Below are 135158 nucleotides of genomic sequence, written 5' to 3'. Positions count from 1 at the left end.
TTTTTTTTTTAATTTTTACTACAGTAATAAATAATTAAAAATATTAATAGTCAAAATTATGTTTCGACCAAAATGCTGACTATAGTGATACGAATATTGAAAAGTAATCCGTAGTAAGAATTCTTGGTCAAAATTTTAGTTATTTAACCAAGACTAAACTTGGCGGGAAACAAAGAGTTTGATGATTTATGCAATAAAAAATTGGCGGGAAAAGGAAGAATGAGCAGCAAATTTTTGGCGGGAAAAGGAAAAGAGAGCGGCATATAATTAAAAGCGCGCGTAATTTGAAGGAAGTTAGATCGATGTCTTTGGTTTTCAGTTTTCAATGCCATCTTCACTTAACTCGCCTAATTAAAAGTTCAAATCCAACTAACGTGGTATGTCTTCTCAAAACTCTAACTAACTTTTGTTCAATTTTAACAAGATTGGCTTTTAATTTGTTTAGTATTAATGTGTCTTTTTTTGTGTGCAATTATATTTTTTGCTATCTGTTATGCTTAAGAAATCAAGTATTATATTTTATTTTACGTGCGATTAGCATACTTTATTTGTGTTAGTGTTTAATGAAATCTATCATTTTATAATCTCTCTTGATTTAACAAGTATTTTAAAAATTAAATAAATGTATGCTCAGTAGAGTCGGATCATGTTCTTGGGTCTATATATTTAGTTGTTGGGCCTTACAACAAAACTACAATTATCATGTATTATGTACTACTGGTTTGGGGATTTTATAGTTAACAATTCCATGATTTCATCAAACAATTTTCTAATAACAAATTTGTTTAAATGTACAATTAGCATACTTAATAACTGTGTTAGTGCTTAATGATATTTAATTATTTATCTCTTCCTACTTTCTCTCAATTTTACATGTATGTAGTATTTTCTAATTAAAAACATTTAAATGTATGGTTATGTGCTCAAAAATTGGAATCTGAGTATACATCATGCTCTCAGGTGTATATATATTTTGCTAGACCTTACACAAAATCTACAATAAGTCAATAATAATGCACTGTTGTCAATAATAATAATAATAATAATGCACTATGTACTTTTGCTATTGTTGGGTTTGCTTAAAAATTTGCATGATTTAATCCAACAAATTTCTAATGTCTTTGTCATCTTTGTGAAGAGGACATAATTTGCTCAACATGAAGAGAAAAGGCTTGTTTAAAATGAAGAAAAAAAGCCGGTGTTCGGCCAAGCATGAGAACATAGGGGAGGATAGGATCAGCAGTTTGCCAGATCATGTGTTGGGCAAAATTCTTTCTTTGATTCCAACTAAAGAAGCTATTAGAACTTGCATTTTGTCGTCGAAATGGAAGTATCATTGGACTTTGGTGACTACTCTTGAATTGGTTGATTTTAAAGATGAAAAGCCAGAGAAATTTGATGGGTTTGTTAGTCATGTCTTACAACATTGCAAGTCCATTAACTTGGAAAATTTTCGATTAGCTTGTCGGGAATCAAGAGACTTGTACCTTATTAATGATTGGATTTCTTCGGCAGTGAGTCGAAAGCCTAAACAGCTTATCTTGGAATTGTTTGGTGATACTATCGATTTCAGAGAAATCGTACTTTCTTCATACCCTACTTGCAACATAACCTATAACACGATTGTAATACTCAAGTTGAAGTCATGCTTTGAGATTGAGATACCTGCATCATTGGCCTCTTTTCCATGTCTGAAAATCCTGCAGTTTACGGGCTGGTTTCCTTACGGAAACCATTGCTCTGCATTAGACAGACTGCTGTCTAACAGTCCTGTGTTAGAGGATTTACACCTTGAGGGATATCTTGAATCAGAAACTGAATTTGAGTTTAATTTACGTGTTCCTACTCTGAAGCGGTTGAGGTTAAATCTGAAAACTGATGTATATGGAGTTCATCCACACACTGTCACAATTGATGCCCCGAAGCTGGAAGATTTCGATATAGCAGATGGAACATGTGCACAGTATGTACTGAAGAATGTGGGTTCTTTAGATTTTGTTGATGTTGATTATGAAGCCTCTTGGACCGATGCTCCAGAAGATGATCATATTCGTCGACTACTTGGACTTCTTTTTGGCATTACTAAGACTAAGGAATAATCAATATCTGCTGATTCTTTACTGGTAACTTCTGCAGTCCAAAAAGCATAACTTGTACTTGTATGAAAATAAATTTTTATTTTTAGTGAAATTGTCTGTCTGTCTGTAGAATCTGAAATCATCTGTCAGTCGCCCATGGCCACAATTTTCCCATTTGACGGCGTTGGAGTTGGGGGCAAGTGAGTCCCTTGACTGGACATTATTGCCATATTTTCTCAAAAACGCGCCTAAACTAGAGTCTCTACGGTTGAACAAGGTGAGCCTTTCGACATAGTCTGTAAAGTGGTGAATACAGTCATACAGCTGCTGAGTTTTTGTAATCTAACAGGAATTACTCAATGGAGAAGACTACCCTTGGGATGACTATGATGACCAATTCATGTGGAATCCACCGAAAAATGTTCCTGATTGTCTGAAAAAGACTCTGAAGTATGTTCAGTTCTCATCTTTTGAGGGACGCGAAGATGAGCTCCAACTTGCAGAGTATCTGCTGAGCAATGGTCAAGTGCTGCAGGCTATGGTGATCACAACCGATCCTTATCCTCTAGACGAGATGGAGGAGGAAATACTGATGTTTGATACAGCTTCCGAGACTTGTGAGGTCCATGTTTACGAGAAGGTAAAGAGGAAGTTTTCAGAGAAAGATTTGGATTTGCTAGAAGTATTATTTGATGGAGACTTCCAGCATATTCGTTCTATCTAATAGAACTCTCCTTAGGACAGTGTACGATGATCCGATTTGCTGTGGTTTGTGAATTTCATCAAACAGCAGAACATTAATACGCGGTAATGGTTCCTATGATCTCCTTTTGCATATCCTTCTTTTTCGAATTTGAGTTGTACTTGTATGATATATTATGGCTCAATGCCCTTTAATTTTAAGACAATGACTTAAATTCTTAAAAACTTTAAAGTCTTAAACTCTTTTAAGGTTGTAATAGACAAATAATTCTAAGAGTTGCCTCAAAAACTGCCTAAACTTTTGTTGCCTCCCTTAATATTTCTTCTGAATTCTTGCATATGTTGTTAACTTCTTAATCTCACAGTATAATTTAGCTTAAACCTTGCTCGAGGATCGTTGGATCTTATGCTCACTAATGTCTGAGATTGATTTGCACACTGTCATTTGAACATATTCAAGGGCTGGATATTACGGAGTACGGAGTAGAAAATAGGAAAAGGGTCACTTGTTCAACAAAGTGACACCATTAATGATAAAACTGATCATGATAATTAGGATGAAGGATTTTGTGCACTTTTACATCCCTAACTTTCGTTCAATTTGGGCAAATTTGGGTTTTGTTTTGATTTTATTATGTGCAATTATATTTCTTGCTATTTGCATACTTCCCCGTTGTAGTTTTATGTTTTATCAGTGTTTATTAAGTAAAACCCATCCTTTCGTACTAATAATTTGTTACATGTAATTGTCAAAAACAGACAAATGTATGCCTGAATGTTCAAAAATTGGATTTCAATTGCAGATCATTCTATCAATTGTGTTTATATTTTGTTTGGTTTTACTCTAAAACCCCAACAACAAGAACGATAAGTTTAAGGATAGAACACATAAGGGTTAACAAAAAGTTCATATAAGGGTTAACAAAGTTGAAATTACAACTAAAATAAGTTTTACTAAGTTTAAGATGAAAATCGGGTGAATATAACACATCCTAATCCCAAAATAATTTGGAGTCTCTAACATGAATCATAGTTTGTGTAAAAAAAAAAACATGAATTATCGTAAAGAAATGACATCGTAAAGTGAAGGTGATATATATGAAACTAAAATATATTGCATTCTTTCTGCAGCTTCATCCTCTGGATTTAGTAGCAGGCCTTAAATTTTAGTAGCAGGCCTCAATATCTTTTGTCTCAATGGATATTCTAATTCGTGTTAGGAAGCCAATAACAAAATCCATAATCGATTTTAACGAAATTGTTTATTTTCACATTTTAATTCAAGCTTCTTCTTTTTTCCCCAAATATAATTTGACACTTATATAATTTACCCAAACCTTGCTCGAGAGTTGTCGAATTCGTGCCCACGCATATCTAAAGATTGATTTACACACATTGCCTTAGATTTATATAACAAACTTCTTACCACTTAACCAGAGAATTGAGCACTTCCGAAAGCAGCATTTGTCTAATAATCCAAAAATCGTGTACACTTAACAGTTAGCACTCTAACTCTCTAAGCAACTACTTTGTCATGGACTCTAGTATACAATTACAATCTAACTAGACAGACGATAAAAAGGGAGCTGATTCTCTCTTTACTTCTCTTGTAGGAGAGACCTAGACCGAACCCAAGCGATTAAGTTTCAGGATTTATTAATTTGCACACTATCTAAATCATTTACCTCAATAGGCAACACCAAACAATAGAAAAATTATCATTCATTCAACCAAGTAACACACCCATCTTGAGCCTTTAGAATTTTATGTTATTAGGTCTTCTCGTAACATGATTACTTTAAGTTCAGAGCAATATATAAGCCAGATTTCACATAAAATTGAGAGATGGAACAAAGTCAAATCAAAATTGCTAGAAACTTCCAAAATCATAGATCAAAATGTTACTCAATATATCAGGACTGTTCTATCAATACAACAGATTCAACCATTCTAAAACACGACACACAAACAAAAACTGCATCATCCTACGGCCAACGTGATTAATTGTTTCCAAAGAACAAAATACAGACAACATTAACTTAAGGTACAAACACAATACAGACAATTGACGGGCAACCTTGGTTAGAGTACACCCAGCCAAAACTTTGAAACTCTCATGACGGCCAACTTGAATGATGATACAGCAATCTGCAATAGCTTACTTGATCTTCTTCTTTGGCCTCAGCTGTAGGACATTATAAAAAGCACAATAAGCAATTGGTCCATATCAAAGCTTTCAGTATATATTGGACAATGAGCTCGTACATCAACACAGGCAACCTTTAGTTTACATTTTTTAATTGTACAAGCTTTTCATTATTATTTTTATAAAAGAATTTTAATGTTATTATTATATGAGTTAAGAATGTAGCACAGCACAACAAAAAAATGGTACAGACCTGGTTACTGTGCCCACACTTCTTCTTTCGGCAATTCACAGCCCTGGGATGGAGACGCGCATAGCACCTACAAGAAGTTGAAAATGTGTCAAACAAAGGAGTCTATAATCAAGCAGGCTATGAGACCAGAATATAGAATTGGAGATGGAGAAAAATTGGTTATACCAAATCCATATACATAAAAGCACAAAAATGAAGTAATAATTCAGAAATAATCCAGTACATAGGGGATGAACCTCTTGTTACATGGAATGATGCATCAGATACTGGACTCAAAATATAAATAAAAAGGGTAGCAACAAAAATTCAGGAAGTGGCCTCAGAGATCTTGGTGGAAAATGATCATCACATGGATTCATGATGAATCCAATCAAGAGTAGCAAATATATTCCTTACATCACTGGCCAAAGTTTGTCACATAAACCCTCTTCACTTGATCAAAAAAGATATCTATATCAAGGGAATAATTCGAAACAAAAGTTGATCCGAAGGAAACACAGAAGAAGAGATACACTGTAAGTCTGTAAGGCTTTGAGTGATGAAACAGCCCAATTTGTTATCGTTCTTCAGACTCATAAAAATCAGCCTGATACATCCCAATCCCCATCTCATTAACTTCAAAGTTCAGGATCCAACAAAATCCTTCTACTCGTAACATTTACATACCTATCAATGAGTTACATGCCCGCCCGCCCCATTCATTTTTCTCCCTTTGCACACTCAATGTTGAGGCGTTTTCATTAAGCATAGTGCAAAAAATGTATAAACATTCTAGTCATACTCAACATTGCAACTGCTATACATTCTACCTACTCTAAACTCCAAAGAAAGATAACCATAAATTTGTATTAACCCAATCACCTAGTCCTACTGCACAAATGGGGCATAACACCAAAGGCAACAAGACCAAATCAAGCAACTAACAAAAGCTCAAAGAAAAAAAAAAACTTCACCTTCATAACAAAAGGTAGTAAAAAACACCAGCAGATGCTTCCCCCTCACTCACACATTAATACATACTTTCCACACTCCGCGTACTCAAAAGAGCACATGATACAAGATACAACAACCATTCAATGAAACATCATAAACCCCATTAAACTAGTTTTCCCACAATTATCGCAAAGTTAACTAAAAGGTCAATCCTTTTTCACTTTGCAAACAGGCCGAATACAAAAGCACAGGCAGAACCCACAACCAAGCACACAGAACCAATGCTCAAATACTCAAACAGCACTTCAATTTACAATGAAGCCAACAATAATACAACAAATGTACCAACCATGAAAATCAACTGGCAAATAAAAAGTAAAGTCAGCTGATAAAGTTGAAGAATGGAATATTGATTTGGGGACCTTGTATATCCTCATTAGCACGGTGTAATTGCCGATAAGGTTAAGTTAATGTCCCAATACAATGCAAATTAATCTCACTTAGTCCAGCATTACCACAAATCCACAATAATCACATCCTTAACTACAAGGAAAAACAGCAAATATGAAGGAGAGAAAACATACTTGCGGCAAATCATCTTGTCCTGGTTGAATTTACGGGCCAAAGCCATCAATGAAGGCTCAATAATTCCTCCCCTCAACCTCAAAACCAAGTGAAGTGTTGACTCTGTTAACAAACCCAGAAAATATATCAACAAATAAAATAAACCCAGAAATTTAATCAACAAATTTAACAAACCCAGATAATTAATCAACAAATTAAGCAAACCCACAAAATAAATCAACTAAATAAATCAGAAAACCATCAAAAATTGTACCTTTCTGGATGTTGTAGTCAGCAAGAGTGCGGCCATCTTCAAGCTGCTTACCAGCGAAGATCAAACGCTGCTGGTCTGGAGGAATTCCTGCAAATTTCGAAAACCCCAACAAAAATTAAAATTGAAAAATACATAAAATCATCTGAAATTCAAAATGTATGAAATTGAAGAAAATTAAAATGAAGGGAAATGAAAAGGGACCTTCTTTGTCTTGGATCTTGGCCTTGACATTGTCGATGGTATCACTGCTTTCGACCTCAAGGGTGATGGTCTTACCAGTTAGGGTTTTCACGAAGATCTGCATCTTTCAAGCTTTGTTTCAGACGACGGCATGCCAATATGTGGTTTCATGGCTTCTATTTATAGTTCGGCGTCAATTAGGGTTTTGGAATTAATTACTTTACTACTCGTATCAAGGGAAAGGGACGGTAAAACAACGATACTCCGTAAATTAAAACTATGTTTACTCCACATTAATTTATGTTAGTTGATCAAATTTTTATTTCTATTTTCCTAATGAAAAAAATATATAAACGAAATAATTTTGTATTCGTATTACTAATGAATTTACTCATAATACATTTTCCTATAATATTGACGAATTAATTTTTATAACATTTATCGAGTAACCCGCGTAACATTAACGAAGTAACCCTAATGGCTCACCACAGTCCACAGCCACATATAAGAATTTATGAAAGACATAAAAGATTGAAAATCACATGTAACATGATAAAGCTTGTTTTGAACATAACTTTTATATTTTGAAAGAAAAATTAAGGTACTCATACTTAAATAAGTTGAATAAAGATGGGTTACATTTATCACAAAGTTTTTTTCTTTTATTACTAAAGATAAAGATTTCCAATTGTGAGATTTAAGTTTGAGTATTAAAATACAAAATGAGTTGTTATTTACCTCCAATGGTAATATTATACTCACTTCTGAATTTAGCAATTCATGTGAAGTCTAAAATCCTAATGGTAAGACTCTCTAAAATATACAAAACTTTCAATTTATGGTCCACTAAATCCATTTCTTTTTTTAATATCAAATATTGTAACATTAAATAATAATTAAAAAAAAAAGTAAAACTTAAATAAATTACAAAATATATTAGAATATTGACAAGTGACCCATACTTTTTGTCAAATGAGACTCAAAGTTGAGTATCTAAACTTAGCAACTATCTTTTGGAGCTACTAAGTTTAGATACCAACTTACTGGTATATACATTGTAAAAAATACTCTTTCTCTCCTAAAAATACTCACTTAAGTCTCACTATTGAAGATGATCTAATGACTTAGGGGGCGTTTGGTTAGTGGATTATATGTATGGGGTATGGGTTTAGAATGACCAAAACCCATAGCATATGTTTGGTTGTCAAAAATATGATTTTTAAACTCATACCTCAAACCCATGAGCATAAGGTTTAGAAACCTTGGGGGGATGTGGGTTTGGCTCATTCCATTTCCTTAGGTATCAAATACATGATATTTTATTCCATAATTGAACCAAACACATGGTATTAAGTATCAAGTTACAACCCGATACTGCCTTAACCATAATCCTGATTCCAAAACCTATACCGCTTTGCGAACCAAACGCCTCCTTAAGGAATTCTATGTACTTATCTCAATAATACTTTACCCATTGAATACTCATATTGTTTTTGCAGTGAGCTAGTGACTCACAATTACTTCTTGATGTGTTTAGAGAACATCACAATAGCCCGATTTAAACATGTTAACTAAGAACTCTTAACACTAAATAACTACACTTATCTCATAATATAGTTCATTAAAAAACTACATATTTCAGAACTCTTAGATTAACCTAAGATATCACAAACAATAAATTCTTGAAATGCAGCTTAATTCAAATAATTGCCACTCAACAAATCTCCATAGGCAAAATATAGGTTTGATCCAAATTGCGCCTTCATATATATTATTATACATACAAAACCATTAATAAATTATGACCCCAATATGACAGGTTATATAACAAAGGTCAGGATATTGAGTACAAAGTATCACACCGGATTTACTTTAAAGAGCAATTTCAATAATTATTGATTTGACCATAATTTATTTATTATTCATATGGATGATTGATATATTAATAAAACAAAATTTAAAAAGTTAATTGAGAAAGTGAAGGTCTTCTTATAACGAGCTAAAAATAAACTATTGGGACACAACCTATGAAATATGACATGCTAATGTGGCAATTAATTTACCAATAATGATACTCTGAGTGGCTAAAAATATTGTTTAATTAAATTGTCTTTGATTTTCAAACAAATTTTTGCTCAAATAATAAAAAATCATATCTTACACTAGTTTGAACACACACTTGATAATTTTATAGGAATTTCACGAGTAAAATGTACTTAAATTATCAAACACAATGAATCAACAATTAACCGATAAGAATTCAAAGTAGGGATGAGCGGTTGGGGGTTTAGGGGTTTCAGGGGTAAAGGGGGGATTTATAGGGAATTTTTTTTTTTTTTGGGGGGGGGGGGAGAGGATGTGGTTTGAGAGGGAGGGGAGGGGCGAGGGGTTTGGGGGGGGGGGGGAGGAGTTGGTGGGGTGGCTGGGTTATTTGGTGGTGGGGGTAAGGCAAGAGGTTGGTGAACTGGTGGTGGTATGGCGGTGCAGTGTTTGCTAATAAGGAAAAGGAATTAGAATCCCTAGAAGGGTAAGAATTAATAAATCAACTTGGAACACTTTGGGTTAATGAGGAGGGTAAAGGAAATGTGAACAAAGGGCTAACAAACAACACTAAAGGGAATAATGACATTTGATTCCTTACCATTTGCTGAATACTTTCAACAAAATGACTCCTAATAGTTTGCAAAATATCACTTTTTCTTTTTTCATGAGTTAAATACACAATTAATGTTAATCGAGGGAGAGAACACGACTAGAGATGGATTTGTAATAACTTCCTTTTGACTTTGAATTAGAGGTCCGTCAACCCACTTTTTATTTTCTACTTATAACGTTGTTTGTAAATGTGGTAATTAATAGCGTCTCCTTTGGACAAATTACAAAACTTAGATCGTAATATCTCAAAAAATTGTTACTTATCAAAATGAACATTTCTAATAGTTCACAAGTAAATAAATCAAACTTTTTATTCATATTTTTGTATACCTAAACTCATTACACATTTACACATAACTGGAACAAAATCATTTTCACTTTGAAAAGTAAATAAAATTTCATTTTTTAAAATAATTCAATTTAATAAAGTTCATTCAAAGACACAACACATAAACTCAATGGTAAATTAGAAACATATTCTCATTCAACACTCATAACAATCTAGTTAATAAAGACAAATTTTCAAAAGAGAACCACAAGCAAAAACCCATGTTTACCAAGGAAAACTTTGTTAAATTACTCGCCATGTTTATAACTTAGTGTACTGCTATAATCAACTTATATTTTTATACACTGTTATTTTTTATTTATTTATTTTTTTTTTTTTTTTTAAATATATTTTACTAAACTCAGAAATTTAAACAAATAAAACTCGTTGCTTACACCATGCAACTCCTTTTAAACAAGGATTACCACAAATGAATCTTATGTAATTATTGATACAGTTACAAAAATTGGACAATCTAAAATAAATTCACTACTTATAACTTTTATAAAACCTTTATATTGTAAATAAGGATAGTAGAATAATCTCAACCTTCATTATTGATTTTCAAAAGTCATCAACTAACATGAGTTTCTTGATTAATTAACCTCCATGAACCTCAATAACAATGACATAATAATAACAATTGACAACCCATTCCAACAAAACTAAAAACTAAAAACAAATTTAATTAAATTCCCCTTAATAAAAGAAACATTTGCTATAATTTTGAAATATTAATTACAAAACAATTTAAGATTCGTTTAGCATTGCTGTGGTTTTCTCTTTTTTGGTTTTTTGTTTTCTAAAAGTATATGATATGAGTCTCATAATGAATCAAAAATTATATAAATTTATTAAAATTATGATAATTTATTAAAATTATGAAAATTATGAAAACTGACAACATAAAAGTGAAAACACTTTTTTTCTTGTTTCCTATTTTTGGTTTTTAAAAAAAAAACAGGAAACTGTTTTTGGTTTTAAAAAAAAAAGAAACTGAAAACCAAAACTGATGCCAAACAAGCCCTTAACTAACAATTTTTAAGCAAAACAAGTTCGACCAATTGACCATATTGGTATAAAAGTTAACACCCTTATGGCAGATTGGTATAAAAGTTATTGCCGGCGACATATTGGTATAAAAATTAACATGTGGTGACATATTGGTATATAAGTCAACAAATTGCGACATTTACCCCTATTTTCTCGTCGGAGGATATGCGTATGATACACGTGCTTAATTTTAGTGCTAATAACTTTTATTTGACATTTTGTTTTTTGTACTTTTCTCTACGTTTTATATTAATTTAAAAAAATTATGAAGTAAAAATCCAAAAAAAAAAAAAAAGTTGAAAGCCCAAAAGTGATGAGAAAGAAGCTAGGGGAAAACGAATAGGAAAGCTTGAGCAAAGGGATATAAGCTTGAATGTATTGAGGGCGTTGGAGTCGTTGGTCATTGAAGCATCACAAGGTTAGATTCTTCTTCTTTTTTTTTAAAAAAAAAAAACACTCATATATATATTTTTTCTTATTATATTGTTGATTTACAAAGTTGTGGGTATAATACAAATGAAGTAATAATGAAAGTTAGCGTCTACTATTAATTGGTTTTGAAATTAAATAACTAATATTGAGATTTTGTCTATTGTTTATTAGTTCTTTGGGGTTTTATCGTTTGATTGATTTATCAAAGTTATTTTATTGGAAGGGAAGAGGGAAAAATTATTTATTTGGTGCTGAATAAGTATATTATGATAATAAATAAGATTGCAAAAGTAATTAAAACAAAATTTTGAAGTATACAACACACTCTTTCATCCGAAGAAAAAATAGGGGTAAATGTCACAACTTGTTAATTTATATACCAATATGTCGCCACATGTTAATTTTTATACCAATACTAGTATTGTGCCCCGTGCGATGCCCGGGTTGTTTATTGAATTTTAAGATAAATTTAAATCTATTTATTAAATTTTAAAATATATCATTGATACAAAATTACATGCATTGTTTTGTTTTGTTTTTGTTTTTTTTTTTTTTTTTTTTTTTTTTTGTGTGTGTGATGATTTGCTATCTAGCAGACATGTAATGACTAATAACAATGTTGGTGGAAATGTTTGATTTAATACATTTAAAAAAATAAAAAATTAGCAAAAAAATAAAATAAAATTAAATAAATGTTCAAAGCTCGTTGGATTGAACCGAAACCCAAAACTTTGAGAAAGGGTTGAACATTTCTTGACTCGTAACCTGAAGTGACCTAATTCAAGATGGCTCATGACCGGACCCTGATTGACAAGCCTACACAGTAATAAAATTCTATTAGATTGTGAAGTATATTATTTTAACCGATTAGTATATGTAAATTGATGATTTACGCCTTAAATTACTCCCTTCGCTCCAAAAAATATTATGATATAAAAAATAAATTTATATGATAATTTTTTAGAATTATAATATAATAATTTTTTTGAATAAAATTGTAATTCAATTTGTACATATGAAACATTAGTATTTTATAGAAAATAAAACTCTAAACTAACAATTTTATCTTATAAAGTTTATTTATATCTATCCAACATGGCGCAACACTTGACGAAAAGTTAGAACGCCAAGTGTCGCTGTCTCGTGACCTGACTAAAAGTTTAGCTTTATATATTAGTTATATGATATGATGTCGCCGGCAATAATTTATATACCAATATGTCATAAGGGTGTTAACTTATATACCAATATGGTCAATTGGCCAAACAAGTTCAATTCTAGCCTTCAACCCGTCCCCAAACTTGCCTCAACAATGCACACACTAGAAGAGTAAATGGTGCCTTAAAAACCAATTGACTTGACGTGTCCCAAATCAAATTCGACCCAACACGATTGAACCAGTCAAACTCAATTCAAACCATATGTCCGGCCGACTCGATTCGAAACCGATCAAACTGTCAATAAATAATTGATATAGATTTTGGCTCGCATGACCTAATAATTCAGCGTAACTCAAGTTTAAAATAGATCTGACCCGACCTGATCTGACCTCATTGAATCAACCTGATCTACCCATATGCAATTTTGCCCGACTTGGAGACTACATTGACCGGATCCGGACCACACGACTTAAGAAACGAAATGCGCAGGCCATAAAAAAAGCAAGCCCAAAACGAAATGATGAAGCCCAATAAATTAAAAGAGGGCAATAAAAATGAACCCAATAAACACAAAACCCTAGCTATTTAAGATTTGCCATCGACCTCCTCCTCTACTTCAGTCTTCTTCTCTCTCACAACTTCACCTCATTTCCGCGAAAACCCTAATTTCCTCTCTTTCTCTCTCTTCCGTCTTCTGCAACCATGGTAAGCTTCTCCTTCTTCTTCCTCTCTTCTCCAATTTCTGTAAATTTATGTTCTTGTTGTTTTTCCGAATTCGAAGATCTGATTGTTTGATTTTTATTTCTGTTTTTTGCGATGATAATGGTGGTGATTTTAGTCGAAGAGAAAGACCAAAGAGCCTAAGGTTGAGACCGTCACTCTTGGCCCTGCTGTTAGAGAGGGAGAGCATGTTTTTGGTGTTGCTCACATTTTCGCCTCTTTCAATGATACCTTCATTGTAAGTTTGTAATTTCGCTGTTTTTTTTGGGTTTAATTTGATTTTTTTTTTCGGATTGGGTTATTTATTGATTTTGATTTTCTGTTGAAATTGCAGCACGTCACTGATTTGTCTGGCAGAGAAACCCTTGTTCGTATTACAGGTAAAATATTTGATTTTTTCAGGGTTTTGTTAGTCAGTGTTTGTTGAACTTTGTTTAAGGGTTATGATTTTTTGGTGCTCAATTTGCATTTGAATGATTTGTATTGATGATTCTAATTTATGCTTTGTTCTTCCTTTTTATTGGAGTATGATCAATTGTTATATGTATGAAATGCATCATGTTTTGATTTTTGAGAACCTGATTTGTAGATAGTGTAAATGTACCTGTCAAAGAATCCCTTTTTAACTTGCTCAGAGTATATTGTGTAAGCAAAGTTTTATCTTTTATGTGGCAATTTTAGAAGTAATGAAATATGAGGTTATTGCTACCTGATTTGATATAAAATTATGATAAGCTTAGTTTAGGGTAAATGTAATCTCCTTTTAATCTTTTATTTGTAGCATCATCTGATGGTAGATGTCGTTACATGATTTGTGTCTCTATAATCTACAAGTTAAACTCAATTTCTTGCAACAACAGAACATTGTTTTGTAGTTTGTCTTAGACTTTCCTGATATTTGAACAAGAATTGTTTGACCCTTAGACTTAGTGTTACGCCGATACCCTTTGTAAGATAGTCTACTATTTGGACTTACATGAGATGGTTTGCCAGTTAAAATATTCATGTCAAGTACTGAGTTTGTTTGCGTCCTTTAATTGCCATTCTTTTCTAATGTTTTCTGTTGGTTTTGCTTTAAATTGATTGTGTGCTCTGGATGATCCAGGTGGAATGAAGGTCAAGGCTGACAGAGATGAATCTTCTCCATATGCTGCTATGCTTGCAGCCCAAGATGTTTCACAACGATGCAAGGTAATATTAATGTAATATTGATGACAAGACAGGACAATGAACTTCCCATTTGAATGTTTGTTTATGTCTTGATTTTGTGCTCTGAATTACAGGAACTTGGCATCACTGCTCTCCACATTAAGCTCCGTGCTACTGGAGGAAACAAGACCAAGACTCCTGGACCTGGTGCTCAGTCTGCCCTCAGAGCTCTTGCCCGTTCAGGCATGAAAATTGGACGTATTGGTATGGTTCTTACACCTGTTTTTTTTGTTGTTTTTATAGTTTAACACATCTATTGTACTCTTAATTTTATATCTGGATAAAATCTTAGGGGATTATAGAATGGTTGAGCATAATTGCGCTATAATTTCCTGAAGTAGTTATTACGTAGTATTTTCTACAATCTCGCAGCCTAAGATATTGAATTTCTAGTTGCTTTGTGAGATCTTTTAGCCCTTAATCATGTGTTTTTGCTTGTGATTCTCTTTTGTGAGTTAAAACCTCCTTTTTTTTTTTATTTTACGACCCTTGTACTGATGCACTTTTCTGCATTACAGAGGATGTGACTCCCATCCCAACAGACAGTACCCGCAGAAAGGGAGGAAGAAGGGGAAGGAGGCTGTGAATTATCGTGTTCTCCAACACTGGTCATATGGTCTTTATTACTATGGCTTTGTTAGTCTAGTTACTGTTGAAGCCTTTGGTTTTCATTTTTGAAGTCGAACTTCTTGTAGTTTGAGATTGCATTAAGCATTATTATGGAGTTTTGTTTAAGAGATGAAATTTTGATGGTGGTTGAATACATAACTTTATAGTTATTGGATCATATGATAGTGTGTTGCTACACTCTGTTGTCATTGGTTCTTTAGCATATTGACTTGATTTAACTGATTATCTTTTTATTTTGTACTTGACTCCTGCTTCCTGTCCAAACTTCCAAAGCTAGTTTGCCATTACACACGTAACACGTTTAGTAAGCTTCATAATTAATCTTGCTTATTACAGTTGGATTTGTTTGGTTGCTCATCAAAAGTTCTTGCAAGGGAAGGGCTATTTAGGCCTTCAAAGTTTATATCATATTGTGGTATTTGCTAGGTATCTGAAAGGGAGTTAAATGACCCAAAGTGTTTTGGACTAGGAACTATGTTTAACTGTGTTGTAGCAAATAGCAATGTGATTCTCAAAACAGTAAATGATAAAATTGGTTATGTTTAAGGTGGAAGAACCGAACAGCAAAAAACCATGTCCTATCTTCAAGGATGAAGAAGGTGTGCACTCTTCGCTCGTGTGCACTCTTTGCATCTCATTGATTCATTCCCTAGTCTCTAGGTGTTTGTTGATAATGTACTACAACTATGTCACCCTAATAATTGGTTGATTGACTGCATTGACCGCGTGTAGTTGTTATCACATACTACTTGAATCCTTACATCCTCGTTAGTGTTTCGTGAACTCAGAGGTCTTGTAAAGGTCCCTTTGATAAATTAGCGACTAATGTTCAACCTAAAGAAATACACGATATGGATGTCATGTACAGAGTATGAAATATATACCTCAAGAGTACGAAAAGAAATACAAGTAATTGTAAAGGTCATCAAAACTTTGTAGTGCATGTATAATACACAAATGCATGATATACCTTCAACAAAAATCTGTATTTACGCTTTTTGCACAACACAAGATCCTATCCGATACTTAACAAACATATAAGAACTTCCTAAATTTTATGGAGCTGAAAAATTTCCAATATTTTCAAGCTAAATCTTAGATCACATCTAGTCGAAATGATTTTAACCTAACATCCTTTTTGAGAAAAAGTCTCTAATCTTACCAATTAGATCACCAATTTTATACCTACAGCATGTCAATTTGGGTAGATAAATGCTACTAAACAGAATTCAAATTGACTCATCAACACCAAATACACATAACTAATTCTAGAAAATTTTCTGCAAGTTCTGAAGTACGCTGAGTATAAAACAATGATGATGAAAATTAACATGTTTTCATTTCTACTTTGTTTCACATTGTTTTATCAAGTATTATCCGATAATCTTATTGATCAGCAGGATGTCAACTCAAACTCAAAGGTAACATATACTTTGTAATTATTCAGTAGGCGTTGTTAAATGAGTTAGCAGCGTACTAGGGAGTATAACAAAAGTTTTTGAAGTTACTTGTAGTTTTGTATATTCAATCTTACTGTAATATTGGACTTGATACACAGGAAGCTTATCCCTTGAAGTTGAATTCAGTGAATCCGAATCTTGAAATGACCTCAAGTCCAGAATCAGCTTCAGGATGGCTTCATCGCAGTCTCAGTGAGAAGCAACGTTACCTACATGGTCGTCGCCATCATGTCTACCATGAAGAAGATAAGGCTTCGGAGTATTACCCAATGAAGGCAAATTTTTATCGTCACCACCACCATCGCCGTCATCATCATCATCATCACCACCATAAGAGGGGTCATAACCATCTCCATATCCCCAATGCTCAAATTTCAACAGAGACACTTGTAAAAGCTCGAGGTCCTTATGAAGATCACCACAATAGACTTCACTATCATGTCTTGGACCCGATGGAGGCTGCTCAATTTCCAATACAGTTTGCAGTAGCAACTCCCCGTCCCGATGAAAGTCATCATCATGGTCATCATGGAGATCATCTATATCACCATCATCACCACCACCACCATCATCAACATATAAATCCTCACCAGAAACATTATTCCTAATCCCCACCGAGGCTCCTCAATCGAACTAATAACAATCATCAATACTGTTGTACCATATTTAAAGGACGTAAACAGAAACAATGTACCTCAAGCATTGCCCGGCAATATATGCATTCATCAATTCTGTACCCATCATCAGAAAAGTATATTGATTAATGAAATGAATGTCGAATTTGTTTGCTTAAATGCTAGAAATTTCTCTAAACCAGTCAATTTTACAATGCACAGCGTAGAACCCACTACACAGCAATTAATTAAATACAAGTATTATTGTTGACAAATCAACGAAAAGCTTCATTACACACGACAACTGATAGTTATGTAATTATTTTGTATCATGCACACCTTTGCAGTTATTTGGAAAAGACTGGATGGCAGAAATAATTTAAACCAGAATATCTACCGATACATTATTGTAGAAGACACCAAGAACTTTCTTTATCCTCCATATAGCCTTATTTCAGCGAAGCAATCCTGGGAGCAACAATCTCCAAGAGTCCCTTTGGATTATCTACATGAACCCAATGCCCAGCTTTAGGAAGAACATGAAGAGAAAATTTCCCCTCAGATACATCTCGTTCCTTCCTGGTAAGAGATTCAAGCCTCTGTATAACATATGTATCCCATCTATCACTGTTCTCAGCTTGTACAATTGAAATTTCCATTCCTCTCGGAGGGTTCTCTAGGAGAGGCCAGTAGTCCTTCTCCCTGATATTTAGTAAGAGCCACAATCGTGCACAAGGTCAATGAGAAGAGAAACTAAGCATATACAAATGCAGACAATATGGGCAAGGGTGAAAATAGAATAAAATGAAGCAGACCTGTAAGAATTGAACATTTGAAATGCACCTTCGAGGTTGAATGCCCATGTCTCATGGTCATTAGATTTCTTTAGGTTTGTGCCAAGCCACTCCGACAATGACTTTGAAAACCCCAGCTTTATCATGTGTTCTACAAGCCATCTGCAGAAGATCATAACACAATCCCATGATGGTTATATAAGAAAAATAAATAAATTTTCAAGCACAATGAGCAAAATAAGTGGTTCAATGTAAATAAGCGATGGATCAATTTCTAGACACGACAATACCTAAGCAGGATCTCTTGTTTCAGCCAACCAGTAGGCCTCTTTACTGAGCTGATATTGGGTACTACAACTCCTTGTGCACCATATATCAGCTCCAAGCCTTATTACTAAATTGCTTAAGGCATCCCTTTGTGGAAAATATAATTTGCATTCTAATTGGGAGAATAGGGAGCAGAGAAAAAATATGAATAGGTTTCTCACTTTATCAATATGAATGACTTGATTGTTCTAAAAGCTAAAAAACTGAGTCAGATGTTTGGTTAGTAGACTTAGTACAACAAAGTTAGCAGGATAATTTCTGGGATACAATGTCAACCCCTCAGCTCTTACTTTGGCAGCACGGCACTCACCATGTTTGTTGGCCTTAAAAAATTCAATAGCCACCAAACAAGTTTAGGAATCAAGATGAACAATTGAAGTCTAATGATAATAAAAGAGGAAAGCTCATTTGTTTTTTCTGCAAGTGATGTATTTTTGTGTGATGATATCATGATATAACGATAATTATCTTACAACAAAGCGAACATAATTAAGAGGGTTAACTAGCCAAGGACATGAGCTATTTCGCATTAATAAAAAGTTTAAAAATAAAAGATCCTGACAAGAAAGATTCAAGTGTCCTCACTTTCTAGAAGGGATTTGTGAAGGAAGACTTTGCAAGGTCTCCAATACTTTCTCTACTTCTCCACTACTGTCTTCAGGATTCACAACTCCGGGCACCGAATCCAGTACCCATAACTGTTCTGCATCATGTAAATAGAAGCTAAAGCAACATACATTCATAAAGCTGAAAAGTAAAGAGCAGGCCAGAAACGTGCAAGCTAATATGACGATCAAAAGATACCCAATCATCATAATGAAATACAATCAGAAGGTAAATGTATCACAGAATGATCTAATATTTAAGTCTACGTCAGTATAGCATACAAGACAAAAGTCATGATGACACAGAAGTAAAAATCAAATTTATTCAGGAGCACAATATCATGGCCTATGAAAATACTTCCTCTACCCCTATTTGTTTACCCCATTTGACTTTTCAAGATCTTCAAGACATGTCTTAAAATGTAAATATCTCCAACTCCGTTAATGCAAAAAGTTATAAAAATGAGATATTATAATCTACATTAAGAACAATCCAACAAGATCCCACATAAAAATATATTTTTTATATTGATGATTTGAGGTCAAAGTAATAGAGAAGTTGACTCACAATGTTGCAATGGGACAAAAACAAATAGGGACACATAGAGTACCATCTATCACATGTGACGCAGCAAAATTGAAATCTATTAAGTCAACAAGAATGATTAAAAGACTTAAAACTGCAATAGTCAATGTCACAATCAGCTGACAGGTGAACGGCTGCTGATGATGTTCATCACTTTTACCCAGCAATATTCACACAACAAAATAATACAGTATTTTGTATCGCAGCAAACATTGTTCAAACTTCAAAGCTTATGCTACAAAGTATTTAGAATAAGTTGTACTATAGAAGCAAGGGGTGCATAAAAAATTAATGCACAATGCATATATAATCTCACAAACTGATGACAATTAGACCATCCTAGGTTTATTATTACAAACTAAGAAGCAATTGCTTCGGTTATAAAATCCAAGAACTCCTCCTAGTGATTCATTAATTAAATGGCGGTAACAAATTCATACCTGTTTTGGCAATGTTATGGAATCACCATAATCTCCACTAGACCCACCCTGAGCAAACTGCAATGCAACCTTGCCACCCAAGGAATGCCCTATTACAATATCAGGCCAATCCCAACCTTGAGATTTCACTAGATTAGCCAAATCGGCAGCAGCATTGTCCAGGTCATGTGGTGGGCGAAGAGCTTGCACCGCAGCTGAATTCCCATGATTCCTTAAGTCAACAAGCACCAATCTCCATTCTACAAAATGATAAAGCTAAGATCATACAATTCTCCACTTCATTGCAATAAGTTGTATAGAGAATGAACAAGAATTAGGACTTATGGACCATAGGGTTTGTTGCACATCATTGCTTCACTACGTACATATATTCCTTCTTTTTCACGAATGACCTTACAACTTACAAAAATTTGTCTAGAACTCTAGACTCAAGATCAGAGTTCGGAAATAGTATATCTTTTGTTTCAGAAATGAAAAGTAAGGCCCTACATTAATGGAAAAAAAAAAAAAATCAGAAGATCCAATACAACCAAGCCAGAGATCCACACAGGGCCTCAGTCTCACCAATCCTCATCACAGAAACCAGACACTGCCTATCTAGCGAGCCTAGTATTGCTAAATCGTTGGTTGAGATTGAGTGCCGGGGGAAGGCAATACACTACCTACATTGTTAAATTAGCCCAAAAGTGTGCTACTAAAAGTCTAAGACATACCAAATAATGTAGTTTTTTTCCCTCACGATTGCAGTTTGCTAAGGGATAAACGAATCATGTAACACCAAGCAAGCCGGTGACCGATAAGCCAACAACGCCATAGGAAGGGGTATGACAATGACTCACAAATCTGAGCCATGATTTGCACCCTAAGTACCAATCAATAATCTTCAATGTTACTCTATCAATATCAATCAGCCTTTTCAGTTATGAAAAATGTCATCCTTATATGCACTATTCAGTATTCACCACCATATAACAACAATTATCATCATACCATCCCTCTAAATGAAAATTGAGCGTCTGTTATAATTCAAAAAGCTACACATACAATCATCTAATTCAGCTCTTGATAAAAATTGGCTTAAAATGGCTCAACAAAATCATCAAAAAATTACCAACTATGAAATTATCCAAACAAAACTAGAAAAATACAGATTATAGGGTACAAAATTGCAACTTTTCTCTATTAAACAAAATTAACTAAAAAATTGCAAAAAATTCAAAGAAATTTACCAGAGGAGGAATTAGTGGAGAGATAAGAAGAAAGATTGCGAGCAAATGATCGCCAATTTCTTGCGGAACCCAAAAGGCCGTGAAGAATGAAAGCAGTACAATCAGACGGCTTATCAATTGCATCCGAAGATCTTACTTCTTCAAATGCTAGGGTTTCCAACAATCTCCTACTATTGCATGATTTTAGCCCTAAATTGAACCCTAGAATGTTGGTTTGAGTTACCGACTGAGTTAATCCGAGTTTGTTTCGAATCGTTCTCGCCATTTTTTCTCTCTCTCTCTCTCTTCGAAGCTCCAAGCAATACTAGTTTCAAAGTGGGGTTAGTTAAAAAAAAAAAAACCGGCCTAGTCGGAGTTGTGTTTTCTTCGGCAATTTCAGTTCAGATCCATTCAGTTCAGCTTCAATTAGTTCAGTTCAGTTCAGCTTCAATTAGTTCAGTTCAGTTCAGCTTCAATTATTTCAGTTCAGTTCAGCTTCAATTATTTCAGTTCAGTTCGGCTTCAATCAATTCAGTTTCTAATTTCTTTCTCCTGTAAACAATTTTTTTAGTTTAGTTCAGTTAAGCTCCAATCAGTTTAGCTCAATTTAGTTCAACTCAATTCAGTTTAGTAAATCAGAACATGCCCTAATTGATCTTATTAGAGAAAAAAATTAAACTTTTTTATATTGATAGGGTTAAAAGTGTAGTATTTTCGGTAAAAATGGATGAAGTTGCTAACAATAGTAGGCAGTAGCAATCTGTACCGGTTTAAACTAATTAAAAAATCCAGTAATATTGCCTCCAAGTAAAAATACATTTATTGGAGCTTCCTCCAAATCCAGTGGCATTTGGGTAATTAAATCAAAAAAATTAATCTGGTTGAAATTATCCAAGTACTTACTTTGTACTCCTTTATTTAATTACAATATAACATTGGAATTTATTCTACTCTGTATTATTAATGGACATTTTAACTTAGCTTGGTCGTATCTTAGTTTTCTCTTAATTTTTTTTTATTTATTTTTTTCACCAAACTAGATCCTGACCCATAAAGATTGTTAGAGTGAAGACATTTAGGCCAATTAATCATGAGCCTTAACACTTGGCAATTTGGGTTTATATGATCAAACTAGGGTATCATTTATCGGTCACAATGAAGGTGGTTGAGTGGTTGGTGGTGTGCTTAGAATCTTAGATTGCTAGCTTGCTTAAAGCTTGACCAATTTGAAGTGTGTACATATTGTACCATAAATTGTATGTTCACTTGTAGAATTTATTAAAGTCTTAAAGGGTCTATTAGTATCCAGTTTTATTTATATATTTCATTATTTCGTTTACTCGAATAAATTGAATTCAATAGAAAGATTTAAACTTATTGATTAAAAACATTATACAAATAAATTTATTGGATGTATCACCTTCATTTCATATTACAGTTAAACAATTGACAGCTTGAATTCTATTAACGAAAAACATTAGTACAACCTTAAAAAAAAAATAAAATAAAAAATGACAGCTGTGGGATTTGAACCCACGCCCTTTCGGACCAGAGCCTAAATCTGGCGCCTTAGACCACTCGGCCAAACTGTCGCATGTTTTATAAACCAAACAATCAATGTAATTATCGTTTTAATTTAACTATCTTTGTTTTTTTTGATGCAAAAAACGTAAAGAGGAGGAGCATTTTCCTCCTACTTTCTCTCTCCTAAATTATGATCTAATTTTTCGTTTGATCCTGAATCACAGACTTTCTGGTATTCTCTTTCCCTTTTTAATTTTCCTCTAATTTGATTATTTGAATTTGTATGTTAGCTTAAATCATTAAAACCCTAGATTTGTCTAATTTTCGTGTTTAATTCATTTCTCATAAACCCTAATTTGAATTGCTTTTCATGATTATGTCTTTTCCTGTAGAATTAATTATTGATATTCTGTTACGATTGCCTGCAAAATCTCTGTTAAGATTCAAGATTGTGTGCAAATTATGGTGTAATTTGATTAACAGCACTGATTTTGTCAATCTCCATTTAAAACGATCAATTGCCACCCAAAATAATCTCCATTTTGTTTATAAAACCCCAATTCTTCATTTGGGTGATTTCGACACATTTGACAACCCGATTTCCCTTGATTACCCGTTTAAGAACTGCGATAATGGCGGTGTTGGTGTGGTTGGATCATGTAATGGGTTGCTTTGTATGCAGAGTTATGATTTTGAACATCCCCTCTTGATTTACAATCCAACAACTCAAACCTACAAAACACTCCCATTGTTGCCTATAAGTGCTCCGTTTAGTTATACTGGATCGGTGTTCAATTTTGGGTTCGGTTATGAAAGCAGCACTCGGGACTATAGATGTGTTAGGATTATTCGGAATTATAAGGAGGAAACGGGCTCGTATGAGAGTGATGTTATGGTTTATAGCTTGAAGGATGATTCATGGAGAAAGGCGGCTACTCCTAGTGTTCATTACAATCTTGATTACTATCATACGAAGAGCGTCTTTCTTAATGGTGCTATACATTGGGATGGCGGTATCACTGAGAATGGAGCTAATGAGCCACTGCCTATTGTTGTCTTCAATTTAAAGGATGAATGTTTTAGTACTATGCCGATTCCTGATTTTGATTCCATGGAAATTGTTCATATGTTCGTGGGTGTACTTGATGGGAGCTTGTGTCTTGCTGTTAGTGAGTTGAGTGGTGACACTCATTTGTGGGTGATGAAAGAGTATGGCACACCTGAATCTTGGACCAAGTTATATTCTGTTCCCAAGCTCAATAGTTTCTACGAGAAAGTGGCGAGCCCTATTTGTTATTCAATGAGCTTAAAGGAATTGTTTGTGCATACTACTTATTTGCAGGTTGCTTCTATTGATTTGGATACCATGGAAATTAGCCCTGTGGAGGTTGCTACTCGATGCACAGATGCTCATGTTTGTGTAGAGAACCTTCTTATGCTATGAGGATAGGAATGCTAACCGTTTTTGGTTGAAGAGGAACATCACATGAGAAGAGGGGATCGAAAAAGAAAGATGAGATGAAGATCATTTGATCTTTTTCCCATGTTTGTGTAGTATTAAGCTTGTTTTAGCCTTTGCTATTATCTTTGTCCCTATATATATAAATATTTATTTTCATTGTGAAACTCTGCTTTAATTTTGAATGTGTTATAGTGAAGCCTGATTTATGAAAGAGATTCTGCTGTATCACATTTTCTTTTAAGCAATTGTGAGAACGTATTTTGTTACAATCGGCCATATTTTGATAGATCAACAAAGAAGTTGGCATCTAACAACTAAATCTTACACCTTGTATACACCCCACCCTCTACTTCAAGGATTGCTTTTGGGTTACTACAAGTCTACAACACTTTTATCAAAATATTTACAAGTGCTCATTAAAAGACATCACCAGTCGGGTAGTCCAAACCACTTTCGCTGATGTCCTATCTTAATCAAATGGTTCAATTCGGAAATCACGTTCACTTGCCATTATCATCCCAGTACAAAGGCAAGGATACATTTCCTGGAACGGCAACGTTGGCAAGAGTGGCAGGAGATGCGTTTAGAATGTCAACCACCCCAACTATATTTATGTCGTCAAGGGCATGTTAAAAATATGCGGTTGGAGCTTGAAGCAATTCACGACGGCCCTGAAGCAGTTGTAAGTAGACTTGGCAATCCTGACCCGACCCGAATGACTAGAAACTTGACCCGACCCCGTACTGACTTGAGATTAACCTGGTACTCAAACTTGACCCGATCCAAAGTGACTCGAAACTCGATGTGACCGACCCGATTTTAATTCGAACTGTTTGACCCGAACCGACCTGATCCGACCTAAAGTGACCCGACCTCAATTGACCCGACCCGAAGTGACTCGATTTCTGAAGTGAATAGGGTGAAATGGTTAAGTATTTTACCAACTATTTTTTTAAATTGAATTTATATTAGTGACCTGAAACAAACTTGACACGACCCGAAACGACCAGACCACAATTGACTCGACCTGAAATCGACCAAAAATTGGTCCTGAAATATGTTAACGATTTATTTTATATTTATTTTTCAATATTGAATTTATACAATGAAATTGAACCTATATGAATGTATGAAAATCATGTTCATATTTTATATATTAAATATGCATAATTTTTTTTTTTTTTTGACGTGTTCATTTTATTTAATGTGTTCATATATTTTTTTTGAAATGTTCATTTTACTAGGTATGGTCCATTTATTTTATAATTGTATGATAATTGTTCATTTTTAACATACTAAGTTCATATTTTTAACGTATTCACCGTTTATTACTAAATATTCATTTTCTTACATGTTCAATTTTATTACTACGTACTAAATTTTCACTTTTTTATGTGTTCCTAAATTCTTTTTTATTTTTTTTTACTAAATGTTCATTTTATAAGACGTAGTATAACTATTTTAGCTACACCGGCATCCAACCTGTTGGATTATTTTCGCCCGATTTTTTTTAGACGGGCTTAAAAATGTGTTTTTATGCAATTTTTGTTTATTGTTTTGAATGGTCATAAATGGTCCGAAAAGACCGCACAACCCGATCATTTTTGACGGATTTGGACATATAATTTCCAGACCAAAATATGGCCCGACCTGAAAAATGATTTTTTTTGGCTTCGGCCTGGCTCAAACATAGCTCGGCCCGCACTTTGATCAGGTCTAATTTTCTGGGAGTGGGTAAATCAATCAAGATTCAAGAATGAAGGGGAGTGCAGCGTTATTCGGCTCCAACAACTTTCTCTCTTCAATTCATGGTAGAATTCTTCTCTCTCTTAAATTGTCATCCAAATCTTCCTTTAATTCTATACTCCGTATTACAGATTTTCTGCTAATCTCTTAATTCCAATTTATATGTTACTCTAAATCATCTTAACCCTAGATTTGTCTAAATTTCACGATTAATTAATTTCTCATAAACCCTAACTTAAATTGCTATATACGATAATGCCTTTTCCTGTAGATTTACTTGTTGAAATTCTGTTACGATTGCCTGCAAAATCTCTGTTACGATTCAAGATTGTGTGCAAGTCATGGTATAATTTGATTAACAGCTCTGATTTTGTCGACCTTCATTTAAAACGATCACTTGCCACCAAAACTAATCGTCACTTGATTTTTAAATCCTCAACTCTTTATTTGAGTGATTTCAACAAATTTGATAACTCGAATCCGCTTAATTACCCGTTTAAGAGCCTTGATCAAGGCGGTGTTAGTGTGGTTGGATCATGTAATGGGTTGCTTTGTCTCGAGATTTCTGACCTGCCCTTGTTGATTTACAACCCAACCACTCAAACCTACAAATCACTCCCATGGTTGCCTAATATGCCAATAAGCGCGCCCTACACTTTACAGTTGTCCAATGTTGCTTTCGGTTATGAAAGCATCACTCGGGACTATAGATGTGTGAGGATTAATCGGAATACCAGTACAATGACGAACTCTATTGAGAGCGATGTTATGGTTTATAGCTTGAAGGATGATTCATGGAGAAAGGCGGCTACTCCTAATGTTCCTTACAATCTTCGTTTTCTTGGTTGCTATAATACGGATAGCGTCTTTCTTAATGGTGCTATCCATTGGGATGGCTTTATTAATGAGCCACTGCGTAGTGTTAGTATTGTTACCTTCAATTTAAGGGAAGAATGTTTTAGTACTCTGCCGGTTCCTAATTTAGTTTCGATTGGAATTGGTCGAATGTTTGTGGGCGTACTTGATGGGAGCTTGTGTCTTGTTGTTAATGAGTCATGGGGCGACACCCATCTGTGGGTGATGAAAGAGTATGGCATACCTGAATCTTGGACCAAGTTATTTTCATTTGCCAAACTCAATACTAGTATTTACGAGGGTGTGGCATACCCTATTTGTTATTCGATGAGCTTAAAGGAATTGTTTGTGCAGACTACTAAGTGGAAGGTTGCTTCGATTGATTTGGATACAATGGAAATTGAACATGTGAAGGATGCTAATTTGTCTCAATGCACAGATGCCCATGTTTGTGTAGAGAACCTTATGATGCTTCGAGGATAGGATTGAATTGCTAACTTCTTTTGGTTGAAGAGGAACATCACATGAGAAGAGCTGAAGAGGGGATTGAAAAAGAAACATGAGATGAACATCATTTGATCTTTTGCATGTAGTAGTATTAAGCTTTTTTTTAGCCTTTGCTATTATCTTTGTTCCTATAGATGAAAGGAAATTTTGTTAATTACTACCTCAAAAACGTAAATTACTACCCCTAAAAAACTTCAAGTGATTGCTACCCTTTTTCTTAATTAGCCCCTAATTAGGCGATTTAAGGGTAACAATCACTTGAATTCAATCAGTTTTAGGGTAGTAATTAACAACTTTATTTTTAGGGTAGTAATTCACAAAACCTCTCTTTTTTGAGGTAGTAATTAACAAAATTTTCTACATGAAAATACTAGTATTTATTTTCATTGTAATACTCTTGCTTTAATTTTGAAAGTCACAGTGAAGCCTGATTTAGGAAAGAGATTATTTTGCTGTATCAAATTATCTTTAAGCAATTGTTTGAAATTGTGAATGTACTTTGTTACAACTAAATTTTACCCCTTGTACGCATACACCCTCTACATTTTCTTTTTTGAAACATACAATTGATATGACACAACCATACGAGAGACCCAAGTTAACTTCAGAAATTAACATTCCAAATTAAGCTACTCTTATAATTTTATGTATTTATTTTTGTGTCACTTTACTATTTCAGTTTTATTATTTAGAAAATAAAAAATATTATAGTTGAGAGGAGATATATTTCGATTATATTTCCATGTCTCAAAGATAAACTTGAATTTTCCCATATGTAGATTAGGGGTGTTCAATCGGTCCGGACCGAAAAAATGGACCGGACCACCTTGGACCGGTCCAAAACCCTATAAATATCGGTTTTGGATTGGACATAATTTTTTTAATTAAAAATATGCGTGAAATCTTAGATAATGGTTAAAATTATCCTTAATTAGCTTAGAAAAACTTATCCTTAATTAGCTTAGAAAATTTGAACTTTATAAGTTTTTTTTTTTACCAAACATACAAAAAAAAAAAAAAAAAAAAACGTGAAAATGACGTTAAAATATACTTTTTCCTTTACATTTATTTTTTCATGTTTTCCATAACTTTATTAAAATTTAGTAATCTTTTTAAAAAAATTCTTAAATCGGTACAAAGCGGTCCGATTCGGGTTTTAGACCGATTTTTTCAGTATGGTCCAGGTTCGGTCCTAGCTTAATCAGTAGTTCTTAAAATTCTAATTTTCGATCCAATCCGGGCCGATCAGGTCCGGTCTTGGATCGATAAACAGCCTAGTAGACTATTAAAACAATTAATCTGTCACGACTCACGACAATGGATGAGTGGGTAAATCATCAAATAAAGGGGAGTGGAGCGATACTCCAACAAAATTTTCTCTCTTCAATTCATGGTAGAATCCTTCTCTCTCCTAAATTGTCATCCAAATCTTCCTTTAATCTTATTTTCCAGATTTTCTGGTAATCTCCTTCTCTCTACTTTTCGCTTGCTTTGAATTTCTATTTTACTTTAAATCATCTAAACCCTAGATTTGTCTATTTTTCACGATTAATTAGTCTCTCATAAACCCTAATTTGAATTGCATAATATTGAATATGCCTTTTCCTGTAGAATTGCTTGTTGATATTCTGTAGAATACGCGATTGGAGAAATCATTCAGGGAAGAGGACAGTGTACCCAAGCAACCTTTAGCACTCGACTTACAGGCAGGCAACGTCCAATGGCAGGAGATGCGTTTGGAATGTCAACCACACTAACTATATTTTATGTACAGGTCAAGGGCATATGCTCTATAATACGCGGTTGGAGCTTGAAGAAATCCACGACGGCCTGGAAGACTGGGTAAATTAATTAATCAAGAATAAAGGGAAGTGGAGAGTTACTTGGCTCCAACAACTTTCTCTCTCTTCAATTCAATACTTCAGTAGAATACTTTTCTCTCATAAAATCATAAATTGTCATCCAAATCTTCCTTTAATCCTATATTCCAGATTTCTGGTGATCTCTTTCTCTTAGTTTCTCTTACTTTGAATTTCTCTGTTAGTTTAAATCATCTTAACCATAGATTTGTCTATTTTTCACGACAACCTTTTATTTTGTGGGCATTACTTGGAGATTTGAGGGCGTTGTTTATCAACCCCTTAGTCTATTTGGAATCGCATTACAGTAATATGTCTTTTCCTGTGGATTTAATTGTTGATATTCTGTTACGATTGCCTGCAAAATCTCTGTTACGATTCAAGATTGTATGCAAGCTATGGTATAATTTGATTAACAGCTCTGAATTTGTTGACCTCCATTTAGAACGATCACTAGCCACCAAAACTAATCATCACTTTGTTTACCAAAATCGCAGCCTCTATTTGAGTGATTTCGACACATTTGATAATCCGATTCCCCTTGTTAATCCGTTTAAGAGCCGTACCCCTGGTGCTAATTGCAGTTTTGATGTGGTGGTATCGTGTAATGGATTGCTTTGTCTCCAGAGTTATGATTCTATACACCCCCTTGTAATTTACAACCCAACCACTCAAACCTATTTAACAGTCCCGTTGTTGCCTGTAAGCCCGCAATTTTGTTATCCTCGATCGAAGGTCAATTATGGGTTCGGTTATGAAAGCATCTCTCGGGACTATAGGTGTGTGAGGATTATTCGGAATTTTAATGGGAAAATGAGATCTATCGAGAGTGATGTTATGGTTTATAGTATGAAGAATAATTCATGGAGAAAGGCGGCTAGTCCTAGTGTTCCTTACGATTTTTATTACAATCTTAAGTATTGTGTCTTTCTTAATGATGCCATCCATTGGAATGGCGGTATATTTAAGAATGAAGTAACTGAAGCGAGAGTACCACGGCCTATTGTTGCCTTTAATTTAAGGGATGAACGTTTTAGTACTCTGCCAATGCCTAATTTCGATTCCACAGACCTTGTTCACATGTTCCTGGGATTACTTGATGGTAGCTTGTGTCTTTCTGTCAGCGCGTTTAATTGTGGCACAAGTTTTTGGGTAATGAAAGAATATGGCGCAGCTGGATCTTGGATCAAGTTATTTTCCATTCCCAAGTTATATGGTTACACGGGAATGGACAGACCTATTTGTTATTCGATGAGCTTAAAGGAAGTGTTTGTGCATCTTTCTTATTCGCTAGTTGCAACTGTTGATTTGGATACAATGGAAATTAGCATTGTGAAGCAGTGCGGAAATGCCCATGTCTGTGTACAGAACCTCCTTATGTTATGAAGATAGGAATGCTAACTTTTTTTTGGTTGAAGAGGAACATCTCATGAAAAAGAAGGGATCGAAAAAGAAACACAAGATGAACATCATTTAATTATTTGTTCATAGCAGTATTAAGCTTGTTTTAGCCTTTGATATCATGTTATCGCTGTTACTATAGATGCAAATTTTTAATCATCATTGCAAAACTCAGCTGAAATGTTGAGAAATGTCAGTGCAGCCTGAATTGAGAAAGAGTGTTTTTTCAGCTGCTGTATCAAAATTTCTTTTTAAGTAACTGTGTGAACATGCTTTGTTACAACCAGTCGTTTGATAGATCAAAAAGAAAAAAAAAATTGGTGTCATACAACCAAATCTTACACACTGGTATCACCCTCTACTTCCGGGATTGCTTTTGGGTTATTAAAGCACTTTTATAAATTTACAAGTGCTCATAAAAAGAACACCAATCGGATAGTCCTAAACACCTGCGTTAATGTCCCATCTTATTCGAATGGTTCTATTCGTAGATCATGTTCACTTGCCATTATCATCCCAGTACAAAGGCAAGTAGGACACATTACCTGAAATCAAAAAAGGATTCATATACATTAATATCCAGCCAAATGTGGTCAATATTATAAGCTTCTGATAAAACCCGAGAGTTTACTATATATCAATGTTAAACAAAGAGAAAAAATTTACAACCCTTGTTGATATAAAGCTAGCACAAGAACAAGGTTCATGGCATAGGCCCTCCACTTTACGCGAGGAAATTAAGCTGCTAAATGCAACCAAACAAGTTTAAATGCTTGTTTCAGACTATAACCAAGAAGCAGATGGATAATGTGCCACAAATAAAGCCTCATCATGCCTTTAGGAACGTATCAGCCAGTTTAGCATGATGCTGGAGGAAGCAACCTTATTAGGTAGTATTTTTTTGTATAGTAATGAAATTGGCTTGGACAAGGCCTAACTGTGAACCCCTAGGCTATTTAAATCCCTTCTTAAAAAAAAAAATCCTTGGACCACATGTAATTCAACCATTTGCCAGTGGGTGGACACTAAAGTTATTTACTTTGCTGGTGGTGTTGGTGAGGGTGGCAAGTGAGGTGGTGTTTGTTGGGGGGGGGGGGGGGGAGGAATTAAAAAAGGGTGGTTTTAAGAGATCATGCACCCCTCAAGTGACCAAGTCAATGCTGGATTGCAAGGTCAAAGGTCAGATTTCGGCATAAAGTGTGTTCTTGCCAAAAAAAAAAAAGGTGTGTTCTTAAAAAAAAAATTTATAAAGTAGTTTCTTACAAAAAAAAAAAGTGTTTTGGTAAGGAGGTTTTTGGCAAACTTTCCTAGATTATAATGTATAGAATAGTCGAAATGTGTTGCTAAGCACATTCACCTATTATAAGATATAGGGTCAACAGGACACACTCCCTGCCATTGCTGGGGTGAAGCAGTGGACACCAGTGCAGCAGTGCTCCTTACATATAGCAGGGTGGAAGTATCTTTAGGAACTAGAGTACTGTTATTGTTATAGCATGGTTCTACTGTCAACAAATTTCAACGTGGTTGCTATCTTGTACAGATTCAGACAATCTCAAATTCTCAAGGATAAATAAAGGGAAAAAAAAGAAAATAACAACAACATATGAAGTAAAAAAAAAAAAAAAAAAAAAACATTAATTGAACATGACATAAGCAGACTATGAAAACAAGCCACAATGGAAGTGGGTTAGATCAATCAAGATTAAACGAGAATGGAAATGTTACGAATGTCTCGTGTTCCTAGACGTAGCAAAATAAAACAATTTCAATCACAAGATTCTAAAGAATTGTATACCTTTCCTACACCTGAACAATTTGAACACCTTTGTGTAGTTGGCACTCGCAAGGGGCGATTGTAATCACCGTTTATCGAAATTGGTTCTGTCCTTAAGCACACACCACTAGAAGAACATCGAGCACAGGCCAGATACCCTGCAAAAGAAATACGGAAACAAGAAATGACAAAGCAATACAGATAATGTATTACTTCAGAAAGATGAAAATTTTAATTCTGAATGATGCCGTGCAACAATGAGACCAAGCAAGATTGACATTAGACATGTCTGAAAATGAGAAATACAGACACTCTGGTAACATATCCTGAATAGCAAAGCATTTCAAATTTTAAGACTTTGCTTTACCATTATACTCAGCACAATAACCTTCATTAGTAGTAATTCACACACTCCTTCAGTTAGAATCAACCAGCCATAAGTCCACAATTCAACACAAGAAAGACTTAACCATAGCATACCAAAGCTGATAACAATATCAGTAAACAAATTCTCATGATGCCTAGATTAGAAAAAGGGATACAGGAAGTTCTAAGATAAAAAAAAGATCAAGAAAGAGATGAAAGTTATCTGATGGAATAGGAGGCATCACCATTGCAATCTTATCAAAATGTATATTTTCCAAGTTAGACAGTTTGTTGCTGTGTATTAGGAACCAGGGGAAAGTGGGTAACCACTAACCAGTCAAAAATGCTGTATGAGAGAGAGAGAGAGAGAGAGCAGAAATTTAGGCCTTGTTTGGTTGCACCAAATTTATGTAGGCACTCAAAATTCCTAGGAAATGTACTATTGGGGTGTTGTTTGGTTAACCAAAAAAAGTGCAAAATGGAGGAAATGGAAATTTCAATTTCCTACATAATGTGGGAATTCATTTACCCACCTCCCCCGAGGTGACTCAAATTTCCTAGGAATTGTAATTTCCTTAATGCCAACCAAACAAACTAAGGCAATTTCCAAGGAATTTGAAGAGGGAAATAATTTCCCATGATTCCCATTACAACCAAACGAGCTCTTAATGTTTTAAGAATAAGTTAACATGTACCGGATCCACGGCAATATTTGCATCTTTTCTTCTCTTGTTGTTCCACATTGTTGACTTCAATCAACATCAAAGCTGAAATAACTCCAACAGCCCCACCAGCAAAAGATGCCACTATGGGATCGACTTGACTGAAATTGGTGATCAAAATGGCAGTACAAATGTCACTGATGGTTTAACAAAACACAACGTTGATAATATATCCTTGGCTCTGAAGAAATTAAACTCTCTTGACAAAATGAATCAACTCAAAGCCATTTGCGTGATCTTTAAGCTTATAAAGAATATAGCATTGTTTCTAATCATACCTCAGTTGAAGTGGCAAATGCAAGCTGCGAACGAAGTCTTCATAAGACGTGCCCCCTATACCTAATTTTAATTCCAGCTGCAAAATAAAGAAGGTTCAGATCTTATACAAACCATTCAGCAAGTAATCCATAGTAAAACTGTAAAGAAATAAGTCTCCTTTGTCCTTTCCAAGCCAGAGACGATTACAAGTCTCCATGGTTACAATGGTGAAGTAAAAAACTGATATCTCACAAGGTCAAGTATGCTCTATGTTTTCAAATCACAATGATGATTAAACACCTCTCCCTTCATATAGAAATTTATACAGAGCCAGCTAGCCAGTGAAAAAAAAGATGGAGAACTAAAAATATTATCAACATATCACCAAACTCAAGAAGTAATTAAGAGTTCTGCAACCGGCTGAAAAAGCATTCAAAAAGCCTACGAATTATGACTTAGTTGAAGCATTTTCCTCACAGGACAGAGTAATCTAAAGAACAAAATCAGTTTGATAGTGTGTTCCAGAAGACCAGAATTTAAACTTGGTGATATGCGTGAGTTACATGAATTTTATTTGATTTTTCTGTTTTAACATTGATTTAAGTTGAAAGTACTTAAGTGATTGGGTGAGCTTCATAAGCATGCAACTTGATACCAGACATTATTATTCAATGGAATAATTGCCGTATAGCTTACAATGTTTTGATTATAAGTAAAAGGAATGCAGCATATTTCCCAATATTATGATTATTATCCAACCTTTCAAGAGAGCACTTGTGAATAGAATAAAATGAGAAAACGGCATAAGCTTACAGATGGAGCAATAAGGCCTCCAAAGACAATGATCCCTGCTATAAATGAAAAGCTCGTCAAGTACAGTTTCTTCAATGATTTTGGAGTCTGCGTCATGAAACTCAAATCATTAACATCAGGAAGCTTAGGAGAATTGATAACATTGAAGAGTCACACTTCATAAGAAGTGAATAAAGACTCATCCAAGATATAACTTGTTCAATCTAATTACTATATTTTTTCCTAAGATAAAAACGAAACTTACATTTTATTACATTGTAAATAAAAAATTAGCAATGCCTGTTTCCCCAAAGACTTACCACATGAGGAAGGAAAGGAATAGATGAAGGAATCTCGGGCATTTCATTTGCCTCATCTATATTACCCTCATGAGTAGCCTTCATCCCCTTGAGACGTTGTTGTATCCGTAGTCTCCTTACCTATAATCACATACAATTGAAAATCAATACAACAGCTTTACTTGATACTATTACCATTAGGCGTTCTTCCTACTCTATTGGTGTAAGCAATGGGGGTTCAATGTGTAACATTGAACAAACCCATGTACAATTTAGCTATAAATTTCACCTCCTCCATCAGAAGAAATATCTTATTACGCCTACTCCGTATATTATCTTGAATCTCTTGTGACTGCATTTGTACAAAGTTCTGGATCGTCTCGGGTCCCTCTATGATGCAAAAGTTGCTGCACAATATGATTACTACGATATAAGGAACCCTATACTTAGTAAATTACAGTCTTACACTAAGTACTCCCACTTTACAAGTGGAATGATATCAAATTGTAACAGCAATTTCGATAAACATCATAAAATCCAATGCCAATTTCAACAAATATCACAAAATCCAATGCCAATTTTAAAAAAGATACAAAATTCAGTGACAATTTAATTAAAACTTAGCAATCAGCAATTGCACAATTCTAACCCAACAACAATACATGGATTTTAGAAGACACCCTTTTCCTGTAACAGCTACAACAATTACTATATCAAATTGAGGACTCAATCATCATAAAATTCATAATACCCACTTCAATTTTCATTCACATTATAAAATTATGAACCCAAATCAAAATACCCTTTTCTCAAATTGTTCAAACTATATCATATACCAACAAATTAAACCATCAATTTCCCAGAATTTTTTAATTGAAAATAGTAGACAAAATTCAGACAGAATTATTAAAAATAGCAACAAATTGTAAGGGATAAAGAGCAGAACCCGGAAGAGTTGTCGCCGACAGGTAGCGAGTCAAAGGAGTCTGAAGAAGAAGAAGAAGATGATGATGAAGAGCAAGTAATACGAAGGAGCTTGGGATTGGAGAAACAATGGTGTTTGAATTTAGACTTTGAAGGGATGGTAATGAAGGAAGAAGGATGAAGAGAGAGAAAACACTCCATTTCTGAGATCACAACACACCGCCTTTACTTTTGCTGAAGCTGCTGCTCTAATCCTATACCAACTGGTTTTGTGTTGGTGCATACAAACAACAACAGGATGGAGGAGCCACGGAGGGAGAGAGAGGGAATTGATTAAGGGTAGGTTCATATTTAGGACATGTTTTGATTGAACTGAACTGAACTCATTGGAGCGGAATTGAACGGAATATTTTATGAGAAAAGAAAATTATTAATAACTGAACTGAACTTATTGGAGTTGAACTAAATTCTGGACTGAAAATAAGATGAAGAGAACAGACCCTTACCGAGCTGAACTGAATAGATCAAGATAAAATGAATATTTTATGAGAGAGGGAAATTAGGAGTTGAACTGAACTGATTGAAGTTGAACTGACCTGAACTGATTGGAGCTGAACTGAAATTAAAGCTGAAGTGAACAAACCCTAACTGAAATAAAAAAAGAATTCGTCTTAATGTCTACTGTTAGAATATGACATTTTTTTATAATTTTTGTATAAATAGAGTTAAAATCATTTACCATACATTTTATGGCATGTTTAAGAGACTAAAGAGCTCCCATTGCATGCTATAATGTCCATTGTGTATGTTATATACGTGCCTCAAATGCTCCCTTTGGATGCGTGATTAGCTAGATGGCGTTAGAATTCGAAGTCATAAATCCAAGTGTGCAATATGGGTTTAGTTTTAAGAGGTTGTCTTAATTAATCTCCATGATAAACAAATTCCATTTATCACGGAGTAAAACCGCTACATACTTTGGGATAAAACACTACTTCAAGTTGCGGTTCTAAGGCAAATTCATTTTAACCGCAAAAACACTTTTTATCCCTGTGATAAACAAGTTTTGTTTATCAAAGAGATAAACTTGTATTTTCTCTAATTTTAATTTGATAAATGATGGAAGTAGTCTACCTAAAGTTCAAGGGAACATTAAGGAGATTTGCCCAAATTTCTAAGATGGAATTATTGGTGGAACCCTTGTGTAAAATGTTTGGTCAAACTCTAGAAGATTTGTGCAAAGATAAGTTAACCCGTATAACCTACTTAATGAAGATTCATCCAAACCTCGGTAAGCTACCCTACTTTTTTTTTTTTTTTTTTTTTTTTTGACAATGAGTACTGTTTTGGGTGTTTTAGTCCCTCGGGAGAGTTACAACACGAAGACTGACCCGGTGTGAGCTGTACCTGCAAAACAAATGGAGACCCCGGGTGGTTGGAGCTCCGCCTCCGACGGTCAAGTTAGTAACTTGAAAAGGAATAAAGAGAACGGAAATTTAGGTGGGTATCTGCTCGGATTCCAAGCTCAGGTCCTTCTCTGATGTGAGAGAATGCAGGTGTAATAAATGGTAAAACGTGCCCTCAAAAAGAAAGACCTCTCCCTATTTATAGGGTCTTTGGGATTTGTGCCCCTGATTAGGTCACTGAACCCTAATCATTGGTGGGCTGCGCCGCTTTGCGGCTTTCTCGGGATTTAGGCCTAAAGGCCGCTTTTTTCCCTTAATTTCTGGAGTGACACGTGTCAGGCGGAGATTGGTCCACTTTGGGCCAACCTGAAGCTGACACGTGTCGTCCTCTGGTTGGACCACGTGGCGGGGTAAAATTACCCTAAACATTTGCCCCTCACAAATGTGACGTGGCACGCCACGTGGCATCTGTGACATGTGTCACGCTCTAATTGGTGGTAATTTTACCATAAAGAAGTAACCGTTCACCTTCTGAGTAAATTACGGAAATGCCCCCGTATTTACCCTCTATATATAGCCGTTTACCCTCATAATTTTGTACGTTTACAAAAATTTTCTTGAGAGAAAACTCTGAGAGAGCAGAAGTCATCCGTTTGAGTCAGGCGCAAGCAAGGAAGCTCGTACTCCATCAACCCAGCCGGACCCGTCCGTTTTCAGATATCAAATCCAAAGGTACCGTCTCTATCTGCCTCTCTCAGCTCTTTTTCTTGTTTCACCGCTTGTACATATTTCTTGCAATAAATGGATGCATCACCAACACACACGACACAACCTAGGTTAGAGTCCAGCCGGTCACCTGGGACGGCTGAGTCTAGGACTAGGAGTGCCGTCTCGGGGTGTTGGGACCACCCTTTGCCTTGGATTCCGACCATTTATGTGTCTGTGCAGGACATAATGGCTCGGACTATGCAGACGACAACTGATCCAAATTACAGAAGCGAAGGCTCAGGCGGCCAAACGCCTGAGGGAGAAACGTCTGGTCAGGGAGGTCAGACGGCTCTGGAGAGATCCCCTCCGCGCGCCCCTTCAACTCCAGCAGATTCCTTTCTGGAAGAGTGCGACCAAGGCGGCGATGAGGCCGCCTCAGCCCCTTTGACCCAGAATGAGGAGGAGACGGAGAGCGACAGCTCCGCCTCAACCTTGAGAGCAGCGACGACTTACCCCCGCTTGAGGATAGCGAGGAGGAAGAAAGGAAGAAGGGGAACGAGAAGGACGATCCCTTCAACATTCACGTCTCCTCCAAGGACCGGATCCAAATGGAGGAGAACTTAAAAAACTTTACGCAAATGCACCCGTTAGGAGACGGGTATAGAATCCGGGTGCCGCCTGAGGATGGCACCATCGCCTGGGAGGATGATCAAGAGAACGCCAACAGCTATTTCGGTTGTTATGAGGCGGCGTTCAAGGCTGGTCTTCGCTTCCCCCTTCACCAGGCGGTGAAGGCAATATTGAGAGGCTACGACCTCGGAGTCTGGCAACTTACCCCCAACTCTTGGACAAACATTCTGGGGTATGTTGCCGCCTGCGAGTTCCAGGGGCTTAACCCCGGCTGGGAGGCTTTTGCTAGTATGCATTATCTTAGCAGAAGCCCAGGCGGCTGGAGGGCGTGGTACACTCTAACCACGCATCCCCAATACATGATTACCTTGGACAAGGTCTCGAAATTCGACGGCTGGAAGCACAGGTTCTACCTGATGTCAGCTCCCAGTAGATGGGAGAATTATGAATTCCGTCAGTACAATAAGAAGCCCGACTTGATGGGCCGGAAGTGCGCTTTTCCCCGGATCCCAAAGGAAGATTTTGACAAGATCATTGAGGCAGACTTTTTCGGCCTCACAGACACGACCTTGTCAACCGGGGAAACAATAAAAGTCCCCAAGAACTGGATCCCCAAGAGCGCCTGGTTCAGGGACGAGTGTTTCCTAGCCGCCTGCGGGCTAGGACACATGTTTAACAAACGTATGCGCCTGAGTTTATATCCGTCTGTAGTATTTTTGTATCAGAATTTATTTATGATATTGAACAATCTCTCTTTTTTGCAGAAGAAGCATTAAACATGTGCAGACGGAGAAGACTCCTAAGCGGTCCTCTGCAGTCATCCGCAAGGCGCTTGCGAAGAAAGCTACGGCCGAACTCAAGGCCAAGGTAGAAACGCCTGACCCTGTCTTAGATTGGTCTCAACGATTATTTTCCCCGGATGCTAACTTTAACTTGGTTATTTTCACATGGAGGAGAGGTAGGGAAGACGTTTGAGAAAAATCTCAAACGGGCTAGGGAGGAAACCCCCACCGTTCTCAACAAAACGAAGAAATCCACCTCCGCCTCAACTCCTGACGCCTCAGTCGGGAATCAACAAATACGGATAGCGGGGCGAATCGAGAGTGTAGGCGGCAGCCTGGGCCTCGACCTCGTCAACCCCGTAACAGCGACCGGGGGGTTCACCACGCCTGCAAGCGGTTCCCGCTTGGCTGGCTCTGAAGGTAAGAACCCTTTTGAATCCCCGCTTGAGCTGGGGTGGCCTTTGCGGGTGAAATCCCACTCTTAACAGACGTCATCTTCAGACGGTCGGCAACAAATAGGTGCTGCCTTAGTTTCGCACTCATCACGTATTGATTGTGGTGCAGATCAATCAACCCGCTGGCCAGACGTCCAGAAGCATGCCAAGGCCATGCTTGACGCCGTCCGGAAGAGGGATAAAGACAACATCCCTGGGATAGAGACGTTCAACCTGGAACGCATTCTGTCCCTTCTAGATGAGGTAAGAAACTTGTCAATTTTATTTTTTCCAAGTGTTTTATCCCGCCTGCAATACTCATACCGCTTGCTTTTTTGCAGGCTATGCTGCGGGTGGACGGGCTCAAACGTCCTTATTCCCGCAAACGGGAAGAGGTAAAAAGGGCCAAGAAGTCCGCCACAGACACTGATAATGTTGCTTTATACTCAACTATCGTAAATGAACTTGAAACTAAAGCAATCATAATGACACAGGCGTAAAAAATCCAGCAGTTGGAGGCGGATCTGAAGATGGCCAACCAACGGGCAGGCGATGCTGAGACGACCCAGAAGAAGGCGGAGGAGGCCCAGAAGAAAGCGGATGAGAGCCTCAAGAAGGATAATGAGGCGCTCAAGAAGGCCCAGGCGGACCTTGGCACACTTCAAGGTGTTTCTGAAGAGAACACCAAAATGAAGACCAAGGTTGAGAGGCTGGAGAAGGAGGCTGCTCAGGCTCAGAAAAACTTTGCAGCAACCCTGGAGGCGGATTAAAACCGCCTGGTTGCTGAGAGTGACGCTGACAATGACGCCCGTATGAAGATCGCCTAGGCTGCCTTGTACCCAGACGCGGATTATGGCATCTGGGCACTGGCTCACAGGTACGCCGAAGACGTGGTGTACTTGAGAGAGAAGGGTGAGCCAGAGCCTGAGTCCTTCGACGCCTGGGTTAACGCCAATAATGAGCCCCCCGCGCCTGAGCTACCTGATCCGGGTGTAGCACAAGAGATTCCCTCAGATGACGAGGAAGATGACCAGGAGGAGCCGCCTGCAGGCCAGAAGTGATTTTTCAGCGGCAGTATGCCAATCTCTGTTTTTTATTTTTTCTTTTCTGTAGCAGTATGCCAAAACTTACTTTTCCGGCCTGCGTGCCGAGTATGTTTGTATTTACCGGCTGTGAAGCCGGGTTAATTAACAATTTCTCTTTTCTCCCGGACGGGGTTCGGTTAACATTTGATCCACTACAACCGTTTGGTTGGGTGGACTTTTATGGAATGCACCGACTGAGTCGGTTTTGATCATTTTGCGTTTGCGTCTGATTTTCAATTTTTGCGAATTTTAATTTTTCATTTTTTCCTAACTTATCAAAAGCCTGGCTGTCCTTGCCCCTGGACGGCTGTGTGATTGGTTTCAAGTGGAGTTGGTTGATTGACTTGGAAACGTCTGATGCTGCAAAGAGCATGATATGTTTGTAAGTCAATCAATCACAGTAGTGATTGCCCCAAACCAAGTGCACAGCCGTACACCAATAGGCGTTCCAGTCACTACCCAGACGGCGTTTGTCCGTCTTGGTAGAGATTTCATAGCCATTGAACAACTCTTTTGCCCCAATTGGGATAGAAAGTGCAATTTTGGAATAAATAACCTAAGTGAGAACTTCAGCCGGTGACCGACTGATGCCCCAGGGCATCCGGTATGTGGTAACTTGATCGTTCTTCACAGATCATTCTGGTCAGACGGCTATGAGTTGACCCATTCGGTCGTTCAATTTTTGTCGTCTGCATGGGTACGTAGAACCGACAAATAGTCTGTTCTCTGCGACGATTGCACCCGGAGGGGTGTCGTCGGACGCCTTTGTCCATGTTGGGACATGCGATTTTATAAAATGAGCAACCTCCGGCCATTTTAGCCTTTGGTCTTGTTTAGGACCGGTTGTATAGCCACTAAGCGTTTTTGTGCTTAGTTTTTAATCGGAGCATTGGCCGATCGTTATTACAACATTGAATTTACACTAAGTATCGAACTTAGTTGTTTAAACAAACGAGCCTGTCTGGGTATTACCCAGACGGAAAGGCAATTATTGAATCATACCAAGTATCAAACTTAATTAAATAAACAAAGGATCCATCTGAGTATTACCCAGGCGGTCAAATAAATGTAACCTTTACTAAGTATCAAACTTAGTTAGGTAAATGAAGAATCCGCCTGAATATTACCCAGGCGGATAATAAAAAAACAACAAATCAATTTTGCAAACAAAGTCTGAATCTTCATTAATTGACTCACCGTTTACAAAAAACTTACATTCTCAGAAGTAGTACTTTTTCAGATTGTCTACATTCCAAGTTCTAGGCAGGCGCCTGCCGTCTGGAGTTTCCAGGCGGTAGGTGCCGTCTTTTACTTTTTCATAGATCCGGTAGGGGCCTTCCCAATTTGGAGTTAGCTTCCCCAGCTCATTGGCCCTACCGGTTGCCTCCATTTTTCGTAACACTAAGTCGTCAACTTTCAAGGGACGCTTGTGTACTTTTTTGTTGTAGGCTCTAGTCATTCTCAGACGGTAAATCTCATGACGCAAGGCGGCATTTCCCCTGCGTTCTGGGAGTGAATCCAATGCCGGGCGCATTGCTTCCCAGTTTGCCTTTTCATCATATAGCATGATTCTGAGAGTTGGCTCGTAATGTTCGATGGGCAAGACGGCTTCAGCACCGTAAACCATGAGAAATGGGGTTTCACCGGTTGCCCCCTTTGATGTTGTCCGGATGGCCCATAGGACATGGATTAACTCTTCTGCCCATAAGCCACCGGCTCTTTCTATTTTCTTCTTAATGTCGTCTGAGATGAGTTTGTTGAAGGCTTCAACTTGGCCATTTGCTTGGGGCCGGCCGACAGATGCAAAATAGCTTGAGATCCCCTGATCTCCCAACCAAGTTTTTAGCTGAGGCGTCTCAAACTGAGGACCATTATCAAACACCATAGACATAGGTACCCCATACCGGGTGATAATGTTTTTCCAAATGAAGGAAATCACGTCTGAGGTCTTGATATTTTTAACCGCCTCAGCCTCCACCCACTTGGTGAAATAATCCACAGCCACCAGGATGTAGCGCTTTCCGCCTGGAGCAGGCGTGTAAGGACCTAAAATGTCCATGCCCCATTTTGCAAACGGGATAGGGCTGTGGATGACCGTCAGATCAGTAGCCGGACGGTGAATAAGTCTGCCAAATTTTTGGCACTTGTCACATTTCTTTACCAACTCCTTGGCGTCTGCCTCAAGAGTAGGCAAAAAATAATGTCGTCTGGCTCTGACGGCTAGGGACCTGTCGCCTATGTGGGAGGCGCAGAATCCCGAGTGCAGGTATTCAAGAACTTCCTTCCCCTTTTCAGGGGTGACACACTTCAATAGGGGCTTAAGAAACCCCGTCTTGAAGAGTTCTCCATTTTTTAACTCGAAGCTTGCAGCTCGCTTCTTCAGGACGGCTGCCTCCTGTGGCGAATCAGGAAGTGTACCGTCTGAGAGGTAAGCCCGGATGCCATCCATCCAGGTAGAGCTTCGGTCCAGAATTCCAATGGGGTCTTCATAGATGCTTCTCTTTTCAAGAACTTCCCAAAAGACTGACCGAGGCGTATCATGGCAGGCGGAAGACGCCAGTTTTGACAATGCATCCGCCTGGTTGTTTTCCGACCCAGGCACTTGATTCAGCCGGAATTCCTCAAGTGCCCCGACCTCTTCTTTAACTGCCTGAAGATATTTGATCATAGCCGGATGAGTAGCCTCATAGCTTCCCTCATACTGGCTAACAACCAATTGGGAATCAGAGTAGGCGTCAATTTTCATGGCCCCTGCCGCCTTACACATGCGAATGCCGGCTAGCAGGGCTTCATATTCCGCCTCATTGTTAGAGGCCTGAAACTTGAAGCGTAGTGCATACTCAAATCTGTCCCCTTCAGGAGACTCGTAGATTACGCCTGCACCACAGCTGTTCTTTGTAGAGCTCCCGTCTACGTATACTTTCCAAACCTGATCAAGATTATCCGGAGCCACCGGACGGGTCATTTCAACAATGAAGTCGGCAAACGCCTGACCTTTCACTGCCTTTCTTGGTTCGTAAGTAATTTCAAGGCTTTGCATTTCAATAACCCATTTCAACATTCTCCCGGATGACTCCAAGGTAGACATTGGCCGCTTGAGTGGCTGGTCGGTGTAAATCACCACCGGATGTGCCAAAAAGTAAGGCTTCAGTTTTTTGAATGCCATATACAAAGCAAGGCCAAATTTTTCAACCATGGGGTACCGGAGTTCAGAATTTTTAAGAACATGGCTAATGAAGTAAACCGGGAGCTGCACGCCGTCTCGCTCAGCAAGGAGAACGGCACTGAGGGCATGATCTGAGACGGCTAAATACATGTACAACGTCTCCCTAGGCAAAGGACTGACCAACCTAGGTAGAGAATGTAAATGCTCTTTCAACCTCTGGAATGCCGCCTCAGCATCATCCCCCCATTCAAATCTGGTCTTCTTCCTGATTGCTTGGAAGAAGTAAAGGCATTTGTCGCCTGACCGGCTGAGGAACCTCCCCAAGGCGGCCAGACAACCGGTGAGTCTCTGCACTTCCTTGACAGAATGGGGTGACTTCATGTCTATCACCGCCTGTATCTTTTCGGGGTTAGCCTCTATCCCCCTTTGATCAATCAAGAATCCGAGAAACTTCCCAGAATCAACACCAAAGACGCATTTCTTTGGATTTAACATGACCTTATGCCGCATGAGGGTGGTGAATGTTTCTCGGAGATCAGCAAGGTGATCCGTTTGTAGCTTGGATTTGACTATCATGTCATCAATGTACGCTTCCACATTTCTCCCAATTTGATTAATGAAGACCGTATTAATCATCCGTTGGAAAGTGGCAGGCGCATTTTTCAAGCCAAACGGCATCACAGTATAACAGAATAACCCCTGATCAGTGACGAAGGCCGTCTTCTCTTGATCCTTTTTCCACAGGGGTATCTGATGGAAGCCGGAGTAGGCATCCATAAAGCTCATCAAGGCGTGACCGCACTAAAAAAAAAAAAAAGAGAATAGGCAACACTTAAGATTGCAACACTTACAGAAATGATACTCTTAGTAATCTAAAGCAACAATATTTATTTGTTACCTTGAACTAAAGTAACAGATAAAAAAGTGTTGCTCTAGAATATATAAGGCTACAGTCGCTTAAAGTGTTACCTTTTTCTAGTCTAAGACAACAAACATAATAATTGTTGCATGAAAAGATAACAATAACAAAACTATTGCTTGAAAATGTAACATTAATATCTATGTTTCCATCTACGGCAACATTTATATTAAAAAGACAACATAATTTAAGATATTGCTTTTATGGCGAGTGTGTGTGTGTGTGTGTGTGTGTGTGTGTGTGTGTGTGTGTGTGTGTGTGTAGTTTGGTGGAGTTGGTGGTGAAGTCACCTTGTGACTTTGAGGTCACAAGTTCGATCCTTACAACCTACTAAATGCTTGGGAGTGGCAACATTTAGAAACATTTTTGAATTGTCTCCTTAGATGGCAACATTTTTCATTTGTTGTCTTTGTAAAAGTGTTGCCTTATGTATTATTTTACCTTGGTTTTCAAAATTGTTGCCTTTGAATAAAAATGTGTTGCCTTATGAATAGACAACGGGGGCATATACTACGTCTCATATGTGTTGCCTTAGCTACAAGGCAACACTTTTTTTTATATTAGGCAATGGTTTTTCACTATTACCTTTGCTTTATTTTGTTGTAGTGCCGGTTGTAGAATCGACCAGATTGTCGATCTTTGGAAGCGGGTAACTGTCCTTTGGACACGCCTTGTTGAGGTCTGTGTAATCAACACACATGCGCCAGGTCCCATTCGGTTTCTTAACAAGAACCATATTGGCCACCCAGTTGGGGAAGTTACAAGGCCGAATGAACTTTGCGTCTAGCAGCTTTTTGACTTCGGCAGTTGCCGCCTGACTTCTTTCCTCACCGTGGTTTCTTTTCTTTTGCCGGATGGGCTTCTTTTTGGGGTCTACGGCGAGTTTGTGGACAGCGAGATCCGGGCTAACGCCTGGCATCTCTTCCACTTCAAAGGCAAAAATGTCTTTGAATTCCTTCAGCAGAAGGTGCAGGCTTGCACCCAAGGTAGCATGAGCAACCGTCCCCACCTTTACAGTACGTTCTGGACGGCTGTCATCCAGAACGAGATCAATGTTTTCACCAGCCGGTTGGGGACGGAGCTCATCTGACCGTTCACCGGTCAGTGATTGCTATTTCTTCTCTTTCTTCACCTCCACCAGCAGAGGTGCCTTTCTTTTCTTCCCGGATGCTAGTGGGGCTGGTGATGGATCGACATCCTTGACATTGTCAAGGTCTATTGGTTCCTGGCCGCCTAGGGCCACAGTGTCTCTGACGGCTGAGAGATAGCACTCTCGGGCCGTCTTCTGATCCCCATTCAGGGAACCAACAGTGCCGTCATCCCTCTCATACTTGATGAGCATGAGAGACGGGATGATTACTGCCTTGGCTACGTTGAGGGTTGGCCGGCCAAGGATAATGTTGTAGGCGGTCAACTCCTCAACGACTAAGAATCTGACGACAATATGTCGTCCTTGGCCCTTCTCTCCCAGCCGGATGGGTAAGTCAATTCTTCCGGCTGGGTAGACCATCCCACCCCCAAAACCAACCAAGGGGTGGGTGACCGGATGCATGCTGCTGACGTTGTATTTCAGCTTTTGCAAGCACCGGAGGCTGGTGATGTCTGATGAGCTGCCGGTGTCAATAAGGATTCTTCCAACCAGCTGGTTGGCAACCTTACATTCAATGACGACCGGGTCATCATGTGGACGGCGGATGCTGCATTTGTTTTTCTCAGTGATCAAGACGTCTGGGAAGGAGGTGCTTGCAGACGCCTGCTCATCATCATCCTTGTCCATCTTTCGAAGATGGCTCTTGGTGCCCCGGATGGTAGGGCCACCACAGGAGAACCCGCCTGCTATTGTGTAGACCGGCTCCTTGTCGGTATCCGAGCTACTAGCAGGCTGGGGGGTAGTCTTGGAGGACTGACCCTTGTTTTTCTTTTTTGCCCCGGCTGGGGACTTGGAAATGTAGGACTTCAACAACCCTTTGTCAGCCAGACGGTCCAACGCCCGCTGAAGACTGAAGCAGTCGTTGGTATCATGGCCGACCTCCTCATGGAACTGACAGAATTTATTTTTGTTCCGTGACTGAACATAACTCTTCATTGGATTCGGCTTTTTAATGGACAACCGGTCCTTTACCTCCATGAGGATGGAGTTGCAGTCTTTATTAAACTCGTACTTGGGGACGTACGGTTTAAACTCCTTCTTTTTCTTCTGGGACGGCTGGTCAAAATCATTAACCGCCCAGATTTCTTTTCTTTTCTTGCTCTCTTCTTTATTTCTGGCCGGCTGAGCAGGCCGGCTGTCTTTCTGCTTGTCGGACTTCTTGGAGTCCAAATGGTTACCAGGCGAGCAGAGGTCGGTAGCTTGAATGTAGCTTTCCGCCTTCCTCAGGGCCGCCTGTAAGGTGAAAAACCCCTTTTCTGACTAGGTCGAACTTAAAGGTCGACCCGTCTCTCAGACCCTTGAAGAAGTCTGTAAAAGCTACCTCGTCAGACAGTCCTTGAATCTGAATTCTGATCAGATTGAACCGCCTGACATAGGAGCGCAACCCTTCTCTCTCCCCCTGCTTAACAATGCTCAAATCAAGGCTTGTTTTCTTAGCAGGGATGTTCATTGAGAAGTTGGAGGCAAACAGGAAGGTGAGCTTCCTGAAACTGTCAATGGACCCGGCTGGCAAGTTGCCAAACCATTGTTGGGCAATGCCCTTCAATGTAGCCGGGAAGCATCGACACCAGGTGGTGTCGTCCAACCCCTGTAGATACATGAGGTTGGTGTATGCCATAAGGTGATCTTCCGGGTTGGTAGTACCATCATAGGTACCCACCAACACATTCTTAACCTTGGTCGGATGTGCCGCCTCGGTTATCTCCCGGGTGAACGCAGAAGGTTGTTCACCCAGGCGTAGATGACGGAGCTGCCAGTCCAGTGGCTGGACGTTTTGATATGCCGCCTAACCCCCGAAGAGGGCCGGTTGCATGAAGTGAGGAGGATACTGACCGTAAACCTGAGTAGGTACATACGGCATAGTTCCAATCATCTGAGGACCAGAATGGACGGTATTACCACCCGTCTGGCTCTCATGCAGGGAGAGAGCATTCCCTGCAGAAGAATTGTTGAAGCTGTCAGGGAAGTTCGACGTTGAAGCCGACTTAGACAGCTGTTGATTTCTCTTCCGGTTGATTATTTCCCGGGCATCAAGAGATGACTTTTTACTTCCCACCGGCTGCTGAGTCCGGCGGGTATTATTGTTATTCCTCTTAGGAAGAAGAATCTTGGACCAATCAATGGTCCCGGCTGCCTTCTCCTTTGCATGAGGAGTAGACTGCCGTTCTCTGACTGACTTCCCCTTCTCCAGAGGAGTCTTCCTGGCCGACTGACCTTTACTTGGGCCAGCCCGACTTTGAGTGATCAGCTCTTTAATTTCACCCTTGAAACTTGTCATGAATCTCATGAGTTCATCTCGGGGGACAGGGGCTGATCCAGCGGCCGTATGGGTTTCCCCTTCCGGCTTCCCAAGGGGTCGGCTTGTACTCGCCTGGGAGGCACCCTGCTCCAGAGTGTCTCTGGGCCGGATGCGCTTGATTTTGAGAGAGCCGTCATCGGCTGTAAAGGTTTCGACTTGAGGATCTTCATCCTCATGGTCTGTAAAGACTTCTGGGTCATCGCCCAAACGGTTAGGGGGTGGTACAGACTCTTGAACCATCTTCGAGCTACTCTCCCCACAGACGGCGCCAAATGTTTTGGGTGTTTTAGTCCCTCGGGAGAGTTACAACACGAAGACTGATCCAGTGTGAGCTGTACCTACAAAACAAACGGAGACCCCGGGTGGTTGGAGCTCCGCCTCCGACGGTCAAGTTAGTAACTTGAAAAGGAATAAAGAGAACGGAAATTTAGGTGGGTATCTGCTCGGATTCCAAGCTCAGGTCCTTCTCTGATGTGAGAGAATGCAGGTGTAATAAATGGTAAAACGTGCCCTCAAAAAGAGGGACCTCTATAGGGTCTTTGGGATTTGTGCCCCTGATTAGGTCACTGAACCTTAACCATTGGTGGGCTACGCCGCTTTGCGGCTTTCTCGGGATTTAGGCCTAAAGGCCGCCTTTTTCCCTTAATTTCTGGAGTGACACGTGTCAGGCGGAGATTGGTCCACTTTGGGTCAACCTGAAGCTGACACGTGTCGTCCTCTGGTTGGACCACGTGGCGGGGTAAAATTACCCTAAACAAGTACTAATAAAGAAAAACAGAAAACAAAGACAACCAACAACCTAGACTAAGCAAAAACACTTGCGAGCAAATTTTATCCGAGCCAAGTCGGAGTACTTGAAGTCCACACTAGGCCTGCGAACACGCTTTGCACCCACACGAACTACCTGGCAGCCTGTAGATGACCTAAGTCGAACCAGCAAAGAACTTATTTTTCTAAACCGTGGATGAGAAATAGACTGTTGTCGACGAACTGGTTGACCCGAAGACTTGGCACCTGAATGCAAAGTGGAAAAACTGAAAACTGAAATCACTAACTTCTCCCACTAACTCCTGTGAATCCATCTCTTCCATATGACTATCACCGTCAAAACATTCATGCACTTCGAACTGCTATGCGCCACGGGAGCATCTAAGGACTGCTGCAACATGGGAATCGGCTGAGACTCTGTTATGGGCACCGTCTGCCGTTCCTTATCACATACCTTTAATGAAGTAAAGGTAGAAGACATTGCTATACTGGACTTCACATCGTGGGAGATCTCCTCCGGAAAAGAATGCAACACCGGAGCATATGTGGACTGCGAAATGGGAGCTGACAGGAACTCTGAAGTGGACACCGCCTGTTGCTCCAATCCACCATACTTCACTGAAGAAGAAATAGAGGTATATGCTTCCCTCAAAGTTACATCTTGGGGGACCTCTGTCTGGATAGAAGTTTTACTAGGACTAACCCGAATTGACATTATCGACATAGACTTGGAATGGTAGAAACGGATGACATTGCCTTGCTTAACCTGCTGCAAAGTTGAGGAAGAAAACCGAAGGAATGAACGCGAACCATGTCTTGAAACAAACTCATGCATACGAGGGTCTTCAGCTTCACACTCCCTGTCTTTACTAACTAAATCTGATTGGAAATCACATTCCATATCAGCACTTCCCCTGTCTTTACTAACTAGATCTGACTGGAAATCACACTCCATATCAGCACTTTCTAAAATCGGCGGTGAAACATTACATTCTTTATCACCACCAATTGAACCAGGCTCTGAAACAACACCTGAACCTAAAACACTACACTGCAAGTCAGCAGTCAAAGCTTCAACTTCCGCTATACAACAACCTTCTTTGACCTGACAATTAGTCGTACAGTCATTGAGAACTTGAGAGGTTGATTCAACCTGGGTAACACACTGGACCATCTTACCTTTCTGTTTCTGATCGACCACAGACAATAACAAACCTTCAACACAATGCAATTTTGTTAACACCTCTATATTTTTAGGATCACCTTTAGTAGCCTTAACCAGATCCTTTCTAGCGGAACGAAGCTTGCCCAATTCTTGATACGCAGATGCTCTCCTATAGAGAGCCTTAATATGACAGGGATCAAACTCTAACACGAAAGAACAGTGTTTAATAACAACACGATAATCAAGAAGCTTCAAAGCAGAAGCCGCAAGATTAAGATGCAAAGCAAATGCCAAAGAACGAAACGAAGAAAAAGCATCCGAAGAACACGGCATAGTAAAACACAACAATTTACTAGCCAACTCATACTTAGAAAAGACAAATTTAAATTTGCCAGCTTTGAACAACGAGTTCCCTTGCTCCTTGAATTCTGAAGAACGAACAACAACATCAGTGGGATTATCCATAGAGGAAAGAAGGTGAAAATACCCTCATCATTAAAATCATATGGAAGGTGAAAAGAAATGAAGGCAGGAAACAACTCCATGATAAGACCCAAAAACAGACTAAAAACAAAAGCACTTAAACAAGAATATCCAACTACCTAGTAAAAGAAAATACAACAAGTCAACAGCTTCTAAGAAGTAAAGCTCAAAAAACTTGTAAACTTAAACTCAAAACTCTAAGCTATCCCAACAAAATTACCCAAATTAAACAAAGAAGCAAGAGAACCTTATAGGAATTACAAGAACAAAGGAAAAACAAGCAAAAGAAAATAAACAAACAGACACCACCTAAACCAATGAAAACAAACAAGAGCCTACAAACTACAACATAGCAAAGCAAACTAAACCAAAGGAGACAAAATTAAAAACTGAAAAAGGAAACGCAGCGGTAATATGATCCACGGAAAACAAGAACAAAACACCTAGAAATGAAGTTGTCATCATCACAGCTCCAAATCAATCTCCCTCATCAGCCGTCACTTGAAACAGGGGAAGACAAACAGCAAAAAACAGAGAGAGCAAAGATAACAGGCCTCGCCGGCGATGGCTAGGAGAATAAACGCCGGTCGCCGGCGAGAAAACGGAGAAGGGAGAAGGCGGAAGAGAGTGAAGCGGTGAGGCGGTGAGGGTTTCTAGAGAAAGTGAAGCGGTGAGGGTTTCTCTACGGAGTATTTTGTGGCCCTTTCCAAATACTTCTACCCTACTTCTTTGCTTTCTCTTTTTGCGACCAACTTTAATTTTGGTCATTGATTTTCCTTAAAAGCTAGCACCTTTAAGCTATAACCAGACCTGGCAATTCTGACCTAGACCCGATAACCCGACCCGAATGACCCGACCCATGAACCGAAATCGACCCGAAACCAGTGACCTGAAATTGACCCAAAACCCGAATTAACCCGACCCGAAGTGGAACTGACCCGAGCTTGACCCGAAACCCGAAATGACCCAACCCGAAATGACCCGACCCGAGATGACCCAACCCAAAGTTGACCCAAGACCCGAAACGACCCGACCCGAAGTTGACCCGAGACCCGAAGTTGACCCGACCCGAAAATGACCCAACCTTTAACTTCTTTTAGTAAATAATTATATAAGTTATAAAAAGTTTATATTAGGAAATTATACATTAAAATAGACCCAACAACATCTTACATGACTACATTAACTTTCATATAATAGCTAAAAAAGATGGTCAAAGTGAGATGTGTGAATAGTGCAAAATGTCAACTCGCTAAGAGTAATTTGGGACGGAGGGGGTATAAGAATAATTCAAAGAAATTATTACAACAATGACAATGATAATAAGAGTACGTATTAAAACTAAGATCAATAAGAGAGTGAGGTATAACTCAATTAGTTAAAGCATCCTTCTTAGTTTCAGGAGATCCTGAAAGTGATTCTCAGTCTAAAATTTTAAAAACACACACAAAAAAAAAAGGTTAATAAAAGTCATATAATTACTATAATCCATGAAAAAAATAGCCTTAATAAATATAGTGAGTTTTTCGTCAATAAATAAATAAATATATATACAGAGTTGAATTTAACCCAATGAATCACCCGAATATGACTCGACTAGAAGTTGACCCGACCCGAAAATTGGACCCGAAAATTGATCTGACCCGAACTGACCCTACCCAAACTTGACCCGACCCGAACTCGACCCAAAGTGTTGACCCGATACCCGACCCGATTATCGGCCGACCCGAAATCAACCCGAAACCCAAAATGACCCGACCCGAACTTGACCCGATAATAATCTTTTGACCCGAACTTGATCCGACCCGAAATGACCCGACCCATACCCGACCCGAATGACCCATTTTCCAGGTCTAGCTATAACTACATGTTGTAACCTGTAGCTATGAATAGCCCTAAAAATAAGAAGAAGGAAAAAAAAAACCCTTCAATCCAAAGCCTACAACATAGAATTGAAGGTAGTTATTAGTACTTCCTCTGTTTTTTTACTTGACCTGTTTATTTTATCACGCTTGCCAATGCAAAACTTTAACGATCAATAACTTTAATTCTGTATAAGTAAATATTGTAAAAGTTATATATTATGATAGTACTTATTGAGATGAATTAAAAAAGATCCTACATGAATATGTTTTTCCTCACATATTATTCACAAAAGACGGTCAATGGAGGGGTGATGAATAGTGTAAAAGTCAAAGCGGGTCAAGTAAAAAAGAACGGAGGAAGTATGATTCTAATTAATGCACTAAGATAAATAGTTATTGACGAACTAGATTGGTAATCGCTTCCAACCATGTGTATAACTTTGTCTAATCTTCACTAATTAAGTAAATATGATAATAGGGATAACCAATTCTTTAGGAACGGGAGTGAGTATTTTATAATCTAACAGTTTTTAGCACGACAACACAATACACATAGAACCTTCTTAAAATGATCTCACTACTTCTTTACTAGTCTACAAGTCTACAACCATACTTTAAATGTAATTGATTAGTAGTCAGTCAACTATATTAGGTGCAATTTTGCGGAAGATCGACTAATATACAAAATAATTCTAGAAAACTCCGCCTAGAGAGAAGTTATTACGCTTATATGAGGTTTAGGGGTTGACAAACTAGTTCAGCACACTTAATATGACCTTATTATTGCACTCACTAAATCCTTAAATTTCGAATAGATGATTAAACTATAGTGGTTGTATCTAGTACGTAGTATGATATGTTGAATTGGTGATGGAACAAGTCTTAATCTTGAAAAGTATGACACCTCTCTTTACTCTTTTGCATGGAATTGACTGAAGATATATTCAAGTCCATACCACAAGGAGTTGATATACACTTCCTCCTTTCCAATTTGCTTCGAACATTTTGACTTTTAAGTATTTTGATTGATGTATAATTTTAATCATTAATTTATACTTTCTCTTTTCTCATTTTTTTAATAAATTTGTTGGTGAGAGAAAAAAAAAAAAAGAGGTTACATTTTGATAATATACAATAAAACGATTATGATACAATTACACTTGAGTACATTTATTTTACCTTACATATCAATCATTAAAGAGCTTGGATGATTAAATAACATGGTTTTTTTTTAATTTGCTTAGATGTTTAAATAATAATCCTTCTTATAAGAGGTTGGGTGTTTGAATCTCCTTATCCTCATATTTTTATATGGAGTAATGTTGGTTGCATTGGGTGACGTTAGGCTTGTTCATGGATTGAATATCCGAACAAAATCAAAATGTGATTTTGGTTAGGATATCAGAAACTATCCGATTCGAAAATTTCTGATATTCGGTATCCGAAACCATTCGGATATGATACTGCAGATCTCCATTATATATTAAGAATATTATTACAATTTGATAACACATGGTCGATCAGTTAAATTTCATATGGACATTTTAAACATTTAATACATCATATATTTCACTATTTCAGCCTCCATGAGAGAGTGAGGGATAGCTCAAGTGGTTAGAGCTTTCCTCCCGGTTCCAGGAGATCCTGAGATCGATTCTCACCCCCACCCTTGTGGCTCTCTAAACACCAAAAAAAAAAAAAAAAAAAAAAAAAAAAAAAAAAAAAAAAAAAACACCCTATTTCAGCCTCCATATTTTGGATATTTTCAAATATCAATTATCCGAAATTTAAATGTTTAAAATTTAAAGGCCAATTATTATGATACTCCCTAATATATAGTATAGTATATTAGTACGTAACTGATTTTATCTGTTTATTTTTTTTTTATTTTTAAATTTCTTATTGTACTATGCTACCCTTAGTTAGAAATCCTAGATCCAACAAGTAGAGATACTGGTTAATATTAATTAAGGAGAGATACATTGAGTTCCTTGCTAATTGGAATTTGAGCAGAAGCTACCAAGCAAAGATATAGTACAAATAGTTTTTACATAGTAGTTATACTAGAATTGTTGTTTGTCAATGCATCCATGTAAATATTCGTTTCACATAATAAACTAGTTATACTAACATTAAGTTTATACTAGTCCTAACATTGAGTTTATACTAACATCAAAATCAGTTTGAGTGCATAACAAAAGATCATCAAAAAATAAACAAAGTAACCCAAAGAATAATTCATCTTCTCTCTATTCTTATTATATCTCAAAAATAAACAAAGTAATACAACTTATAAAAAGTTAGTGGGAAGCCGAGGTATAATTTGTGCCTCCACTCCTCTAGTTATAGCAAAGCCTATCTTAGAAAAATATGAACAACAGCATGAGCCTCAATGTTCATAGTCGTTTAGAATTTCTGAACCCGCTTCAACAACACAACAACCTCCTTCTATTAATTCCTCAAATGAAAAAGAAAGAGAAGGGAAGGAAACCATATCTAATTGCCTGAATTAGAAAGAATCGTACAACTATTTATAGCAAACCAAATATAAGGACAAGAGGTTAGACAATCACAAATCATTACTCACTTCATACCACACATTTCTTTATCTTACCCAAAAATACTAACTTCAGGTTCGGAGGGAGGTTCTTTGAAACCACCCCGACGACATTAATCTCCATTCTTTGTGCAGGGATTCTCAGCTAGGGTCCAGACCAGAAGCACCCACCAAGCTCTGGAACTACACCCAAAACAAGTGTTAAAAGGATTAATTTTTTCTTTAACAGGTCACATGGTGTAACTTACCGCACACTAATTGTCATCGTAAATAGTTGAATGAATTAGTTAAAAATTGCATTGATGTAGACAATATAGTAGTTGTCGTTTGACACACTATCAATAAAAAAATACGGGGTATTCCTTTTACATTATCACACAAAATTTAAATCTAGCTAAGCTATAATATGGACCATAGTAGTACTAAATGTTTGTATACTTCCAATTATTAATTACCGTATCAACATACTAGAAACTTTCTTAATTTTCCGCTTTATTTTGGTTGAAAATTATACGGGCTGAATTCTAGTCAACCACAACAAACACTCCCTAATTTCAGTCAAAATTTTAGTTTATCTAGAAGTTTCGACATCTACAACTTGGACAACTAGGTTATTTCAAGCTAATCATATTATAATAATCTTAGTCAAATATAAGTTTACGACCTTTACTATGATCAGCCATACTATATAAGCTGGACCTCCTACGTCCCATTTACAAACCACTGCCTTGCTTAGTTGATTAATTACTAAATCAGTATTAATTAACATTTTGTTTGAAAGAAAACATATTTATACTAGCAATGGCACCCACACTTATGCCTGTTCAAGAAATACTCCAAAGTGGTGTTGTGCCCAAAGGTTACCTACTTACCAAGGATGACTACCAACTTGGTCACGACGGCCCTCCTTCGTTGATGGACGCTCCGACTATCGACTTTTCTCTCTTATCTTCATCATCCCCCGATGAGCTTGCTAAGCTTCGCTTTGCCCTCACTTCTTGGGGATGTGTTCAGGTTAGCCACCCTCAAAACAACAATATATATATTTTTTGTTAGTTTATTTTATAAGCATGATATATACAATATGTATAATATAACATAATTCCAAGGTAATAATATGATATTGTATATATGTGTCTTATAGCTAGTGAACCATGGTATGCCAGTTTCACTGCTAGACGAGGTACGAGAAATGAGCAAGCAATTCTTCAAACTGCCATTAGAAGAAAAAGAAAATTACTCATCCAAAGGAGATGACTTGGAAGGTTATGGAAACACGAATGCTGTTCAACGTGGAAGTCTCAATTGGAATGATAAGCTTCATCTCCAAGTTTATCCCGAGGACAAACGCCAACTTCTATTTTGGCCAGAAAATCCCCAACATTTTAGGTAATTTAACTTTGACTATATACTCTCCTTATGGTTGAAATGTGGATGCAACACAGACCCTCTCATACTTAGATTATTTAACTAATATACTAAATAACTTTTTTTGTCAAATTAAAATTACGTAGGACAACCTTACATGAATATTCAAAGAAGAACCTAATGATACTTAGGACACTTCTAAAGGCTATGGCGCGTTCTCTAAACTTAGAAGAAGAGCGTTTTTTGGAGCTATGGGGGGATGAAAATGAAGATAATACTCATGCAAGATTCAACTTCTACCCTCGATGCCCGATGTCGGATCATGTTGTTGGACTTAAACCTCATGGAGATGGAACCGCCATTACCATGCTCTTGCAAGACAAAGAGGTTGAAGGCCTTCAAGTCGTCAAAGACGATCGTTGGTTTCGTGTTCCTGTCATCCCTCATGCCCTCACCATCCTTGTTGGTGACCAGATGGAGGTAGGGTTAATAAACTAACTACATATACCTTCGTCCCCAAATACTCTCTTCGTTCTTCATTGATTATTATTAGAAAATTAACTTAATATTCACGGTTTTCAAAATATTTATTTGGTTGGCGTCATATTAACTTTAACTTTTTACAGATAGCGAGCAATGGTGTTTTTAAGAGTCCAACTCACAAGGCAGTGGTAAACCCACAATACGATCGAATGTCCTTAGCCATGCTATTCATCCCAAGCCTAGACAGAGAGATCGGGCCACTAGAAGAACTAATCAATGAAGATAGGCCACAATTATACAAAAGGCTCAAGGACTATGGTCAAGTTTACACTCAATCCATTCCTTCTGGAAAAAGACCTATTGATATGATGAAGATTAATTAGTAAATTTCTAAAGTGTTTTGTGGTCATAGAGACACAAATTAGAGAACGACTATCCTTTACCTCATCTATTTTTTCTTGAATTTGTAGTAAATCTGAATAATAATTAGAGTCTAAATTTTGGTCATTTATCTTTATCTTTAGTATAAATCGACAGGTCTATTTATGTTAAATTTAGGTCTCAATAATATTTCTCTGTATTTCTCATTGATATATACCAGCAATTGATTTCAACTCCATTTTCGTCACATTCATGTTCAACAACCACACTTGATTAGAGGTGTCCACCGTGCGAGTCGTGCGAGCTGGGTTAGGGTTAGGTGGGTCGCGGGTTGGGGTTTCATGACACACGACACGACACACGTTAGGTAGGGTGGGCCGGGTCGTGGGTTGGGTCGGAGAAGTTGGACACCCTAGGGTTAGGTTCGTGGGTTAGATGGGTCGTGGGTGGGTCGAGCTGGGTTCGTGGGTTAGACGGGTCGTGGGTGGGTCGAGGTGGGTTCGTGGGTTAGGGTGGGTCAAAGGGTGGGTCGAGGTGGGTTAGGGTGGGTCGAGGTGGGTTCATGGGTTAGGGTGGGTCAAAGGGTGGGTTTGGGTTGAGTTGGGTTAGTGTGTTAGGGTCGGGTGGGTTCGTGTGTTAGGGTCGGGTGGGTGAAACGGCTAAATGGGGTGTGTGATGTTTTAATTTTTACAAAATTAACAATTTGATGGCTTGCTCTTAATTAAGATGCCTACGTATCCTTATATCACAAAATAAGGAATCAAAGCCAACGTAGTTCTTATATTGTACTTATTTTGGAATTTGGGGGAGGAAGGGGGGCTTGGACCTATCTTTAGAAAATTAAAATTTAATTTTTCAATTAAATTCTAATTTTCGAAAAATAAGTTGCCTACGTATCCCGAAAGAATCAAAGCCCACGTAGTTCTTAGCGTACCTGATTAAGACTTTTCTAGCCACCCATGTTTGTTGCATCATCATCCCCGGAAGCTGCATCATCCGTTGACGACTCCAATATCATCACAGGATCATCTTCATCGTCTTCGTCTTGCTTTAAACCTTGAGTTCTTCTTTCAGCTTGATCCCAATCTTTCTTACAAACACAAATTTGAATGCTTTCCGGAGTTAAGCGAGATCTTTTTTCATCTAACACTCTTCTACCTGCACTAAAAGCAGACTCGGAAGCAACTGATGAAGCGGGAACTGCAAGTATATCTTTTGCAATTCTCGCTAATATAGGAAAACTTTTTTGATGTTCTTGCCACCATTTTATAATTTGAAAGCTGTTGTTGGTCTCATGTTGATATGACAAATAATCATTAATAGCAAGTGTTGAAGAAGATGATGATGAGAATGATGTAGATGCTTTGTGTTTTTTTTTCATAACTTTATCAAGAAAACCAAATCTAGAATCGGAAGTACTAGTATTAGTTGGTGTAGCTAAATCAAAACCATAAATAGATGCATAATGATCATAAAGGTCTCCCAAAACAGATTTGCATTTGTTAATATATTCACTAACATCATAATCGATTCCTAAACTTGTATAATAAAATTCTAAAAGATTTTCCAAACCTTCAGCTTTGACACCGGGGTCAAGAATAGCAGCAATTCCATAAATAATTGGAAATTCACTAAAATAAGTATGCCACTTACGTTTCATGCTATCAAGAACGGGACGAAGTTCATCAATCTTCATATGCTCTTCGATGGTGTGAACAACTTTAACACACTCAATTACTACTAAATGAATGTTAGGCTCGTAGATATAAGAGAAAATATGAGTTGCACTATCAAAAGCATTTAAAACATCACGAACAAAAGAAGCATTAGTCCATTGACTTTCGGTTAATAACTCAGTAGGATCAACACGAGTCTCGTTGTAAAGTTGGGTCAAAATATCACGATACTTTATAGCATCATTCAACAAATTGAAAGTAGAATTCCAACGGGTAGGGGTATCAATAGACCATTGTCTTTTCTTAAGACCTCTTTCTTTACACATAGCTATGTACTTTCGTCTAACTGACTGAGTTATCCTAATCCATTTTATAACTGTTCTAATTGGGTTTAGCAATGGTTGCAACTCAGCGAGACCCTCTTGAACAGACAAATTCAAAATATGAGCACAACATCTAACATGCAAGAGACTACCACCCAACAACAAATGCAACTCGGAGTCATTTTTCAAATAGTCAATACACTTTGTGTTTGCAGTTGCATTATCAAGAGACAAAGAAAAAACTTTATTATTCAAGTGAAATTCTTTTAAACAATCCAAAATACGAACTTTGATGTTAAAACCGGTATGCCTTTCTTCCATAGCTTGAAAACATAGTATACGTTTTTGAATAAACCAATCATCATCCACCCAATGAGCAGTAATGCAAAGAAAAGGTTCGCCCATACTAGAAGTCCATGTATCACTTGTAAAACTAACACGACCATCAAAAGTACGAAATAATTCAATCAAACCACTCCTATATTTATAATAAGAAGTTTGTGTATAACGTCTTAGGGTGTTTCGGGGGACACGAGTAAATGCAGGTTGTAATGCAACTTTATTAAAATGCTCAACATTTGCATTTTCACCATAACTAAAAGGGTATTCATTAGCAATAACTAAAGTACTCATTTCATCAATCATTCTATCTTTATTATAATGGAAAGGTGTACCTCCGCCTGGTAGATGGCTCATGTATCCACCCAATTGTGTTTGGACGGGCAACTTACCCCCCGAAGGACGGGGGCCATTTTCGAACAAGTCGTGTTTATTTTGCAAATGCCGACTAAAGGTTCCGGTTCCATCTCCCGTTTTCCAACTATATGACTTGTCATTTGCACCTAGCGCCTTGCAAACTAGGCATGTATACGTGAACCTCTTTGGTTGACCGGGTTGCCATCCCGGGGGTGTGACGTCAACACCGTCAAAATGTTTCCACACCCAAGAAGTGTGTCCTCGACCTCTACTTTCACCGCCACCACCTTTCATAAATCAAATTATTGAAATTAATTTTTAAACGCTATTCATGAAAATAAGCTTTTAAATTTTAAATATTTTAATTATAATTATTTAAACGCATTTTTCATGGTAATTATAAATCATAGAAAATTGGAACTAAACGAACTTTATAATCATTAATAATAGTTTTTTTCAAATATTCATAACAATAAAAATTAAATTAGAAATTACCTTGAGATGAAGGTTGAGATGTTGGTTGTGATGGAGGTGGCATAGTTGAACTCGATGATTGGTGGGAGAAATGTTGTGGTGGAGACGTTTGAATATTTTGCCCATCTCCTAAACCATAATCTCCATATTCATTGACAAATTGGTTTAAATTTTCCGTATTAATTTCATACGAAAAATTTGCACCACCACTCCTTTGGCCACCACTTCGACCACCACTTTGACTCCTTCCCATTCCTCCTCTTGAGCCCATTTTTTTTTTTTTATGATTACTAATTATAATATGGAGAAGAACTTTTTTTTTTTTTTTTTTTTTTAGAATCTTAAGAATACTAATAATAATAGTAAGGAGATTTTTTTTTTAACAAAAATAAAACTCTATATAACACTAAATAACACTTGAGAATTTGAGAACAATTAAGAATTTTTGAGTAAGAGAGAAAGAAAGCTTGAGTTGTGTGGAAATTTCAATGAAATGGAATTGGTATTTATAGGAAAAATTGAGGGGATGATCATACAATACAAAAAAACTAGCCGTTAACATTCTTCATCAAATTCAAAAAAAAAGTAGCCGTTAGTTTTGAAAATTATTTGGAATATGGCTGTTAGGCTAGGCGGGTTGGGCGGGTTGTGCGGGTTGTGCGGGTTGTGCGGGTTGTGCGGGTTGGCGGGTTGGGCGGGTTGTGCGGGTTGTGCGGGTTGGCGGGTTGGGCGGGTTGGTGGGTTGTGCGGGTTGGCGGGTTGGGTGGGCTGGCGGGTTGTGCGGGTTGGTGGGTTGGGTGGGCCGTGCGTGATGGGTCGGGTTGGGTGGGTTCGTGGGTTGGGTGGGTCGAATCACGTGGGTCGAAATGGGTTGAACGAGTTGGGCCGAATCATGTGGGTCAAAATGGGCTGGGTCGAAATGGGCTGGCCTAGAATTTTTGGACCCATGACGCACCCACCTTTTCAAACGGGTTGTGCCGGGTTGTGCCGAGTCGGATCCGGGCTGGACCCATTTGACCCACCAGCCGTGCGGGTCAGGGTGGGGTGGGTCCAACCCGGCCCACTGGCCACCTCTACACTTGATCAATGTTGCTAAATGTTAGATTATACTGTGAAACTCCTCAATTAGAGTATTTCCTATTGATCAAAACATATAATATAGAATTATAAAAAGATTTCTTATATTAACTAATTATATACGTAAAAATATCTTAGATACACAAAGATATTCCCTAAAAAAAATGAACAAAAATATTATTTTATTTTACAATATATCCTAGTAGTAAGTATATTATTCTCCATCACACCCCTATTGATTCGGAGGAGGTCGGACGCTTAGACTGATTCCGAGAAAATTGACTTGATGTAAAATACAATATGATCACTCACTTGTAGGTACTCTTACGGATGTTTCTAAGATCAGGAAAAAAACTCGGAACATAAAATTGCACATCCATCCTTGAATTAGCCCAACGAGTTATCGCCTTTTTGACGCATTTTTTTCTAGAATCATAAGTCATCAATTGACATGAATCTTCCAATTGAATTAAAAAAACAATCATCCCACTCTCATAATCTTCAACAAATTTTATGTTCAAATTAACAACGGATTCATTAATCTTGTCATCAACCATATTCTCAATCACATAAATTTTCCTCCACAAATCACTTGCTCCATACTCTTTCATCACCCACAACTCGAGCCTTGAACGATAATTTCCTATACCCGTAACCCCAACACCTAGTGATGATCCATGTAACACGCCGATGCTAATTACTTTTTTATTATCTCCCCTACACGGCGAGGGGAGATGATAAAACTCTTCCTTGTCAAGGTCAAAACACGCAATTTTCTCTCCTGTAGCAAACCAATATAAAACTCCATTCAACTCGAAAGGAGGATTATTTGTAGCCCTTATTTTATGATCAAAGTGACCTTGATTGGTTGGTCTCCAATAACTTTTGCCCCTACGATCACTACAAAGTGTTAGTACATCAATATGGGTTTTAGTACCATTAAATATGTGCAACAATCCAACAACCTTGTATTGTTTAGTTCTAGGGCTAAACCCTAAACCATATAAAGATGTAGTTTTGCTAGCCAAATAGGGATCTTCAAGATACATAAAATCGCGTGTCACGGGGTTACATATGGCTAAAGAGCTAACAAAGTGTTCTAAGCCGGTATATTTACCCTTACAAGTTTCTTTTCTTAGAAGAAGAATTCCTCTACAAGAATTCACAACCTTGTAACATTCATTGTACATGAAATTACCCAAATGCTCGAATTTAGAAGACTCGAACATGTAATTAACGTGTTTGTTAGTACTCTTGTCGTAGCCTTCCATCATGAAGAATTGATTAGTATCATCACTACGTAAGTTATGATCAAATTGAGGGTTTTTTCGGAGACTTACCAGGCTAAGGTGAGAGTTTTGGTAGTATAATTCGGCGAATTTCGGGTTTGTCATTATGTTGTTGAATTCTTTGCAAACTGTTTTGCAACGTAAGATGGTTTTGGCGGGGAGTTTTGCTAGTATGTTAGCAAGTATCTCTTTTGGAAGATCACTGATTCTTTGGTTTTTCTTTCTTTGTAATTTTACTTCCATGGTAAAATTTTGAGAATTAGGAATAATATTTTGTTGCAATTTCTCATTCATTGTCTTCTTATTACTATAATTTAATAAGATGAAAAAGTTTCCTAAGTATTTTAGTGAGCTAAGGAAATATTCCTAAACCCTAAGTGTGTAAAACAGGATTCTAATTCCGACCCCAAAAACTATGTTATGCAAACTAAATACTCTTTCCATCCTTTAAAAAAAAATTTAAAAAAAAATAAATACTCTTTCCATCAATAATATTCATGTTTAATTTCTTGTTCATAGAGTTTATAAAGTTCTATATATGATTGCGTTTTGTGTTTTTTTTTTTTTTTTTTTTTTTTTTTTTTTAAGTTTAATGGGAAATTAATCGAACACATATGAACTTTGACTAATTGACTATGAATTTTGATCAATTAATTAATTGATTAATATTTAATATGTCATCTTATGAAAGTACTTAATTTACTCCGACCCAAATGACTCATAACAATTAAGAATAACTGATAGATATTATAAAATGATACGGAGTAATATTTGTAACAAATTTAGGATATATTTGAATATATTTTGTATACTTATCAATATTATTCCAATTTAAAGAGTTTTCACGATTTTTCAAAAAATAAATAAAGAGTTTTCACGATCTAACAACATTCATGGACAATACTTAAAAAAATTGCGGATTAGACAAACTTTATTAAAATATGCATATTAATCATTGTATTAAAGCATAATCACCAAATTACAAGACAAATTCAATTAATTAATCTCCTCTCCTACAACATTATACTGATCAACTAATACAGACACCACCCCATCAATAGGCTTATCAGTCTCAACTGTAACAACATTATTTGACACATTAGTAACACCATGAACAGCCAAAACTCCTCCCTTACTATAAATAGAATACTGAAAATGAGCTATCCTATCCGAAAATAGCAACATTTTCGAAAAATCAGCTTGCCATTTAGTCGTATTACTTCCCTTTATACTCAATTTACCAACAGTTGATTTTAATTTCATACCGATAACGTTGTTATGTTCAACAACAACTTGATCAATGTTGTTAAACTCTCCTTGTAATTCTACTATAGCCTTGTTATTACTAGGGTCGCCACTAAACATGTTGTTTACGATGTTTAGTCCTGAAATTCGGCCTTGGACCGATTTCACCACCACGTTACCATCGCCTAGGAAGAACCCGTTCGTTACGTGGACTTGTACAGGGTCTTCCATGACAATAGAGTTGTAATCTAAGTAACAATTATCAATTCTTGTTTGTGATAATCCAGCTAACTTGACTAATATACCTACACCGCCGAAATTTGTAGCCTTGTTGTACAAATGAGCGCCCGTGATCATGTTGGCTTGGCCTCGGAGAATGATTCCAACAGCTGCCGAGAATACTACCACGTTTGTGATGGCATTGTCGTTGCTGCCAACGTCGATGGCGGTGCCTGTTGTGAGTAAGGAAAGGAGTCTATGCTCAATTAGGGATCGCTGACACTCATATTATACTAACTGTTAATTTTTAGTTGCAATAAAGAGATACTGCCTCCATTAATAGTTATCTGCAACTTTAGAATATACGGAGGTAGTATTATTTATGAGACATAAAAAAATCTTTTGTTGCAACTAAAATTAACAGAGGTACAAAACTGTAATCGTTACATAATCAACCTTAGGGTTACAGTATTACCTGTGAATTGTCTCTCCCCTGGATCGCCGCCTACGGTTTCATGTTGTCCTAGGAAAGTGTCCGAAATGAAGGTTTCATGGCCTCCTTGGACTAGAATACCTTGGGTTGAGAAGTGGAGAAAGTAGCAATTTGTGACTCGGATTCGAGCTGAGTCGACGATGGTTAGACCGCCACCACGGAAGCTCGAGTCGAAGAGTATGTCACGGAAGGTGATGTCTACGTATTGGATACCACTAATTTGGTTTTGGGTGTTGGTGGTGGAGTTTATATGGAGGTGTTTGGAAGGCTTTGAAGAAAGTTCAAATAAATGGCGGTCTCCTGGAAATGTATTTGATGCTCTTATTGTTCCTCCTCGTACCTAGTATTGTTCACACAAAATCGTAAAATCAATGTTAGTTATATACACGGAATTTAATCTTATATCTTAAATAATGTAGGATGACAAAATTTTAACTATGTACAAGTACATTATTTAGCCATCACGGGATTACAATTTAATATTGAGGGTTGAATTGAATTGATTCATTTGTTATTAAAGAAATTTTCATGTATGTCTTTATATTTAAAAGATATTTAAGTTATTTTCAACATTTTAAGTGCGTTTTTTGTTTGAGTGACTTGAGATTATTGAAAGAGTTAATCATAAAATACAATGAAAGTAGGAGTATGAAAATAGAAAAGAACACCAACTTACCATCATAAATTGTAAGGAAAGAAATTATAAATTTATAATGTCCATTTAATTAAGCAACTATGAGCTAATTAAGTTATAGTATAAAATGGTATCCTGATTAAGCAAAGTCTTTACCTTTTGTGCTCTATAATTTTACATGGAGTATTTAAGGAGTGGTAGAAGGATGTTGATTTGAAGTAACGCACAACAAATTAACAAGTACAATACATCTATGAGTAACCTTTTCACATCCCCTAAAGATAGGAGAAATTTGGGAATTCATGTAAATAGTAAATCGCATAAGATTTGTGAATATTGCGATTCGCCTTTCATATGATGATATGAATATAAGATATTATGGGCAAGAGCTAGATGCAACATTGCAACGTACAGAATATAAGATATTATGAGAAAGAGCTAGATGCAACATTGCAACGTACAGAATATAAGATATTATGAGAAAGAGCTAGACATGTACATTATATATACTCGATATTCGTACTTAATTTGAGATAATTTAATTTGTCATTCATAAATAATATGTTACATTCGTAATTATGTATTCACAATTCTGATTAGATAATAAAGATAAATGCGGTAATATAAACAAATATTAAAATAAATAAATAAATAAATAAATAAATAAAAACCAAACTTTGCAAGATTAACAATTTGAATATACATGGGTGATTAAGGAAAATTTGCTATATCTAGCTTGCTAGGAGCCTAGGATCCCTTCAAAAAAAAAAAAGGAGCGTAGGATTGTGACTATATGTGAGTATTGATTGTTGTAATATCCTTATTGTGAACACAATTATATTTTTACTTATTTTAGATATTATGTAACACAGAGTAATTGCAATTTTTATTAAGTTATTTATAATTAGGTGACTAGTATAAAACTAATTATTAAAGGAGACTTTTGGATTAAGGAAGAGAATTTGATAGTACCAGTACATAAGTGTTTTCTTGTGCAAATGTTTGTACTCCCTCCGTCCTAAAAAGAACGACCCATTTGGGTTGATTACACGGGTATTAAGGAAGTTAAGTAAAAATAAATAAAAGTATATTGGAAAGATAAATTTACATGGGATTTATAAAAAAATAGAGAGAGAAAGTAATAAAATAACATGGAAAATGAAATTTTTATATGGGGAAGCTAATTTTGCACAAATATTGTTGCAAATTGGTGGTGTTTTAATGCAAATGGGTCATTCTTTTTGGGACAAAGTTTTAGCCAAATGGGTCGTTCTTTTTGGGACGGAGGGAGTATGTGTTAGCCAATTAATTTTTACTGTTTCCCAAATATAAAGCTAGCCGTTGGAATGTGGCATCATTATCTTGTGTGATTATGTGAAATAGTATGCACAAGAGCATTTTCCAAGAAAACTGATCATTATGTTTTGAATTAGGCTGAAAATATTGTTAAAATCAGTGTTCTGTTTCACATATGAGATATGACATATCCTAGAGATGTTTATGACCTAGGGCATGTTCACATTTATTGAAATGAGCTGAACTAAACTGAACTGAACTGAAATGAAATGAATATTTAATGAGAGAATGAAATTAGGAGTTGAACCGAATTGATTAGAACTGAATTGAAATTAAATAAATGTGAACCGGCCTTAAGTGGTGCCAAACACAATTTATATTAAGGTGATAAGTCTTTCGGTTTAGTTTTATACTAGTATTGGATAGTCATAGTCTTGTATATATTGAAATAGATTTACGAAGTCTCTACTTTCATTAACATGATTTGATATAGATCAACATTACCTAAATCAATTACATCATTTAGACTTTTATGTTTTTCATTCATTTAACCAGATCATCTTTTGTGATTTACACGTAAAGAAAAATACAGTCATATAAAATCTTCTTCGTTCAAAAAATTAAGAACGGGACGTAGCATATTCCATAATAAATGGATGTATAAGCAAGAAAGAGCGGGAGAAAGTGAATTACCACAACATTGCCAGAAAGAGGAGGAAAAGTAATGGGTTGGTTGATAACATAATTCCCACCTTGGAAATCAATAACAACACCACCCAAATCATTAACATTAGGTAACAAACGAAGACCCTTTTGAACTTGGAATGCATCCGAGACTGCTTTAAGTATAGCATCACTACTGTCTTCTATTCCACTTGGGTCCGCACCATACCCTTGTGGGTAGAACACTCTTCCTTCCTACCATCACAAAATTTCCGAGTTTATTAACGAGATAAATAAAAATACAAATTAAGTTGCAATTAAATTTAGATGGGTCCATCTAGAGGTGATCAAAAATCGGGCCGAACGAGCCTTAACACAATTTCTCGTATTCAAATCCGTAAAAAAGTAGCAGGCTTATCGGGCCAAAACGGGCTTTTTTAGGCTTTTCAGGCTGGGTTCAGGCTTTTAAACTAAAAATGCATTTTTATGCTTATCCAAACCCCGCCCTATTTTCGGGCCGGATTAAGCCGGGCTAGCGGGTCGGATCAATGTTGATCGCCTCTAGGCCCATCCTAGGCTGTCTGATGGACCTACCCATTCCTCTAAGTGTTCATCCTACGTTCGAATGTAAACATTCCACTTGTATTATGAAAAAAGTATCTATCACATGTTTTGTAATGTGAGCTTTCTTTATGTAACTTCTTTATGCGAGATGTGTGGATTATACCCTTTATAATACAGAGTAGAAGGGCATTGTGCCAATTGTCCTACATTTTACAATCTTCTATAGAAGACCAGTCTTATTAATATTATATATTAAATTGGTCAATTTGGTTCGGATTAGCATATCAATGATCTTTTCATGAAATGTAGTTTCATACATTATTCATAGGCAACACACCGAGTATAACAATGCATCATATTAAGTTGATGAGATACTAATTTTTTTAAAATCAATTAATTGATTTATTAATTATCATAATTGATTACTTACCAAATATAAAGATATCTGAAGGATTCTATAATAATCTTTGTACTCAATGTGATTTTTACACTCTAATGGGATTTATGATATTATACACCTAATACAAGTACTTGAACAAAGATTCGTCTAGTCCAAACATTAGACACTTGTGACTTATTTCATATTATGCGTCACTTAGAATTTTAATGCACTATTATATGTCATTTAAAGTACTCCAAATCAAAGCGAAATTAATTTTCAAAAAAATTTAAATTCAATTCAATTTCTAACAACTTAAATTTGAGCTTAATATTACAGGATTTTAAAAATTCAAATATTCAAACAACTGTAAACTACTGTATATGTTACTTTGTTAAAATAGTCTTAACTTATGATGTAAAAAAAAATTTTAAAAAAAACAAAAAAAAAAAATCATAATAGATGATCTTGAAAAACATTAAACAAACTATTATTTTTATTCCTTTTCTCTTTTATTGATTAAACCACATGGAATAAGTTACAAGCAATTCATAATATCAATGAACTTAATGATGAACTTCATTTTCTCGGTCTCTAAATGTTTTTCTTAACGTAGATTGCCTGTCTCATCACGAAGAAAAAAAAAATAAAATAGAAACATTATTTAGAGACAGAGGTTGGAAAACGGTACATTATAAAGCGAGAAAAACAAATTAAACTTACTGTTTTATTAATCGATTGTAATCTACGCCTCGGAGATAACTTCTCTTGAATCTTCTTGTAAATCGCAACATGTTTAATATCATAACGATCAAAAGAAAACGTGGCATTTAAATTATTTTGTAGAACGAAGAGTAACAAGAAGCTACAAACCAAAGAAATTCTCATAACAATGTTCAAATTTTTGAAGGCTTTATACAAGAGGGAATATTTAGAGGAAGAAGAAGAGGGTGCGAGAAATTTTGGTTTGTTTGATAATTTGGAGCTTTTATAGCTTAACATATTATCAAATTGATTTCAGAGTAATTATTACTCAAATATATATTTATATGTGAATAAATAAATAAATGGGGGGTTGGTAAGAAGTTATTATTATGACATTTAGTAACCTATAGACTACTTTTTTATTATTGCGCACAAATCTTGGAACTTTAATAAAAAGCAAGTATCAACCAAGCTACTTAAAATGGTAATCTATCTCACAATGATATTTATTTATTTTTATAAGGATGATTTTAACCATTTTATAAAATTAGCTTTGATTTTGTAATTTAAAAAAAGTGATGAAATCAGGGTCGTCTTAAACATTTTTGAGACCCGGTTATAATCTAAAAAAATAAAGCCTTTACATGAAAAAAAAAATAATAATACAATTATATTAATGCAATTATATTTGACTTTTTATATTCTAGTTAATTTTATTTTCTTGTAAGGGAATAATTTTTTTTGAAGGGAATAATTCATACTCCGTAAATTTCTAATTCTCAAATGTGTAATTTAAAAAAAAAATTAAAAAATCGGTTGTTGTAAATGGAAGACTGTTCGTTTTTGTGCTTGGAAATTGAGATAAAATAAAATAAAATAATTTTATCCTTCATAACAATTAAACATTTAATCCCTTTCCTCAAAAAAAAAAAAAAAAAATTAATCCCAATATAAAAAATAAAATAAAATAAAAAGCTTAAAGTTCTAGCTTAAATTGTAAAACAACTACTGAAACTCTATAAAAATGAAAAAACAGAGCAAACAAAAAAATATTACGCATACAATTACTCGATTTAGCAATGCAAGAGTTTAGTAATCTTAATCTTTTACCTCTCAAGATCAAATTGTTGATTGATATTATTATTTCGGTAGAAATATAGAGATTTGATGGAAATATGTTAGGCGCTAATAATTTTATCAGTGATTCATTTGGTGAGAAAATTATTTATTTTTCTGGTAAGAAGTATTTTACTCCATAACATTTGAGAAACTAAAGGGTGTAATGGTTTATGGAAATTTTGGGTTATAGTAGTAACAAGAATATCAACGCAAAATTAGTACGGAGTAATAAATGACATACTTCCTTTGTTTTTATTTACTTGCAACACTTCTTTTTTCACGTTTGCCGACGCATTATTTCAATCGTTTATATCTTTAATTATCAATATGTAAAAATTATAAATGTTAGATATTAAAATAGTATAAATCGAGACGAATCTAACAAGATCCCACGTGACTATATTTTTTCTTAGCTATAAATCATCAAAGCTAGTCAAAGTAGATTACATGAATAGTGTAAAAGTCAAACTGTTGCAAGTATAAGAAAATGGAGGAAGTATATAAGTAACGCATTAATGATGGTATTTAAGAATTTTAAAAAAAAAATTAGCACTCATGCGTCATGCATGAAAATAATAAGAAAGGAAGTTAGAGTCTTAGAGAAATTGGATTTATTTATTTATTTACAATTGGGCTCCAAATATGTTGGGCCATCGATACTATTGGGCCTATACTTAGGGTCTGTACCGGCCTGGTATGAAATCAAGCTTTATTTTTTTAGAAAAATAATTTGTTTATTATAAAAATGCACATGATACGACATTTACAAAAGAAATTGAATTTAAAAAAATACATAACCAATTGAACACAGTATCTTTCATCAAAAGAATGATCATTTGGGACTTCTTTTACTATGGGATATCTTTAAAAAGATAGTCTAGCAATTTGTTATAGTCGTGACTCGTGAGGATAGATATGTTAAGTCATTAAAATTGTATTTTCGATAAACTTTTAAAATAAGATCCATTTATAATTTAGCATTATGAATAAAAATTTTATCAAAAAATTCAATAAACAAAAAACTAGTTCAAACATAATTCCTAACCAAAAATCAAATCAAAGGAAATTTTTCTTTAACAAAGATGATCGTGTACAAAGGCATACTTAAGCAAAATTAAAAATCTAATACGAGTAATAAAAAATAAAGAAAACAAGTAAGCAAATAAGTTGTTCTTGAATTTATCAATTTTGGCTCGGTCAACGCTTGGTCAAATCTTGGCTCGTAAATTTTGAAGGGCTTGCCCGATTAGCAATGGATAAGTACTTTCACTATTATTCAAACATAATTCCTAACAAAAATTAGATCAATCTAGTAAAGTATGTAACATAGCCAAAATTATTCACAATTCACCTCTTCATGAAGAAAGAAACCACCAATTTAGGCTGCAACCGGGGCGGTCCGACGAACAGAACAAAAGAAACACAGTTGATGAGTGTAAGCATGTCGAAAAATCGAAAGAGTAACAACATCAGCAACTGTTAATTCATGATCTTTACAGAAATTGCACCATTGATAACCACTAAGAGCAGGTAAATTGTACTTTTTCCACTTTTTATAATACATTTCATACCCTCTTCCTTGACTGTCATAAACTGTAACCTTAATCTTACCAAGTTTTGCATAAATCAGTTCTTCTTCCTTTGAGAAAAACGACTCGAAATTCGATTTAGTCTTTTCTTTGTTTAGATACAAGCATTCAAGATCACTGTTTAAGTCTCTTTCTGCAAGATCTTTTTTCACTGATCCACCTTGTTGTCCTACTATGTCTTGCAGACTTTCCACCATTGAAGATGCAGGAAGATGGTGTTCTTGTTTTTGCTCTCGTTGTCGATTTTGTTGATGATGATTTGGAGGACGAAGAAACCGGTTTTGTCGAGGTGGGATTTGATCATCAGGGATGGATATTGGTGGATGAGGTCTTGGAGTATGGTGTGCAAGGGTGGATCTTTTCATTGATTCGAGTTGGAAGGCGGTCTCGGGGTCGAGTTTTGTGTGCTTGAGAGATAGAAGAATCAATGCAGCATCAGTAATTTCTTTGAGTTCGTCTGTGTTTTTGGAAGTGGAGGCTGCGTTTTGATCCATTGTTGTTGGTGAAAACAGGGGAATTTTCTTAGGGAAGTGTATTTATAACAGAAAATAACGGTATTGTAAATCATGGAGAGAAAAATTCATCAAATTTATTTGAGAAACTAACGTGGAATTATATCAATTTATTTATAGTATTTTTGAAACCTTGGAAAAATCCAAGTAAAAAGATCCTGTATAATACTTTTTTTTTAATGCTAAAAGGAAGAATTATTTTTGTCAAAGAGGAAAAAAAAAAAATTCCCTTTTTATTTCTGGGATGAAAATTGGGAAACCTTACCATTTACATAGGTGATATCAGTATTCGTATGTGTCCGTTTACGTGTTAGATACGAGACATGCCTATTTCGAAGTCTTATGTAGTACATTAATTATGTCTAGGACTCTAGGCTAGCTTGAGTCCTAGAGATTGATTCATACTGTATGAGTTTCAAATTCAAGGAATTTAAGGGTCAAAATTGAATGAGAAGATAGGACACATTGTCACATTAGTATAGAGTAGAAATATGACAAGAAATTTCACCTTGAGGATATATTTTGATCATGTATCAATCTTATAAACTGTGTTAAAAATAGACAAATTCGATCATCAAACTCTGGCGATTTCAACAGATGTCTTGAGAGCTGCAAGAAGGCTCTTCATGATTCTGGGCTCACCAAGCGGCACCTTGTTTTTGAGGGCACCTTTTCTAGTAGCTCTAAAAGTTAAAGGGCCAGAGTCATTGCTTCCTTTAATTATTTGACAATCAATGTACACTCGAACCTGTGTCTTCCCATCGTCGATTTCTACAAAGCCTAGCCTTACCCCTCCTTCAATCTTGTCAACCTGTTATAAACATATCATATTAAACAAGTTTTTGACAAGAAATTTGAAGAACTATAGCTCCTATATCCTTCCCTCTGCCAAGTTATTACACTCTACATGATGAATGCTTGCACGCGTTTCATGAATGTTTGTGGCTAGTGCATATATCTCACACTCATAGTAGGTAAATGGCAAATATTTCACCTTCTGTGAAAATAATGCTTTATGGCCTTAAGTTGTTCATTCGCTTCCACTAACACTGTGATGGCTAATAAAGAGAAGTTTTCGTTGTGGCCTGGACAAGATGACAGTAATAATCCGGGCTCTATGGCCTGGAACAGTTTGTTTGGGTCTAAGTGTGGTCGTTGGAGTATTAGAAACATATTAGTGTATAATAGAGCAGCAGTTGGAAAGAAATTCTAGGACATTGCTAGGAAGGCTGACAAATCGTGGGTGAGATGGGTACACGCCGTCTATATAAAAGGGATTGGAAGGAATACCAAGCTACAAGTAGTGCTAGTTGAGCCATACTAGGTAGATTGCAAACAAGGAAAAGGGCCAAAGCCTATTCAAATTGAAGACATGTGGAACTGAAAATTGCGCTATAAGGTAGGTGAATCCCACAATCACTAATTTATAATTGCGAGTTCAGTAACCAGTGCATACAGAACCAACAGAGGTGCCAAAATTACTGATATGTGAATGCTTCTAAAATGATTTGACAGAAGAACTAAGAAATCTCAGTTAGGAAGAGGTTGAGATAGCAGCAGTGGCAGCTGTAGTGTACAAGATCTGGGTGAGCAAGAATTGAAGCTCTCGGGAACATGAAAGTGCCTGCTATTTCTTCGGTCATCAGGTAATATGGGGAAGAAAACATCCTGTTTACAAAGCCTATTTCCATTTTTTGTTGTATGATTTACAAAAGGTGCATTTTTTTTTTTTGGTGTTCCACCTGATTTACCCTTTAGGCTAATCTGGATTCGGGGATCAATTCTGGGTGGTTAGGTTCCAGTCCCCTCCCAAACAAAAGGTGCATATTTCACTTACATGTTTCATACTCCAAAAGTTATGTGTTGTACAATATTGGGGAAACAGGACAGGTACCTAGAGGTTCCAGACTTGTAAGGTCTAACCATCAACTCATCTAGTCCCTCCCATTTGTATTATATAAATCGGACCACCAAATTATTTATGACATATATACACCATATAAGTATTACACTATTACAACATGGCACAATATTTCTGTTACGCGAAAACACTTAATATATTGTCGTGTCAAATGATCATTACAGCTCTACATCACTGTGATTTCAAACACTTCAAAGGTAAAAGATGATTCAATTATAAAACTAATGAATAAGCAACTTAAGTTTATATTCAAGACACTAAAAAGAGATAATTTTCCAGCTATTCCAAAGACCAAATTCAAGTACTATTGTTACATAATAAAAAGCTAATAATAATACAAGGAGTAAAAAGAGGGACTAACACAACTAACCTTTAGTGGAACAGGAAGTGGCAACTGAGCTCCTTGGTTCAGACTATTTGCCCACTGTTTATTAATCCATTAAATGTCCTCGATTAGTCCAAATTTCACCTTATTTTATCACTAATAATGATCAAATGTTATACGAACACTTATACTACTAACAAGATAGGTTGAAACGAATTTAATAAGACCTTCCGTGACTATATTTTCCCCTAAGAGAATGTGCGAATGTATTAAGTCAAAACGTTGTAATTAAAAAAGAACGGAAAGAGGGTTACCTGAAAGAGTAAAGTCTCAAACCTGGGAACATCAGTGTCTGAAGGCAACCTCATGGTTCCAAGAGAAACACCCTCTTCATCATCACCGCCAACGCCGCCATCTTTCCCAGGTGATGATTTCACCACAACCGGCATATGCCGGTGGCCGGAGAAAAACAAGGAATAATTAGGAGAAAGAATGTGATTGGCATTAGAATTACAAGTGAAAGAAAGTGAAGTTGAAATGGGGTGATGACCTGAAAACAGACAGTTATTTGACTGTAAAATCTGTGGGTTGAGTACTTGTCTAGCAGTTGCTGAAGCCATTGGCCTCTTCACTGAATTTTTATTTTATTTTATGTTATTTATTGGATGGAAAATTTTATGGGAGGATGAGAAGTTGATGGCTGAAGATAGATAGGATTTTGGTGGACAGTTGCCAGTTGGTCAGTCATATGAAAACAATTAGATTTAAGGCCTTACCTGGAAAAGGTATATTCCGTAATAATAATTACTACCTCCGTTACATATTATTTACAATGATTTGACATAAAGTAGAGAGGAAAAATGTCTAATCATTGCACGTAATATGTAACTGAGGTAGTATATGAGTTAATATTAAGAGACGAAATATTATTCATCTTTTTGAAATAAAAGGAGTATTATTTTATGATCATTTTAGATAATTTCAGTTACTTCACCCGTCCATAAATAAAAGTTTTATTTGCCTTTTACATGTGTTTTAGATAAAATTAATCGTGCAATTTTTATAGAAGGTGAAACAAAGTACTAGAAGATAATGTGTACATGTTGAGGAGCATTTAATTGAAATGTATAGCCTGATGTTAACTTATAAACAAGGCTTCAGCTTATCACTGAAGCACCGACTGAACCACTACAGTACACACAGTTTTCACAAATGTTATTAAAGATACAAATACAAGTGAACTTATCTTCTTTATGTGCACAATATTACACATAATCCGATATTCCCAACTTTCGCAACTCATCTGGGTATTTTACAAGTTAAGACATAAGATTTTCCAGATAATCTGTGATGTACTGATGTTGCTACAACAGATGAACAAAGTTCACCCCCAAAAAAAAATTAGAAAAAAAAAATCTGAAAATCCTTTACAAGAGAAACAGATGCTCTTGGCATTCCTGCGGACCACCCACCCCATTCCTTTTGGGCTCTGTTTTCACCTTTTGCCTCAATAATCAAGAAGAGCAGGCTTCAAGCTTTGGAAGCAAGCCTCTCCAGGCTCCAGCAATGCTGTTGGCCAAGTGTGCTTGTCCTTTGGCAAATTCATGAAATGCTACCCCCATATCTGCTGTTTTTTGTTCTTGAAAGCGTACCATCTCTTCGTTCATTAATCGAACAATAGTCTCAAACCTTCTAGTTGCTTCCTCACTTTCTGCTTTTAGCTGCAGTGACAAAAAGCACTCTGGAGATACTGGAGATATTACAGAGATTCAATCAACACCAAAATTTACGGTAAATTTACCTCCCGATATTCAGCCTCAGCATCTCCATATTTGTCTGACCTTGTGAGCATGAGCTTATCTCTGAAGGTTAATCAAAATATTAGTGGGATTTAAGCAATGGCTACATATTGAACAGCAATTACAGTTAAGACAGTAATATCTAATATGTGACTCAATAAGTAAAACAGATTTGCATTACAAGCAATATGCAAGGCTCCCAAGTCTGAACTTCCAAAGTAAAAGTAACATATTTCTTAAAGTAAACAAAATGAAGGGCGACTGGTGCATGATGCTTATAGTCTTAGGAAAAAAAAAAGGATCAAGAATCATACAGATTTATTTCCTTCAGCTTCACTGTTTCAGACAGCTCACAATGTTGCTTAAAGGCGGTAGCTCTCTCTGCTATAGTGGCCTGTTCAGCAAGTACAAGAAGTTATTAGCAATGTTTCCAACAGAAAAATCTGAACATTCACGATAATATTTCATGTTTTCAGTCACTTTTTTATTAAAAAAAAAAAGTAATAAAATAAAAAGAAAAGTGCTTTATGCTTTAAATGAGCCAAAAGAAAACCTTGATAGACTGCACAGCACGAACATAATCTTTCAGAGGTTCTTCAAAATTCATTAGTAGATGATGGGCCTGCACATTGATGGATAGCTTACTCAGATCCCCAACTAGTTAGCCACCGAACAGAAAAATTTAGCTGATGACTAAAAGCCCATATTGGGTATACTACTACGGTTATAATGAGAAAACCATGCCTCTGCTTGTAGCTTGATTGACAACTCTTCTGACTTTGTGCCAAGCTCAGCAAATGCCTTTCCAAGAGAATCTCCCTCACAGGCACCTAAGAGCTTGACTGCCTTTCCAAAATCGGACAGTGATTGTCCCAGCTCTGGAATTGAATATTGGATATTGTTTATAATGTCACAATGATTGCTATATGCCAACAGGTGTAGTATCAGATACAGTAAGATTGCAAAAAGCCTTTTACTCACCTCTATGCCTCTTAACAAGGCGAAAAGCATGCTTCTGTGCTTCCCCCAAGTGCTCTTCAAGCTCAAAGATATAACGTTTCATCTTCTCATACTCAGGAGTTGATTCTTCAACAGGTTTCTCCTTCCCTAAAACAACATCACTTACTTTGGATTGCATGTCCTGTAAAAAATGGAGAGCAAATTGTACATAGCAGTTACATGATGAAAGGAATACAAAATTTTACCAATATCTTTCTCTCAATTAAATAATATTCAGCCAATAAGCATTATGCAATTCTTACATTTGATACTTGATCAAACATTGGGTTTCCAAATTACCAAGACCATAAATGCATTTATTTAATTAAGCAGTTTTTGACAAGCACGCTTTGTTTTGTAGATCAACAATACCTTGAAGATCTGCATTAGATCAGAAGGCTTCTTGAAAATACCAAGGTCTTGAGCCCTCACTCTCTCCATTGTCTGGCAAACAGGAAACCCAACAAGATCATATATCAGTTTTCAGGATTACATGTAGAATAGTTGTCAGATAATAGTAGCAGTACACAATCCCAGTCTCCCAGACAGCAATTGCTTTAACCAATAAATAAAGTAATAACAAATACAGGTCTTTACAGGCATAGCATAGTTCAAAAAAAAATAAAAGAAGCTTCCATTATTACATATTACAAGCAACATTTATCTTCACCCCCTTCGAATATCTGAAGTCTCAAAAATCAGCCTCAAAACATAAGAATGATAAATCCAGCACAAAGATGAAAAGGATAACATGGTACTATACATATGAAGGCAATGAAGCCTCACTCAGCAGCAATAGTGTCAACAACTACAATCTTGGACCACTGTACTCCCTAGTTGGCCAAGCAAAGAATACTACTCTTTCTAGCAAATTTTGACAGCCCAGGCATAAGGCATTTGGTAATCACCCATGAAGCATGGAAACCATCTACCCCCTTTATTCTGCTATCCTAGAACAAGAATCATTTTGAAATGCTGAGAAACGGGAATTAAGTCCCGAAATGGGCAAGAATAATAAAAGCTTTCAGCTCAAACACATCCACCAAATAAAGGGAAAATAACTGAATGACTTGCCATTCAAGCTTCTGAATACAGTAAACTAAGGTCTGTTAATCTCTTTCACTGTGCTCTTGACAGGTGACTCTGATCTCACATTCTAAATCTCTCAGAATTCTCAATTAGTCACTCAGAGTCTCAGACCCGCATCAACCTTTGCTGGGTTGGTCTGCAGTCAACTCAAAATTACTTACTAGCCAGTGCACTTTGTAAGATCCTATCTCTCAGCTTTCACACTATCAGGCTGTCAGGCTCCCAAAAAAGTTAATTGAGGCTCACCAAAGAGACCACATGAAGCTCACTGCTTCCCCCCAACATGTGGAGCTATGCTGCCATTTTTTTCGTCACTGTGAGAGTCAAACCTCTCAATCAAATTGGAACATTATTAAAAGAGGAGTTTCTTTCTACTTCTCTGATTTAGATAACATCATTGAGGATATTTTTGTTTTAAGAAATTCTTTTAATTATGTTTAATGGTCGTATGTCAAACGAGAGGGTAATTTTGAAGCCCATCACCTCGCTAGAATAGTCCCTATTGGGTATGAACATGTTTGGGAAAATCATGTCCCAACTGATTAAGCCCCGCATGTATTATACGACAAGTTAGTTTCAAGTTAATAATATGCACTATTCCTTTAAAAAATAAAAAATATAAAAATAAAAAGAAACAGGCTCTAGCTCTATCTTCAGTGTTAAAATTCAAATGGGAGGCCCAAAATTTGATCATTGAAACTATCGCATATCTCCAAACTGAATTGATGACTTAGTTGATTTCCAAAGCCTTTCTCTCTTTTCTTCCTTCCCTACAACCACACTGCCCTCTTATTAAGACATTTTGTAAATTTGGAATTTAGCGGCTAAGTTATAATTTGTTGATATATTTGACATTGTTGTTGCTTACTACTGTATTTGCTACTTGGTGCATTGACGATTTTTAATTTTCCTTTCTACTTTTGTTTTAGTGAAATGTCCACGTATTGAACTTCTTAAAAAGTGAGGTTTTCCCATCAATGTTTCCGTGCTGCATAGGCAACTATCTATAAGATATCTGAACAGGTTACATGCTGATGGCTCTAGTAAAAAAGGATCGAGTTTGTTCGCACTTTCTCTATTAACAACCTGGATAACGACAGGATAGTGACTTTATTTTCTCGTCAGCCTCCAAATATCAAACCTTATCCTGCTATGTATTAGCTAAAAGAATCCTATCCTATAGTTCAGATATGGTATATGTTACATATGGACTCCACCTATAAAAGATCAAGGTCTTGCAGGAAATCAAAAAACATATTTCTAGCAGGAAAAAAATTTATGTAAGATCTTGTGCTTGCCTGTATTTAGATTTTCTAACTCTATAGCTTGGATGCTACTCTGTACTCTCATTGACCCATACATTAGCCACCAAAAAGAAAATTAAATTAATGAAATGAATACATGAGCAGTTCTGCAGATCTGCAACTGATTAGCTAAGCTTTGATACAAGGATGTATTACAGATTTACAGGAGGCACTTATTGGAAGAGAAGGCGTGCATAGACTAGCCCTACAAATATTAATTAGCGCTTTTGGCTAGCCTGCAGCCTGTTGACAAAGGGGCATAGTCAGAAGAATAACAATGAGAAATTGAGGGTATGGCATGACGGCCATGATCAAAGACTGCACTATCATTACCACACAATGAATCAACGCAGAAATCATAAAGATCAACAGAAATGACACCAAGTGAAATATGTAACACCACTTCAGCAGCTATGAAAGCACTAGTTTAGACGGATATAGTAATAACAATAAGTTTCTCATTACTAATTGCCTAATGGATATCCAGCCATACTACTCTTTCAAGAAGATTAACAAACGTAATAATATATGGCATTTATGGGACATAGTCAAGCAGCTGACCTCTTCATCTGCCTGCAAAAATAACCTCAGATCATCACTTAGGCGAAGTTCAGGATGTGAAGCTATCCGGTTAACAAATAAATCCAAACCTTGACGCCTCATTTCAATGAATTCGGCACTGAAGCGAAATTTCTCTACAAAGAGTAAACAAAATCATATCAAGCATTTGAAACCAATAGTTAAGCTAATCAGTCCAACACTCCAAATATTAGCATTTAGCAGCTCTGCCAAAAAGTCCAACAGTATTTAAATAGGTTAACAAATAAACTAGTTCAAAAAAGTTTTTTAAACAAAAATTAAATCTACCCACAAATCAAGTATTGTGGATAAATTTCTCTAAAAAGAAAATATTTTAGCTTGTGTAGCTGTATAAAGCCCTAACAGTTCATTTATTAGCAACAAGTATTTGAAAGGTTTGATAAAGTCCATTACACAATGGCCTTCAAAATTTAGACCCTTGATTTGATTTGTATGGAGCCTATCCTTTAAATCTTTTCCCATAATAATGATAGTAAGCCATAATTTGAGTGCTATATAGCAAAAACAAGTTTCTGTCACTAGAAGGCTTATGACCAAGTTCCACTGCTAAATGACCAAAAAAACGCACTCACTCAAAAACAGTCGAAGCATGCATTATATCCTCATAAATTAAGGATTGAAATCACCACAATTATGAGATTGCTTCAGCAACCCTTTCCAAAAAAAATGAAGGAAAGCCCTTTCTAGAACTTTAACACAAAAACACTGCCCTAATTTTTACATTAGACACATACACTCCATCATCAGTGATATTCACTATGGTTTTCAATTCATTGTGATTATAGTTGTACAGAATTTCTATATACACTTCCTAAACACAGAAATTTATTAACAATGCAGTAACAAAGTTTTTACAATTCAAAGAAACAAGATTAAGCTTCTTTGACTACATCAGTCACCATAAACAAAATTTGATGAACAGATGTAGCAAAGCACACATCATGATGGACACAAAGCACATTAGCATCAACATCATTAGCTTTCAAAATTGAAGTTTAAGTGTAAAACCATAAACAATAAGTAAAACCTCACCAACAGCACTTTTCTCTGGAAGAGGGGGTATAAAGATGCCTTTGTATCTCTCAAAAAGGCGATCACGTAACCAAACAAAGTCATTGTATCGTCGAATGACAATTTTTTCAGGTCCTTGATAATCTGGTAAGTTTGTCTGCCAAACATGAAGATGAAAACTAGCATATCAAGCTATCTTCAGGTTATATAACTTAAGCAAATAATAACTAGAAACTGCATAAACTTTAATCATCCAATATCAGCAATGGATAAAATAGAGCATAATATGCAATGAATAGATTTTGCATCTCTTAGAAAGTCAGAAGGCTTTTTTCTGTATGTCTAAGCTCATCCTCTCAGAATGTTTAGAACTTTATAGCACCAACAAAATAAATCAAAATTTCAGATAGGAAACAGCAGTGAGATAAATAAATCTAGGAGGATCCGATTTGTAAACTTCTTCAATAGATATACAAAGTACAAGCAGCAAAAGTAACCAATATACACCCAAACCAATTGTGGGAAAAAATCATTTGATTACTTAAAAATATGATGTCATAAAGCCAGGAAGGATAATTTCAAACACAAACGCACTCTTGTCATGTCCGAGAACATTTAATTATGTAACCTGATTACCAAGATATCAATAATGTAGGGTCAATAACTTTTTACGTGTATGATTCATGTTCTCTTTGGTACATACTAACTTCGCACATCTCAATATAGGTATTTGAGTCATAAGGTAGCAATTTAATTATCCTACAATTTGTTACATATTCAAAACACAACTTAAAAATAAGTAGAAAAAAAAACACAGATGTCAAGAGGAAACCTTAACATCTATATAGTTCATTTAATTGCTTCTACAACCTTAACAAAATTCTAAAAAAAAATTCCATATAATTTTCAACACTTTCAAATTCCCAGAGGCAGCATTAATATAAGCTTCCAGTTCAGATGAATCCAAGTTACACATACACGTGCACATATGCAAATCTCTAGCTCCCAACAGCCAACACGTTCAAAGATCCAACAGGAAAGAAGACGGTATAAGAGTACTCCACTACCCCCCAAAATTTTAAACAGTTTCAGCATCATTCAGATTATTTAGAAGCTAATATATATAAGTATATATAACTTTTAAGGTGCAGGATGAGGGAAGGAGGCAAATACGCCCATTCAAAAATAAAAGTAAAAAAAAAAAAAAAAAATCTAGTCTATTACAAATTCAGTCCTTCAGAACAAAAACTTAGCAAAAACAGATTCTGAAGCAAGGTATCGGCTTGCTAAATACTAGCAAAAGTCTTTGTCATTACTCATTAGAGTAGGGTGGGTAATCAAATGAATGGAGAGTGGCTTTACATCTCCTACTTGAGTAGAGTTCTAGTTATAGTACGATAAATCTTCCCAATAATACATGAAAATTGTGATGACTCTGGCTAAGCCTCCTATACACTTCACCTGCGTGAGGCGCAAGTGCGCAACAGCCAACAATGCACATCAAATGACGCAACTCAGGTTGGTCATACAAGCAAAATGATAAGGGAAGGTAACTAGTTGAGGCAAGAAAGTATCTAAGAATTGTTAAGAGAGGTAGCATAGGAAAAAAAAATCTAGGAAAAACTTTCCCTGCAACCTAAAACACTAAACACTGTATAAGCCTTGCCTGCACCACTCTCATCCACAACCACTCAACTCATCGGGTCCAAACAACACGTTGCAATCCTAACACGTCCCTATGGCAATAAACTTTCACTGCAAATATTTTGCACTAAAATTCTTCGTTTCCAGCAAACAAAAGATTGGAGCTAATTCTATATAGTGAAAGCACTTAGACCTTCGAAACCTCTTTTAAAAACCTTCGCCCAAATGACTGGAATTACCATATATAACAGCTCAAATAATCTCCTCAGATCCCATAATAATAGCTCAAATCTAGTAATCTACTCATCATAATGCACAAGCAAAATCCACAGCTCGTCGAGCTCGAGATCTTTAGTGTGCCAACATCCAGGGTATCGGCATAAGACACCACAAACCAAACAAACCACTGCTCACCAACCTTACCAATTCAACTCTGCATCTCATCATTAATACCTATTACACAAATATACACACATATACCCAAAATTGAACATTATTCCAAACAATAACTCAGTAGTCTTTCATCAATCTTCCAAAATCAAAACCCCTTCTACATCTATTTCCACATAAAAGACCCCAAATTGAACAAAAACAATTCTGAAATTGAACAAAATGACTCTTTAAACGCAACCAACATTGCCCCAATTCGCAACAAATCATCAGAAAGTCATCAAAAATTGAAACTAATCTAAATTATGATATTGACAACAACAAAACTATATTGAAGAATTACGAAATCAAAGCAGGAAAACAAAAAACCCTAATTGAGAAAAAATTGAAAAATTATACCTTAGTGAAGACTCTGTAAGAGATGTAAGCTTGGACGCCATTGCCTAATTTGACAGGATCAGAGACTGAAACTGATAAAAATGGTTGAGATTGAGGAGATCTAGGGCTTTGCGATGAACCTGATGATGAACTTCTCTGATTTTGCTGCATTTTTTATTTTATTTTTTTGGGAATTTGATGAGAGTTTGATTATTTTTTCGCCACAAAATTGAAGTTTTTCTGTTGGGGAAAGGAAAGAAATAGAGTAATTGGAAAAGGAGAGTAGAAAAGTGGAAAATCAGTCGTTCGTTTTTCTGTTGGGGAAAAGAAATAGAATGACCCGATTTGCTAATCCATTATCCATTTGACTTCATTTGGGTCTTGGGTTGGACATATGATCATAATAATTACTTAAATGTTTTTTTTTTTTTTTTTTGAGGCAAATAATTACTTAAATGTTTACAAAAATTGATCATTTAATATATAAAATTGAATATAATTATCATTTCAAAAAAAAAATTAGAATATAATCTAATCTAATCTAATATATATAAAGGGGAGTTTTTTACCAACTTTTTAGAGAGGCACGTAAGTTTTAATTTTCTTAGCGCGCCACGTAAGTTTATAAATTTAAGTTGTACCAATTAAATAAGACATTATTAATTTCTTGTACGATTAAATTATTCAAATGCCACGTAAGCAAAATGCCACGTAAGATTTAATTTTCTTAGCGCGCCACGTAAGATTATAAATTTAAGTTGTACCAATTAAATAAGACATTATTAATTTCTTGTACGATTAAATTATTCAAATGCCACGTAAGCAAAATTGACGAATGAGATTTTAAAATTTAAATTAATTAAATACAAATATTATCTTTTAAGATTAGATTTTGTAAAAAAATACTAACAAACCGTGCATCGCACAGGCTTCATCTAGTTATCATAATTAATCATATACTAGATGAAGCCCGTGCGATGCACGATTTGATTGAATTTTTTAAAAAAAAAATTGTATTTATGTGCTAAAATTTGTTATATATTTAGATAAAATTCCTAATATCAAAAAATAATATTTTATATTTAATTAATTGAAACTTAAAAATATCATTCACCAATTTTGCTTACGTGGCATTTGAATTAATTAATTCTAAAATAAATTATTAATCTCTTAATTTAATTGGCTACAACTAAATTTTATAATATTACATGGCGCGTTAAGAAAATTAAATCGTACGTGGCTCTCTAGAACTTCTATATATATATATATATATATATATATATATATATACTAGTTTACTAGTTTTAGCTTTGTGCCGATGCGATGCCCGAGTTGTTTATTAATTAATTTTTCAATAAATTTTTAATCTATGTGTCAAATTTTAAAATATATAATTGAAACAAAATTAGTTAGCAATTGATGTGCTTTTCTGACGATTTGCTATCTAGTAGGCATGTAATAACATAAAAAAAAAAAAAATTAAAATTAGCAAAAATTAAATTAAATAAAAACATGTTAAAGCCCTGTTGGGTTGACCCGAACCCAAAACTTTTGGTGAAGGTTGAACATTCTTGGCCCGTTGCCTAAAGTGACCCGATCCAAAATGACTCATGACCTGACCCTGATTGATAGGTCTACATAATAATAAAACTATATTAGATTGTGAAGTGTATTATTTTTACTAATTAGTATATATATTAGAATGAAATGGAAGTTTTACGTTTTGAACTACTTCTTTCGCTCCAAAAATATTATGATATTGAAAATAAATAAATAAATAAATAAATAATTTTTTATATAATAATTTTTTAGAATCATAATCTAAAATATTTTTTGAATAAAATTATAATTCAATTTGTACATCTGAAATATTGGTATTTTATCAAAATAAAACTTTAAATTAACAATTTTATCCTAAAACTCTATCCAAATTTGATTGAAAATATAATTCTAAACTAATTTTTTTTAGGCGAAATTGGCCTCAACAACACGAAGTTTTAACAAGGTGCAAATACCAGCATGAACTTTGACTAGTAGCTATAACATAAATGAAGCTTGATACCAAAAATTTTGCCGAAGACATGGTATCCAGTATTTAATCATCATAAAAAATCGTTTGGTATTGCGTGCCTCAAATTTTATGCACAACTTATCAAGCGAGGTTTTGGAGATCAATTTAATCAAATTTGAGATCAAATTTAGCAAAATAATTACAAAAAAAAAATCGATTTGCGTGCTGTAAAAATATCTCGGTAAAGGTCTTGGGTCAATTTGGACCTTGAAGACTAAATATGATATCAAAATTTGCAAAAAGTTAATAAAATATTAATATTCGATAAAATTTCCGATCATCAATTTCATTTATGATATTTTGCGCACCCGATGAAGAAGTTGGTGTTGTTACGGCTACTAGTCAAAGTTCATGTTGTTATATGCACCTTGTTAGAAATTCGTGTTACTAAGACCAATTTTTCCTTTTTTTTAATCATATGAAGTCTATCTAAATCTATCCAACGTGACGCGACACTTGGCGTTACACTTGGCGAAAAGTTGGAACACCAAGTGTCACTGTCTCGTGACCTGGCTAAAATTTTAGCTTTATATATTAGTTATATGATTAGATTGGACCACGGCCTTAAAAATGAACATTTAGTAATGAAATTATGAATGTAGGAGTTGTATTGGTGGTAATGCAAATCGAAAAGTGCTCGAGTGAGTTGTCGACTTGTCACTTGATAGCATGTGAGTTGCGTCAAGGCCGAGCAAGCAAGCGCTAGCTCGATGCTCGTATTGCTTGCGGCGAGGTCGAGCTATAGCTATAGCTTGCTACTGAGTGAGCAATAGCTCGGTGATCGCACAACTTGCGACAGAACTGAGCTATAGCTCGATAGTAAGGGAGCAATAGCTCGACTCCATGTTAGTACAACGTGAAAGGCAAGTTTATCTTGTTCATTTGATTCCTTTTCTTAACTAATCCTATATACACTCTCTTAAGTCCCATACGCTAGACATGGAAAAAAATTGAAACCCTAACCACATAAACACAAAACAATCCTTTGAGATCTGAACAGTTCTTGAGTAATTTCACTCTTCAGGGTTCGGGTACACGTATTACATGGAGAGTTGTGTTAACATTGGGGGCGTGCATCATTAGGAAACTAGTACTCATGGTAGTATATTTTGCTTCTAATGTAGTAGATTCTGTTATACGACACAACTGTATTATTGAGATCTTCAATTATTATTTTCCTTTTCACCTTCTTTATTTTGTTATTGGAATCGATAGGGTTTTTTTTCCCAACAATCAAAACGTAAAAGTGAACATCTATCTATAATATTATAAAAACTCAAAGGGATAATGTGGTACCGCCATGTGTCACCTTTTCCCTCAACATGACTAGGCGCCACATGTGTCTTATGTGTCACAGCTTTCCCTCAATATTAAGAGGTTATATAAACGGAGGGTTGAGAGAGATTTAAAAGTGTCTCGCAGGGGTAGGTTGGTCATTTCATGCGGAATTTAAATTTTGCCATTTTAGATTCAGTGGTACAAAATACACTCTCAATAGTACAAAATATAATTTTAGTGGTATTTAAAAAAAGATTCAAATGTCTAATTAGGCTGTCAAATAATATCATCACAGCTCAGTGGTACAAAATACACTCCCAGTGGTACTCAATGCGGTTTTAGTGGTACTTATAAAAATCCTCAGTGGTACAAAATATACTCTCAGTAAATGTGGTTCGATTTTTTTTGTCGTTTTTGCACGTGAAACCAATTCTGACTCCAAAGGTGGGTCATACCTCACCCTTTTTTCACTCTCGCTATCTCTCACTTCCTTTCTCCCTCTTCCTTGTACATTTGCTATATTATTTTATGTTGTGAGACATTTTATTTTGTCTCACAACCCTTCAAATGCACTTCCTCCAATATTAAATGCCTCCACATTAAAAAAAAAAAAAATTATACAAAAAATGAAAACCTACACTTTGCATTATAAAAAGAATATCCAACAAGTAGAAACTAGAATTGGTTGAAAATTACAAAATTACATAAAAATAAATAAATAACTAAGACACAAGCAAATATAGACGACTAAAGTAGAAAAAGAAATAAAATAATTAGAACCTCAAAACCCAATAATTAAAAATAATTAAATAAAAATAATTTACAAATCTAATAAAACCAAAACCTCAAACTAATAAATGAAAGTTGTAACTTAATTGCATTCTTTATCGTCAAAAGAAAATATAGTTTCACTATTTTTTATTGTTCTTAAAATTTGCTTCCTCTACACAACCTTAGGGTCTGTTCTGATTTACTTAACTAATTGGAGTTGAACTGAACTGGACTAAACTGAATAGAGATGAAATAAATTGTTTATGAAAGAACGATATTAGAAATTGAATTGAACTGAAATCAAGCTAAAGAGAATGGGACCTTAAACAATGACGCCGCCACCACCACCCGATCCTAAACCTCACCGCTTCACTCCATGTCACCATCACACTAGTTGTTAGAGAATTAAAGGGTCTCACTTCTTAACCACCGCCGTAACGAAAAGTGTTTTAGTAAACATACAGTATTGGGTGCGGCTATGTTTCGGCAGTCGAGACTCAAGAAAATATTAGATCATCATCATCATCATCATCATCTTGCAATGAAGAACAAGTTTTTACCCGATAACAAGTTGGTGGTGGTTACGACGAAGGAGAGGAGCGAGGTCATTCATGGCGGAAGAGAGGAGCAAGGTCATTCATGGCGAAAGAGAGAGAAAGCTTGAGATTCTCGGATTTTTTGAAAAATGCCCAAAAATCGAATTGGGACTTTCTTATGTGATGTATAATTGTTGAAATTGATTGTCCCATATGAATGTATGGTGATCTGTGAACATTTTGATAACATATGCATGTATTTTGGTTGAGAAAAGAGGAAATTATATTATACTCACAACCTTTAGTACGAGCATTTTGATAACAATATGTAGCTAAGAATTTGCAGGTTGGATGTGTTGAGACTTTAGAGTTCAGACTAAGATTGTCAAATAAAATTGATCGAACGAAATCTGACCCATTACAACACCCAACTAACTAGATAGAGAATATACAACTTTATTACTTTCTCCGTTCTTTTAATATTGCACCATTTCTATGATACGACAAAAAATATCTCTATTCACACACTACAAATACCCAACATACTCTTACTTTTTCACACTTATTTTTTACTTTATGTATACATCACATAGATACTTTTGTATTTTTACCTTTCTCCCTCTTCTTTTTCTCCCACTACAAAAAAAAAAAAAAAAAAAAAAAAAAAAAAAGCTATTTGTAACGGATAGTGCCCAGTGCCCATTACGAATAAGTAGTTATTTGTAACTTGACACTTTTTCTGCCTTTTATAAATAGTCGATATTTTTTTTTGGTAGATTTTGGCCGCATTTATTTATAATTTGGATAATTTAGAACCTGTTATTATAAACATGTGCCTGTGCAACCCTGTACATACACTATTGTAATGCACGAAAATTACTATAAATAATATAAAAATATAAGTAATACATTACAAATAAAACTTGTATAAGTTTAATAAACATACAACCCTAATAATACATTATTCTACCTAATAGTTACGATTTTAATAAATATTTAGATATAAAGTATTGCACCCATTGTTCTCAAACCACATTCAGCCCGGCATCATCATAAGCGGTTTTTCTTGGACAAATAAAAAACAAATAAGTGAGGTTAGAAAATAAAACAATCACTAAAATAAATCAACAATTATCATTAGAACTAATCAACTAATACAACACACACCCCTTGTCAAAAGTGTCAATGATGTTATCTTCAACTGGTTAGAAGCCTCTAGCTTTGATGACGGATTGCCTTGATTTAATGCCACAACTATCGTCCTTTTCTTTGATTTGCCTAGATTTAGGCTTTTTATTTGGCGGTGATGAAACCTTTTTAAAAGCTGAATATTAGTCTAAATAAAATATATATAATGATGTAAGTTAATGTTTTATAGTAGGAAAACATACCTCTTCTTCACAAAAAACCATGTCAATAGGCCATTGCACAAAGCTACTCTCGGCTTTACCCAACTTAGTCACACCATTGGGAGATGGTACCGGTAATTCGAGGAGGGCGTAGTCAAGGTAAGGTTTGTCCACGCTAACCCTATAATGATCGGGTTTCATCTTCAGGTTGTGAGTAACTTCACCTGTAGAAGGATATATCGTTCCATCTGCCACAATCACTAAATTTTTATTGTACTCATCTTTCAATGCAAGGCGACATTTAGTTGGTACCTATATTTTACAATAAAAAATATCAATATTATACATGTTAACCATGTGTCTTAAGTTAAGGAAAAACAATTCAGAAGATACCTCTATTACACGAGCAATTTGTGTTGCTTTCGTGGTCGTTAGTTAGACTCCTTTAAATTCCTCTACGTTAGCGGTCATCTGTGGCAGCAACTTGGCAAGATAAGCTTTCACCTTCATTGCCACACGTTGTTCCAACATCTCTTCCAGCTTCTCTTCAACCTTTTTTTCTATCCTCGCCTCAAATTCTTGAGTTAAGGTAGCTTTCATCGATTCTAACTCCTTAAATGAGCATCGATCTTGGCTTAACGACTTACCCTTTATGTATTCCTTCCCTAATGCTTGTGTGTGACTAACTCCAATCCCAGACCTTCCTAGTCCTTTTACATGCCCACGGTGATCCTTTTTTCTTAAAGCCTTGTTAAGGGCATCTTTACCACAATCTTCACTTGAACCGTATCCTTCGGCATTCTTTTGCAAGTTCTTCGACTATTCCCAAAGAAAATAAAATACATAAAATTAGAATACATATATAGATATTTATATGAAAATAGCATATGATTGGTTTCTCTAAACAACACTTACGATAGCATGGACTATTTGCAAGGTTTTCACATCCTTCGGGTCTATAGCCCACGATCCATATGCAAGACAATCCACATGATCACCTAACCCGTCCATCATCTCATCTTTCTTGTTTTCCTCGATGTCATCTTTATCACCCGCTTCATTATCATCAAAACCATTCGACTCTCTCTCCTCGGCTTTATTATCATTAATAGAAGATGAATTACTCGTGGGAATTAATTTTTCACCATGCCAGTACCAAACGTTGTAGTCTAGCATAAACCCACGGATAATCAAATGCTCCTCTATTTTCTTAATATCTTCCCACCTCTTCACATTCATACAATCACGACAAGGGCAGAAAATAGGTCTTGCTTTGGTTAGTCTTTGTTCAACTAGAGTACTTCGTTGGTGTTGCACTGCTATTCTGCAGAACTCTTTGACCCCATTCAAATATTCTGGTGTGATTCGAGAACCATACATCCAACGACGATCCATTTCTAACAATGTAAGATTACAACCCAAGAAACATATTATACTCAACAACTTAACATATCAATACATTTCAAATGCATGTTTTCAAATAGTCCTTATCACTTCAACCTAACTCGTCCTTGAAAGTGTATTTCCACTAGCAAATAGTTGCCCACTTTTCTATTCTAAGGAAATTTCAACAATATTTCCCTATGGTTCTCAAAGTACATGATGTAATTTATTTTTGAATTACATATGTACCCAAAGAACACATTAAGGAATGCTAACACACTATTACCGAAAAACAAGCAACCATTTACATCCTAAGTTAGAATACTATTCTAAGAACAGTCCCAACTCCCAAACGGAGTAAATCTTGAATGGTTTTTCAAAAAAAAGTAAATCTTGAACGAATATCATGCATATGATGATATAATGCTTATTATATTTTAAAACATGCAAGATCAATCATGTCAAATTAATGTTTTGCAACTCTAAACACATATACATGGGTTATTTATCCTAACATAGAATATATAAGTTCAGGTTGAAATAAAAATTACATTTAAAACAAATAAACTTTATACCTCAACAATATAGCCAATTAACTTCTTAATATCATAGAAGATATTATCCCCACCAATATTTGAAGAGTGCTTCACCACCAATTATTAAAACTCAGTTGCCTACAAATCATTATTTATGGACAAAAAAGTGTTAATTGAAGGAAGCAATAAGTTGTAAACGTGATTTAAGAAAAGCATACTAATTTTGGTAGTTATATACTCAAATTTCCAACTGAAGAAAATCATGCATCAATTTGGAATTTTCAGATTACTTGAACAACAATAATTAAACCAAAAAAGAGAGAGAGAGAGAGAGAGAGAGAGAGAAACAGACTAATCAATAGAAAACTTTTTACTGATTTAGCTCCTATTTTTGTCATTGATTTCAACAATTCAGAGATGAGTTCAAGCAAAATCAAAACAATAAACTAAATAGAAATGTAAACTACAACAAATTTCCAGCAAAATATAAAGTAATAATTTGTCTACAAACTTGTTGAATTAAATTAGCAATTCAGCAAAATTAGAGCAGTAGGGAAAAAAAATTGATAGAGAAAGGTAATTATATACTGTAGGAGATTATAACATAGATTTATGCTTGAACAGAAACTGCAATTCAATGGAACAATGGAATGCAGTAATTATTAATTAAACAACAAACAAATTCCCAAATTAATTACTCATACCAAATTAACAAAAAACACCCAAAACCTAAATTTGAACCGCAAAAAATTGCTTACCGATGGAGAAAGAGAGGGCCGACCGCCGACGAGCTTAGATTGCGCTTCAATGGCGAGAGTGAGAAGGGGGAAATGAGAGCAGTGAGACTGAGAAAGGGGGAAATGAAATTTTAGGGTTTAATTATTAACCATTAGTTGTAACGGTCAGTTCATGTTAGTTACAAATAATTTGGTCAAACGGTTTTGACTTTAATATTTGTAACGGGCATAAGCTGTTCGTTACAATACTGCTTTTCTACGCAACTCAATACTTTTTTTGTACTTCAATAAACATCGATTTTGTAACAAACTCTGGAGTAATTATAACGGTCATCATCTATCTATCTATCTATACATATGCTAAAGTAATCCCCGGATTGGACACTTGACAAAATTTTGTGAAAAGATTTCTCTCCAAAATGCTACTTATTATTTTTTTAAAAAAATTAAATTCTGTGAATAAATTTATATATATATATGCAACACATAAAAATTTTAAAGGGAGATATTAAATAGATTCATACTTCAAAAAAAAAAAAAAAAAGGGGGGGGGGGGTTTACATAAGTCATTTAATTTCAATTGGCTATTATTATTATTAATAAATTTTATTATTATGAATTCGTGCATTGCACGTGGCCAAAACTAGTATATCCATTTTAAATAGGTCGTTATAAATAGACTTTTTTTTTCCCAATTGTGATACCTAATACACCCTTACTAATTAGCACTTGTTTCCTTAGCATATGCTTATTACATTCACATAAGCACGCAATTTGTTTTTTTTTTTTAATTTTTCATTTGTATCTCTTCCTTTAGTTTCATTTGTATCTCTTCCAATAAATAAATAAATAAAGGACATACTTTATATGTCTACAATGTACCCTTTAAAAAAAATAATAAAAAAAAAAAATAAACTAGTTTGTGTCTCGGACAATGCCCCAAATTGCTAGCTTGTACTTTGTAATTCATTAATTTGATAATTATTCAACTGTTTGTATAGCTAGTATATGATCTGGGCAGTGACTCGGATGTTACGGTTTTTTTTTAAAAAAACTCATATGTATCTACAGAGTATTTTCTAATCTTGTGAAGAATAAATAAATTAAATAACCTCTAATTTGAAAGGAATATATAACGTTAATTATGTGAATTGTAAAACACTAATTAATAAAAAGTTGGTTGAGATGGTAATTGTATAACCTTTATATGATGATATATAGTTATATATATACATATAAATATAAAACATAACTAAGCTAGTGTGTACCCGGGCAATGCCCCGGGTTGCTAGTTTGTGTACTTCTTTAATTTAATACTTATGTTAGACTATTTTTATAATTAGTGTGTGTAGTGGTTCGAGCGTTGCCTCGGGTAACACTATTTTTTTTACATCATATGTATTTGTATTCTAATATTGTAAAAAATAAATGAATTATATTACCTCTAATTTACTTAATAAATGAAAGGAATATATAATATTATGTGAAATTTAAAACATTAATAAAAGTTAGTTGAGATGGTAAATGTGTTACCCATATGTATCGGAGGATATGGGTTCGAATCTTGTTCAAAACATATTTTATTCATTTAAATAAAGTGGCTAGCTTACGTGACTTTCCCTCTCTCATTAAATTACAAGTCAACCATTCTCTCTCATTCCTTTCCCTTCCATGACTTTCCCACCTCAATTTCTCTCTCTTCATACGGAAAGGACGAATTTGGGTGGCTGACCTTGGGTGGGATTTTTCGTGGGTGGGGCGGCTCGTCGATATGTGTGAGGGAGTGACCAACCATGAGTGGGTTTTTCGTGGATGAGGGATGGTTGATCCATGAGTGAGGGTGCCTGTTTGGGATGTTTTAGAGAGGAGGTTATTGCATGTAGGAGGTAGCTGGGCTGGGTGGACGGAATCAATGGAGGGGAAGGGGAAAAGGAAAGAGGCAAAAAGAAAGAAAATTTTAATTTATTTTTTTTGAATTTTTTTTTTAAAAAATAAAAATAATTATTTGGACGAATCATAAATTGACACTTGACTTGTTCACCCACTATACCAGTTACTAACAGGTCAAGGACCATTAAAAGAAGATGACCCTCGAGGCCCCAATGGTGGGATTATTAAATAATAATCGATAGGTAGGATTATTGTTCGCAAACCGGGTAAAGGTGGAATTATTAGAATCAACTTTTCCTATAAAAATATAGATGAATTAACATTTTATAAAATGTTGTACCAAAATAGCAATACATCAAAGTGAAACAGAATAAAATTAAAAAGGAGGTACAAATATTATAATATTAAAAGTTTAATGCATCAACAACCTTAATATTGGTATAAAATTTAAATTAATCCGTTTCATTAAAAAAAATGGTATATTATTGTTGTATTGTCATAATAATTCGTCATAAAAACAATGTATTGCACAAGACTTAGGCTAGTAATTAAAAGAAAACGTGCAAGAGAAAGACGAAATAAAAAATAGTGACACTTGACATTGATCTAATAATCTAATATTGATCGTAGCATAGATTATCATAATAAACCCCGCCTTACAAGTTCATGCCAAAATTTAAAATTTCTACTGGCCACATTAAAAGTTAAAAAATAAATCACCAATTTCGATCACAACTATTTTTCCAATAAAATAACAAGCAATTTATCAAATTGATAGCTAAACAATAACTGATTTTATACCATCCATCACCTAAAATTCACTACTAGAAAACAGGGAAATAGCGACGGACTGCTTCCGACGGACCCATTATTCCGTCGGAAAAGCCGAAATTTCCGACGGATTTTATTTCCGTCGGAAATATGTAAGTTTCCGACGGATTTTCTGTCGGAAAGTACCATTTCCGAAAGAATAAAAATCCGTCGGAACTTTCCGACGAAATTTCCGTCGGAATATTAACTAAAAAAAAATTTTCACGAAACCCTAACCATTTCCGCCTCTTATTTTCTCTTTCCCCCTTCTCTTATTTCCGCCTTTTACCTTCTCTTTCCCCCTTCTCCTTCTCTCTCCTCTCTTCTCATTTCTGGTTCTCCTTCAATCGTTTTTCTCTTTCCTCCTCTCCTTCTTTTGTTCTCCTTCAATCCTCTTTCTCTTTCCTCTTCTTCTTCTTCTTCTTCTCGCCTCTCTCTTCTCTCATCTTCCTTATCTTCTTTCCCCCCTCTTTTGATTTACCACGCCGCCATCGACTATACTACCACCGCCAACACTATCAACCACCAGATGCCACAACACCGTCGTGAACAACACCAACACAGACTCTACATCAACATCAATGGTGCAAAACGACGGTTTTAAGGTCAAATTCAACCATGAAAACTCTAGATCTAGAGTTTTCATGGTCGAATTTGGCCTTGTAAACCCAATTCCGAGGTTTTGAGTGATCAAATTCAGGTATGTATCTATTTTTTTCTTATTTTTTATTTTAATTGTGCTTTTCGGATTTTTTTAGAAATCTATGGTGGTGACTGTTGAAGTTTGGGTTTTGGGGACTTTTTTTTATGTTTTGTGTTTTTTTTTTTTTTTTTTTTTGGTCGGAATTTTTGTGATATTTTGGTTAGGGTTCAATCAGGTTTTGGTTTAGTTGGGTAGATCTGGGTTGGGGTTTGGGTTTGGGTTAGGTGGGTGGGTTATGGTTAGGGTTAGGTTTAGGTTGGTGGATCTGGCTTTGGGTTAGGGTTAGGTAGGTGGATCTGGGTTGGTTGTGGGTTGTGGTGGTGGGTCTTTGTAAGTCTGGGGTTGTGGGGAATTGCGGTGGTGGGTGGGGTGAATTACGGTGGTGGTATTAGTGGAGGGCGGGGTTTGTTGCGGTGGTGTTAAGGTGATTTTAGAAGGGAGTGGTGGCGTGGCAGACCCTTTTTTTTTTGTTTTTTTATCAGAATTTCCGACAGACTTTGTTGAGCTTGAAAATTTATTCCGACGAACCCTTTTCCGTCGGAAAAGGCTGATTTTCCGACAAATGGTATTGCGGCAACCGATTACGACGAAATTCCGACGAAAAATTTACGTCGTTATTTGCCTGATTTCTTGTAGTGATTGTATGCAAACAACCCTCTAAGGCATAGGGAGTATATTGTATAACATTTGTAGATCCAAATAGGCTTAAACCTTCTCACTATTTTGGTCTTCTTGATAAAACTATGGATAGGATTAGGGGATGGCAGGCTAAGCTTTTGAATCTTGCTGGAAGATGCACTTTGATCAAGTCGGTTTTAAATTCTTACCCAGTTTATCACATGCAAACTAATCTCATCCTTGTTACAGTGCTTGATAAATTGGAGCAAAGGTGTAGGAAGTTTTTATGGAATAAGGTGGATAATATTCATTACAGTCCTAGACTTGCTTGGAAATATGTTACTATGCCTCTAGCTGCAGGTGGACTGAGGATTAGGAGATTAAGAGAATGGAATATGTGTTTTATGGCCAAGTTAGGTTGGATTCTCTTAAACAATCCCTCGAAACTTTGGGTGAGAATTTTTAATGAAAAATATTTGAAAAATTCTGCTCTTTTTTATTGTGTTCCAAAATCTTCACACTCACCGATTTGGAGGGATCTCCTTAAAGGTAGACACCTTTTGGCTTCGGGTTTGAAAATTGGCATAGGTAATGGTGCAACCACCTCTCTTTGGTATCATCATTGGGTAGGTAAAGCCCCTATTTATCTTCTGATATCTCATGACATCCCTCCTCATATGGCCCATTGGTTTGTAAGTAATATCATAAAAGATGGGTTTGGAACTTGGATGAAATTAAGCACTTGTTAACCGACTGCTTGATCTTAGAGATTTTAGCAACTCCTATATCTAAGGTTTCCAATTTTGATGACTTCATTCATTGGACCTTATCCAAATCAGGTGAGTTTACCATAAAATCTGCCTACCAAGCTCTTATTTCTCCTTCTTATCATCCTTTTCATTACTTCTCTTCATGGAAATCTCTTTGGAAAGTGACTGTGCCTTCAAAATACAAAATGATTTTATGGAATGTGGTTCACTCTATCCTCCATGTGGCTGAAAAATTGTCAATTTTTATGCCATTTATTTCCCCTATTTGTGCTAGATGTAACATGTACAATGAATCTCACGTGCATCTTTTTCGAGATTGCTTTTCCTCTGCTATTTTATAGAAGGATATTTTTTGCAAAGGTTCATCTGCCTGCTAATTTTAGCTTCCATAATTTCTTTGCTATGAATTGGTATGAGTGGATTAATTTTAATCTAGCTTTCGATAGCCACTGGAAAATGACTTTCACAATTGCTATTTGGCACATATGGAAACACGTTTGAGCTTAAGATGTTTAATTCTCGAATTGCTTTTAGTAGATTCATCTTGGATTATCAGTGTACTAACCATATAATGCAGGGTAAGGCACATGTTACTGATACTTCAAGCAGTTCTCACGTCCAAAATTCTTGGAGCCCACCTCCAAAGGGCTGGGTAAAACTCAATACGAATGGAGCATGGACTGCCATCAATGTAGCTGCGGGAGGGGGTGTTGTGAGACGAGATGATGGTACTTGGATCATGGGTTTTTCAAGCAAGTATAACGCAATTTCAGCCTTTGCAACAGAATTGCTTGTTGTTAGAGAAGGTGTTGCAATGGTTAAAACGCTTAAAGCTAAGGATGTGGAATTGGAGATAGATGCATTATCTCTAGGGATCATGCTCAAGTCTACAGGCAACACTCTTCATCATGAATTAGCTGCGGTAGTGAAGGACATTGAAGAGGATATCAAATTTTTTGATACCTTTGAAATCCTACATAACATGTGAAAAGGAACAACAATGATGTTGCTCATGAATTGGCTCAGATAGGATTGGCTATGAGTGTCGGACATTGTCTTCACCTTACTTGCCCTGAAGCTGTTCTGCCAATCTACAATACAGAGCTTGCTGCTGTGGCTGCTCTGAATGCAGATGAGGATTCTGACGGGGAATAATCAGTTACTTCTTGGTTACATTAGTAATAGTCTAGCTGTTTGCTTAACTCTTAGTTTTTCTGTTTTTCGAAGGGGCACTGTGTGTTTAGAAATTAAGGCCTATACGTTTTTTCTTAGTATAAGGTCTTCTGTTTTAAGCTATTTTACAACCTCACACTTTGCAAAGCGGAATGAGGTTGTGTGTTTTATGTGTAAAACTCTAATTAATTAATGTTATCGTCTTTTATGTGTTAAAAAAAAAAGTAGATGTCAACTACTCCCTCAATCCCTCTTTATAGGTATGAGTTGGCCAATCTTGGGGCCTGATAAGACAAATAATGAGATATAGAGAATTACAGTAGCTTAATTGGTTTAATTATTATACTAAAGATTTGAGATAAAATATAATCTACATTATCTATCCTTTATGATTCTATATATACCATTTTTTTTAAAAGCAATTCTATATATACCAAATATGTATATGTACATATAACTTTTTTTTTCTTAATAACAACACCGTATATAAAAATAAATGTACTTTTCAAAATTAACTTTTTTTTCCCCATTTAGCACAAAAGGATGATGCAAATGTTACAATAGTTCTAATAAAGGTAGAGAATGATGGTGATTTCTGGACGTGCACGTTATCAACTATTGTTTCGTGTTGTTAACGAAAATGAATCAAGAGGTATTACGTCATACGTGCTCATTGTTATTAATCCGGAAATAGAGTTGGGATTGGTATCCGAATAAGACTTTAGAACAAGCTACTTAGATAATCAATAATCAAGATCGTCTTCTAGATCCATAACCATTTTAGACCAAAAATTTAACAGGACTAATTTTACAGCATTCACTATAACAATAGTAATAATAATAATTTTTATTAAAATTTTGAAAATCAAAGGTATAATGTATAATTAATTATGACAACATTTAAACAACATTTGATTTAAACCATGATGAAAAAGTGTGATTATAATAACTCCATATAGACCATAGTATAATTTTCAAAGTGTTAAACCATGATCCACTTTTGGATATTCCTTTCTTGTACTATACCAAACACGGGCCTATATTTCAAATTAGATGACGACTTCCTTTTCCTTCTCATGTACACTGCGTCTTTCCGCCACGTCTTTCTCCTTCACCATTTTCTATATAACCCATTCCTCTCTCTCACTTTCCCTTCTCACTCCTCCTCTTTCTCTCTCCTCTCTCCTCAAATATGGAAATCAATGGCGTCTCCTACTACCGTCACCGGAAAACACCTTCCTCCGATCACTTCCTCGGCGTATTCTCCAGCACCTCCGACTCCTCCGCCGACATCTCCGGCGATGAGCTCACCGAAGCCGACCTCTTCTGGACCGGCGACTCCTCGGTTTCAACTCACTCCTCTTCATCTCCCGACCCTCGCCGTCGTACCCTAGGGTTCCGCCGTGAATCCGGAATCCTCGCCGCTCTCCCCGACGACTGCGATAATCGGAAGATTCCGATGATTCCGAGTCAGTTTCGGTCGATTCCGAAGGCGCCAAACCGAGTCGTCGGCGGGGAGATGACTCAATCGGCGCCGTGTAGGAAGTTTCAGCACTCTGCTCCGGTGAATGTGCCGGCGATGATGAGGAAACCGAAGAGGTTCGGTCAATTGGACGGGTTTTCGGAGGAGAGAGAAAATGAAGAAGATGAGGAGATGCTTCCGCCGCATGAGATCGTTGCGATGAAGCTGAAATCGACGTCGTCGGTGCTCGAAGGCGTAGGAAGGACGCTTAAAGGTAGAGATCTGAGGCAGGTTCGCAATGCCGTGTGGCGCCAAACTGGTTTTCTCGACTAATTTCTGAAGAAAATGTTGGCAATTTTTTTTTTTTTTTTTTTTTGAGTGGGGTTGGGGTAGGTGAATGTGAATGGAAGTTGTTTGTTTTTGGTTACCTCTTTCATTATCACTGTAAAATTAAAAAGAAAAAAAAAGGGTAGAAAAAAGGGGGTAAAATGGTAAATATAGGTAGACACTAGTAATTCTGGTGGAATTTGGCGTATGAACTATGAATTGGTAACTTGCCAAGGTTGGAATTTTTTTTGGTTGTTTTTTGATAAAGAAAAAAGGCAAGGGTATTTTAGTCTTTTCAGTTGTGTAACGGTATTCCGTATAAGTCTATAACATCGAGGTTTTGCGTGTTACACTATACACATCTTGTGTGCTTCAGTGCTTGTATGGATGTTTATTATATATCCGGATGTATCTATATAAGTCTATAAGATCAAGGTTTTGCGTGTCACACTTTGCACGTCTCGTGTGCTTGTATGAATGTTTATTATATATCCGGATGTATCTGTATAAGTCTATAAGATTAAGGTTTTGCATGTTACACTATGCATTTCTCATGTGCTTGTATGGATGTTTATTATATGTCCGGATGTATCTAATTAAAGGTATAAGATTGTAGGGATGTTTATTATATATTTCGGGTGTATAAGAGATCAAGGTTTTGCGTGTTACAATATGCGCGTCTCACGTGCTCGCATGGAATGTATACACCCGGGTGTATAAATTAGATGCAATCGACTCGTGTGTAATACTAAGAATATTTGAATTTTATTTTGTGGACTAGAGTATGGGTATGAGGGTATCAATGAAATGAAAAATGTGTTGTTTAAATGTGGTGTTGGTGGTTGATTCACCGAATATAAGTTGTGTTGCAAAAGTGAACAACAATCTAGGATACAAATGGAAATGTTGATTTGCATGGTGTAAACTTTGCAAGATCCTTTTTTGTGTGAAATTTTGAGAATAGTTACTTGGTAGTGGACAAAATATCATTGAATTTAGTGGGGATCATGGGTTTTGGAAGTATGTGATTTCAAACTTTCTCAATTCCAAGCAACTTTCTTTCTTCACCTACAAATTATTGTGTACCATACTCGGGCCTATTCACATTTACTTAATTTCAGTTCAGTTCAATTCAACTTCTATCAGTTTAGTTTAGCTTAATTTTAGTTCAGTTCAACTCCAATCAGTTCAGTTCAGCTCTCAATTTCCCACTCTTATAAAATATTCATTTCAGTTCAGTTCAGCTCCAATCAGTTCAGTTCAGTTCAGTTCAGCTCATTTTAGTTCAGTTCAACTTAATTCAGTAAATATAAAGAGGCCCTCATATACACACATTCAAAATCAATTCAAAATTCAATATCTCAGTTTGGAATTAGTACTTCCTAGTCATGTACTTCCTTCAACCCCCTTTTGTATTGTATATATATATATATATAAAAAAAAAAAAAAAAAAAAAAAACTTAGTGCGTTATAAGATTACTGCCTTCAACTCTTTTATATGTCAGTCGAAATTTTGTTATGATTCATTTGGTGGATTCTTATGAATCGATATAAAAATTATAATGATACATACATATATATTTACATAATACTGAACAAATTAAAAGAGGGACGAAAGGAATACCATGTACCATAACACGAAAGCCAATAGAGGGATTAAGGTCTACTAAATTCTACCATGCATTGAAAGCAATTTAGAAATCTCTGCATTGATGAAATTAATAATGGTAAATGACATTGTTTACCTGCTTTCCTCAATAGAAAGGCACTAACTGTAACGGTTGATTAAGATATGGACTTTGGCATTGAGCATTCAAGGCTGTTGGCAGTCTGTTGCCATGAGATTTCTCAATGAATGTCAATTTCAAAGTTCAAATACAATTGCAATATCAATTCAACTTATTTAAATATTAAATACAACTAGCCTTTTGGCCCGTGCAATAATGCACGGATTGTTTATAGGTATGTAATATAATTTTTAATTTTATAATACTCGTATATTTTTTATTGGAAAAATTAATAGTTATAAAGAAGAATAAGGGGTGAAAATTGAATGTAATTGTAGAAAATATTAAGTTGGGGGAAAGTGAATCAAACATTCATTCATGTATTGAATTAAAGCTAGTGTATTTTTTTTAATATGAGAAAGATTAAATGAGATGACATGTGGCATTGGTGGAAAAATATAATTTACATGTGGCATCATGAGGATGATGGTTTGTGTTTTTAAATACTAAAGTATAGATAGATGTATGAGTGAAATTTAATATAGTCACACATTTGTTGTTTGAATCTATTTTCGAGTAATTATATCATTTTTTCTATATATGGTAACACTAGTAGAAAAAAACAATAAGGCACCCCCATAAAGGCACCGGTTCAGGCCAAACCGGCGCCCTAAACCGGCCCAAAATTGGGCGCAATTTTACACAAATAGAAAAGGCACCGGTTCAGCCCAAACCGGTGCCAAAAATAAAAAGAGCACCGGTTTGAACCGGTGCCTTTACGAACCGGTCCATTTAAATATAAAAAAAAACCGCCCTTATAACTCCCCCCTAACCCTAACTTTCTCGGCCATCTCTCTCCTCTCCTCTTTCTCTCTCCTCCTCCTCTATCCTCTCCTCCTCTTTCGCTCGATCTACCTCCTTCATTCATTATTTTTCTGGATTTCTCCTCCAACAATTCGAAAACCACCAACAATTCGAAGACAACAACATGCAACACTTCGATTTTGAGGTTTTTCAATCGATTTCTTGGTTTTTTTTTTTACCATTTCAATCGATTTCTTGGTTTTTCGATTTCAATTTTTTCGATTTTGATTGTTTATTCCGATTTCTGGTTATTTATAATTCGAATTTAATAGTTTTTTTTTTATTTTGATTTTTTTAATTTCGATTTCTGGGTTTCTTTTTTCGATTTTGTTATTTTTTTTTTCTATTTCTCGGTTTTTTTTTTCGATTTCTTTTTTGATTGTGTTTTTTTCTATTTTGATTTTTTTTTTCGATTTCAATTTCGATTTATGGGTTAATTTTCTGTTAAAATAATTGATTATTTTGGGTCAATGCATGTGGTTTTGGGGTTTTTATTTTCGTGATTTTTAGATTTTTTTTTCCTGGGTTTTTTTCCATTTCAATTCTCTTCTAATTGGGTTTTTTTTTTGGATTTTCATTTTTGATTTTGGATCTCTGGGTTTATTTTATTTTCGATTTCATTTTTGTTTTTCGATTTCTGGGTTTTTTTTTTTTTTTTTTTTTTTTTTTTTCAGATTTCAATTTTTTTTCGATTTTTTTTTTGTTTTCTGGGTTTTTTTTTCGAATACTGGGTTTTTTAAATTTATTTTCTGGATTTTAATTTTTTATTTATTTTTTGGGTTTTTTTTAATCGAAGTTAATTTTATTTAATTTCTGGGTTTTTTTTTATTATTGATTTTCGATTTTGATTTTTATTTTATTCGATTTTTTTCTGGGTTTTATTTTTATATTTTTATTTTTCGATTTTCTTTTTAACTGATGTTCTGGGTTTTTTTTTTCTTTTCAACTAATTTTCTTTTTTATTTTTTCGATTTTCTGGATTTTTTTTTTTAAATTTTTTTCGCAGCTTAATTAAATCATTTTAATCAATTTATTTTGGTTGTTTTAATTGGTGCAGGTACTTAGATCTTAAATTGAAGAATCAAGATGCAAGTATATTAATTTAGATGTTGTATGGGTTTTTTTTATTGTAAAGTTGTAAATTTTTATTTTGATTTATATTGTATATTTTTTTTTGATTCATATGTTGTAATTTTTTTATTTTGATTTATATGTTGTAATTTTTTTTTTATTGATCTATACTGTAATTTTTTTTTTTATTATATATATATTGAAAAGATTTGATTTATATGTTGTGATGTTTGATTTATATTTTGTATTCTCATTTAACTTTAGTTTATTTAATTTTTAAGGAAAAAAATAAAAAAAAATTAATTTTTTTGGCACTTTTGGCACCAGTTAACCGGTGCCAAAAGTGGTGAATAAAATTTTTTTGGTACTTTTTGGCACCGGTTAACCGGTGCCAATTTCAAGTTTTGGCACCGGTTTGAAACGGTGCCTTTTTAAACCCCTTTTTGGCACCCCTCACATTGGCACCGGTTCAAACCGGTGCCTTAGGCCGGGTTTGAACCGGTGCCAAATTCATTTTTTCACGTAGTGTAACGATTTGTAATTGAATTTTACAAGATATTTAGCTTTAAATGTTTGATGAAATAATTTTAGGCATATCAATATTATAGAGTCATATGGTACATTATTTGACAATAAGGCCCTATTCACTTTACCTTAAAAAAATAATATTAAGTAAAAATAATTTCAATTCAGTAAAGTTAATTTCAGCTCAGTAAAATTGATTTCAGTTCAGTAAAAATAAGTTCAGTTCAGTAAAATTCAGTATTCTTAAAGAAGAATTATAATAGAAAATCAGTAAAAATAATTTCAGTTCAGTAAAATTAATTTCAGTTCAGCAAATATAATTTTGTTTCAGTAAAAAAAATTTCAGTTTAGCAAAAAATGGTGAAGTGAACGGTGCGTAAGCTCAGTCAATTTCATTCAAAGATTTTTTTTTTTTTTTTTTTTTTTTTTTTTTTTTTTTTTTTTTGACATCATGTAAAAGTTCAAATGATATCATGCATAAGAATAAATAACATGTAATTGACATTAAATACTAATAGTTCTAACACTATAATTTACTAATTACTTATAACTTTTTCTTTCATATAAACCAATACTCCCTCTGTTTTTAAATACTTGCTCCATATCTATTTTTTGCACTATTCATTAATATTTGTGATTTATATATAAGAAAAAATATAGTCTTGTGGGTACTTATTAGAATCGTTTTAATGAATAGATAATTATTTTTCAATTGTTAAAATTTATATTTATTGATAATTAAAGATATTATTAATCAAAGATTAGCATTTGCATACATGTCCAAGAGAAATGAAGCAAATATTTGAAAACGGAGGGAGTACTTCTATTTCAAAAAAATAATAAATAAATAAATAAATAACCACTACTTCACCTATAAAGGTTGATAAATTTGAGGTGCGCTAATTATTAAGGAAAATGCTATACATAACCCTAAAGTTAGGAAATCTTGAAATTATAAACACTAATTACACTGATTTGCGCGTGTTTTTGTAATGAATTCCTAATTTTATACAATTTTCAAGAGTGTATTTAATGCTTATATATAGCCCTTAGAGCTACATATAGCATTACCCTAAAAACTAATAATATTTCTCATTTTCTCCCCTAATACATCAATTGTTTAAATAATACCCTATAATCTCTTATCTTCTCTAGTACCTTAATTGTTTTAATTTTTAATAATACCTAGAATAATCTATTACCATTTTGACTTTATCTTTATCCTTGTATTTTTAAAAGATCCTATTTAGGGACTTAAGGTGGTTGGAAGGATAAACTTGTAACTAAAATGGCTTAAAGTCAAATCCATGGCCTCATGTATTTTAGGTCTCAAGCAATGCAATTTTTGCTTAACACGCGGAGTATAATTTTCTACTCCATATTAGTATTATTATTATCTTATCGACTTATCTTTAGAACCTATAATAGTATAATACTTACTAGTTTTATTATTTGTACGGAGTATTATTATTATTATTATTATTATTATTATTATTATTATTATATATATATATTTTAATTTGTTTATTGCAATTTGCAATAGATAAGAGTGATTAGGACTTGAAAACATGAACGTTTAATAAAGATAGTGATGGTTACAATTACATTGTTACAAATTAAAGAATAAAAACAAGATTGGATAAAAGATTTCTACAAGCACACTAATAATTTATTACGGAGTACCATTAATTCATTAAAACAGATTTTTCACAGGAGTATTAAATAAAGCAGTCAATGTTAAATATAGTATCTAGTGTACTAATTGCTTCCAATTTTCCAAGTAATGTACTAATTGTCAAATTTAAAAATTCAACATATATATTATATGCTTTCATGATCCAAGTCTCCAAGATAACTTTTCTTTTTTCATGCTTCAAGTACTGATCTAGAATTCAATTTTTTTTTAGAAATAGAATTCAAAATTACGGAGTAATAAGTTTAATTTCAATCTTCAATAAATACAACCCATTATTTATAAATATTTTTGCATGGATTATATTGTGAAAACTAGTCCTTACAAAAGGTGACATGATTATTAAATAATTTTGTAGGTTTATTTGAAGTTAACTGAACTTATTTGAATTTAATTGAACTTATCTAAACTTAACAGAACTTATCAAAACTTATTAAAACTTATTTTAGTTGTAATTGAACTTGGGTAACCTTATTAGAATTTATTTTTCTTGAACTAAACCTATTTTTCCTCAACTGAACTTATTAGATCTGAAATAAGTAAAAATAAGATGAACTAACTATGCCTTTAATAATGCACATATACTAAAATTCGCTAAATCCGCTAATTGAATTAGCAGTTTCAATGTGAACTTTTAAAATATGAGTTATGGAGATTTCAGTTGTTGATATGGATGATATGTCCGAAATATTAATAAAATGTGGTGTAATTACGAAATTTAGTCATTTTAGAGTATTTTATATGGAAATCGCTCTTAATGGCCCCATTTTTTTTTTTTTTTTTTTTTTAGAATGAAAGAGACCCTATTATTTTTTGGTGAAAATGTGAAATTCAAATGAGTAAGAGCAAGTTTAGCCCCAAGTCTTAAGACTTAGGGTGACATCATCATTTTGAGTCTTAATATTTATACTTGAGACTTTTCCCATTTTTCTTCAAAGGGAAAAATCTCAAACAAGTCTCAAGTTGAGTCTTGAAATTTCAAGACTCAACTTAAGACTTGAGATTGGGACCCACTTCACCCACCTCACTTTTATTTTTATTATCCCTTTTTTTTTATTTTTACACTTTTCTACAAATAATATGTCAAATATTTAAGTCTTAGGGCTAAAGTGATAAATTTGTGTAAGTCTTAGTGAGTCTTAATAAGAATTTGATGACATCATTTTAAATGAGGACCACCAAAATGATGTCACATTCAAGTCTTAAGACTTGGGGCTAAACTTGCTCCAAATGACCCCATTCTTTAAAGTTGTTTTCTTCAAGGGATTTTTTTTTTTTTTTATTTTTTTTTATTTTTTTTATGTACCACCTAACTACTTAAATCCAAGAAAATGGCCACATAATGTCATGAATTTGATTGTACCGTAATATAGACTAGTAGTAGTCACCAGTAGTAGCGTCACACCAAAGTGACCAAACAGTCCTTTCAGTCATATTAGCCACGCTTTTCATAATTCTAAATTTCCAAGTTCATAAACTCTACATTATCTAAAACAATTTACCTCGTGACTTTGTGAGTGATCAAATTTCAAACCAATGCAATATCAAATTCTCAACCACATACTAACATACAAATACTACTTCCGTTTCGTATTAGTTGCAACTTTGGAATATTTTATATCTCACAAATAATACCCTAAAGTTGCAACTAATAAGAAACGGAGGTAGTACAAAATATCATGATTTTTTTTTCAGGACTAATCACTTATATCTTTCGTCGTTTATCTACAAATAAAGTTGTACGGATATTTCCCTATTAAAGCGATCTACAAATCGAAAACTATTGTCAGAGAATAATAGGAGAAAAAAAAATACTAGTTTTTTTTTTTTTTTTTTTTTTTGACAGCCAAGAAAAGGGGAGCTACCCCCTACAGGAAATATAATTAACTGAAATACAATGAAATCTAAGTAATAATTCACTAATTTCCTTAGTGAGCATTCTGCATTCTTGCAAGCCTATGTTTAAAAAAATACTAGTAATAGATTCTTGAAGTAAAATAATACAGATTGAATTTCAATACCACCAGAACCTTTGCTTATCAAGTAACAAAATTTAACATAAGTTCATTAAGTTGATAAACAACCTTTGCTTATCTAGTGACAAAATTTATTAATGAGATAATTTTGCAAGTAACATTTGCAATTTTATCTATTTTTACCGAAAAATTACAATCTTACCCCTTATTAACCGGAAAAACTAACACAATTGCATTTACTTTATTACTCCGTATAAGATAAAGAGTAAGAAACAAAAATACACTCGTCGTTGAGAGTATTTTGCATACAACATCAAACTTCTTGTTATTGTTTAAAACTCTTAAATTAATTAATTAATGTCCTTCCGTTGTTGTCAAACTTCTCCAAAAATATAAATACTTTGTACTATCTTCGTTTTTTATTAGTTGACACGTTTTGACTTTAACATTATTCACACAGTCAAATGAGATTTTATTAGATTCGTCACAATGTATATTTTCATAATATCAACTTTTTATAATTTTTGCTTATCGATAATTAAAAATATTAGTGTTTTAATTTGTGCATTAGCAAACGTGATTAAAGAAACGTGTCAACTAAAAAGAAACGAAGGAAGTATTAGATATTGCTATTTTCTTTGAACGTTTAATGTTACAACTAATCAACCAAAATCGGAAGCTTGAGATGATTTTTGTCACTAGAATCCTCTGGTGAATGGCAGCTTGTCGAAGCGGTAAATCCAAGGCACTTGAACTAGTGTACATTTGTACTGTTTTTGCCAATTGCTCTTATAATTCTTGTTTTCTCACCAGCCTTTTTTCTAAGTCGATTCAAGTACTGTAAATTTGTACTGTTTTTGCCCATTTAGTGTTTAATTTTCCTAAATAAATCAACAAAAAAAATTCCGAGCCCATGTGATTTTCCACAAGTTTCTCAATCATAAAATCCTCTCAAAATCAGTTATAACTACTTCCATTTGATGTGCAGACCTTATGATATGAAAAAGATGAACAAAGATCAAGATCTAAGAGAACAAGCTAAAGTAATCAACACCAAGTAAGATAATCTAACAAATGACTTGATTCACTAGTCACAAAGTCAAGAAAAGAAGATAATAAAACAACTGACAATAACTTCAAATCAATAAAACAAGATACATCTATCTCAACAATCATTAAGGGCTTATTCTGATTGACTGAACTGAATTGAATTGAATATTTTATGAAAGAAAAAAAAAAAATTAAGAACTGAACTAAACTGAAAATAATCTGAAGAGAACATACCCTAAATTATATGAAATAGGGGTTTTTAATAAAATCTAACACAAAATAAAGTTAAAATTAAGGTGTAACCACAAAGATTACAAAGTAGCAATTACAAACAAAGCAAATAATCACAAAGATTATGGGCAAAGAGAGAAAGTCTCATTGATTTCAAAATTAAGTAAAGTTCATCCCAAAAGAAAGCTTAGCCATATTTAAAGGCTTTACAAACAAACACTAAAATTCTTAAATTAAACCCCTTGGATTACAAATGAAGGACCAAGATTAAAAAGATGGCAAAAAGGAGCAAAAAAAAAAAAAAAAAAAAGGTTGTCCACTCGAAACAGGGCCTTGGGAGCAGCCGAAGGGTAGGAGCGCATTTAAACTTCAAGTGACGCCCTTAGGAGCGGACACTCTTTTCAGGAGCTCCTCGTGACTGCCTAGACAGCTCAACTTCAAACGCTTACAACTTCTTCGTTTCTTGCTCAAATTTGGCATATGAGCTATTGTTGGAAAGCTCTCGAACTCTACTTTCATCTCCAATTTGAATCACATTAAAATTTCTTGTAACGAAAAATATATGGCTAAATGAAATAGTTACATCATACATTGATAAGTTTTTTTCTTGGCTAACACATAGAATCCTTGGAGCTTTATTATAAGCAAACAAAACTTACTCAAGTTTGATTATAGTTAATCCCGAGAGGTGATCATCAAGGAGTTTAGCACGGTTCAACTTCCTCCACCAAGTTCCATGCACCCGCATCACCTGACACAGAGAGTTATAGGGCGGCAAAAGAGATTGAGCATGTTGAAAAGCTCCGTCAAGTCAAAGCAATGGAAGAGGTCAATTTGTGGAAACCACCAAGTATTGTAAAATGACTTACAAGACTTCTATTTTGGTGTTCATCTACTTTTACTGTATAATAAACTGAGTTGTGCTAACAAGAGTATCACTTGCTGGATTTTCCTCATTGTTGTATTTTCGGTTCATTTATTGGCAATATCGTGAGCAAGATAATAGACCACAAGGACATTTCAATTTAGCAAGATCTCTAATTTTTTTTTTTTTAAACGAAATAGGAAAATAAAAAGTCAAGATCTCCCACGTTTAAGGTTACTATATAACCATCACACGCAAAGATAAATAGTTGGTTAATTTTCTAGAAGTAGAATCTAACTTTAGCACCTTTCGGTCAGACAAAAAATGTACAAAAGCACAACCTTTTTCTCAATCTAGTAAATTTTCCAATCCATTGAATATGAAAAAGCAAGAATAAAAAAAAAACAACACACTCCTAAAACTCAACATAAAAGAGAATCTTACAATCGCTTCAAGCCTTCAATACAATATATGTTCACATCTGAAAGAATGAAAGAAAACGATATACCTCTCGCATAATCGGATATATCAATCTTTACATAACCAAATACATTGATCTTAGATAACCAAGCAGATGTGCTCAGTGACACATTTGCCTAATATCTCAGTATCAGGTCCAACCAACGAAGACTCGAACTTGTGGACATGTCAATGCTGCCTGGTTCAATCATCTAACGGAATTAATGCTTACAGATAAGAAACTCACGTACATCAAACAAATACCAGCAACCTGCCCTCGTAGTTGTACAGGCTAACAGGGTCTTCAGCTCTTCACAATTGACAGTTTCAAACCAGTCCGCTATATATTGAATCAAGTATTCAATAACCTATTGTCGATAGGTGATGAATGTACTGTGAAGTCCCTCATGACTTCCTAAGCACGTACACAAAATTTTTACTAAATTCCGGAAGAACAAAAAAAAAATCACAAAAATCCAATCCTCATATTCCTCGGACATCTTACCGATTCATCAATCTTTTCACATTCAAGTCTGCAATGGACTACTCAACCAAAATGAAAATTATCACCCCCGCACATGAATATACAAAGCTATTGATAATTAACACAAGGAAGCGGGCATAGCACAACACAGATACTAATTTAACAAGTGGTCTATGAAAAGCAAAGGATTCCTTAGGTGTAACTTGGCAAGTCAGAATATCAATAAGCTATAAGATTTGATGTTCATGAGGATTTGCATCCTTAACACATCTAATTAAATCCTCACTCTTGTCAACATAACCACCCATCTAACATTCAGAAATTCCCTACAAGTCGAAGATCTTAAAACTAAAACTGTACACCTTATATATTCACGAACGACAGTAGCAAGCAGACCATTTTATACAATTATACATCACTTCACTAGATAAGAAAAGGACCATGCAAAGTGACTAATTGTATATACAGTTGAACAAAAAAGATTTTAAGAAGTTTTGAAAAGACACTAATTTGGGGCTAACTTGGCAAGTCAGAAATAATTATGCCTCAAATATTTTATGTTCATGAGGAATTGAATTCTTCACACATCTAATTGAATCATCATTCTTGCCAGTTAACATAAAATCATCTCATCTAGATTAGTTAACAACCATGACAATTCAAACATGTTTAAGCACCAAAAGAAAAAATGCTTTAAAACCATTAAAAGTCATAATACACTATATAATTTTAAAACATAGTACAAACATCCTAATTAAGATCATGGCAAGTCAGAAATTATTATGCCTCAAATAAATTAAGTTCATGAGGAATCACTTCCTTCATACATCTAATTGAATCATCATTCTTGCCATATCATCTTAAAATTATATAATCTCTACCTAAATATACTAAACAGTGCCTAATAAAGACACTACCCAAATTTCATTATAAAAATAGTCATGTTAGTATAAAAGGCCGCCTAATGAAGAATTTTGGCAAGTCAGAAATTATTATGCCTCAAATAAATTAAGTTCATGAGCGATTGCTCTCTTCACACATCTAATTGAATCATCATTCTTGCCATTACCTTCACCAATCTCAGACCAACTATGCCAATCCTAACTAAGTAGACTATAAACTTCCATAATTCCACCAAATTATAAACTTCACAATACCTATAGCTAAGCCTAGAATAGACTATCCCAATGTTACATTAACCCTATGCCAATCGGCATTGTTATCGTGTCGTGTCAACTTTTGTAAACTCAATTATCAAGTTCCTAACATTACCTAGCATTGAAAGATAAATCTTGAATAAAAATTTGAACTTTAATAGATTGTAAATATAAAGAGTTAAAGAGCATTCAGTATGAGTAGGAGGTTTTTATCCAATTCACGAACTTGGTCGGTTGTATAAAGTTTCATCATCATAATGCTCATTTACAACAAAAATTAACAAAAACTTAGCAATTTAATAGAGTTTCATCAGAATATTGGATTATAATACATCAAAAATGACACTAATTAGTGCCTCAGACGACCGTCGTGAGATATTAATCCAACATCATCATCTGAGCTCCATTTTTAAATTAAGAGAACACTAATTAACACTAAATTTTACAAAAAAATAAACATCAAAGAAAAACTTTCAACATAATTATTTGGCAAGTCAGATAAATCCCTTAATATTAATATATAAATCACAAGAAAATAAATTCTTCTTATAAGAATAAAAAGTTCATCATTCTTGCCAACAACATAATAACATTACTATCAAATCCAACAAGATTAAAAAAATGTTTCCCCACCTAAAATCAAGCCATTTAGAACCCACATTTGGGTATTTTAAACACTAATAAAAGAAAATTTAAAACACCCAAATGATTAAAAAAGGAAAAATGGCTAAGACAATTAGGGAAGGGTAAAATGGGAAATAACTCAAAAGGAAAACCCTAAAGAGAAAAACCCAGAAAAAAGAATTAATTTTGCGCAGCTATGACTCGAGACGCTTCCATTGTTGTATAATTGGAAGGCGATCTTAAGGGCCGCGCTTATTTTCATACAATCATTCAAACCCCAGAATTTTTTTCAAAAAAACAAATTAAAAACCTAAAATTGCTATAAATAAACTGAAATTTTTTAATTTTAAAGGAATTTATTTTAGAAGAAAGAAAACTCACCACAGAACGCTGAAGAAAAAGATGAATTTGCAGAAGATAGAGAAAGAGATGGAGGTTAGAGGAGATGAAGATTGGGGTTTTTGTAATAGGGTTTTAGAATTAAGATTGCTAGGGTTTATAAAAATTTGGATTGACGGCTGTTTGTTAATATGGATTGGGCTTATGGGTTGAGACTTGAGTGATGATTATATTGGGCTTAGAATTGAGTAATTCTATAGGTAATTCCTAATACCTACAAAGTACAATACTACAACCCCTTTAGCCAATTCTGCCTACTCCCCCTCACCAAATTACCAAAATAACCCCTCACCCCACTAACCGCATCCCACTAACCTTCAGTAAAAGTAACTGCAGTTAATTTTCTACCCCACATATATATACAAATAAATGAAACAAAAAAAAAAAAAAATCAAAAATTGATCATATTCTACATTTTTTTTCATCCGCAATTTCTCTCTCCATTTTTCTCTCATCAAACCTTTGAAGCACAATTCTTAAAAATTTATTGCAAATTTGTTACAATCTCAACAACAATGAGTGATCTACAAGAAGAATATGCGCTAGCAAAAGAAAAATCAAAATCGTAAGTACACTTCTGCAATTTTTTACAATTAAACCCTAATTTTTAATATTTTGTTCCATCGTAAGTAAATTTGTTTAATTTCTTGTGTAGACCACAAAAAGAAGCTCCAAAAAGCAACAAATAAGATGCTAAAGTTTCGTAAGTGGAGAATTATTATAATTAAACACTTAATTTTTTAAACAATTGTTCAAAAACAAGTTTCGTAAGAAGTAATTTGTTTAATTTCTGTTGTAGACCACGAAAGGAAGTTCCAGAAAGCAAAAATAGTGCAGTTTCGTAAGTACACTACAAGAAATTAGCAGTTTTGCGACAACCAAAATTTGTCGCAAAAATAGCTAAAATCTTCGCAACAAATAGTTACGACAGCCAACCGTCGTAATGGGTTTGTCATTATCAGACATGTCGCAAAATTTTATTTTTACGACAGTTTGACTGTCGTAAAAAATAATTACGACGGTTTCACTAATTTCAGCGATAGTTTTAAATTTCATCGCAAAAAATAAGCTTACGACAGCCAAAAACTGTCGCAATTGTACGACGATCTGGAAAACTGTCGCAAAAAAATTTAGCGACGGCTAGTCTTTTCCTTGAGCAGAGCTACGATCGTTGAAAAGAACTTCCACTGTGGTGCATCTCTTGCACACATCGCTGGAATATACAGCCTTTTCGGAGAGACGGTCTAACGATTTGTTGTAGCCGTAAGGGTGATTCTCATCTGATTCGCCTGAACGCATTTGAAAATTTGACAACCTTTGCGATCCCGAACAAATCTTTACCAAAGAAATGACAATAGGGAAAAAGATGATTACTTTTTTATGAACCCTAACACACAAACAAACCCTAAACAAAAACAAACAACTAAACTAACAAAAACTAACGACTCCACCATAGGGAGACAGACGAATATCTACACTACTTGTGTAGATATATTGAAACCCAAATTGCAAAACTAAATAAAATTAAAGGAAAAGGGAAGAAAATTAGTCTATTTCCGGCCTAAACACCCTAGAATTTGAAGAAACCCTAGAAGAGAGGGAGAGGAGAGGAGAGGCTCTAGATGAGTTATTTAATTTTGGCAATTTTGATTGAATTTGTAATTTTTGGGAATTTAATTAGCATAGGATTCACATATAAAGAATCTTTCATTGTTAATCTACTATTGTACGTATGAAGAATTTATTTTGGCAGTTACGCTGTTTAGCTCTTTCACTAACCCTTATGTATCTCATCTTATCCATATACTTGTATTAGTATATGATTCGCATTTGTGAACACGTATATGTATCTTCGTTGCATATGAAGAATAATTTGTGAATCGAATTAGGTAGTGTTTGGATTCAAGCATTTCATTTGAAATCTAGAATTTCAAATTAAATTTATTGACATTCAATTCCAAATTCTCTGTTTGGAAAAAACTTAGAATTTCAAACTTATCAAATTCTCTCTTCCTTGCTCTACTCCCTGACATTCAAATCCCCCATATTGTTCATCCAAATCTCTCTCTTCATGTTCATCCAAATCCCCAAATTGTTGACCCAATTAGGGGAGAAATCGGCATTAATCAACCAAAATCTACAGTCATTATTTAGATTATGACATTAATCAAACCAAATTGGCATCCAAACCAAGCGAATTCGAAATTGGCATTCAAATTGACATGTCAATGGTGATCGGTGATTAGCAAATTGATTATACTACCTTAGAAACTTTTCGACGGAGGAGAACGCACACAAGCTGCTTTAATGGAGGATATAATCTTTAGTTTAGAATACAGAGTACATTGATGGAGGAGAAAGAGCTAAGAAGTTGCTTTAATAATGGAGGAGAAGAGAATACAGAGTACATAGATGGAGGAGAAAGAGCTAAGAAGTTGCTTCAATGGAGAAGAGAGAAAAAAAATTGGGAAAACGTCAAAAGACCTAGGAGAGAGATATTGGGGATTTTTTTTTTTTTTTTACATGTTAGAATTTGAAATGACATCATATGAGATGGAATTTGTAATTCATTAATTTGGTATTATTATTCAATGGCCTGGATTTGGCCCAAATCAAGATTTCAAATTTTTGCATTACCCAAACAACTCATTTGGTCCAAATCAGAATTTCAAATGAAATCCTTGATACCAAACATACCATTAGTAAATTTCAAATGTTAAAGGTGTTTCAATATGACCACTTTTACTTTTTGTTATATTATTATCAATCACATAAACCACCTTTCAATAACACTGATAGAATATACGATAAATATTCTAGATATTCTGTTATAGTAGGAGCTATATTTTGTGAATATTTGTAATTATCTTTTGAGATTCCTAACGAGATTAGGACTCTAGATTGTAACCCTTTATATACGTATCAATGGAATACACTCCAATTCAAGGAGTTTCACATTATCTAACATGGTATCACAACTTTAGGTTTTTCGATCTAGCTTCGCAATTTTTTTATTCAGTTTTTCAACCCAATTATTTTTCCGGTTACGTCTCCAATTTTTTGATTTTCTAAAGCAAAGAAATTAATTTGGTCAACTCCCCAAAACTAATTGGTGAACCAATCAATTCTCTACTCTTTTTTTCTATTTTTCGTTTGCTTTAGTGTACCTAGTTTCTTGATGCCATCATGGGTAAAGATGGAGAATCTTCTTCTTCTTTTGACTTCCATCCTGCTCTAGGTGTTAACAATATCAAGAATGTCATTCCACTTATTCTTGACCGTGAAAACGTGCAATATTCAAATTGGGTAGAATTGTTTGAATGTCATGCCCACGCATATAATGTGCTTGATCATATTGACCCTAAAACGCCTAAGCCGACGGATTTATCGGATGATATGTGGAAACGTCTTGACTCCATTGTCAAGAATTGGATTTATGGTACAATTTCTGAGGATTTGTTGGAGACAATTTTGTGTAAAGGGGCAAATGCTCAACAGATTTTGGACAAACTCAAGGCTATATTTCAAGATAGTAAACAAACAAGAGTCGTTTATCTTGAAAATCAATTTAATGCTCTGCATCTCTATAATTTTGCAGACATCTCTTTGAATTGCCGACAATTGAAAATTTTAAAGGATCAACTTGCTAATGTTGACCAGCCCATATTGGAGTAAAATTTGGTTATTCGTTTGGTTTTAGGGCTCGCAAACACCATCTTCGATACCGTGGCTGCTGTGATTCAACAAACGGAGCCATTAGCTTCGTTTGAAAGAGCCCGATTATGACGATTATGCCCGTCGGGGGGCTATTCCTCCCGATTCACTTACTCCCGATTGGTTTCAATACCCCCAAGGAGGGTATTCTCACCCCGGTGCGTATGGTACTTATGTGGACTACTCTTCAGTCCACGGATATGGGGGTGATGCTCCTTTTGGGGGTATGGGGGGGAATGTGGACCCTAACTACTTTGCAGGTGGTTCGGGTTATGGTGGTGCTGGACCGAGCCAGGGTGGTGCCGACTCGAGTCATGGAGGAGGATATGAGAGGATGGATGACGATAGGACTAGCTCTTCCTAGCTACCCTCCCAAGTCAATGAGGGCATTGCTTGATTTGGCTTGGGGGGAGATTTCTTGTATATATGGTAATCCTCTTTCTTTTTTCTCTATTTATTGCTTTCCTAGTGTAGTTTTTATTGCTTTCTTATTTATGAAAAATACAAAAAAAAAAAAAAAAAAAAAAATCAAAAATCAAAAAATACATTCCAATGAATTATAAATTATGCTTCCCGGTGCCCCTTACTTGAGAAAATTGTTTTGATTCTTGGTATTTGATGATAGGCTTTGTGGATTAGTTGATCATGATTTGATGTTTGATTGCCTTGAAACCTTTACATGCGTCAAATTTGTCCAACTACTTGTGAATATAGTGCTTGACTAGTTGATTTGGTAAGGAATGTGTGATAGTTCCATAGTTCCTGGTATTTCAATGAGTTTGAGTATTGGTTTGCAACTATTAGTAATATTTATATGATTCATTATTATGCACATTGTGGAGGACGAAGGCATTTGTTCTTTTAGGTAGCCTCCAAAAATTGTAGATACATTTGTTCCCTTCTTGCTACCCATGTTGTTGCCTTGACCTTTTGTTGTTTATTAGCCGCATTACAAGCCCATTTTGCCCCATTGGTTACTAGTCCCAAGCTTGGCTTGGGGGAGCTATTATTGAGTGAGGTGAGGGAGTTTGTAGTGTGCTTATTATTTGCACAATTTGGGTGGGTTTTTGAGAAGTTGTTTTGTTGTTATTCATGTTTATTTTTGATGAGTTTGAGAGTTATATTTTCTTGAAAAAATAAAGCATGATATTATGAAAAAAAAAGGAAGTTCAAGAGAAAAAAATGTGGAAAAAAAAAAGTGGACTTCAAAAGAAAAAAAATGTTCAAATGTTCTAGTTGGAGGTTGATCAAAGGAAAATAATTTTGAGCCTCAATGAAAAATTCAAGTTTGGAAAATAAAGTTTGTTTATTCACTCTACTTCTTCATTATTATATCTTATGAGTGAAATTGTAAGAGTTGGGTTTATTTATTATGATTGGAGTAAATTTGGTTGATGTTGGAATTGGTTATGTAGGAGATGTATGATCATTATTTATTTTGATCATGGGTTTGATTAGGATATGACTCCTTTAAGCATAGCTTTTCTATCACTTATTCCCAAATTTATCCTACCCTTTACCCTAGCCTTACATTACAAGCTTTAAAGACCTTCTGACCTTTGTGCATAGAATTGTATGAATGTGAAAGTGTTGTTTATCAATGCAAGTTATGATTTGGCATATTTCGAGTCGACTAGTAGGATTGAGCGTTCATTGTTTTATACACACGAGAGTGTGAGTTGGGAGGGCATTGTTCACATAAAGGGGTTGGATGGAGAGCGATCGAGTACATCTTTTACTCGCCACATAAATGAGAGTTGCGTGTGTGAGCACTAGTCTTGAATTCTATATGCTCTTGTGGTTTGCTCTGTTTGACAATTGTTAGGGAGATTGGTAATTAGATGGGTTTGATTGGTTGACTTTGAAGCATGTTTATTTGATTTGCCCTGGATCGTTTGTATTTGATTTTTTTTTACTTTTTGGGGTGAAGCATATTTATTGATTCATTGATGAGATCTTTGCTTAGGGACAAACAAAGGTTTGGCTTGGGGGAGTTTGATGTGTCTATTTTATACAATATTTTACCCCCGTCCCTTGGTCATAATTAATAGTGTTTTTGGCTCTTTAGAGCCACTTTTATTACTAATTGGTGTTTTCTAGTGTTTTTGTAGATTTGGTTGACTTTTGCAGGGATTTATGCTTTTGGAGTATTTTCCCGAGTTATTTTGGAGCAATCACGAACATTGGAGAAGCACGACCAGATTCTATAGCCCAGGGCCGGTTAGAGCCATCGAACCGGTGATTAAGGGATCGGTATAGGTGATACCGGGGCATTTGGACCGAGTGTTCAAGACCCGAAGAGGAAATTCGGATTGGGCCGAGAAATCAAGCCCAATAGAAGTCCGAGCCTCAAAGTGAAGCAAGGGCCCGATCGGGCAGGAGGTCGCCCGATCGGGCGCGGCAAGGCAATGGTGCTGTGCGTGCATAAGCGCGCCCGATCGTGCGAGCGTCTAGCACGATCGGGCGATGCTGCGGAGAAGGAACGCGAAGAAAAAGGCGGGCCCAATCGGGCGGCCCTTCGCCCGATCGGGCGCGTGTTTCTATAGGACCTGATTAGTTAGTTTTAATTTTTGTTTTAGGAAACGTTTATATATGAGTTTTTGTACGGAATTTTGATTATCTTCTCTCTTAGACTTTCTCTCTCTACTTAGGATCTTTTCTCTCTCTTAACTTTTCTCTCAACTCTTGTTCTTGATTATTTCCATTAATACAGATTAGTTTGGTAACGATTTCTCTTCTCTTAATCTTAGTTATTTACTTTACTCCTTCCATCATGACTTGTTTTATTACTTTGATTAGTTTAGATTTAATTATGTCTGAGTAGTTTAATTCTAGGGTTTATGGGGATCCATAAATAATATGATGGGGTAATTTATTGTTGTTAATTATCAATGCTAGATTAATTTCCTATTGATTGATTTAATGCTCTGTGACTAGATTAGGCCTGATCTTTTATGCATGAGTTTGACAACACTGATTCGAGATTCGACAGATGAGAATTAATGTTTAGGTCTAGTTTCAATAGGCAGGTTAATTTATAAATGGTTAAGTTGAGATTCGAGAGATGAGATTTAATACCGGTAGAGTAATTCTGTGATTGTAAAACGTAGCGAAAGCCCTTTACAATCTGGTTAATTGATGCATTGATGATTGACTATTATTGATTATTGGTATTGCATGATAATTTCTTATTGAATTGTTTTAACGTTTTACAATTGCGGCTTGTAAAAGTATAGCAATATTAAATTGATGAATCGAGCAGATGTTAATTTGATATTAAAGGCTATTTTCATTAAGAACTTAGATCTAGTAAATTGCGAGAGCCTGTTAGATCTATGTTGATTAATAAATTGCGAGAGCCTGTTAATCATGTTATTTATGCAATGTCAATGATTGATTACTATGTTTTACCCTGGAGTATTATTTACTGGTGAACCTATGCCCTAGATCCTTTCATATATTGTTTTCTCTCTATTCTCAATCTTAGTAGTTTAGTTTCTTATTCGAATATAAATATTGGTTACTTAGATAATTTATATTATAATAATTAATTAGGAGTAAAAAGACTTGTTTCCCTGTGGAGATCGACCCTACTTCCCTATCTACATTAGTTAGAGGATTTAGGAATTACTTTTGATTTGGGGATACGACTTTACCCTGTCAAAAGTCGAACACATGATTCGTACAATTAATAATATTAAACGTACTCTTTTATTTCATGCTTCTCTCCCACCTTCCTTTTGGAATCATGCCCTTGAAACGGCTACATATTTAGTAATATCTTACCTACCAAAGTTATCAATCATCTTACTCCGTCTCAAGCTCTTTTTGGTGTTATCCCGTCATATAGTCACCTTCGGGTTTTTGGGTGTTTATGCTTTCCTAATCTTTTGGCTACATCTAAACACAAGTTAGCACTGATTATCCTTCCTAACATAGGGGATATAATTGCTTAGACATTTCTACCAATAAAATTATAATCTCAAGACATGTCACTTTTGATGAAAATACATTGCCATATCGAAATATTTCTAATTTTCGTAGCACTGATTATGATTTTTTAGATAATATTGATCCATACCCTTTGTTTTAACGTCAGATTTATTTGCAAACACCCACAACCCAACATGGGCAGCCCACACCTCAGCAATATCGAGGCCCAGACTCTCCTCTCACACCCAACCCGAGCCCACACACGCTGCAGCAAGGCCCAGCGTCCGATGGAAATCCATCGCCTGGACCAGAAGCTGGGCCTCCCTTACCCATCGTGGACCCAGCGCTTCCTAGCACCCACCAGGTCTAACTGACCTCTGCTCAGCCCACTTCACCAATTATCCACTCCCCTAGCCATTCACCTAGCCCAAACACTTACACTCCACCTCCCCTTAGAGGCCTCACGCCTATTTCACCCACTAGACCACCTCCAACTTCCCCACAAATGCAAACACGATCCAAACATGGGATTTTCAAACCCAATCCTAAATATGGCCTAACCATCTCCACTTCTAGCACCACTATGGATCATTCTCCCTTACCCAAAAATCACAAACAAGCTCTTTCTGACCATAATTGGAATGCAGCGATGCGTGATGAATATAGTGCTTTAATTGAAACGGGGACATGAGAGTTGGTTCCTAGGCCAACGGGGGTGAATATTGTCAGTTGTATGTGGTTATTTCGACACAAATTGAATGCTAATGGTGATCTTGAAAGACACAAAGCTCGTCTAGTTTGTGATGGCAGGTCTCAGGTTGAAGGTGTCGACTGTGATGAAACGTTTAGCCCGGTTGTAAAACCGGCCACTATTCGACCGGTGTTGAGTTTAGCTATGGCTCGTAAGTGGTCTATTCACCAACTTGATATGAAAAATGCTTTTTGCATGGTGATTTGAATAGTGTGTTTATGTAACACCCTAGAAATTCCTTTATTTTAAAATACCTATTTTGCCCTGTTTAAAAATTTAAATAGGAATATCTAAGATATTACCGCCACCGTGAAAACGGCTAAGGCAACCATCAAAGACACACAGCGGAAGACTAATTTCAAAACCATTCAAAACAAGTCAACTTGAAAAGTCAACCAACGAAAGTAAAATAAAATCATCCTACAACTTGGAACCATTGTAGGCCCTTATTAAAACCAAACCAACTTTAAAACTTTTGCGTTAGTCATGCATGATAATAATATCATAAATAATTAAAGCATTAAACACATTATATACTTATAGGAACTAGCATGATTCGCTCTTCACTCATGCCCATTCATGAATATGCTTCATCACCTGAAAACCTCCTCTCTACTTGTCCCCACTACTCGCCATTAGAAAATGGGTCGTCGTAGGGCCAAAGTAAAGACCTGGCCAAACACACAAACACACACAATCAGCAAAGCTGAGTACATAAGCGTAAATAAACACACCAACATGCTTTCACCTATCAACACACCCTTACCTCAATGCACCTGTGAACAAGCACACACCACATTCAACAAGACTCTTTAACTAGACACTAAATAATTTATTTAGCGTTGATTACGCATCGAACGGGTTTCCAACTTTCCCTCCCCCAAATAAATTGAAGTTAACTGACACGGGAGCTAATCGTGCCAGCGACAAAACCACTCAAAGGTGGCGGAATTCCTGCGCATACTAATAAATAAAAAGGAATGTACAGCGTCCTGTACTCCATTGGAAGTTATGGTTAAATATAAAACCCCATAACTCCCCCCATTGTTCATACTCAAGGTATATACGTTCCAAGAGTTTTGGTGCGTAATCTCTTTCACTTTACGTTATTTACCTTTTATTGGACTTGGTGATGACTCTCAAAGCATCAGAAAACAATCGACAATAATTATTCAATCAACCAAACATACCAAATTAATTCTTGAACACTTAGTGACCACATATTATTTAATGTTGAACCCTTTTTAATTCTACCTCAGTGTCAAAGACACCTTAAACGCATAATGCGCCAAAAATCCTATCCCTCGGTGTTAAAAACACCTTAAGTGCACAAAGGCACCAACATACAATTTATTCCTTGTGTACATAGACACTTATATAGCTCCTTCCTCATGCTTAAAACATCAATAAAAATTATTTGAACCATAATAAAATTCCTTTTCAATATTCCAAACATAATTAAACATGTAGTTTAATTAATCATGCCATCTAACATGCCATAAATAAAAATGTGGTTCAACACAACATGCCAAAAATATAATTTTCCAATCCATAAACCATCACAAATAATTCATGCTTCACCATTCAATCACCAACACCATTAATTCACAATTCCATACATAAACCTTAGCATGATACTACTTGTAATTGATTGAAATCAAGCCTAGCATGATTCTACATCATCAAAATATGCTAGGTATGCAAACGTACCTCAAATAAGCTCCTAAAATAACCGAGTACTCTACAACAATTCTCGAACCAAGTCTCCTACATAAAGGGACAATAATACTATATTAATTACCCTTGTATACACAATTTCCAGCAACTTAAACTCACTTTAAATAACTTATAATAATCTGAAAATTATTTAAAAACCCCTAATTAAACTCCTTTTTAATGGATAATCACACCCTTTTATTAAAAATCACAATTATACTACTTTAAATAAAATTCCAACATTTTAAACTAATCAAAAATCCTTTAAAACTTCATCAAAATACATCTTTATACTTAAATTATCTATAGAAACATTAAATTATCTCTTACCCCTTTTAAACTCAAAGATAAAATTTAAAGCATAAAAAAAACTTCGTTAAAAATCAAACGCTGCTCGAAAATCGTATTTAGAGGCTGAATTTGGCCACGAGAGGGTGGGGCTCACTACCAAAGGTAGTGAGTCTTTCTTAAAACGTTGTTTCCACTCGAAAAACACTACTTTTTTTTTTTATCAAAATCAGAGGAGTTTAGAACCTTATCGGGATTAAAACGGGATTAATATTAACGAACGGAAATCTAATAATTAAAACATGAATTTACGTGTTCAAAATAATCTGGAATTAAGTTAAACTAATAAGTAGTTATAATCACCAAAATTTAAAAACATCATTACTATAAAAGCCCTAAATCAATTATTCATAAAAACCCTAAAATCATGATTTTCAATAATTAAAAACCCTAGGTTATAAAATTTACAAAATCTGAAAATTATAAAGTTTAATCATCAAAATACAATTTGATACTAATTAAATTAATTTCAAACAATAAAATCAAAACCCAAAAATCAAAAATTATAATTAAACAAATTAATAAAACAAAGGAGAAAGAAAATAAGACTAACCTTTTTGTGTGGGAAATTTTTGGGGATTCATGGGGTATTTATAGAGTAGAAAGTGTAGGGTTAAATTTGGGCTTATAAAAATGTGGGCTCGAGTTATGGGATAGGGCTTAAGTTATGGGTTTTGGAATGGGTTATTCCAATAAGAGTATGTAGGAATAATTTACATTGCTCAATAATTAATAAACGTTTGGCCCAAAACATATTTTACTTTATTATAAAACTTTATATTTAAAATACTTTGACCCTTTAAAATATTTAATTAAAATACTTGAGCCCTTGACAATACATTTTATTAATACTTAAATACTTTATAAAAATACATAAAAATACGGGGTATTACAGTTTATATGCATCAACCTCCCGGGTTTGTTGACAAGAGATTTCCAGGTTATGTTTGCAGACTTTGCAAGGCTTTTATGGCTTTAAACAAGCTCCACGAGCTTGGTACCAACGATTTGCTAACTATATTTTGCAGATGGGATTTGTCATTGCTAAGAGTGACAATTCTTTATTCATTTTCCGTCATTGGAATGATATGGCATATTTGCTACTATATGTTGACGATATTGTGTTGGTTACATATTTTGATCAGCTTCGTGAGAGTATTATTTCTCACTTAAGGAAAGGGTTTCCGATGACTGACTTGGGTCCTTTGAATTTTTTTCTGGGAATTGTTGTTACTCGTACTCCTTCATACTTGTTTCTATCTCAGCAAAAATATGCAAAGGATATTATAGAGCGCGCAGGTATGGGCAGTTGTAAATCTGCGGTAACTCCAGTGGATACTCAATCCAAAATTAATGCAGATTCTGGATCGCAATTTCATGACCCAACACTATATCGCAGTCTTGCAGGTGCTTTACAGTACCTCACCTTTACTCGCCCTGACATAACCTATGCAGTTCAGCAGGTTTGTTTATTCATGCATGATCCTAGGCAGGCTCATTATGATGCATTGAAACGCATCCTGCGATACATTCAAGGTACCATTGATCACGGGTTACACTTATATCCTTTATCTCCTACTAACTTAATTACTTATACTGATGCTGATTGGGGCGGGTGCCCAGACACTCGTCGTTTGACCTCTGGTTATTGTTGTTTTCTAGGGGACAATCTTATTTCCTGGTCTTCGAAGCGTCAACCTACTCTTTCTAAATCAAGTGCAGAGGCAGAATATAGGGGAGTCGCAAATGTTGTTGCCGAGGCTTGTTGGCTTCGTAATCTTCTTTTGGAGTTACACTGTCCTCTATGACAGGCTACTATTGTATATTGTGATAATGTCAGTGAAATATATTTATCTCATAATCCCGTACAACACCAACGCACCAAGCACGTCGAAATGGACATTCATTTCATTCGAGAAAAGGTGGCGTTGGGGCAAGTACGAGTCCTACATGTTCCTTCTCGTTATCAGTTTGTTGACATCTTCACAAAAGGCCTACCTCGAAAACTATTTTTAGAGTTCAGATCCAGTCTCAGCGTACGACCTCCTCTCGCTACGACTACGGGGGTGTGATAAAATATACGATAGATATTCTAGATATTTTGTTATAGTTGGAGATATATTTTGTGAATATTTGTAATTATCTTTTGAGATTCCTAAACCCTTTATATACGTATTAATGGAATACACTTCAATCCAAGGAGTTTCACATTATCTAACAAACATCATCACCAAAAAAAAAAAAACAAAAATAACAAAAAAAAAAAAAAACCAAGAAACACACATTGTTTTTTTTTTTTTTTTTTTTTTTTTTTTTTTTTTTAAAAAAAAAAAGTCAACCATGCAACGCAGGGCAAAAAACTAGTCGAGAATTAAGAGCTACCCGTTGTCAGTTGGTGTTATTTTGTTTAAATACGAAGAACAAGGTATAATTTCGACTTTTCGAGTGGTGATTTTAACACTCCTTTTAATTGCACTTTTAAATATGGTTAACTTGGTTTGGACCCTCGTTGAACAAACTTAACTATCTAATTAAAAGAGGGAGAGTGAGGGATAGCTCAAGTGGTTAGAGCTTTCCTCTCGGTTCCAGGAGATCTTGGGATCGATTCTCACCTCGCCCCTGTGGCTCTCTAAACACCAAAAAAAAAATCTAATTAAAAGAGGACTAGATTTAATCACGGGCGTTACCGTGTTACAAATATAGTGTTCAAAGTATATGATAGTTTCCTACTGTAGACACCCATTTGTGTCTCCCCAAAACCAAACCCAGTGATGAGTACCTTTCACGTCGAATCATAGTCGAATGAAACGAAAGTGTGAAAAGGTCTAGTGTTGCGGAAAGTTTTTTTTATTTCTTTTCTCTTCTCTCTGTTTTTGAAAACTTTATTTTAAGAAAACAGCCAATCCAGTTTGGTTGGTCCATGATATGGGTCCAATAGTAGTGTAGTTGGATGGGGCTTGCAAAGACCTTTCCAACGATATATTATAAGCCCAATTCCGATGAATATTGAGGAAGTTATGGCCAATTTACTAAGTTGGGCCCGGTTTGAGCTTTATATGCGGCCCAATGATCTAGGGGAGGGCCTAATATGATTTATCATTCCTAATGCAATTAGGGATGGTTTCAGCCTTTTAGATTCTTCTAGAAGGTTCTTTTCATTCCTAATTCAATTAGCATTGATAAGTTGACTTTTCAGAGTTTTAATCAAAATCAAATAGCATTTTCGAAGAAATTATATTATTTTATCCTCCAGTACGGTAAACTTATCGGATTTTCGAAAACGCGTTAAAATCAAGTTTGGCGTCCAACCCCAGGCCTTGGCGCCTGGAACCAGGCCTGGCGCCTGGCACTAGCCATTGGCGCCTGGCGCCAGCTAGCCAGGGTTGGCGCCAGCTCTGTTTCCTGAGCGTCAGACTCTGTTTTGTTAATTTATCTTTTTTGGCTGATTTTCTCTATAAATATCGTATTAAAAACTCCGTTTTCACTCATCATCTACATCTATCATTCACCGATTTACACCAATTCTTTTAATTTTCTTTTAATCATTCATCTCTCTCATTCATCTTTCTTCTCTAAACTTGGTTTTCTCATACAAAATTCCGCATTCGCAAGATCTAGAAAAACCTAGCCATATTCGAAGTTGCCTTCGCCCTAGACGTGAAAGGTTTTAATTTCTGAGGGTTTGGTCCCAAATCTCTATTTCAATTATTTAATTTGATTGTTTGTTTATTATTTTCCTTGAAGTTACTAACGTGTGTATTTTGTTATTAGAAAGAGGTACGAAGCATCAAAGTAAGTGCTTTAATTGCTTTTAATTGATATTATGATGTAGAAATCATGTTCACATTGTTGTTATGATATTCCTAGTATCAGGTCTAGGGTAATTTTAATATTAAATATGATTCCTATGATGCTTCCTATGTTCTTCCTAATATTTATGATTGTTAGTATCATGTTAGGGTTAAAGATTTGATTTTTATTGCTTAGTGACAGGCTAGGGTTTGTTATTAATCTTGTTAGTATCATGCCTAGGATCTTGCTATTGTTATGCTTAAATGTTAACATGAACATGATTATGATCATAATTGTTATGATTTATGATGATCATGAATATTATTATTATTATTATTTTGATGATGATTATTTTATTTATGATGATATTATTATTATTATGATTATTATAATTATTATTCATGATATTGATTATTATTATGTTGCTTGATGATATTTATTGTTATTGCTTGATCACACTTTTTATTGCATGTTTAAAGGGAATTTGGTACTTGTAATCACGCTTAATAAGATATTAATAATCTTGTTAGGGTTAATTGTGATTATAATTTCAAGTGATCGCCAATAATAGTTTATTTGTGCATTAAATTTAACCAACATAGATTAAACAGGTTTAGGGTTAATCCTATTGATTGCATGTTAATCAGAAAGCGCACATGAATACGATCTGAATAAAGTAGAGGCCTATTATTAGGGCAGGTTCAATCTCTTTTAGGTTGGATTTGTACCTTCATCCCCGAACCCTTATTTGGTTCTAGACCTTATGGAGTTGACGATCTCTTGGATCGTTAAGGGGTGTAACCTTCATCCTGTGAACGGTTTACAAGTTCCTTAAAAACTTATTGGCGACTCTTTTGCTCTATCTTCTTCCCTTTTGGACGCCACCGTACTTTAGTGTATGATCACAGTGGGGTTCAAGCTAGTGGGATTTTAAAGGCTTGAAATTATTCCCTACACCTACTAATAATGCAATATATCAAAAGAAATTATAAAATTAAACGAAAATTCAATCTTGTGTTATGAAATATATATTTGTGGATGCCCATTATATTCTTGTATCATTCCAGAACTTTCTAGATTTTAGGGTTTATTATTCTTCCAGCAAATCCTATCAATTGTATTGTATCTATATATATCTATACCCCCACTATATGAAAGACAAGTAGAACACACAGATTAATTCTCTCTATCTCTTATATTTTCACCTTATTTTATAACACGTTATCAGCACCAAACTCTAGCCAATTGAGCAGATTAATAAAACAATTGATTTGAGGAGGCCACTAAGAAATTCACATATTGTCAACATAGTTCTGTAAGTACCGATTATGTTCATGTCTCCTTAGTACTTTTGTTCTATGAAATATATATATATATATATATATAGTATCTCTTTCATTGCTATTATCATCATTTCTTTAACGCAAGTAATTTCGTAAAACAAAGTTATATTGCATCCAATAGCTTTAAATGTTGATAAACTTCTAAAAATTATCAAAAGATCGACCTAGGCTTTTTACCAATTCTTTGCTCAAAGTTGTAGGCAAGTTGTTAAATATGTATAAGTATGAATTAATCCTAATACTTTTGTTTAATTTTAATTTCAATTCACATTATTACTTCTTTTAGTATTTATTCGGATGACAGGTTCGAATAAAATATACCACATATATCCTAAGGTAACATATATTCTATCAAGGTTCATGATTCAGTTTTCACAATTGAAATCCATCGGGAAGTGATAAATAAAGTTAGGCTATTTGACTAGAAAAATGGAGGATAATTGTTTTACTTAATTTTTTCGTTTAACGGAGGATAATTGTTTTACTTATTTTTTTCGTTTTCTAATAAGTTCCTTGTGAACTTATTGACAGTATGATACGATTTGTCATTTCAGTCATTTGTTCATATGAATAACTTTTGTGGGCTTGTGGCCATTACATTAGTCCTATTTGCATTTTAGGTAAACTTAATTCTTAGTGTTGGATTAAAGAGAGAAAAACCACGCTTTTTGATTGTTGATCAGTTCACTCCACAAGGAGGTTGTGGGCTTGTGGAGTGAACTGATCAACAATCAAAAAGCGTGGTTTTTCTATCTTTAATCCAACAATCCCCCACTAAAGGGAGGAAAACAAAGCCAAAAGAATAAGAAGCAACATAGGGGCATAAGAGGAGATGTAGTACATAACACTAGATATTACAAAAGTAATTTGAAATCTAGTGCTTAGTGGTATGAAGCAATGACCTACAAGTCTAAGGGTAGAAAAACCTTGAAACCTTTAAGGCTCTTTATCATGGAGTTGACGAACCTTGAAACTCCAAGATTTAGTGCATGACCCCCACAACACATACATCACTCCAAAATTTATATGAACTCCGCGAAGAGATATGCTCTTTTACAGCCAAGCATATTCACCTTAGGTTTAGTGGAGGCTTTAGGAAATCCGTCCAAGTTTTCCATAGAAGATGGCTAGTCTTCACAACCACATAGGTGAATCACAAGCACTACTCGATAATACTTAGTCAATGGGGTTAAGATATGTTCATAGGAACTAAACAAATGCTACATTGTAGCTATTAACCCCCACAAGACTGTGGATTCATTAAGAGCTTAACGCTCAACCTCACAATAATCATAAACAATGGTGATCCAAAGTTTTAGTGCGTCCACTCAAACAATTGGATTCATTAAGAGTCAAAGGACTCAACCTCAAACGGTGGATCAATCAAATGTGTCTCAAATAGCACCAACCAAAAATGGTTTATTGATCCATTAAGAACTCAAAAGAGTCCAGCTTCAAACAAGCATTACAACACATGCCATAGAGATAGGAAAGTAATGCTTTTCCTCATGGGCTTAAGGCCTATCACCCCTCGACATTTCCACAAATTATCAAGGATTGTGTTACATATCCAAAATTTCCTTACCATAGTGCAAAATTATTTTGCTAGAATATTTTTTCCAATTAGGAAAACTAGCATATTTTCAACATCAACTTAATTTGCATAGATGGTTAGAAAAATATATCACTTAATTTTCACCATTAGATGAATAAGTAATAAGACAACGAACCCAAGACTTGACATTTCAAAACTTTAATCAAGTCCAATCCTTGAAAATAACATAGTGGCATTAGTGAACTTTCTTCATCAACCATCAATCACCAACACTTACCTTCCAAAAAGTTTTTGAACAACTTTTCCCAAAGGCTAGTGTATTTCACAGCCTTTGTACCTAAAAAGATACTTAGTAAAAGATGAAGCAAGTTTAAACAACCACGTTAGTCATTTACTATTAAATTTGTAAAATATTGCCCTTTAACTATTTCACAAATAAATGCTATGTTAAAATAAATGCAATGCATATCACTATCACATTGGTAAATGTATGTATTAGCATACTCCACTCAAAACATACTTTAAAACCTCTTTAAAGTACACATAATAATTCATGCTAATACAAAACATATTCTACTCAAATGATGGCATGAACAATAAATAACATATCATCGTAAGAACTTTCCAATCACGAAACATGTATGACACTTTGAAAGAACCAAAAGCATAATAAACATTATTATTATTCTCGAAATAATAAAGCACATGTCATATTCAAATTCATGAAAAATTTCTCAACAAATTGGAAAGAGAAGAAGTTCAAGAAAGTTATTTATTACAACTACGCATGTGATTCTCAACATCATCACATTACTCACATTGTAGAAATAGCACAAAAATATATATTACCTTGAAGCAAGTAGTGAGAAACAAACTTAATCACAAGTATTGGATTTCTCACAAGGTACTAACCACACTCTTGTACCACTCCCTAGGTAATAATCTCAAGTCACCTCATACTTGAACTTATAGCTCACACTTGAACTTCCAATTCACATTTCTTATCTTCAACATGAAACTCACCAACCAACCTACTTAAATCATCACTTAGAAGGCTTAACAAACTTCATTCAACCATTAGAGGGGAACTTATCATCAAAGACTAAAGATCCGAAATAATTAAGTCATCATCTAAGTAAGACCTACATCGTTCCATTAAGACAAGAAAGACAAAGTCACCTTTACTCACAAATTTGGCCTTGATCATTCCCAACAACACTTAATGAATTGATATTGAAAAAACTTTAGAAGAAATATTAGGAAATACACTCCATAAAAAGATAGGAGAACTCTAGGCAAGTTAGAAATTATCTAACTTATCCTCAATAGTTTCTTCCAAGGTAAACAATCACTCATGTTATCAATTCATTAAGTTAAAGAAACACTCTTCACACATTGCATAGAAAAACCAAATCAAGATAAATAAATAATAGTCTTTAGCATAACTAGTCACTTTCATGCTTTGCATCAAATAGAAGAGAAACTAAAAATGATGCCTCTTATTCCTCTTATGGTCAACTTGTTTACTCAATAAACAAAATAAATACATATATGGGAATATAGCAATCAAGAGACATGAGAATTTCATATGCATAGCCAATCACTCAAACATGACATAATGCATAAAATTGCTAAAAACAAATTATTAGAGTAAAGGATATAATTCAATTGTGATGCATGGAGATTGTCAAATATTGTAGTGCAGTGTATGGAGATAAATCAACATTCACATACAAAGTCATGGAGCATCAGAAACAAGTTAAGATATTCCACAAACCAAGCCTTTGAGTCCAACAATAATTCATCATATTACTCTTTCCCCCACATTGGACGACAAAGGTCTTTCACTAAGTATTGAAATTAGACATGAAAAGCTCTACACATTTCATATGGGGCTCATAAGAACTAAATTCCTACAAGAAATTTCTATAAACTCATAGAATCATAACCCCCACATGTCAAATTTAAGTCTAAAATCAAAACATAGTTGATAATGGAGAAAAAGAATATGTGAACATACCTCCATAGTGCTTCTAATAATTTACCTTAGCGATCAATGACGAACAATCCAATAATGGCCACCGCTTGTAGTGATTGGGAATTCACTTAATATTTTGAGCTTCTTAAAACACATTTGAATTCACGTTCTTTACTTGAAACATATTGACATTATGTAGAGATTTACTAGGCATAGCATCAAAAGAAATAAAATTCTTAAGAATCACATTCCACACATAAAGAGATCGATAATGATACTTTAATCAAATGTCAATAATAAACCAAATCGAACCAAGTAAAAATAAGAATGAACAAAACATGCAATAAGAATTAATAACTCTTGAAAACTCTCTCTTAAGGTGGATAAACAAAGAAGTAAAATAACCTAACCATTGAATTAAATAATAATTCAAACATTATCATACTTCCATAAATTCATCACAAGGTTAACACACTACAATATCAAAAAATAGCCACCAAAAGACTTTCAAAAGTATTAAAAATTAATAAAAGTAGCCATGCATTCCCAGCAAAAACTATGGCACAACTAAGAGTCACAAAACAACAACCACTAAGAACATTCTCCATGGAGAAAAATACACACATGACTCTTCACAAGATAATCACATAATTCTCATTCAAAAACTTCTCATATTTAAAAAATGATAGAATGAATCAACACAAGTTTTTGAGAAGAATTATGCAAATAAAGCATTATTATGAGCATGAGCAAAGTCTTCACAGGCAAGACAAATATTTATATGTATATCAATAAATATGTACCAAAAGTAATAAACTTTGACATTGCATCATACTCCACATCATACTCATTGTAATTAAAATCATGGTAAAACTTAAAAAACCTACAATTTAACAAGTCTTAAATAACCATGAATAATCTATCAACATAGGCATGTAAATATTAGGAACTCAACAACACATTGCTAATAGAAATTAATCTAAATCAATAAACCAAAATTTACTTTCTCAATGAACAAAACAACACATATATGTTCAAAAATCAACAAATTGGTAAATAAAACAAATTAACATATTTCTAAGTGCTAAGTTCAAACCACAAGCATAGAACAAAGACATAGAAATAATCATACACATATATAACATGGATTATACTTTAGTCTATAAACTAATAATCATGTAACAAATACTACATTATGGACAAAATAATCATCTAATATTATAATGCCAAAATCACAACTCATATACATTTGTCAAGATGATTATTAGAATTAAAATCACATGCTAAGCATAATCAAAATTAGTTTAGAAAGGACCTCCCTTGAATTAATTCAAGTGTTGAAATGAGCATTCTTCGTAGTACACCCAAATATCCTCTCCAAAAAGTGTAGCTCAACTTTGAAGCCATAACTCCCAAACTCAATCCGATATCAACGATCTGACCGTTGAAAATAAATTCTCATATGTCGTGAACAAGATCCCAAAATTTCAGCCAAAACCGACCACGAATGACCTTTGATCGGGGGTCATCTGCAGGACTGCTCCCAGAATAACGTGAACACCAACTTTTCCCCAAAAATTATTTTCTTCACACCATACAATCTTTCAATCAACACCCATTGAGTAGCCAATGAAGATATATAATTCGTTTTCAAAATTGTTGTAAAATATGTGTTTCAAAGGCTACGAATAATAGAATGAATAATGCAATAGTTTGATCAAAAGGAAGATGGTGTGGCGTGACTTCGTCACTGCCTTTGAAAACGAATTCCGGCGCAACCGAGGTGCACATTGTATCGCCGGTACGTTCCCTAAGGTTACACACCACTCTCACTCAAAGGCAGTTTTGGATGAGAGGTGGAGTCATATAAACTTATGCCCAAAGAACAAATGTGTTTAGCTAGTTTTTTGTGTATGATGTGTATCAACAATGAAGAATAACCAAGCTAATTTTATAGCCAAGGATGAAGTTTCAAGAGGATGAATCTAGACAACAAAGGGGTGATTGAATCATATAAAAGTTGATTAAATCACCATAAACAACCACTTTAATGGGAGGTTACAAGAGTATCCAAGAGATGAAGGAGAATGTCAAAAGATGAATGAATGTAGACATCAAAAAGTCCACTCCACAACCCACTTGTGGTCAATCGTTGTTGGCCACAACCTGCTTGTGGAGTAGGCTGATATTCTTATAAAGAAGACATAAAAAGCCTACTCCACAAGCAGGTTGTGGCCAACAACAATTGACCACAAGTGGGTTGTGGAGTGGACTTTTTGATGTCTACATTCATTCATCTTTTGGCATTCTCCTTCATCTCTTGGATACTCTTGTAACCTCCCATTAAAGTGGTTGTTTATGGTGATTTAATCAACTTCTATATGATTCAATCACCCCTTTGCTGTCTAGATTCATCCTCTTGAAACTTCATCCTTGGCTATAAAATTAGCTTGGTTATTCTTCATTGTTGATACACATCATACACAAAAAACTAGCTAAACACATTTGTTCTTTGGGCATAAGTTTATATGACTCCACCTCTCATCCAAAAGTGCCTTTGAGTGAGAGTGGTGTGTAACCTTAG

At 35.2% G+C, this 135158-nt stretch overlaps 15 protein-coding genes, 1 long non-coding RNA gene and 8 other non-coding genes across 25 annotated transcripts; 7 read left to right on the top strand and 17 right to left on the bottom strand.

Annotated features, from left to right (window-relative positions):
• The first annotated feature begins 320 nt into the window (after positions 1–320).
• On the top strand, positions 321–2976 carry LOC145623748 (FBD-associated F-box protein At5g22730-like). Its single transcript, XM_081676613.1, has 4 exons — positions 321–377; positions 1139–2123; positions 2209–2355; positions 2428–2976. The coding sequence occupies exon 2, from the start codon at positions 1158–1160 to the stop codon at positions 2097–2099; it is 942 nt and encodes a 313-aa protein (XP_081532739.1). The 5' UTR covers positions 321–377; positions 1139–1157; the 3' UTR covers positions 2100–2123; positions 2209–2355; positions 2428–2976.
• Positions 2977–4669: 1693 nt separating this feature from the next.
• Positions 4670–7308, bottom strand: LOC145623750 (ubiquitin-ribosomal protein eL40 fusion protein). The gene is made up of 5 exons (XM_081676615.1): positions 7152–7308; positions 6951–7037; positions 6697–6799; positions 5180–5246; positions 4670–4965 (listed from the first exon to the last, which is right to left on the bottom strand). Exons 1-5 carry the CDS (start codon positions 7252–7254, stop codon positions 4939–4941), a joined length of 387 nt encoding a protein of 128 aa, XP_081532741.1. The 5' UTR covers positions 7255–7308; the 3' UTR covers positions 4670–4938.
• Positions 5495–5585, bottom strand: LOC145625652 (small nucleolar RNA SNORD24). Its single transcript, XR_014110563.1, has one exon. It is a non-coding gene; the product is annotated as a small nucleolar RNA SNORD24 (small nucleolar RNA).
• Positions 7309–13320: 6012 nt separating the features above from the next.
• Positions 13321–15494, top strand: LOC145623746 (small ribosomal subunit protein uS11y). The gene is made up of 6 exons (XM_081676610.1): positions 13321–13463; positions 13597–13716; positions 13813–13858; positions 14584–14669; positions 14762–14891; positions 15206–15494. The coding sequence occupies exons 1-6, from the start codon at positions 13461–13463 to the stop codon at positions 15271–15273; spliced, it is 453 nt and encodes a 150-aa protein (XP_081532736.1). The 5' UTR covers positions 13321–13460; the 3' UTR covers positions 15274–15494.
• Positions 15495–17517: 2023 nt separating this feature from the next.
• Positions 17518–21680, bottom strand: LOC145610866 (uncharacterized). Its single transcript, XM_081666138.1, has 5 exons — positions 21373–21680; positions 20144–20382; positions 19098–19210; positions 18207–18347; positions 17518–18093 (listed from the first exon to the last, which is right to left on the bottom strand). The coding sequence occupies exons 1-5, from the start codon at positions 21635–21637 to the stop codon at positions 17841–17843; spliced, it is 1011 nt and encodes a 336-aa protein (XP_081522264.1). The 5' UTR covers positions 21638–21680; the 3' UTR covers positions 17518–17840.
• A 1183-nt stretch (positions 21681–22863) lies between these two features.
• TRNAL-UAG (transfer RNA leucine (anticodon UAG)) lies at positions 22864–22943 on the bottom strand. Its single transcript has one exon. It is a non-coding gene; the product is annotated as a tRNA-Leu (tRNA).
• A 3237-nt stretch (positions 22944–26180) lies between these two features.
• Positions 26181–27283, top strand: LOC145621401 (F-box protein CPR1-like; the record flags this gene model as incomplete). Its single annotated transcript, XM_081676141.1, has 1 exon — positions 26181–27283. A coding segment is annotated over exon 1 (945 nt), but the record flags the coding sequence as incomplete, so codon positions are not given.
• A 1478-nt stretch (positions 27284–28761) lies between these two features.
• Positions 28762–30836, top strand: LOC145623744 (F-box protein CPR1-like). Its single transcript, XM_081676608.1, has 2 exons — positions 28762–28905; positions 29057–30836. The coding sequence occupies exon 2, from the start codon at positions 29617–29619 to the stop codon at positions 30688–30690; it is 1074 nt and encodes a 357-aa protein (XP_081532734.1). The 5' UTR covers positions 28762–28905; positions 29057–29616; the 3' UTR covers positions 30691–30836.
• A 77-nt stretch (positions 30837–30913) lies between these two features.
• LOC145623745 (protein ORANGE-LIKE, chloroplastic-like) lies at positions 30914–36175 on the bottom strand. The gene is made up of 8 exons (XM_081676609.1): positions 35866–36175; positions 35209–35326; positions 34941–35060; positions 34642–34728; positions 33849–33925; positions 33544–33671; positions 32504–32640; positions 30914–31250 (listed from the first exon to the last, which is right to left on the bottom strand). The coding sequence occupies exons 1-8, from the start codon at positions 36042–36044 to the stop codon at positions 31173–31175; spliced, it is 924 nt and encodes a 307-aa protein (XP_081532735.1). The 5' UTR covers positions 36045–36175; the 3' UTR covers positions 30914–31172.
• Positions 36176–56061: 19886 nt separating this feature from the next.
• LOC145610856 (jasmonate-induced oxygenase 4-like) lies at positions 56062–57618 on the top strand. The gene is made up of 4 exons (XM_081666130.1): positions 56062–56274; positions 56405–56649; positions 56775–57108; positions 57255–57618. The coding sequence occupies exons 1-4, from the start codon at positions 56062–56064 to the stop codon at positions 57492–57494; spliced, it is 1032 nt and encodes a 343-aa protein (XP_081522256.1). The 3' UTR covers positions 57495–57618.
• Positions 57619–62046: 4428 nt separating this feature from the next.
• LOC145624754 (F-box/kelch-repeat protein At3g23880-like) lies at positions 62047–63321 on the bottom strand. Its single transcript, XM_081677847.1, has one exon. The coding sequence runs from the start codon at positions 63319–63321 to the stop codon at positions 62047–62049; it is 1275 nt and encodes a 424-aa protein (XP_081533973.1).
• Positions 63322–64023: 702 nt separating this feature from the next.
• LOC145624753 (polygalacturonase QRT3-like) lies at positions 64024–69468 on the bottom strand. The gene is made up of 4 exons (XM_081677846.1): positions 69244–69468; positions 67608–67832; positions 64967–65324; positions 64024–64724 (listed from the first exon to the last, which is right to left on the bottom strand). Exons 1-4 carry the CDS (start codon positions 69406–69408, stop codon positions 64024–64026), a joined length of 1449 nt encoding a protein of 482 aa, XP_081533972.1. The 5' UTR covers positions 69409–69468.
• A 3420-nt stretch (positions 69469–72888) lies between these two features.
• On the bottom strand, positions 72889–75415 carry LOC145623742 (uncharacterized). The gene is made up of 3 exons (XM_081676607.1): positions 75006–75415; positions 74737–74790; positions 72889–73256 (listed from the first exon to the last, which is right to left on the bottom strand). The coding sequence occupies exons 1-3, from the start codon at positions 75309–75311 to the stop codon at positions 73020–73022; spliced, it is 597 nt and encodes a 198-aa protein (XP_081532733.1). The 5' UTR covers positions 75312–75415; the 3' UTR covers positions 72889–73019.
• Positions 75416–75804: 389 nt separating this feature from the next.
• On the bottom strand, positions 75805–84185 carry LOC145623741 (sorting nexin 1-like). The gene is made up of 10 exons (XM_081676606.1): positions 83927–84185; positions 81515–81650; positions 80444–80577; positions 77862–77933; positions 77472–77631; positions 77235–77368; positions 77044–77112; positions 76805–76884; positions 76493–76553; positions 75805–76412 (listed from the first exon to the last, which is right to left on the bottom strand). The coding sequence occupies exons 1-10, from the start codon at positions 84074–84076 to the stop codon at positions 76206–76208; spliced, it is 1203 nt and encodes a 400-aa protein (XP_081532732.1). The 5' UTR covers positions 84077–84185; the 3' UTR covers positions 75805–76205.
• A 5471-nt stretch (positions 84186–89656) lies between these two features.
• Positions 89657–92610, bottom strand: LOC145610840 (uncharacterized). Of its 2 annotated transcripts, XM_081666119.1 has the most exons (6): positions 92588–92610; positions 91869–91967; positions 90826–91307; positions 90304–90729; positions 89953–90222; positions 89657–89874 (listed from the first exon to the last, which is right to left on the bottom strand). In XM_081666119.1, the coding sequence occupies exons 3-4, from the start codon at positions 91303–91305 to the stop codon at positions 90346–90348; spliced, it is 864 nt and encodes a 287-aa protein (XP_081522245.1). In that variant the 5' UTR covers positions 91306–91307; positions 91869–91967; positions 92588–92610; the 3' UTR covers positions 89657–89874; positions 89953–90222; positions 90304–90345. The 2 variants fall into 2 exon arrangements, with proteins under 2 accessions (XP_081522245.1, XP_081522252.1); XM_081666126.1 differs by lacking the exons at positions 91869–91967; positions 92588–92610 and having other exon boundaries at positions 90826–91673.
• Positions 92611–99637: 7027 nt separating this feature from the next.
• Positions 99638–100669, top strand: LOC145610832 (protein S40-6-like). The gene has a single exon (XM_081666114.1). It carries the CDS (start codon positions 99723–99725, stop codon positions 100323–100325), a length of 603 nt encoding a protein of 200 aa, XP_081522240.1. The 5' UTR covers positions 99638–99722; the 3' UTR covers positions 100326–100669.
• Positions 100670–110743: 10074 nt separating this feature from the next.
• Positions 110744–113629, bottom strand: LOC145623740 (uncharacterized). The gene is made up of 2 exons (XR_014110218.1): positions 113427–113629; positions 110744–111323 (listed from the first exon to the last, which is right to left on the bottom strand). It is a non-coding gene; the product is annotated as an uncharacterized LOC145623740 (long non-coding RNA).
• Positions 111466–111561, bottom strand: LOC145626101 (small nucleolar RNA Z266). The gene has a single exon (XR_014110967.1). It is a non-coding gene; the product is annotated as a small nucleolar RNA Z266 (small nucleolar RNA).
• Positions 111783–111879, bottom strand: LOC145626098 (small nucleolar RNA Z266). Its single transcript, XR_014110964.1, has one exon. It is a non-coding gene; the product is annotated as a small nucleolar RNA Z266 (small nucleolar RNA).
• On the bottom strand, positions 112025–112120 carry LOC145626099 (small nucleolar RNA Z266). Its single transcript, XR_014110965.1, has one exon. It is a non-coding gene; the product is annotated as a small nucleolar RNA Z266 (small nucleolar RNA).
• LOC145626100 (small nucleolar RNA Z266) lies at positions 112237–112332 on the bottom strand. The gene has a single exon (XR_014110966.1). It is a non-coding gene; the product is annotated as a small nucleolar RNA Z266 (small nucleolar RNA).
• LOC145626084 (small nucleolar RNA Z105) lies at positions 112611–112682 on the bottom strand. The gene has a single exon (XR_014110952.1). It is a non-coding gene; the product is annotated as a small nucleolar RNA Z105 (small nucleolar RNA).
• On the bottom strand, positions 112725–112824 carry LOC145626096 (small nucleolar RNA Z161/Z228). Its single transcript, XR_014110962.1, has one exon. It is a non-coding gene; the product is annotated as a small nucleolar RNA Z161/Z228 (small nucleolar RNA).
• Positions 113630–116630: 3001 nt separating the features above from the next.
• LOC145624752 (uncharacterized) lies at positions 116631–117119 on the top strand. The gene has a single exon (XM_081677845.1). It carries the CDS (start codon positions 116631–116633, stop codon positions 117117–117119), a length of 489 nt encoding a protein of 162 aa, XP_081533971.1.
• The last annotated feature ends 18039 nt before the right edge of the window (positions 117120–135158 follow it).

Source organism: Chenopodium album, chromosome 3 (genome assembly GCF_948465745.1).
Source record: "Chenopodium album chromosome 3, dcCheAlbu1.1, whole genome shotgun sequence".
NCBI classification, from domain to species: domain Eukaryota; kingdom Viridiplantae; phylum Streptophyta; class Magnoliopsida; order Caryophyllales; family Amaranthaceae; genus Chenopodium; species Chenopodium album.
Note: the sequence above shows the minus strand (reverse complement) of the source record. Positions and strands in the feature narration are given on the sequence as shown.

Bases quoted from the DNA above. Each gene is read 5' to 3' on its own strand.
- LOC145624754 (XM_081677847.1), bottom strand. From the start codon at position 63,321: ATGAATGAGAAATTGCAACAAAATATTATTCCTAATTCTCAAAATTTT.
- LOC145623741 (XM_081676606.1), bottom strand. From the start codon at position 84,076: ATGCAGCAAAATCAGAGAAGTTCATCATCAGGTTCATCGCAAAGCCCT. The intron at 77,369-77,471 runs GTGAGTAAAAGG...ATTCAATTCCAG, and splicing joins CCTTGTTAAGAGGCATAGAG to AGCTGGGACAATCACTGTCC. The intron at 76,413-76,492 runs GTAAATTTACCG...TTGTCACTGCAG, and splicing joins CTGAGGCTGAATATCGGGAG to CTAAAAGCAGAAAGTGAGGA.
- LOC145623748 (XM_081676613.1), top strand. From the start codon at position 1,158: ATGAAGAGAAAAGGCTTGTTTAAAATGAAGAAAAAAAGCCGGTGTTCG.
- LOC145610840 (XM_081666119.1), bottom strand. From the start codon at position 91,305: ATGGATCGTCGTTGGATGTATGGTTCTCGAATCACACCAGAATATTTG. The intron at 90,730-90,825 runs GTAAGTGTTGTT...CTTTGGGAATAG, and splicing joins TGCAAATAGTCCATGCTATC to TCGAAGAACTTGCAAAAGAA.
- LOC145623742 (XM_081676607.1), bottom strand. From the start codon at position 75,311: ATGGCTTCAGCAACTGCTAGACAAGTACTCAACCCACAGATTTTACAG. The intron at 74,791-75,005 runs GTAACCCTCTTT...ATTAATAAACAG, and splicing joins TTGAGACTTTACTCTTTCAG to TGGGCAAATAGTCTGAACCA. The intron at 73,257-74,736 runs GTTAGTTGTGTT...TGTTTATAACAG, and splicing joins CACTTCCTGTTCCACTAAAG to GTTGACAAGATTGAAGGAGG.
- LOC145623746 (XM_081676610.1), top strand. The intron at 13,717-13,812 runs GTAAGTTTGTAA...TTGAAATTGCAG, and splicing joins CTTTCAATGATACCTTCATT to CACGTCACTGATTTGTCTGG. The intron at 13,859-14,583 runs GTAAAATATTTG...TGGATGATCCAG, and splicing joins AACCCTTGTTCGTATTACAG to GTGGAATGAAGGTCAAGGCT.
- LOC145624752 (XM_081677845.1), top strand. From the start codon at position 116,631: ATGGGTAAAGATGGAGAATCTTCTTCTTCTTTTGACTTCCATCCTGCT.
- LOC145610856 (XM_081666130.1), top strand. From the start codon at position 56,062: ATGGCACCCACACTTATGCCTGTTCAAGAAATACTCCAAAGTGGTGTT. The intron at 56,650-56,774 runs GTAATTTAACTT...AAAATTACGTAG, and splicing joins GAAAATCCCCAACATTTTAG to GACAACCTTACATGAATATT. The intron at 57,109-57,254 runs GTAGGGTTAATA...AACTTTTTACAG, and splicing joins TTGTTGGTGACCAGATGGAG to ATAGCGAGCAATGGTGTTTT.
- LOC145623744 (XM_081676608.1), top strand. From the start codon at position 29,617: ATGTCTTTTCCTGTGGATTTAATTGTTGATATTCTGTTACGATTGCCT.
- LOC145610832 (XM_081666114.1), top strand. From the start codon at position 99,723: ATGGAAATCAATGGCGTCTCCTACTACCGTCACCGGAAAACACCTTCC.
- LOC145624753 (XM_081677846.1), bottom strand. From the start codon at position 69,408: ATGAGAATTTCTTTGGTTTGTAGCTTCTTGTTACTCTTCGTTCTACAA. The intron at 67,833-69,243 runs GTAAGTTTAATT...TTGTGATGGTAG, and splicing joins TACAATCGATTAATAAAACA to GAAGGAAGAGTGTTCTACCC. The intron at 64,725-64,966 runs GTAATACTGTAA...TACTCACAACAG, and splicing joins AGGGGAGAGACAATTCACAG to GCACCGCCATCGACGTTGGC.
- LOC145610866 (XM_081666138.1), bottom strand. From the start codon at position 21,637: ATGGCGAGAACGATTCGAAACAAACTCGGATTAACTCAGTCGGTAACT. The intron at 19,211-20,143 runs GTATGAATTTGT...GATGCAGAACAG, and splicing joins CCATAACATTGCCAAAACAG to TTATGGGTACTGGATTCGGT. The intron at 18,094-18,206 runs GTCTGCTTCATT...ACTAAATATCAG, and splicing joins CAAATGTTCAATTCTTACAG to GGAGAAGGACTACTGGCCTC.
- LOC145623750 (XM_081676615.1), bottom strand. From the start codon at position 7,254: ATGCAGATCTTCGTGAAAACCCTAACTGGTAAGACCATCACCCTTGAG. The intron at 6,800-6,950 runs GTACAATTTTTG...GTTTGTTAACAG, and splicing joins TGACTACAACATCCAGAAAG to AGTCAACACTTCACTTGGTT. The intron at 4,966-5,179 runs GTCTGTACCATT...AATGTCCTACAG, and splicing joins AGTGTGGGCACAGTAACCAG to CTGAGGCCAAAGAAGAAGAT.
- LOC145623745 (XM_081676609.1), bottom strand. From the start codon at position 36,044: ATGGAGTGTTTTCTCTCTCTTCATCCTTCTTCCTTCATTACCATCCCT. The intron at 35,327-35,865 runs GTTCTGCTCTTT...CATATTGTGCAG, and splicing joins GTCGGCGACAACTCTTCCGG to CAACTTTTGCATCATAGAGG. The intron at 32,641-33,543 runs GTACATGTTAAC...TTTCTTTTGCAG, and splicing joins CAAATATTGCCGTGGATCCG to GGTATCTGGCCTGTGCTCGA.